At 40.1% G+C, this 144,179-nt stretch overlaps 1 pseudogene; it reads right to left on the minus strand.

The window, feature by feature from the left end:
• Positions 1–67,252: 67,252 nt before the first annotated feature.
• On the minus strand, positions 67,253–70,325 carry LOC106795298 (G-type lectin S-receptor-like serine/threonine-protein kinase At4g27290; annotated as a pseudogene).
• Positions 70,326–144,179: the final 73,854 nt, after the last annotated feature.

The following is a 144,179-nucleotide window of genomic DNA, read 5'->3' on the forward strand; positions in this document are numbered from 1 at the left end:
CACCTTGGTTTTTAGTTAATTCATTCAAGGAAACTTTCAAAGAAAAACGTCCGATTGATTTTTTTGATTATTTTATTCAAAGATATTTTGATTATTTTATTATTATTTTGCTTTTTTTGGTTTAACCAAGGTTACAGCGTGAACAATTGGTTAGATTTGATTTTAACAGTGATTAAACGAGATTACAACACAAATGATTGGTTGAAATTCATTTTATCAATTATTAGGTGAGAACGACTTAAATAAACAGTTAGAAGCTCATTAAAAGCGGAAGAAGAGAAAACCGAAAGTGACAAGATGAAGATGAAAGCAAACAAAACAAGAATTGAATTGAAAGCCTCGAATTCGAACACTTACCGGTTGAAGACCAAAGAACGGACGAAGAAAGATGAAATATTTTCACGGAATCACTCACGGAAATGTTTCGGAAACGTTATGAAAGTACCTCGGCTTGGATTTTCTTCATAGAAACACGTTTTTTTTTCCACCCAAAACAACTGAAATGCATAACATAGGGGTTAGGAGCCCTTTGGAACAGCCCCCCTTGGCCTATTTATAGAAAAAAGGGGGTGGAGCTTGCCACCCAGCTCACCCAGGCGTGCAGGTGGCTTCCTCAGGAAGCTTCCTAAGGCACCCCTCTTTTTACTAAGTTCACCCCCCTTTTTCGTAATTTACAGAAAAATTATGGAAGCCTTACGGAAGCATATCGAACTTTATTTTCTTCTTTTTTCTATTCCTTCTCACCCATGTTAAATGAAATATGCTTATTTAGGGTTACGGGAATTTTAGGGAAGCATTACGGAAGCCCTGAAAGTCATTTTTCAACAAAATGGGGGAGGAGGTTGCCGCCCAGCTCGCCCAGGTGAGCTAGGTTACTTCCTCCTTAAGCAACCCATCCTCCAAAATGTTTGGAATGGCCCAGATTCAAAAATTTCTATTTACACCTCCAGCTTGATAAGTTCACCCCCTCTCCTGTTTTTGTGTTTTTGGTTGTTTTCCTTGTGAAACCTCACGGAACTTTACGGATTCAACGGTAATGGGTGTTAAGCCTTCCGAAGTGATCAACAGCGATCCCAGGAAGAAATTAGGGTGTAACAATCTATTTACACACCCCCGGTTTGCTAAATACACTCCAATTTTTGTGTTTTTGGCCGATTTCTCTCCTAAACATCCCTGAACTTTACGGATTCCATAGCGATGGGTGTTAAACATTTTGAAGTGGTCAAACGAAAGTCGCATGCCGACAAACAATGGTCCCCGAACGTATGCAACAATGCAATGCCATGGAAAGTTGTACAATGTTCATGACATTCTTTCCCTATTTTGTGATTTTGATTTGATTTGATTTTTGAAAGAGGTGATAATTCATGCAACCTCATCCTATCTTTTGCAAATCTCTTTGGGAACTCCCTCAGAGTGTATGTCCTATTTGATTTACTCACTTGACAATTTTAAAGTGACGGTGATGGAGCCGTTTAATCAATCCATTGAAATCCTAGGGTTTGTCCCTTCCCCCTTTTTTGTTTAAAAACATCAATGGATGAGAACTTTTGACCTTCCCCTAGGTTCGCCTGAGGCTCAAGCATGGTGCCTTTCATTGCCCCAGTGTAAGGCTCTAAGGTATCCATCATTGTTTTGTTTTCACAACTTTGTAGCAAGGAAGAATGAAAGAAGCGGTTGATTCTCAAAATGAAACAGTTGAAGGATATTTCAGTTGATGGATTAAGTCAAATGACTCCTATTCTTGATAACTCACTTCTCTCTCAAAAAGACAAACTTTTAGGAATGATAAAATGAGGTCACATGAATGTCTATATTTTTACTTGAAAACACAATCAATCAAATGCTTTTTTTCTTTTTCCTTTTAAACTTTTCTGCTTTACTACTTGTTTACGACATCCTCACTAAATCTGTAGCACGAGTAATTTCTGATTGAACGGTCTTGGAAGTCCAAACTCAGGAGCGCAGGTCGCTTGAGCAAACAAACCAATGGCTTGCACCCATATTCCAATGGAAGTTGAATAAGCAAAGATGTAATTGTGAGAGGATGAGAGAGACAAGGATGTCAAATTTATCCATATTATTAGCATTGTAATTGTGGTTTACAATAATGGCATAAACTTGAAAATCATAGCGAGTCATTAGAGACATCTAACAACAACCTTCAAATTGCCCCATATGTGGCATTGCTTGTCAATGTCAGGATTCACAAGCGATTCACCTCAAATTTCAGCCAGCCAACATCAATTAGACATTGAACCTTATGCTTTAGGGTCCTACATTGCTCAATGGAATGCCCCAGGGCCCCTCCATGATAAGCACATGTTGTGTTCGATTCGTATCCTCCAAAATTTGGCTACACAAATTCAATTTCAAATTCAAGTGAAATTTGAATTGAAATTCAAATTTCCCTCTAATTTTGTGTGACACTTAGGCTATAAATAGAGGTCATGTATGTGTATTTTTTCAACTTTGATCATTTGAGAATTAAACTTCAAAGTTCAAACTTCTTTAGAGGCACTAAATTTCGTGCTCATCTCTTCCTCTCCCTTCATTCATCTTCTTCTACCTTCAAGATCTTATCCATGACTTCTTATGGTAGTGAGCTTCTTCTAGACTCATCTTCTACTTGAAGTGGCGTCTCCATTCATCTTTCTCCTTCTCCATTCCGCTGCAATCAGACCTCAAGAAGCAAAGGAATCCATTGATGAAGATCCAAGGCCTACAAGCTCCAATGAAGCTACATCAACAACATGGGTTTCTCCCTCATTCTCACCCTCTTCATTTGCCCTAGTTTTCTCATTCGTCGGAGAAGGATGATCAAATTTGCCCCTTTTCAGACCCACTTCAATCCTTTCGCCGATGAAGACCAAATCCACGAAGCTTGAAGGTGCGTACCCCACCATTTTTTTCATAGTAAAACACTGGTAATGTGTCTACTATCACTGTTATCATCTCTTTTTCCGTCATTGGGGGTGCCACTTGGGCTTCCATATCCTTCCACCTTCGGGCATATTCTTTGGGGATTCATGCCCCTTTTTACCCATGTTCTATAGTTGCATCCAACTGGAGTCATATCAGAATTGTACTGATACTGCCTAACGAAGACAACCATTAGGTCATTCCAAGAATGGACTCGGGAAGGTTCCAAGTTAGTATACCGGGTGGCAGCTGCCCCAATAAGACTTTCTTGGAAGAAATGTATCAACAGTTTTTCATCTTTTGCGTATGCCCCCATCTTCCAACAATATATCTTTAGATGGTTCTTGGGGCAAGTAGTCCCCTTGTACTTGTCAAATTCCGGCACCTTGAACTTGGGAAGGGTGGCGACATTGGGTACTAGGAACAACTCTTAAAGGCATAATCTCTGCCTCCTTCAATTGCCTTGAGCCTTTCCTCTAGATGATCAAACTTTCCCATTTCTGCCATAGCAGGAGGGATTTTACCCGCTGTGGAATGCAAGGGTTATGGTTGGGGGCAAAATTGAGGGTCCTCCAAAGTGTTTTGCAGGGGTATACCACCAACTGCTTGCCCTTCAATGGCATATCCGAGGCAAGGCTCAAAGTTAGCTAGATTGTGGTGGGGTATTTCATATGTCTCCCCTATGGGTTGAGAGACATGTGCATGATGAGGTTGTCGGCTCTTAATGAGTATAGCAGCGGAGTTATTGACATCCTCACCAGGAGCGTACGCCACATTGGGTGGTATACAGTTGGGAGGCAAGCCATATGGCGGGAAGGTGTGCTTGTTTTGAATTTTCACATAATGGGGGTCGCCCATACTTCCCAAATTTTTGCCTACCATATATGAGGTTAGATGATTCATTTGGTTGAGGCCAGATGAGGGAGTCGGGTTCACCTTAGCAACAGCGCTGGTAGCGGCAACTGTAACCGTATTGACCTCCATTATCTTCTTCATGCTCATCATGGCCTCCATCATTGTGGCCATTTGCTCTTTCAAGGCCTTCAGGTCGGCCTTCATCCGCTCTTGCACCTCTTCTATTTCACCCATTACTCTAGCTCTAACACGCGTTTGATAAGGGTTCCGTAAAGTGCGTTCTTTACTTTTGATAACAATGATTACAGTTTGGTTTTAAGGAAAGAATGCAATGAGCAATGCAACCAATGAAAAGCATGGATGTATGTGTATTGTTGAAGTATTGCAAATTTTTACGCAGGACATGGGGTTGAATCAATTTCGATTTTCAACATGGTCCATGACATATTTGTCAAGGTGAAAATAAAAGTAACAAGGACATGAACAGTCCTAAATGTGTTTGGCAGTAGATGAAGCAGTAATGTAACTCAATCCATCTTTTGCCCCATTTTTTTGCAATATGGTTACTTCCATACTTCAACTTGGCTCGATGAAACTTTTCGTAAAAGCATGAGCTTGGTTCAACCCCATAACCCAAGGAATGGCAATTTTCAATTGCCAATACTTTGACAACATTTCATAGAGATGAATGACTCGGGAATATGTATGTTATGCATGGAAAATGTAAATATGAGATAGAGATGCCCGAAGAAACATCATTTCCTAGTTAACCATGCATTAGGTACCATGCTCAATCATTTTGTTTTGCTTTTTTTTTTGAAAAATGGGTTTATGAACCCAACATGGTTGGCTCATGGTACCTAACACATGCAACTAAGAATGCAGTGTGAATTTTCATGCTTCCTTTTTTTGTTTTTGTTTTGCATAGGAAAATGCAAGGATCATGCATGAGTAAACATGAAAATAAAAGGTATACAAAAAGCATGTTAGATGCAAATGCATGGTGATGAAATGACTTATGCAAAATGCAATGCATGAAATGATAAGTGACAAATGCAGGAACGATACATCCATCACAATGCCATGAAGAGATGCTTATGCGATGCATGGTATGAATGCATTTACGGACACGAGAGCCTGGAAAATCATCTCTTCTTACTTGCACATTTGGGGGTGCAGTGCCCCATGTGGGCAGTTAAGAAGGTGATATGGACCTTCCGATTTCCCGTGACAAAAGACGAGACACGGGGATGTACACAGTATGGAAATATCCACAAATAATCATACAACAAAGGCGTACATGACATTTAGATTATATGCATGACAGTGTTTACAAGGCACGCAGCGTGTTCGCTTCGTGCCCCTATTTTAGGGACATAAACGGGAGGAACTAAAGGGCTTTTAGTGATAATTCCCAAGGTGGTCATATCTCCCTAAACGGTTTCTAGAGATATTATTCCCTTGATATCAACATTGTGGCGGTAGGGACTACCAATGACAATATATCATTGAAGAGAAAAACTCTAGATGAGGTTTCACTGTCATCAAGCAAGTCAGAGACTTAGCATGACCACAAATTCACCTTCACTCCTTATGGCTCACATAGACCCGGGCATAGGGCCTAGTATCTCAATGTGTGTGTGAGGTGTAGGTGTCATGTGTGTGTAGAAGAAGGAATTTCTAACTATGAATGTAATTGATAGACAAACACACCAAACACTACAACATAGCAAAGGTTATGAACAAATATGGACAAAAACCAAAGATAAAAGGGAAGGGAGAACATAAATAAAGAAGAAGTCATGATGAGATGTTTCACACTGATTAATTGGCCAAACTCTCTAAAAATAGTCCCCAGCGGAGTTGCTAACTGTCGCAACCTACCCTTCGACGGGAGGGTGATGCGGGGCTCACGGGTGCATCTTCCAAGGGAGGAAGGTCAGAAAACGTCAGAAAAACCGAAACGTGTGGTCTGCAAACTTTAAGTGTGAAAGGTTTGGGAGTTGTTCTTACGCACGGGGACGATATTAGCACCCCACGCGTCCGTCACAAGGGACGAAAGCCTTTAATCGAGTGTGAAAGACATGACTTAAAAAATTATGTTTTTTCCTTTTTTATGTTTTATTAGCTTTTTATGGGCCTTTTTGTATTTTTTATATTTTTGTGGTCAACAAGGGTGTTTCCCTCGCTCCTACATATTTCTCAATTGCGATGAGGAAATCAGACCTACGTAGTTATTTCAGAACTAAATGTTGGTTGAGTTGTTTTTATCTTATTTCGCAAGATATGTTTTAATTGAACAAAGGTCATTTAAGGCGTTGGACCATTAAACGATCTTTTGATTTTGAAAGGAGAGAAATGTTAAGGCGTTGAACCATTAACAATCTCTTGTTTTTGAAAGGAGAGAAACATTAACGCGTTGGACCATTAACGATCTCTTGGTTGTGAAAGAAGAGAAACGTTAAGGCATTGGACCATTAACGTTCTCTTTGTTTGTTTGAAAAGGGGTGATCGACAAAAGTAGGGTTCTTGCTCCTACGTGTCCTCAATTGTGATGAGGAACTCAGACCTACGTAGTTCTTGCAAAAACGGTAAAGTTATGTGTTGATTTTATGTTTTTGAACGATCCATGTTAACCAATAAAAGCAAAGAGGACCGTTTAAGGCATTGGACTTTAAAACGACTTTTGAGTGACTTTTGCAAACAAAGCTTGATTTGTGAGTTGATTTTAGCTTTAGTTTCACCTTGGTTATTAGTCAATTCATTCAAGGAAACTTTCAGAGAAAAACGTCCGATTGATTTTTTTATTATTTTATTCAAAGATATTTTGATTGTTTTATTATTATTTTGCTTTTTTCGGTTTCACCAAGGTTACTGCGTGAACGATCGGTTAGATTTGATTTTAACAGTGATTAAATGAGATTACAACACAAATGATCGGTTGAAATTCATTTTATCAATTATTAGGTGAGAACAACTTAAATAAGCGGTTAGAAGCTCGTTAAAAGTGGAAGAAGAGAAAATCGAAAGTGATGAGATGAAGATGAAAGCAAACAAAACAAGAAATGAATTGAAAGTCTCGGATTCGAACACTTATCGGTTGAAGACCGAAGAACGGCAAAAATTCTTCACAGAATCACCCACGGAAATGTTTCGAAAGCATTACGGAATCGCCTTGGCTTGAATTTTCTTCACGGAAACACGTTTTTCTCACCCAAAACGGCTGAAATGCATAGCATAGGAGTCAGGAGCACTTTGGAACAACTCCCCTTGGCCTATTTATGGAAAAAAGGGGGTGGTGCTTGCCACCCAGCTCACCCAGGCCCCTAGGCGAGCAAGTGACTTCCTCAGGAAACTTCCTGAGGCACTCCCCGTTTTACTAAGTTCAGCCCCCTTTTTTCATATTTTTTGGAAAAATTATGGAAGCCTTACGAAAGCATATCAGACTTGATTTTCTTCCTTTTTCTCTTACTTCCCACCCATCCTAAGTGAAATATTCTTATTTAGGGTTACGGGAATTTTATGGAAGCATTACGGAAGCCCTGAAAGCCATTTTTCAACAAAACTGGGGAGGAGGTTGCCGCCCAGCTCGCCCAGGCAAGCTAGGTTACTTCCTCCTTAAGCAACCCAACTTCCAAAATGTTCTGGAAGGGCCCAGATTTAAAAATTTCTATTTACACCTCCAGATTGATAAGTTCACCCCCCCTCATTTTTGTGTTTTTGGTTGTTTTTCTTGCGAAACCTCATGGAACTTTATGGATTCCAGGGCGATGGGTCTTAAGCCTTCTGAAGCGATCAACAGCGGTCCCCAAATGAAATTAGGGTGTAACAATCTATTTACACACCCCCACTTTGCTAAATACACTCTCGTTTTCGTGTTTTTGGCCGGTTTCTCTCCGAAATATCCCATAACTTTATGGATTCCATGGAGATGGGTGTTAAACATTTTGAAGTGGTCAAATGAAAGTCGCATGCTGACAAACAATGGTCCTCGGACGAAATTAGGGTATGACACTCATGAAGATAACCAATTGGTAAATGCACTAGCCACTTTATCATCTATGTTCGCATTGAGCAATGATGAGGTCATGCCACTTATAAGGATCCAACATCATGAATCTTCTGCACATGGTCACTTGGTAGACGAGGAATTTGATGGAAAACCACGATACTTTGACATCAAAGAGTATATCAAGAATTGAGAGTATCCTCCAAATGCCTCAAAGAATGACAAAACATCGAGAAGACTAGCAATGAGCTTTTTCATAAACGAGGATCTGTTGTATAAGAAAAATCATAATATGGTGTTGCTCAAATGCGTAGATGTCATTGAAGTGCAAAAGACATAGTTGATGTTGGCTAAAAAAACATTGCCATTTTTTATTTTTGATTATAAGTTCATAACCCTAGCCCCTAGCTCATTCCCATTTTTGGCAGAGAAGATCTACTGAAACATAGTTGATGTTGGCCATAAAACATCTTCAGTTGACGTTGGCCGAAAAATAATCTTGGTTGATGTCGTCCAAAAGTTAACCTCGATTGAGGTCAACTACAAACAACCTTAGTCTACTTTTGTTGGGACTATTATTATTTTAGAAGGTATTTTGAATTTTTTAAATATATTATTTTAAAGTAAAAATATATTTTTGTGTGAATGGATTGAATGGATATGCATCCATGAAAAAAGTGATAATGGATGGATCAGATGGATTTTTTTATATCAAATGCATCAAATTAGATCAAATCCATTAAAATAATTTTTAATAAATTAAAATGGAATAATGAATTATTTTTATCAGATCCATTAAGATACAAATTAAGATTCATCAGATCCATCCATTTGTCACTCCTAAACGTCACTACTTCCTTTCGGCGAGGACGTCTAGATGTTTACCCAAAAGGTTACTGTTGGCACAAAAAATAAGAATGGATCATGATATTTAGACACTTTTATGTGTCAGGGACAACTAGAAAAATTAGAATATTCCAATTGATTACGTGTTATAATTTATTATAATAAGAATCAATTTTGTTTAAATAAATTTATTGAAAAGTAATTTGTAAATAATTAATTTCGTTTAGATGTAATTAAAAATCAGCTTTTACATAATAACAAAATATGAAAATAGCTAAAAGGAAAAAATTGCTGAAAAATAATAATACACTACAAATTTGTATATTATGAAAAATAACTTATTTTTCAATTTTTTTTACAAATTATAGTTTTTGTCCCAAACATAAAAATTATTTTGCAAAAACCTTATTTATAACAAAAATAGCTGAAATCATGGGAAATAGTCTCTCCCAAACATATTAATCGCCTTATCACACACTCCTAGAGCTTGTTTGTTTCATATATTAAAATTCCATTCCTGGAATGTATGCATAGGAATGTAATATTTAAATATTCGTTATAAGTTTTTAAAATGTATTTTTGGTACTATTGATTTCTGAGAATATTATAATTTTCTTTTTTACTATATTTCCTTACATTTCTATTCCCATGGAAAGTGATATTTGCATGGGGATGTGCGAACTTATTGTCTATTACACATGCAACTTCTTTATTTTTTCAGTTAAATTATTTTAAACTTTAAAATTTATTCCTAGGAATATGTAGTCCAACATTTTTTAATATATCTGATAATGATATTCCTATAATATATTTATGGAAATAACATCTAAGAAGATTCCTCGAAACAAACACTATCCTAATTTTTTTTGCCTCTCCTTCTATAAAGGCATTATATTATCTATTATATCTATATTTTCTCTCTATCTCAAGGTGTTATTTGAGATTGGGTCTTCAAATACTTTTTTCTATAAGAAATTGCTACATCATTGAAAATATTATAAAATAATGTTGAATTAAAAAGAAATTAGAAACATAATGCATGTTGTTTAGAGATAAAAATTAGTTGGAGTATTCACGAGTATGAATAATCCATGAATCTAAATCAATCCGAACTTATCCAATTAGTTCAATTCGAACTTTTAAAGAGTTCGAGTCATCTAATTGAATTTATGATATATATATATAACTTCAATTATTAAATACAAAAAAATGTATTTTTTGCTAACATATTTTTTAAATTATTTAAACTACATCACCATGATATTTTGTCCTTTAGCTATTATTTTTATTTTTGTCTAGATTTTGTTTATGTTCTCTCATGCTAATATAATATTTTATTTCTATGTAAAATAAAATATTGTATTAGCATTAAAAGCATTTGTTCTATTAATCAAATATTGTTAGAATTTGGTCTCTTTGGAGAATATTTAGTCATTATATATTTAAAAAACTTTATACAGAAACAAATTATTTTTTTAGAAAAAAATACTTTTACAAAAAAATTTTAAAACGCACTTGACCCAATCCAATTATGCTCAGATTAGTTCAGTCCAAATTTGCGAATAAAATTGCACAAATTTTAACCAAATCTAACCAGTAAAATTTTGATTGAATTGGGTAACAAGTTTAGTGAGATCTGATTTAACAGAGTATAGGACTCTAAAGTAATTGCTATTTTCACTCTCCCACCTTGCTTAGACACTTTCCTTTTTAATTTATTTTCCAAAAAAATCTTTTATACACTCCCCTCCCTTGTCATCAGTTTTGGAAAAAAAAAACTAATGATTCTTCCATTCTCCCGTGTTCCTTATCCTTGCTACTTTGAATTTCTTAGACTCTTTATTAATTCTCACCAATGAAACCTAGAATAAAGGCTCCTTCTGATATTGGAATACTGAAATCCTAACAAAGAAAATTCTCTCACAATGAAGAATAGAATACTAAAACTTTCTCTTTATTGAACAAAGTACCAAGAACACAATAGAACCAAGGTGAACAAGTTTACCCCTAAAAGGAGCACTCTCCTTTTCTAAATGGAACTCCCAGTTAAAATGATTTTCTAAAAAGATCCCCTCCCATCTACAACAGAGGGACTATATAAAGGAATACATACTTCCTAACCGACCTAATAACAAACTGTAATTGATTCCTATCAAAAGCTAAATAACAAACGAATAACAAATATAATAAACTCCTAATCAATTACAAAAAAGACCCAGTCAATTACAAGTGTTTGCCTTTTTATATCCTATATTGGACCCTTTCTTCCTTCTATAATAAACTTGTAGAGGTTTATCATAGTTAGAATGCATCCCAAAATCACTCCCAACAATACTCCCTTTCCTCATAAATAACCTTGCCCTCAAGGTTGAAATCTAGAAACTGATTTCTGATGGAGAAGATGTCTTCCCAAGTACCTTCCTCCATAAGCTTTCCTTGCCAATGGACCAGCAGCTGGGGGATTTCTATCCCTAAGAGATTGAATAATCAAGTACCAAAAATCTAGAAAGGTCGGTAAATCTCTGTTGTGCCCTGCAATTCTATTGTGCCCTGCTGCCTTCTTAAGTTAGAATACATGGAATATTGGGTGTATCCAAGCTTGCTCTAGAAGTTGTAATGGAAGGCTACAACTCCAATTTTTTTTAATACCAAATAAGGTCCATAATACTTGGCAACTAGTTTTGGATGTATCTTGGTCGGCATGGAAATTTTTCTATGAGACCTAATTTTGAGATAAACCTAATTTTTCCATGTTGATTTCTTCCCATATGGCCTTAGAAATGGGTAAATGTTACAGTAACCCTGCTGGAGAAGAAGCCTGATATTTACTCCGTTGGCACACATGACAGGCTGCTACAAAATTAGTGATGGTCCCTTTCATGCCAATCCAGAAAAGGGATTGAGCCATCCTTCTATGAGTTTTGTAGATACCTAAATGCCCACCTATAGGAGAAGTATGGAATTCCTGGAGAAGTTTAGGGATCCATGTTGAATTTGTTCACAAAACTAACCTGCCTTTATAGTATAGTCTATCTTGCTCGAAGGTATATTGAGGATGTGAATCAGGGTTTATTTTTAAGTCCTCAAGAATTTTGGCTTAGACAAGATCCTTCTTAACTTTTTCATCAATTTCAACAATGTTAGGCCAGAAAGGCCTTCATATTCCTTGCATATCCTTATCTTTATCCCTCTTAGACAATGCATAAGCAACTCTATTTGAAGCTCCAGCCTTGTACACAATTTCAAACTTATACCCAACAATTTGGCCAACCAGTTTTTTTGATTTTGAGTTGCTATTCTTTTCTCCAAGAGGTACCTTAGACTCTTCTAATCATTTAACACAATGAATTTTTTACCTAAGAGATAAGGCCTCCAGTGTTGGATTGCTAGAACTAGGGCCGTCAATTCCTTTTCATAAACGAATTTAGTGAGTGTTGAATTTTCCAAAGCCTTGCTAAAAAAAACAAAAGGCCTTTTTTCTTGAGTTAACACAGCCTCTACTCCCTTTCCCAATGCATCACATTCTATGGAGAATTTTTTTGAGAAATCTGGCATTGATAGTATAGGAGCTGTGGTGACAGCCTGTTGCAACTGGGTAAAGGCCTTAGTACTTTTACTAGTCCACTTAAAATTTTCCTTCTTCAATAAATCAGTTAGGGGTCGAGCTATATGTCCATAGTTGCAAATTAATGAATCTTCTATTGTACTCGGTAAGACCCAAAAACCCTCTCAAAGCTTTAAGAGTCTTAGGTAAGGGCCACTCCAGAATAGCTTCAATCTTTTGGGGATCCATTGATACCCCATCCTTAGAGATAATATGCCCAAGGTATCCTATCTTAGTTTTTCCAAAAGTACACTTCTTCTGATTGACAAAGAAAAAGTCTTCTGATAATCTAGCTAGCACTTGCCTCAAGTGCTTTAAATGATCCTCCCATGTTTTGCTATAAACAAAAATATCATCAAAGAAACCCAAGGCATACCTTTGAAGAAAAGGCTTAAGGGTGGCATTCATAACAAATTGGAAAGTTGCTAGAGCATTTTTTAATCCAAATGGCATTACTAGAGATTCATAATGCCTTTGATGAGTTCTGGAAATTGTTTTTGGAATGTCTGGCTCGTGCATTCTTATTTGGTGATATCCAGCCCTTAAATCTATTTTAGAGAAATACACAGCTTCACTTAGTTCATCCAACAATTCCTCTATCACTGGAATGGGGAATTTGTCTAGTATTATAGCTTTGTTTAGAGCCTGGTAGTCCATGCAAAACCTCTAACTTCTATCCTTCTTCTTCACCAAGATAACTCGATTGGAATATGGGTTGTTGTTGGGTCTAATGATTCTTGAAGCCAATATCTTAGCTACTTGGGTTTCTATCTCATTTTTTTGCAAGTGGGGATAACGATAAGGCCTTACATTACCTGTATTTGTCCTAGCTTTAATTGGAATTCGGTGATCTATCCCTCTAGGTGGTGGCAACCCTTTTGGTTCATGAAAAATTGTTGCAAATTTAGATAATACCTCTGATAATTTTCTAGTTTGGTCTGTTGTCAGCCCTTCCTCTTCTATATTACTTTTCTCCACAACCTAGAGCATAAATGACGCAATCCTCCCTAGGAAGGGACCAGTCACTAGAGCCATGAGCAAGAAGCTCCAAGAGGATTGTGCTAGAGCTGCTGAAAAAGGCCCTAGGGTTCTCATGAACCTCAGGGTAGATTTCTGAGCCCATGGGCCAAGGTTGGGTCCAATTATCTTTGTACATATTATATTAGGATGTCATTATATTTGGTCCTTGTATTTAGGGCTCCATAATGTAGGTAGGGTACCCTAGAAATATAGGATTTTTTAGCCCTTGTAATTTAGGGCACCTAGACTAGTTTTTGTATTAGGGATAGTTTTGTAAGTTCACATACACTAAGCGAATATTTGATGTGTGTGTTGGGAAATAAATTTAATTGAATTGGTAGAAGCCCAATCCAATTAAATTTTAGAGGGGGAGGTGAGCATTTGCTTGCTACACCTCATTGTCACATCATATAGTCACACTTTGTGCATGCCCTTCATGTTTTACATGCCTCATGACACCTAAGCACACTTAGTGGAGAATCTTGGACTTGATCTTGGATTAGTGGGTTGAACCATAGCTAAAATTCACTAAACATAATTAGTGAAATTTTGGCTCCAAATTTGGCTCCACAAATTCAATTTCAAATTCAAGTGAAATTTGAATAGAAATTCAAATTTTCCTCCAATTTTGTGTGACACTTAGGCTATAAATAGAGGTCATGTGTGTGCAGTTTTTAAACTTTGATCATTTGAAAATTAAACTTCAAATTTCAGAGCTCTCTTAGAGCACAAAATTTCGTGCTCTTCTCTCCCTCTCCCTTCATTCATCTCCTTCTTCCTCCAAGCTCTTATCCATGGCCTCCTATGGTGGTGAGCTTCTTCTAGACTCATCTTCTCCTTGAAGTGGCGTCTCGTCTCTCTCTTCCTTCTCAATTCCGCTGTCATTCATCTTCCAAGAAGCAAAGGAATCCATTGATGAAGAAGATCCTAGGCCTACAAGCTCCAATGGAGCTTACACCATGTGGTGTCAAGAGCATCTTCATCTAGGTGATGTTCTTTTGCTTCCTCTATCTTTTTGTTCGGTGAATTCTCTTTAATTCCCTGTTCTTCATCTTATTCTCCATGCATATCCTCCATTTTCTTGTGGTTTGGTGCTGTTTAGAGTAGATTAAAAAAAAAATAAACCGATTAAATCTTAGATCTACACTTGTTCTTGCATTTCTATGGTTCAAATTTTGTAGATCTACTCTTGAATCATGTTTTTGTGTTGATTTTAGGTTCTATCATTTTTCATTCATAATATTCTTGTTCTGAACCTTTAGATCTAAATTTTCTTCCAAAATATTGATTAGAAAATAAAAACACAAAAATCTAAGTGAAAATCACTTAATCCATGTTGTCTTAGAGTCATGTTTAGTCATAGTAATTGTCACATTATGTTCTAAGTTTGTGTTCAATTTTTATTTTGTTTATTGAATTCTAGATACATTTGAGTCGCAACCTACCCTTCGGCGGGAGGGTGAAACGTGACTCGCGGGATGCGTGTTCCATGAAAGGAATATGCGCGGAGTCGCCACCAATGTTTATTTGAGGAAAACGTCGGAAAAAACCGGAAAAGACGCGATCTACGAACTTTTAAGTGAATGGCTCGGGAGTTGTATTTACGCACGGGGAAGGTATTAGCACTCCACACGTCCGTCATAAGAGACGGCAGCCTTTAATCAAATGTGCAAACATGACTAAGATTTTTACGTTCCCTTTTACGTTCTTATATCTTTTATACCCTTTTTATATTTTTCCTCTTTTTGTGGTCAACAAGGGTGTTTCCCTTTGCTCCTACGTATTCCTCAATTGTGGTAAGGAAATCAGACCTACGTAGTTCTTTTTTATGCGTGAATCAAGTGATTCTTTTTTACTTGAAAGGTGATCATTTTAAGGCGTTGGACCTTAAAAATGATCCATCTTACTTAGTAAGAAGCAGAAATGATAAACTTTCAAAATCCTAGTTTTTGTGGACGAGCTTGACTAGGCGAGTTGATTTTAGCCTTAGTTTCACTTTAGTTATTAGTCAATTTCAATTAAGAATGAGAAATCCCAAAGAGAAAATGTCCGATTGATTTTTCGCTTTATTTTACTAAAAGGTATTTTTTATTATTATATTATTATTTTACCTCTTTTTTTTATTTCCAACGTGGTTACGGCACGACCGAACGGTCGGAATTCATTTTAACCGAAATTAACGGATGATACAATTCAAACGATCGGTGGAAATTTATTTTATTTTTAGATTAAGCGAGAAATGACTTAAATAAATGGCTTAAGCACGTCAAAAGGGGGTATAAAAAGTAAATGAAAACGAGAATAAAAATACATGAAACAAAATGTGGACCACCACGGGTACATAGAATGAATTGAAAAGCATGGTTTGAGGTACTTACCCGTTGAAGACTGAAGAAAACGAAGAACGAACGATGAATCTTGAAGAACGGTCGAGAATCTTCGCGTAATTACTCACGAAAACGTTACGGAAACGTCTCGGCTTGGATTTTCTTCACGGAACTAATTTTCCTCAGCTATTTCGAGAGAGAGAGAAGTGCCTAAGGGGCTGAACCCTTTTCTACTTCACTTCTCCCCCTATTTATAGAAAATTGGGGGAGAAGCTTGCCACCCAGCTCGCCCAGGCGAGCAAGGTTACTTCCTCCAGAAGCAACAGCCTTCTGGAGGGCCCAAGTGGGCATGGTTGCTATTTGCACCCCCATTTTTACTAAATACACCCCCTGCCTTTTTTTTGTGATTCTTTTTTCGTAAAGTTACGGAAACTTATGAATTTCGTAACGATACTCTTTTTCTTTCCGTAATGTTACGGAACCTTGCGGATTACATAATCATCCCTTTTTTTGACTTACGGAATGTTACGGAACCTCACTATTTGTGCAACGATGCTTCCTTTTGATTTCCGGTGTGTCACGGAACCTTACGGATTGTGCATCAATATTTTCTTTTGATTTCCGGCACGTCACGGAATTTCACAAATTGCCTAATGATGGGTGCCAAGCACCTCAAAATGACCAAACAAAAGTTGCATTCCACCAAGCAAAGGTCCCCGGACAAAATTAGGGTATGACAGTTGCCCCTCTTTACTTATCTTTTATTGGAGATAAAAGAGAAGTAAAGATAAGACACTAATTTCGTTCCTCTCGGTTGACGAGAGTCGCGGGTGACCATAAAATCTCCGCATGCAAATGACTTGTTGTTCCCGGGGGAACAAAGGGTGCAGAAGATGATGTCAGTCTTCGCATGCTATCAGGCTCTTCGTCTTACAGATAGCAAGAAGAATGTTTATACGGATAACCACTCGGGTATTTCCGCCCGTCAGCGTGACTCAAATGTCAGTATGACAGATCTTGTGAGCGCGGAAGATGACGTAAATCTTCGTGTGTCAACGGGCTTGTCGGCCGCAATTGACGAAGGGCGCAGAAGACAACGTTAGTCTCTGCGTGCTATCAGGCTTTTCGTCTTACAGACAGCAAAAAGAATGTTTATACGGATAACCACTCGGGTATTTCCGCCCGTCAGCGTGACTCAAATGTCAGTATGACAGATCTTGTGAGCGCGGAAGATGACGTAAGTCTCCGCGTGTCAACGGGCTTGTCGACCGCGATTGACGAAGGGCATAGAAGACAACGTTAGTCTCTGCATGCTATCAGGCTTTTCGTCTTACAAACATCAAAAAAGAATGTTTATACGGATAACCACTCGGGTATTTCCGCCTGTCAGCGTGACTCAAATGTCAGTATGACAGATCTTGTGAGCGCGGAAGATGACGTAAATCTCCGCGTGTCAACGGGCTTGTCGGCCGCGATTGACGAAGGGCGCAAAAGACGACGTTAGTCTCTGCGTACTATCAGGCTTTTCGTCTTACAGACAGCAAAAAAGAATGTTTATATGGATAACCACTCGGGTATTTCTGCCCGTCAGCGTGACTCAAATGTCAGCATGACAGAACTTGTGAGGGTGGCCGACAAAAGCAAGGCTCTTGCTCTTACGTATCCTCCAATGAGGAACTCAGACCTACGTAGTTCTTAATAACTTGTGAGACTTGAAAAAGTCTCCACCGGAAGATGCTGACATCTCCGGAAAGGGCGCAGATGACCACATTGGCCTCTGCTCGTCAATCACACTTGGGGTCATTGAATGACGAGGTGCGGATAACCGTAAGGTGTCTCCGTGGGCTACCAGCTCTTGGGTCATGGTAACAAAAAGCGGTGTGGTCGACAAAAGCAGGGCTTTTGCTCCTACATATCCTCAAATGAGGAACTCAGACCTACGTAGTTCTGGATAACTTGTGAGACTTGAAAAAGTCTCGGTGTTTTCTCCACTAAAATGCAAACATGCTTTAGCAAAGAGACAAATATTCCAACTGATTAGAGCAACATATGCTTTTTTGAGTGAAAAACAATGCGTCTACCGGGGAAGGAGAGTATGTTGATGAAATTTTCTCATAACCATAAATGATATTTTGGATGTCTTGCATTTCGTTTCTAAATGACCATTTAGAGGAAACACTGGGTTTGACAAAAATAGAAGAAATCCACTCAAAGTGTATCAATCTCGCACAAGTAAGTGTTTTATCCTAATTCCGAACCATAGATATGTCATGACTTGATTTTACAAATCGTTTCCTATCAAATCAAAGATTACATGCGTGATCATGGATCAATAGGACTTCCCTTGGAAATGGGTTCTTTTGGTGGGTTTTTCGGCTTTTGATTTTTTTTTGGCTTTTTCCTTTTTTGTTCTTGTTTGACGCGAGGCGAACAAGTCACTGACGCACAGGATTTTGGTTGGTAATCAAAGGGAGAAGACCACTTTAGGTCATGGTTTCCTTTCCTTCCTTTTGTTCATTTGGTGACAATTCTGTATTGTTCAGATATTGTCTAGTCCAAAGACCTTTCTGCACATTTCTTCTGGTTTCTTTCGATCCTTGATCAGGAACTTTGTTTCCTTCCTTTTTTACTTTCTCCCATTCTTTGGTTGGGAATTTTCTTTCTTTTCTTTTCGCTTTCTCCCACTCTTTGATTGGCAATTTCCTTTCCTCTCTTTTTTTTCTTTCTCTTTGATTGGAAATTTTCCTTCTCTTCTTTTTTGCTTCCGAGGGTAAGGATTGACATTCTCACCCTGGGTCAAGGTTTATGGTGAGTTAGGATTTTGGCTCAAGGCTTGTAGAATGGCTAGACATGATACATGTCAGGGTTTGGTTTGGTTCAAGGATAAAAAGGGATGCCCCACATTATTTCCATGACACAAATGCAAAAATGATGATTTGGAAACTTTATGCAAAACTGGTCATGCATGCACCTATGTGGACACTCAAGTGTCAAATTTTTATGGTCATGTGATGCTAGGGCTCAGGATTCATTTCCTCTATTTTAGTCAACCCAATGTTTCCAAAATACGTTCGTTTATCAATTTGTGCATTCATTCGAGTCCATTTTGGGCGTCTGGGAAAATTTTCACAGCATTCACCCTTCAGGTGTACACACATTTTTTTCAAAAACTAGCTATGATCAGCAAATTTTTTCAAAGAAAGGTTGGAAGTTATCTCTTTCAAAAGCATGTTGGTTTTTTAGCTAGATAACTTATTATTATTTTTTTTCTCCTTTTTTTTATTTATTTCTTTTTCTTGTTTGTTGTTTTTTTATTTTTTTCATGAGGTATTTTGCTACCTAAACATGTGTATATTTTTGTGAGGTATTTTTGCTATATACACGCATATCCAAGGTATCTTGCTACCTAAACATACATATATATGTTTTGTGAAGTATTTTTTGTTTACATACATGCATATCTAAGGTATATTTCTACCTAAACATACATATATATATATATATATTTTGTGAAGTATTTTTTGTTACATACACGCATATCGAAGGTAACTTTCTACCTAAACATACATATATATATTTTGTGAGGTATGACTACCTTTCGAGCTTGTGCTTGATTTATTTAAATTCCTAGGATCATGAGCAACTAGGTGTGTCCTACTATGACTTGAAAAACAAAAGGTGATCAAATAACAAGCATAGATTCAAAAGGTACTAGGTTGCCTCCTAGTAGCGCTTCTTTAACGTCTTGAGCTGGATGCCTTATGACTTGTCGGTCACTGACCTAGTACTTTGCTTACCTTTGGCTTTGGACTTGGTCGCCTATTGGTTGGCCATGTGGTGTAGGCAATACTCAAACCTTTTTGTGGATGAGCAGAGGTGAACTCTAGAGGTTGTGGCGGTGCGTCTATTGCCCGCTACCGGCCATCCCAATGCTACTGTGGTGTCTCGCCCTGCGCCCGTCTGGGGGCGCAGTACTTCTTGATGAAAGCCCGGTTAATGCGGGGCCTAATGACCTTGTTGGGGCGACGGGCACTCCGTAGAACTGACAGAGGCCCGTAATCAGAGTTGGAAACCCCAGGACCCTGTTGGACTTCTTTGGGTCCACCGGGTGTCCTGCGGGCGCGATCCCTACAAACAATAAATGACATCAGAAATCAGTTCGAACCATATGCATACTTACCTATGTCGGGATGGCATGACCTTGCTGGGGGGGTACGGGCACCCTGTAGGATTGATAGAGGCCCGTAACCAGAGCTGGAAACCCTAGGGCCCTGTTGGACTTTTCTGGGTCCACTGGGTGTCTTGTGGGCGCGATCCCTGCAAATAGTAGATGACATTAGAAATTAGTTGGAAATAATGCATACCTACCTATGTCGGGACGGCACAGACCAACTGATATTTCCGTAGGGGGAGATCGGCATTACGGTCGATGGGCAGAATGTTGCTAAGTAACAACGTCATTTATATCTGTGTAAGAGTGGTCATGTTGGTGCGCATGATCCACACTCGTCTCTTTGCAGCGGCACGGGTGAAATCTTGCCCCGGTATGCATAGTAGCTGCGTGATAGCCTCCCTCTCTGGTTGTGCTTGCACAGTTGGTCGCCCTTCAATATTAGGGGGTGGCCCAGAAACGGATAAAAGGAAACTACTGGCCCCTTAACCGAGAGCGCAAGTCTCGGTTAAGCATTTAAGGGCAGAGGACCTTAAATTATCTTAAGGTGTGGATATGCAGCCCACTGAAAGTGAGGACGCGTAGCCCTCTAAAGGCAAGGGCGTGTAGCCCTCTGAAGTTCAGGACGTGTCGCCTTTTGAAGGCGAGGGAGTGTAGTCCTATGATGGCGAGGACGTGCAATCCTCTAAAGGTGAGGGCATGTCCCCCTTTGAAAATGGGGGACATGTAGTCCTCTGATGGCGAGGACGTGTAGTCCTCTGAAGTTGAAGGTACATGACTCTTTTAAGGCGAGGACGTGTAGTCCTCTGAAGGTGAAGGTACATGACCCTTTGAAGGTGAGGACATGTAGTCCTCTGAAGGTGAAGGTACATGACCCTTTGACGGCGAGGACGTGTAGTCCTCTGAAGGTGAAGGTACATGACCCTTTCAAGGCGAGGACGTGTAGTCCTCTGAAGGTGAGGACGTGTAGTCCTCTGGAGGTGAGGGTACTTGTACCCAAGGGTTCACACTTATGAGAAAGCAAGAGATCGACTCATCGAGAGGGTCGGTCATCCCAAATCCACACGACTGGATATTAGATGTAGGAAATCTATGCAGTTAACATGATTTTTAGGGATGCAGATGCATGCAACCTTTGTCTTGAAATGCGGTAAATGCAGACTTCATATGAAACAATGCAATGTAATGGAAAGTTGTACAACGTTCATGACATTCTTTCCCTATTTTGTGATTTTGATTTTGATTTAATTTTTTGGAAAACACAGATTGACTATGCTTTTGAAAGAGGTGATAATTCATGCAACCTCATCCTATCTTTTTGCAAATCTCTCCGGGAACTCCCTTAGAGTGTATGTTCTGTTTGATTTAGTCACTTGACCATTTTGGAGTGACGGCAATGGAGCCATTTGACGTTTAATCAATCTATTGAAATTCTAGGGTTTGTCTCCCCCTTTTTTCTTGTTTAAAAACATCGACGGGTGAGAACTTTTGATCTGCCCCTATGTTCACTTGAGGCTCATGCACGATGCCCGTCATTGCCCCAGTGTAAGGTTTTGAGGTACCAATTGTTATCTTTCATCATGACCTTGTAGCTGGGAACCTATTGGGTGAGAACTTCTGATCTGCCCCTAGGTTCGCTTGAGGTTTTTGCATGGTGCCTTTCATTGCCCCACCGTAAGGCTTTGAGGTACCAATTGTCGTCTTATTTCCATAACCTCGTAGTGAGGAAGAATGAAAGAAGCAGTTGATTCTTGCAAAAAGAATTTTCCAAGGACGAGAAATAGTCGAAGGATTTTTCAGCTGATGGATTAAGTCAAATGACTCCTATGTAGAAGCAAGATGTTTTGATGATGCCAAAGGATCAAGTGCTTCTAAGTTTTATTCGAGACAAGAATCCAAGAAAATCAAGATATATGATCAAGTTGATCTCTAGAATCTTAGGAAGAAGTTTCCAAATTGAAAAAGGTTTGACCAAAGAATTCTATCATTTCAAATTGAGATTTGCTCTCTGGTAATCGATTACCAGCAGCTGAAAAATGTTTATAACAGTCACTAGAAATTTGAATTCAAAATTTATAATGTGTAAACGATTACACATGGATGGTAATTGATTACCAACAGTTTTTTGAACGTTTTAATTCAAATTTCAAAACCTGTAATCATTTACACAAGTCTTGTAATCGATTACCAGAGGGGATTTTTGGAAAATAATTTCCAAGAGTCACATCTATTCAAATGGTTTATGAATTTAAAGAGAGTTTTCATTGCCCAAAAAGTTTTATCCTCTCAAAAGATTAAGAGTTTTTCTAAACTGAAATGTCTTTATCCTCTCAAAAGATTCCTTGGTCAACCACTTGCATATTCAATAAAGAATTTTGATTGATCTTCATTGTACAATCCATCTCTTTTAAGAGAGACCTCTTCTTCTCTTCTTCTTATTTCTGAAAAGGGATTAAGAGATCGTAGGTCTGTTGTTGTAGGGGATTCTTGAACACAAGGGAAGGGTTGTCCCTGTGTGCATTGTTAATCCGAAAAGAGAGAGTGAAAGTTTAATTGGGGAATAGTCTTTGTATCTTAATTTAACCCCCCTTTTTAAGGTAACTGAGGCCATTTGTCCAACATCCTATTCTTGATAACTCACTTCTCTCTAAAAAGACAAACTTTCTGGAATGATAAAATGAGGTCGCATGAACGTCTTGAAAACACAGTCAATCAAATGCCTTTTTTTGTTTTTGAACTCTTTTTTTTTATTTTTATTTTGAAACTTATTTGTTGTGAACTTTACTCGTTGTTTTACGGTACCCCCACCAACGTGCAAGACGAGTAATCTCTGGTTGAACAGTCTTGGAAGTCAGCACTCAGGAGCACATGTCGCTGGAGCAAACAAACCAATGGCCTACACTTACATTCCGGTGGAAGTTGAATAAGCAAAGATGTGCTTGTGAAAGGATGAGAGAGTCAAGGATGTCAAATTCATCCATTATTTAGCATTTATAATTATGGTTTACAATAATGGCATAAACTCGAAAATCCTGATGAGTCATTACAGACATCCAACAACATCTTTCAAAATTGCCCCATGTGTGGTGTTGTTTGTCAATGTTAGGATTCACGAGCGATTCTCCTCAAATTTCAGCCAGCCCCCATCAATTAGACCTTGCACCTTACGTTTGAGGGTCATACAGTGCTCAATGGAATGCCCCAGGGCTCCTTCACGATATGCACATGTTGCGTTCGAGTCGTATCCTCAGAAAAATGGGGGTTTGAGGGAACCTAGCAGGGGTTATGGCTACCATTGCATTATCAAGTAGATATGGGAGCAAGTTAGCATATGACACCGGAATTTTGGGGTGAATCCTATAGGCTTTTCGCTGCAAAATTCATTTCTTGGTTGGTGTTTTGGTTTGTACCAAAGGTGGTGTTTAGCATTGGTTGTGTGGTAGGTGGGTTTTTTTGTCGATTTAGGGATGGCCTCTGTGGATAAATGGGCAGTAGGTAAGGAGAAGGGTTGAGTAATGACATTGTTGGGTTGGTGGGAAACTTGGCCGTACAGGAATGGCAGTCATTGCATGGGTTTCTCCCTCATCCTCACCCTCTTCATTTGCCCCAGTTTTCTCATTCGCCCAAGCAGGATGATTAAATTTGCCTCTTTTCAGACCCACTTCTATCTTTTTGCTGGCGAAGGCCAAATCTGTAAAACTTGAAGGTGTGTAACCCACCATTTTTCATAGTAGAACACCGGTCACGTGTCTACTATCATTGTGATAATCTCTTTCTCTGTTATTGGGGGTGCTACTAGAGTTGCCAAGTCTCTCCATCTTTGGGCGTATTCTTTGAAAGATTCGTGCCCCCTTTTTGCACATTTTTTGTAGTTGCATCCTATCCAGAGCCATATCAGAATTGTACTGACATTGCCTAACGAAGGCAACCATTAGGTCCTTCCAAGAATGGACTCAGGAAGGTTCCTAAGTTAGTATACCAGGTGACAGTTGTCCTAGTAAAACTTTCTTAGGAAAAATGTATCAGCAGTTTCTCATCTTTTGCGTATGCCCCCATCTTCCGACAATACATCTTTAAATGGTTCTTGGAGCAAGTAGTCCCCTTGTACTTGTCAAAGTCCGGCACCTTGAACTTGGGAATGACCATGGTTGGGTATTAGGAACAACTTTTCTAGGTTAGCAAAGGCATAATCTTCACCTCCTTCAATGGCCCTGAGCCTTTCCTTTAGATGATCCACCTTTCCCTTTTCGGCCATAGCAGGAAGGGCTCTTCCCACCGCAAAATGCAATGGTTGTGGTTGTGGGCGAAACTGAGGGCCCTTCAAAGTGTTTTCAAAGGGTATACCACCAACTGCTTGCCCTTCAGTGGCATATCCGAGCCAAGGCTCGAAGTCAGCTAGATTGTGGTGGGCAATTTCATGTGTCTCCCCCATGGTTTGAGAGATATGTGCCTGATCAGATTGAGGTTATTGGTTCTCAATGAGTATCAGAGTGAAGTTATTGAGATTTTCATTGAGAGTGTATTCCACATTGGGTGGTGTATAGTTGGGAGGCAAGCCATATGATGGGAAGGCGTGCTCGTTTTGAATTTGTACATCATGGGGTCGTCCGTACTTCCCAAATCTTTGCCTACCATATTTGAGGTTGGATGATTCATTTGGTTGAGGCCAGATGGGGGCATCGGGTTCACCTTAGAAACAGCGTTGGTAGCGGCAACTGCAACCATATCGACTTCCCTTATCTTTTTCCTACTTATTATGGCCTCCATCATTGTGGCCATTTGCTCTTTCATGGCCTCCATGTCGGCCTTCATCTTCTCTTGCACCTTCTCTACCTCACCCATTACTCTAGCTCTAGCACAGGTTTGGTAAGGGCGCCGCAAAGCGTGTTTTTTTTCTTTTTGATAATAACGATTAAGTTCATGTTTATTTTATTTTATTTATTTATTTATTTATTTTTATTTTCTTTTTCAAGGAAAGAATGCAATGAGCAATGCAACCAATGAAAAGCATGGATGTATGTGAATGATACACAGATGAAGTATTGCGAATTTTTACGCAGGACATGGGGTTGAATCAATTTAGATTTTTCAACATGGTTCATGACATCTTGGTCAAGGTGAAACTGGAAGTAACAAGGACATCAACAGTCCTAAATGTGTTTGGCAGTAAACAAAGCAGTGATGTAACTCGATTCATCTTTTGCCCCAACTTTTGCAAGATGGTTACTTCCATACTTCAACTTGACTTGATGAACTTTTTTTTTTTTTCGAAAAAGCATGAGCTTGGTTCAACCCTATAATCCAGGGAATGACAATTTTGATCGCCAATACTTCAACAACATTTCATAGGGATGAAAGACTCGGGAATACGCATACTATGCATAGAGAATGTAATTATGAAATTGAGATGCCCGAAGAAACATCTTTTCCTAGTTAACAATGCATTAGGTACCATGTTCACTCATTTTGTTTTTAAGTGAAACGGGTTTATGATCCCAACATGGTTGGCTCATGGTACCGAATATATGCAACCAAGAATGCATCATGAATTTTCATGCTTCCTTTTTTGTTTTAGTTTTGTAGAGGAAAATGCAAGGATCACACATGAGCAAACATGAAAACAAAAGGTATGCAGTTTGTAGAACAAAAAGTATGTTGAACGCATATGCATGATGATGCAATGACTCATGCAAAATGCGATGCTGGAATATGATAACGGACAAATGTAGGAGCAATATGTTCATTATGATGCCATGAAGAGATGCTTATGCATGCTAGAGATAAAATGCGGGAGTGATTTGATTCACACTGATTTTTTGGAGTAAAAACGTGGGATAAACTCATTTTATTCAGAAAGTTATAACTAGTCAAGATTTGAGCGACAATACAAACTTCCTAGCGGTTTCTAATCATATGGGCCATTAAGTCTATCGTATGCTGGCAATAGCTGAGAAGTTCGTGGATCTCCTCGGGGGCAGAGTAGGTGTTCGCCACTGCTTTGGCCTTGGCTAGCATTCGGGAAAGTTCTTGGCTTCCGTTCAAAGTAAGAGCAAAACGGTCCATCCACATTGTTGCCTCTTGATGTAACGAGTCGATCACCCTTCCTCTAGCCTCCTTTTCCGTGTACACTTGGGCATACTCGTCCGCCACTCTATGCTCGTGGGCCGTGGCTAGACTTAGTTCCTCTTGGTACTTGGTGATGATAGCTAACATGTTGGTCTCTGTCTCGCATAACCGTTGAGACAAACTTCTTTTGAACCTTGAGCAAGCCTTCAATTCATCTTTCAAGATCAAACTGTCTACTCGCGATTGGTCCCTTTCCTCCCTCCGGAGTTTAAGCTCGCTGTTACTACCCCATTGAGCCCCTCGGAACTTGTTCCGGCCGTGCTCTTCCCTACGAGCCCTCTTGGTCTCTTGTTCCAAAGCCTTGATGGTAGCTATATTTATATCTCTCAGTTTGGCATTCTCCTTTCGGATCCTAAGAGCTGCTGATTTTAACCTTTCTTTGACTGTTTGAGCTTGCTTGAGTTCCGTCCTAAGGGCCTGCACCTCTTCGTCTTCCTCCGGTGCCTCATCTTCCTCCCTCTTAGCGGTTCTCAGGCTTGGCCTGCCAATCCAAACCTTGCACGTGGGCTTTCAACCACTCACGGTAGCCACCAATGGGCCCATTGTTATTACCTCTGAGCTCTTTGTCCTTCTTTTGTACCACCTCCCATGCCTTGCGGACCTTCTGAAGTGTCTCCACATTGGTCTTATTGAAACCTCGTGAAATGACAGGCACGATCTCTTCCTCTAGTGGTGCTCCTCTCATAGGATAGCCAAGTTGTCTTATAGCAAGAATGGGATTGTAGCTGATGCAACCCCTTGTCCCCATCAAGGGAACATTTGGAAATCCTCCGCATGAAATAAGAAATCCGGTTCTTCCTTCCTTCCATCGAGGGAACTAGTTGACATATGCTCCTTCTTTGCTTACTAAGAGTTGATCCCAATTCGCCCTTCCTTTCTCTGTGCACGAACGGTGGCTTTCTAATTGGCAAGCATGCCTCACTTCTTGGCGAAAAAGGTGCGAGACTAACCATACATAAAGAGCTGAAGTACAGCAAACAATCTTTGTATTGCTCTTTTCACATCTTCGGTTGAAGGTGTCGTATAGATCGGCTATCATAGTGACAACCGGGCTTTCCTTGTGGTTATGATAGGCGAGAAAAGCGTCGATCGCTGCCAGGTCCACCAACCCATCCATGTTCGGAAAGAGGACTCCCCCGAAAATCAACAGTGCAAGAATATCTATGAACGGGGCCCACTCGCCTTTACCTGCCAAGATTCTTGCTTTTGCCTCCAAACATTTTCTCGGTATTCCTAACCACCCCATTTTCGACTTGCTTTTGGCGGTCTAATTCCTGCGCCGAGATTTGGACTATTTTAAAAATTCTGGCCAATGAGGGGTAGAACCCTGAGAAGAGGTATGGTTTCCTTCCCCCTAGAGGACATCCTAGGATCTCTTCAAATTCTTCCACCATTGGTGATAGCTGGAAGTCCCCAAAGATGAAGCACCTCAATGGCTGATCATAATACTGGGCGAGGGAGGCAATGGCCTCTGTGGAGACTTCTACCATGGCTAGGTCCCAGATTTTACCGTAAGCTTTACGAAAAGCTTGCCGCTGGAGCTGCCCCATTAACTGTCCTAGCTCTTTTAGACCGGTGATCCCTAGGCTCTAGACCTTGACTTGATAGAACCTCTTTTTAAGCGAAGGCGTTTGACTTGATCCCATGTTTTACTAAAGTGAAACAAAATCTAGCGCGAATCAAAACTCTGACATCTATCATGGGTGGAATGGATGAATGCATGAAGAAATGCATATGACACAGATGCAATCTATGAATACGGGAGCCCGGGAAATTGTCTCCTTCTTAGATACAAGGTCTTGGGGTAGTACAGTGCCCGACGTATGTATTTAAGAAGGTGACACGAACCCTCCGTTGGTTTGCCAAAAAGAGGGGATCAAGACAAAACCCGTGCATGATGCATATGCGAAAGGCATAACACGAGGATGTACATAACACAACAATATTCACAATCAAATATAAGCAAAAGGGTACATGACACTTAGGACTACATGCATGGCAGTGTGAAAAATGGCACGCAGCGTGTTTGCTCCATGCCCCTATTTAAGGGACCTATAAAGGAGAGAGCTAACTAGGCTTTTAGTGATAATCCCCAAGGTAGTCATATCTCTCTTGATGGTTTCTAGAGGTGTCATCCTCTTCGAAGAACATATTGCAGCAGTAGGGACTACTAGCAACGATATATTTTCAAAGAGGAAAACTCTAGATGAGGGTTCACTGTAATCAAGCAAGTCGGAGACCTAGCATGATCACAGATTCACCTCCACTCCTTATGTTCCCATGAACCCGGGTATAGGGCCCTTTTTCAACTCACAGTGTGTGCAAATAGTGTTGGTGTTTGTGTGCATCAAATGAATAAATATTTACCTCATGCATACATTTTAAAACGCACTAAAAGCAACAAAGAGTTTATATACACAAGAACATAAAACAAATAAAGGGAAACCAACAAAGGAGGATGTCATGATAAAGCATTGCACAAGATTAAATGGCCTAACTCTCAAAAAATAGTCCCCAGTGGAGTCGCCAACTGTCGCAACCTACCCTTCGGCGGGAGGGCGACGCGTGACTCGCGGGTTGCGTGTTCCATGAAAGGAATACGCGCGGAGTCGCCACCAACGTTTATTTGAGGAAAACGTCGGAAAAAACCAAAAAAGACGCGATCTACGAACTTTTAAGTGAAAGGCTCGGGAGTTGTATTTACGCACGGGGAAGGTATTAGCACCCCACACGTCCGTCATAAGAGACGGCAGCCTTTAATCAAATGTGCAAACATGACTTTGATTTTTACGTTCCCTTTTACGTTCTTATATCTTTTAGACCCTTTTTATATTTTTCCTCTTTTTGTGGTCGACAAGGGTGTTTCCCTTTGCTCCTACATATTCCTCAATTGTGGTAAGGAAATCAGACCTACGTAGTTCTTTTTTATGTGTGAATCAAGTGATTCTTTTTTACTTGAAAGGTGATCATTTTAAGGCGTTGGACCCTAAAAATGATCCATCTTACTTAGTAAGAAACATAAATGATAAACTTTCAAAATCCTATCTTTTGTGGACGAGCTTGACTAGGCGAGTTGATTTTAGCCTTAGTTTCACTTTAGTTATTAGTCAATTTCAATTAAGAATGAGAAATCCCAAAGAGAAAACGTCCGATTGATTTTTCGCTTTATTTTACTAAAAGGTATTTTTTATTATTATATTATTATTTTACCTCTTTTTTGATTTCCAACGTGGTTACGGCACGACCGAACGGTCAGAATTCATTTTAACCGAAATTAACGGATGATACAATTCAAACGATCGGTGGAAATTTATTTTATTTTTAGATTAAGCGAGAAATGACTTAAATAAATGGCTTAAGCACGTCAAAAGGGGGTATAAAAAGTAAATGAAAACGAGAATAAAAATACATGAAACAAAATGTGGACCACCACGGGTACATAGAATGAATTGAAAAGCTTGGTTTGAGGTACTTACCCGTTGAAGACTGAAGAAAACGAAGAACGAACGATGAATCTTGAAGAACGGTCGAGAATCTTCGCGTAATTACTCACGGAAGCGTTACGGAAAAGTTACGGGAGCGTCTCGGCTTGGATTTTCTTCACGGAACTAATTTTCCTCAGCTATTTCGAGAGAGAGAGAGAGAAGTGCCTAAGGGGCTGAACCCTTTTCAACTTCACTTCTCCCCCTATTTATAGAAAATTGGGGGAGAAGCTTGCCACCCAGCTCGCCCAGGCGAGCAAGGTTGCTTCCTCCAGAAGCAACAGCCTTCTGGAGGAATCTTCTGGAGAGCCCAAGTGGGCCTGGTTGTTATTTGCACCCCCATTTTTACTAAATACACCCTTGCCTTTTTTTTGGTGATTCTTTTTTCGTAAAGTTACGGAAACTTATGAATTTTGTAACGATACTTGTTTTCTTTCCGTAATGTTACGGAACCTTGCGGATTACATAATCATCCTTTTTTTTGACTTACGGAATGTTACGGAACCTCACTATTTGTGCAACGATGCTTCCTTTTGATTTCCGGTGTGTCACGGAACCTTACGGATTGTACATCAATATTTTCTTTTGATTTTCGGCACGTCACGAAATTTCACAAATTGCCTAATGATGGGTGCCAAGCACCTCAAAATGACCAAACAAAAGTTGCATGCCACCAAGCAAAGGTCCCCGGACGAAATTAGGGTATGACAATTTGTTCATGTATTCTTGTCATTCTTAGCCTATCTTTTGAATTTTGAGTCTAATTCATGCATGTTATTTAGTTCATAACATGTTCTAAATCAATTCCTAGAGGTAGTCTTGTTGTTGAACTCTTTTTTTTCTAAGTTTCCTACATGATGCCTATGATGAAGTTGAGTTGTTGTGCTGAGTTGTGGCTGGATTTGTGAATCAAAATAAGTCTTAAGCTCTCTTGAATTGTGTTATACAAGATAATTGAGCATAAGCAAACAAAAATTGTAACTATCCAAGCCTTAAGCAACATAAACACTACTTTTGATTTCTAGGTTGAAATCGTTGGTGCTGGCAGCTTGAACATACGAACTTGTATAAATTACTGGGAATTGGTCACTACGTGTTTTGAGCTGAAATTTTTACTGAATTTTCTAGACATCTGCACCAAATTTATGAAAAACGAAACAAGCGATCTAGATTAAAGGAAAAAATAAGAAAAATCACACAAGTTGGCTGAAAAATTAGTGTCCAGGAAAAAAAAGTGAAATGGAAGTGTGCTTGTTGTTTTGGCCCAAAATTTGTCCTATAAATTTGTTCAATTGAAAATTATTGTGAAAACAAGTTCCAAAACTAGAGGTTTCTTGAGTCTTTTTTTTTTTTAGTTTTTCTACTCTACTCTAGAGCCATTCTAGGTTTCTCTTTGAGTCCTAGCTTGCTTTTGTGTGTTTTTCATTGCTTTAATTGTTGAATAATCCTTGAAAATTTGTCTTGTTAAAACTCTATTGGTTTAGCTTTCATTTAATTTTTTGTCTTTGGTTATTGCTTGTCTCTTTGTTTCCTTGCTTGTGAGTTGCCATATAGGGAATTGGAAAGGAGGATTGGTGCCATACCTTCAAGAATTTGAGTCAAGAAGCAAGGGCCCAACCACCTTAAGAGCTATTGGACTAAGAAGCACTCCAAATTGAGTGAAACACCAAAGAGAGAATAGCCACCACAATTGAGGACTTTTTTTTTTGTAATTTTGTAATTGGCAATTTGTTTTGCTTTCAAATTTTGTAACAAAAAGGCCTTTCATTGGAAGTAAGTTGGGAGCCTCCAATAGGTCACCCTACTTCCATTTGTGTGTAATAATTTTAGGCAATTTTCTCTTAGGATAGTGAGTGTTTTGTTGGGAACCTTAAATGAGGTCATCCAAACACTCTTAGGATTTGCCTAGTTTGTATTTCATGCACTTTAATTTCTTGCTTACTTTCATAGCTTATTTCCTTTACCTTCCATTGTCAAACTGCCTAGATAGCTTGCCTTTTACCAATTAGTTTTTACCTTATATTTCACACCTCTTTTAGTGTTTATTTTGGCTAGTTTCAACCATAGTTTTTTTTACCTTTTGTTTTCAAACCCCCAACAAGAAAGAACCATAACTTAGAAACCAACATGAGTCTTCATTCTTAATCTAGTGTTAATGGTAAGGGTTTTACTCCTAAGGACCCCTTGTATAAGATATTAGATGAGTTGAGATCCCTTAAGTTATGGAAAGAAAAACAAGAGAGAAAAGAAAAAGGTAAAAAAAGAGTGGAAGAAATAAGTCAAGATAAAAGAGAGAAAATAAGAGAGGAAGAAAGAAGGAAAAAAAATGAAAGAAATGAAAAAGAGAAAAACATGTCTCCTATAGTAGTCATGACTCTTGCAAGAGTTTCAGTGAAGAACTTAGCGACTATTATAAAGGGCGCCATAGTTCACATACTAAAAATCATTCCCAAAGAAGAGAAAAGGATAGAAGGCCTCAAGAGGTTAACATTAGCCTCCCATATTTCCATGGAAAAGATAATGTTGAGGCCTACTTAGATTGGGAAATGAAGGTTGAGCAACTCTATGCTTGCCATCATATTAGCGAAGAGAGAAAATTTCCATTGGCTACCCTTAGCTTTCAAGGGTACGCCCTCTATTGGTGGACTTCCCTTGTTAGGGAACGAAGGATTCATGGGGATCCTCCAGTAGAGTATTGGAATGATCTTAACAGTGCCCTTAGGAAGAGGCACATTCCCTCCTACTATGAAAGGGAGCTTATGGACAAGCTCCAAAGACTTAGACAAGGGAGTATGAGTCTTGAAGAATATAGACAACAAATGGAACTACTCCTTTTAAGAGCTGGACTTAGGGAGGAGGAAAGAACAAGCATAACTAGGTTCCTTAGTGGGCTTAATATAGAAGTGAGGGATAAGGTTGAACTCCTTCCATATAGGGACCTAGATGAGCTAGTCCAACTTTGTATAAGAGTGGAGCAACAACTTAAAAGAAATCCTTCTTCAAAATCTTATGACTCCCACTCTTATCCAAGGAAGGACCCAGCCCATGGAATTTTGGGGCCTGCACCTTCAAAACCCAAGGAAGATAAGGGTAAGTCCATAGAGAAATACACCCCTAATACTAGTTCCCAAGAAAGGACTAGAAACATTAAATGCTTCAAATGTCTTGGGAGAGGTCACATTGCTTCTCAATGCCCCACAAAGAAAACTGTGATCATGAGGGGTCAAGACATTTATAGTAGTCAAGAGGAGACTACCTCTTACCCTTCCTCTAGTGGAAGTGAAGATGAAGTAAGGGGTGAAGAGTCTAGTGAGGAAGTCTACCTTCATGAAGAAGGTGACATCTTAATGGTTAAAAGGCTCCTTGGAGGTCAATCTTGTGATCCATCTCAATCCCAAAGAGAGAACATCTTTCATACAAGATGCAAAATTTTAGATAAAACTTGTTCTCTCATTGTGGATAGTGGATCTTGTTGCAATAGTTGTAGCACAAGATTAGTTTCCAAGTTGAACCTCACTATCATTCCCCACCTAAAACCTTATAAACTTCAATGGCTAAATGAGCAAGGCGAAATGATAGTTAACCAACAAGTGAAGGTACCTTTCTCCATTTATGTTGCATCCTCAAACACCTTCACAAGTAGCCAAAGATCAACCAACTATGAAAGATAAAAGGGATGAGGAAGAAAAACTAGAAAAAAAAAAGAAAAAGAAGGATACTAAGGCATTGTCTTCAAAGGCCAAGGGGAAGGAAAAAGAGGAAAAGGATTCCTCCAAGAAGATTGTTAAGAAGGAAATTCATTTTGCAACAAAAGGTGATATTAAAAGAGCACTCCTTCTTAAACAATCTTTCTACCTTCTCATATCAAGGGAAACATCCCTTAGCACTACCACAATTCCTACATTTGAGAACTTACCCCCAAAGGTTCAAGAACTCTTACATGAATTTGGTGATATATTTCTCAAAGAGATACCCCCTGCGCTACCTCCTTTAAGGTGAATAGAACACCAAATAGATTTAGTCCCAGGAGCAAGCCTTCCTAATAGGCCAGCCTATAGGACTAACCCTTAGGAGACTAAGGAGATAGAGTCTCAGGTTAAAGAATTGTTGGATAAGGGCTGGGTCCAAGAGAGCCTAAGCCTATGTGCTATGCCAGTGTAGTTGGTGCCCAAAAAGGATGGTACGTGGAGAATGTGTACAGATTGCAGGGCCATCAACAACATCACTGTAAAGTATAGGCACCCCATTCCTAGACTTGATGATTTGCTTGATGAGTTGCATGGTGCCAATATCTTTTCAAAAATTGATCTTAAAAGTGGTTATCACCAAATCAGGATGAAAAAGGGTGATGAGTGGAAAACCGCTTTCAAGACCAAGTTTGGTTTGTATGAATGGATAGTGATACCTTTTGGGCTCACTAATGCACCAAGCACCTTTATGAGACTTATGCATCATGTCTTAAGGGATTTCATAGGTAGATTTGTAGTTGTTTATTTTGATGATGTTTTAGTGTATAGTAGGATCCTAGATGATCACTTAGGACATATCAGGTAAGTTCTTTCAGTCCTTAGGAAAAACACCCTCTATGCAAATATAGAGAACTGTACCTTTTGTGTAGATAATATAGTTTTCTTAGGGTTTGTAATTGGTAGAAATGGGGTCCAAGTGGACCCTGACAAAATCAAGGCCATCCAAGAATGGCCTACCCCAAAAGTGTGGGAGATATTAGGAGCTTCCATGGGTTAGCAAGCTTCTATAGAAGGTTCGTTCCTAATTTCTCTACAATTGCATCACCTCTCAATAGGATGGTGAAGAAGAATGTGGCATTTACCTGGGGTGAAAAACAAGAGCAAGCCTTTGCTTTGCTCAAAGAAAAGCTTATTAAGGCACTTGTTCTAGCTCTTCTTGACTTTTCTAAAACTTTTGAGCTAGAATGTGATGCCTCTAGAGTGGGAGTTAGAGCCATATTATTACATGGTGGGCACCCTATTGCTTATTTTAGTGAAAAACTTCATAGTGCCACCCTCAACTACCTCACTTATGATAAAGAGCTTTATGCCTTCATAAGAGCCCTCCAAAATTGGGAACATTACCTTGTTTCCAAGGAATTTGTCATTCATAGTGATCATCAATCACTTAAGTACATTAGAGGGCAAAGCAATTTAAACAAAAGGCATGCAAAATGGGTAGAGTACCTAGAGCAATTTCCATATGTTATCAAATACAAAAAGGGAAAAACAAATGTGGTAGTTGATGCCCTCTCTAGGAGACACACATTGTTTTGCTCCCTAGGAGCTCAAATTTTAGGATTTGATAATATTAGGGACTTGTATGCTTTAGATGAACATTTCTCTCCCATTTATGAGTGTTGTGAGAAAAAGGCCCAAGAGGGATTCTATTTGGCTGAGGGGTATTTGTTCAAAGAGGGAAAGCTTTGCATACCCTAATGATCCATTAGGAAATTACTTGTGAAAGAGAGCCATAAGGGTGGGCTCATGGCCCACTTTGGGATAGACAAGACCATTGTCTTACTCAAAGAAAAGTTCTATTGGTCACATATGAAGAAAGATGTCCATAAGCATTGCACTAGGTGTGTGGCTTGTTTACAAGCCAAGTCTAGGGTGATGCCTCATGGGCTATACACACCCTTACCCATCCCCTTTGCACCTTGGGTAGACATTAGTATGGACTTTGTACATGGGCTTCCTAGAACCCAAAGAGGTGTAGACTCTATCTTTGTGGTGGTGGATAGGTTTAGCAAGATGGCACACTTTATACCATGCCACAAGGTGGATGATGCTTCCCACATCTCAAAACTCTTTTTCAGGGAAGTTGTGAGACTCCATGGTTTGCCTAGGACGATTATGTCAGATAGAGATGCTAAGTTCCTTAGCCACTTCTGGAAAACCTTATGGGCTAAGATAGGAACTAAACTTCTTTTCTCTACCACTTTTCATCCATAAACTGATGGGCAAACAAAGGTAGTGAATAGGTCTTTATCCACCCTTTTAAGGGCTTTTCTGAAAGGCAACCATAAGTCTTGGGATGAGTATCTTCCTCATGTAGAATTTGCCTACAATAGGGGGGGGGGGTTCATAGAACCCCCAAGCAGTCCCCTTTTGAGGTTTTCTATGGGTTCAATCCCCTAACACCATTAGACCTCATTCCCCTCCCATTGGACACTTCTTTTATACATAAAGAAGGGGAATCTAGGTCAGAGTTTGTAAAGAAGTTGCATGAGAGGGTTAAGAACCAAATATAGAACCAAACAAAGGTGTATTCAACTAAAGGTAATAGAGGAAGAAAAAAGCTAGTTCTTAATGAGGGTGACTGGGTTTGGCTCCATCTTAGGAAGGATAGATTCCCTACTAAAAGGAAATCCAAGCTTAGCCTTAGAGGGGATGGACCTTTCCATGTTTTGGAGAGGATCAATAACAATGCCTATAGGTTGCACCTCCCAGAAGAGTATAGAGTCAGCACCACTTGTAACAATTCTAATTTAATTCCTTTTGCAGGTGGAGCTGATATTGAGGAGGAGGAACTAACAGATTTGAGGACAAATCCTCTTCAAGGGGGAGGGGATGATGCAATCCTCCCAAGGAAGGGACCAGTCACTAGAGCCATGAGCAAGAGGCTCCAAGAGGATTGGGCTAGAGCTGCTGAAGAAGGCCTTAGGGTTCTCATGAACCTCAGGATAGGTCTCTGAGCCCATGGGCCAAGGTTTGGCCTAATTATCTATGTACATATTAGATTAAGATGTCATTATATTTGGTCCTTGTATTTAGGGCTCCATAATGTAGGTAGGGTACCCTAGAAATATAGGATTTTTCAGTCCTTGTATTTTAGGGCACCTAAACTAGTTTTTGTATTAAGGGTAGTTTTGTAATTTCACATACACTAAGTGAATATTTGATGTGTGTGTTGGGAAATAAATTTAATTGAATTGGTAGAAGCCCAATCCAATTAAATTTTAGAGGGGGAGGTGAGATTTGCTTACTACACCCATTGCCACATTATATAGTCACTCTTTGTGTATGTCCTTCACGCTTTACATGCCTCATGACACCTAAGCACACTTAGTGGAGAATCTTGGACTTGATCTTGGATTAGTGGGCTAAACCATAGCTAAAATTCACTAATCATAATTCGTGCTCTTCTCTCCCTCTCCTTTCATTAATCTCATTCTTCCTCCAAGCTCTTATCCATGGCCTCCTATGGTGGTGAGCTTCTTCTAGACTCATCTTCTCCTTGAAGTGGCATCTCCTCTCTCTCTTACTTCTCAATTCAACTGCCATTCATCTTCCAAGAAGCAAAGGAATCCATTGATGAAGAAGATACTATGCCTACAAGCTCCAATGGAGCTTACACCAATTGACATTATGTCTACTTCTGCCTTGGCAAGTTTCTTAAGTGCCTTGGATGAAATCATTGCCTTGGATTGTCTGGGATCTCTTTGTATGATCATATTCTATCCTTGATGAATGAAGGACATGCTTAGGGTCTTCCAATTTGCTTTAATTTCCCCCAAAGTGGCTAGCCAGGCCACACCAAGAATCAAGTCAACTCATCCTAAGTCAAACAAAAAGAAATCTCCTTCCATCATATACCCCCCAGCTACACCTTCAGGTTCTTGTAGCAACCTTGGGTTAATTTTCTATTCCCATCCCCTAATCTTACATAATAGGGTTTGGTTGATTCGAGCTTGAGTCCCAATTTTTGTATCAATTTGCTGGATACAAAATTGTGACTTGCTCCATTGTCTATCAAGATCAACACTTCTTGCCCCCTGCAATTCACCTTTTAACTTCATAGTTTGAGGTTTTGTCAATCCTCCTACTAAACATACTAAAAGATCCATCCACTGACATTTCACATCAGGAGCTTCCTCTCTCTTTTCCTCATGTTCGCTCTCCTTTTCCATTCTTGAAATCTCTCTATTATCATCTATCTGCTCATCCTCGGCCATGATTAACACCCTCATGGCTTTTTTAGGACAACGGTGACCTGGTCCAAAAGCATTTCCACAATGATAACACCTTCCTTCATCTCTCCTCTTGACATACTTAGCATAAGGAATGTTTTGAGTTCCCCTGCTTCTAGAAAAACTTGGTTTGGCCACTAAAGGCATGGATCCTTGTGAATTCCGAGTCCCACCGTTGGATGCTTGGGTACTGTTTGCACCTCCAAATGCCCCTGCATGAGGTATAGCCCCCACATTTGATCCCTTGCTTCTTCAATGTCACATGCTACCTCCATGGCTCGTGTGAGGTCCCAAGGATCATGTGGGCGAACCAGACTTCTAATATCTTGGTGCAAACCTGTTGGATCAAGTGGCAACTAGCCTCGGAATAATTAAGAAGAGGGATTGAATTAATTATTAATGTACCTTGACTAATTAAAAATTTAACCTTCTTAATGTTACTAGATTTAATTTAGGCTTTACTACTAAGTTATGTAACTTAAACAAAAGTAAAGCGTAAAAGAAAAGTACACAGTAGAAATTAAAGAGTGTAGGGAAGAAGAAGACAAACACAATAATTTTATACTGGTTCGGCAACAACTTGTGCCTACATCCAGTCCCCAAGCAACCTGCGATTCTTGAGATTTCTTTAAGCCTTATAAAATCCTTTACAAGCCAAAGATCCACAAGGGATGTCCCCTCCCATGTTCTCTTTGAAAACCCAAGTGGATGTACCCTCCACTTGAACTGATCCATAAGAGATGTACCCTCTCTTGTTCTAAGTATAACAATCCCCAAGTAGATGTACCCTCTACTTGTACCACAAAGGATGTACCCTCCAATGTGTTGGGACAAAGAATTCTTAGGTGGTTAGTCCTTTGAATCTTTGTAAAGGGGAAACAAAAGATATCTCAGGCGGTTAGTCCTTTGAGATCTTTTGTTTAAGGGAAATGGAAGAATCAAAAGAATTCTCAGGCGGGGTCCTTTGAATTCTCTTGGAAAGGGAGAAGAGAGACACAAAAGAATTCAGGCGGTTAGTCCTTTGTTCTTTTGGCAAAGGGAGAAGAGAATGAAAAAGATGAATAACACAAGGTTTTGAACAAAGAACTTTTCTTGGAAGAGAAAGTTTTGAACAAATTTTTTTAGAAAGATGAAGAGAAAAAGAATCAGAAAATTCTATAGAAAAAGTTGAAAGATATTGAATGATGTTGAGAGAAGATTGAAAGATAGTTTTGAAAGATAAATGATTATGATCAATCCTTTTTGTTTCATGCCAAGGTCACGTATTTATAATTTCTTGATGACTCAAGTCAAAACTTATAACTCTTGGCAATTTCTTTAAAACTAATTACTTAAAAAGTTATGACTTTTGAAAGAATCTTCAGAAACAAGTCACTTGAAGAATTGTGACTTTTGGAAATGAATTTTTTGAAAATAGTCACTAGTAATCGATTACCATTAAGTTGTAAACGATTACACGTCAACAGATGTGGCTCTTCATTTTGAATTTTGAAAATCTTAACATTTTAAAACATTGGTAATCGATTACATGATTATGGTAATCGATTACAGCTTTGTAAATCAGTTTGGAAAACAATGTTGGCTACTGGTAATCGATTATTTCCTTCTGGTAATCAATTACCAGAGAGTAAAACTCTTTGGTAATGATTTTGTGAAAACTTCTTGTGCCACTCAATGTTTTGAAAAACTTTTTAATACTTATCTTGATTGAGTCTTGTCTTGATTCTTGAATCTTGATCTTGATTATTCTTGAATCTTGAATCTTAATGATGCAATCCTACCCCGCAAGGGCATTGGCTAGAAGACTCCAAGTAGATTGGGCTAGAGATCCAAGGAAAGGCCCTAGGGTTCTCATGAGCCTTAGGGTAGATTTCGAGCCCATGGGCTAAGTATGAGCCCACTTATCTTTGTAAATATTAGAATAGGTTTTTCCTTCATCTAGGCCTTGTATTTTGGCCATTCTAGTAGTATAGGGTTTTAGCCTTGTATTTCGGGGCATTTTGAGTTGTCTTTGTAATAAGGACTTTTTTTTATTTTCATGTTTTTTGTCATGGGGGTGAGCTTAGCTATTATAGGGGGTGTGTAGCTAAGCTCTAGCTTCTCATCTCAAGGAGGTGAGCTTAGCTATTAGAGAGGTATGTGTAGCTAAGCTCTAGCTTCTTTAGGAATCTTCTTAAGGAAGCTTCTCAAGGAGGTGAGCTTAGTTATGAGAGGGGTGTGTGTAGCTAAGCTCTAGCTTCTCAAGGAAGTTTTCTCAAAGAAGCTTCTCAAGGAAGTTTTCTCAAGAAAGCTTCTCAAGGAAGCTACCTAGTCTATAAATAGAAGCATGTGTAACACTTGTTGTAACTTTGATGAATGAGAGTCTTGTGAGACACAACTCAAAGTTCAACTTCTCTCCCTTTTTTTCTTCCTTCAATTTCGTGCTCCCCCCTCTCTCTTTCTCTCCCTCTTTCTTTTCCTCCATTGAAGCATCCTTCCAAGCTTCTTATCCAAGGCTCATCTTGGTGGTGAAGCTTGCTTGTGGAGCTTCTATGGAGGCTGGATCTTTGAGCTTCAATGAGGTCCTTTAATGGTGGTTTTCCACCATGGAGATGCAGCGGAAGACAAAGGAGAAGAGGGGAGAGGAGGCGCCATCCACTAGGGAATAAGCCATGGAAGAAGGAGCTTCACCACCAAGATGAGCCTTGGATAAGAAGCTTGGAAGGATGCTTCAATGGAGGAAAAGAAAGAGGGAGAGAAAGAGAGAGGGGGGAGCACGAAATTGAAGGAAGAAAAAAAGGGAGAGAAGTTGAACTTTGAGTTGTGTCTCACAAGACTCTCATTCATCAAAGTTACAACAAGTGTTACACATGCTTCTATTTATAGACTAGGTAGCTTCCTTGAGAAGCTTTCTTGAGAAAACTTCCTTGAGAAGCTTCTTTGAGAAAACTTCCTTGAGAAGCTAGAGCTTAGCTACACACACCCCTCTCATAACTAAGCTCACCTCCTTGAGAAGCTTCCTTAAGAAGATTCCTAAAGAAGCTAGAGCTTAGCTACACATACCTCTCTAATAGCTAAGCTCACCTCCTTGAGATGAGAAGCTAGAGCTTAGCTACACACCCCCTATAATAGCTAAGCTCACCCCCATGACAAAAAACATGAAAATAAAAAAAAGTCCTTATTACAAAGACAACTCAAAATGCCCCGAAATACAAGGCTAAAACCCTATACTACTAGAATGGCCAAAATACAAGGCCTAGATGAAGGAAAAACCTATTCTAATATTTACAAAGATAAGTGGGCTCATACTTAGCCCATGGGCTCGAAATCTACCCTAAGGCTCATGAGAACCCTAGGGCCTTTCCTTGGATCTCTAGCCCAATCTACTTGGAGTCTTCTAGCCAATGCCCTTGCGGGGTAGGATTGCATCACTTTGCTTGAACCTTTGCTTAACTCTTGATTCTTTGGCATCATCAAAATAACTTTGGAAGACATTGCTTCCCCAATCTCCCCCTTTTTGATGATGACAATCCTGAAATCAAGAGAATGCATAATTTATGTATCGTTCACTCATCCCTTTCTCCCCCTTTCTTTTTAAATTTATGCTTAATTTTAAGTCTTGAAAAATAAATATAACATCTTGATTTCTTATCTTGATTTCTTAAAATACCCATTTTTCTCTCCCCCTTTGGCAACATGAAAAAGGCCAAAGTGCGTAAAACATACATAATTCAAAATATACAAAAGCATTCTTTGTAAAATAAACATAAAAGATTCTAAACCAATCACGAAACAAAACATGAATAAACCAAATTAAAATGCAAACTACATAGTCATATATCACAATCCATAAATATCATGTTCAGTCATACTAAGCAAATATTAAAAGAAATACTAAGTGTTCAAATGTCATAATAATATAGCCAAATACATGGCTAGAAATCAAAGTACTAATAATACTAAAAATTAATAAGGTCTAAGACGATGGTGGTGGTGGTGGTAGATCAAAGCATGTGCGAATGAAGGTGATATCTTCTTCAACCTTTGTGATCCTTGAGTCAATCTCGTCGAATCACGTGTCCACTTGTTGTTCCAAAGCATCAAACCTTTCACCAACATAAGTGTGGAGTCCATCGAACCTGTCCAAAATACTTTGAAGGAGAGAAGAGTCTCCTTCAACAGGTAATTGTCCTTCATCATCATTTTGTTGAGTACCCTTTTTACCCAAGAGCCATCACGCTCTTTGCGGTAACCAAAGGATGCAAGCACAGCAGCACCGATCAAGAAAGATCTCTTGATTGGAACATAAGGTTCAGAATCAAGAGGGATGTTGAAATGTTGAAGGAAAAAGAGTGACTAAATGTGGATATGGTAAAGGAGCATTTAATCGCAATGCCTTATGCATGTGATATCGGACTAAATGTGCCGAATCAATTTGTCGACCAGTATGAAAAGCCCACATGACAATAAGATCTTCTTCAGAAACCTGTGCAAGGTTTGAAGATCTTGGAAGTAAAATACGAACAATAAGATAGTGAAGAATGTGAATTTCAAGAGCCAATGAACCGGCAAGAAGTCTTCCGGTCATATCCGCTTGGTTGGTGCAAACCAATTGGCGGGCATCATGCACAGAAAAATCAAACTTCCAATTATCGTTCAATGTACCTTTAAATGGTATACCGTCGCTAGATAATTGGGTCAAATCATAGAAGAGGGATTGGTCAATGACCATCTTTATCCCATAAACTTCTTAAATCAAGGTACTTTCTTGAATTTCAAGGTTCGAATAAAAAACTTTTACCAATTCAGAATACACAGGCAAGTTCAGAGACATAAAGGTGTTAGTGCTTAGCTTTACTGAGTTTTAAAAGATTGGCTAAAATTTTGTTAAAACATAAGCACTTAGACAATGAAGGAAAGCTGGAGTTGCTGCACATGATGTCTAACATCATGTCAAGGAATCAGATTGGGCTGCACAATGCACAAGGCAAGATAAAATGTCAAATGAAGAATTGAAGCTGCAGGATCCACGATGTCGGATACAATGTCCAGGACATCCTGCCCGAAAATACTGGATACATAAATCTGTTATATCTTTAACAGATTAATGTGCAATTAGCAACAGATTAGGCGCTATAATCTTTAGGAACGAATTAAAAGATAATTAAAGTTTGAATTACAAACTTGAATAGTTTCGTTCAGGGATTAGAGATTGAAGATAAAAACTAAAAGATAAAACTTTATCTTTTAGATCTTTAAGTGCAGATTTTCAGGAGAATGATAGATCTTATCCAGCGCAAGTTGTTGCAGCCCAGATACGTACACTGCTAAATAAACATGAAGGCTGCACGGGTTTTTCATCAAGTCAGAGATTGAAGAGTTATTTTGTGAGTTTTGTGACTTGAGCGTTTTTGTGAGCCACCTTGATGCTACCCTAACATCAAGTGTTGGACCTGAGTGTGTAGAGTTGATCTCTATTGTTCAGAGAGCAATCTCTGGTGTGTCTTTGATTTGTTTGTAAACACGGGTGAGTGATTGAGAGGGAGTGAGAGGGGTTCTCATATCTAAGAGTGGCTCTTAGGTAGAAGTTGCATGGGTAGTGGTTAGGTGAGAAGGTTGTATACAGTGGCTGTTAGATCTTCGAACTAATACTATTTTAGTGGATTTCCTCCCTGGCTTGGTAGCCCCCAGATGTAGGTGGCGTTGCACCGAACTGGGTTAACAATTCTCTTGTGTTACTTACTTGTTTAATCTGTTCATACTGTCATATATAATCTGCATGTTCTGAAGCGCGATGTCGTGACATCCTGTACGACATCTGTCCTCGGTATCAGAATTTCAATTGGTATCAGAGCGGGCACTCTAAATCACTGAGTGAGATCTAGGGAGATAAATTCTGATGAACATGGAGAAAGAAGGAGGACCAGTGAACAGACCACCAATTCTGGATGGAACCAACTATGAATACTGGAAAGCAAGGATGGTGGCCTTCCTCAAATCACTGGATAGCAGAACCTGGAAAGCTGTCATCAAAGGCTGGGAACATCCCAAGATGCTGGACACAGAAGGAAAGCCCACTGATGAATTGAAGCCAGAAGAAGACTGGACAAAAGAAGAAGACGAATTGGCACTTGGAAACTCCAAAGCCTTGAATGCCCTATTCAATGGAGTTGACAAGAATATCTTCAGATTGATCAACACATGCACAGTTGCCAAGGATGCATGGGAGATTCTGAAAACCACTCATGAAGGAACCTCCAAAGTGAAGATGTCCAGATTGCAACTATTGGGTACAAAATTCGAAAATCTGAAGATGGAGGAGGAAGAATGCATTCATGACTTTCACATGAACATTCTTGAAATTGCCAATGCTTGCACTGCCTTGGGAGAAAGGATGACAGATGAAAAGCTGGTGAGAAAGATCCTCAGATCTTTGCCTAAGAGATTTGACATGAAAGTCACTGCAATAGAGGAGGCCCAAGACATTTGCAACATGAGAGTTGATGAACTCATTGGTTCCCTTCAAACCTTTCAGCTAGGACTCTCGGATAGGACTGAAAAGAAGAGCAAGAACCTGGCGTTCGTGTCCAATGATGAAGGAGAGGAAGATGAGTATGACCTGGATACTGATGAGGGTCTGACTAACGCAGTTGTGCTCCTTGGAAAACAGTTCAACAAAGTGCTGAAAAGAATGGACAGGAGGCAGAAACCACATGTCCGGAACATCCCTTTCGACATCAGGAAAGGTAGTGAATACCAGAAGAAGTCGGATGAAAAGCCCAGTCACAGCAAAGGAATTCAATGCCATGGGTGTGAAGGCTATGGACACATCAAAGCTGAATGTCCCACCCATCTCAAGAAGCAGAGGAAAGGACTTTCTGTATGTTGGTCTGATAATACAGAGAGTGAACAAGAAAGTGATTCTGACAGAGATGTGAATGCACTCACTGGGAGATTTGAATCTGATGAAGATTCAAGTGATATTGATATTGAAATCACTTTTGATGAGCTTGCTATATCCTATAGAGAACTATGCATCAAAAGTGAGAAGATTCTTCAGCAAGAAGCTCAACTGAAGAAGATCATTGCAAATCTGGAGGCTGAGAAGGAGGCACATGAAGAGGAGATCTCTGAGCTTAAAGGAGAAATTGGTTTTCTGAACTCTAAACTGGAAAACATGACAAAATCAATAAAGATGCTGAATAAAGGCTCAGATATGCTTGATGAGGTGCTACAGCTTGGGAAGAATGTTGGAAACCAGAGAGGACTTGGATTTAATCATAAATCTGCTGGCAGAACAACCATGACAGAATTTATTCCTGCCAAAAACAGCACTGGAGCCACGATGTCACAACATCGGTCTCGACATCACGGAACGCAGCAGAAAAAGAGCAAAAGAAAGAAGTGGAGATGTCACTACTGTGGCAAGTATGGTCACATAAAGCTCTTTTGCTATCATCTACATGGCCATCCACATCATGGAACTCAAAGTAGCAGCAGCAGAAGGAAGATGATGTGGGTTCCAAAACACAAGATTGTCAGTCTTGTTGTTCATACTTCACTTAGAGCATCAGCTAAGGAAGATTGGTACCTAGATAGCGGCTGTTCCAGACACATGACAGGAGTTAAAGAATTCCTGGTGAACATTGAACCTTGCTCCACTGGCTATGTGACATTTGGAGATGGCTCTAAAGGAAAGATCACTGGAATGGGAAAGCTAGTCCATGATGGACTTCCTAGTCTGAACAAAGTACTGCTGGTGAAGGGACTGACTGCAAACTTGATCAGCATCAGTCAGTTGTGTGATGAAGGATTCAATGTAAACTTCACAAAGTCAGAATGCTTGGTGACAAATGAGAAGAGTGAAGTTCTAATGAAGGGCAGCAGATCAAAGGACAACTGTTACCTATGGACACCTCAAGAAACCAGTTACTCCTCCACATGTCTATCCTCCAAAGAAGATGAAGTCAGAATATGGCATCAAAGATTTGGACATCTGCACTTAAGAGGCATGAAGAAAATCATTGACAAAGGTGCTGTTAGAGGCATTCCCAATCTGAAAATAGAAGAAGGCAGAATCTGTGGTGAATGTCAGATTGGAAAGCAAGTCAAGATGTCCCACCAGAAGCTTCAACATCAGACCACTTCCAGGGTGCTGGAACTACTTCACATGGACTTGATGGGGCCTATGCAAGTTGAAAGCCTTGGAGGAAAGAGGTATGCCTATGTTGTTGTGGATGATTTCTCCAGATTTACCTGGGTCAACTTTATCAGAGAGAAATCAGACACCTTTGAAGTATTCAAAGAGTTGAGTCTAAGACTTCAAAGAGAAAAAGACTGTGTTATCAAGAGAATTAGGAGTGACCATGGCAAAGAGTTTGAAAACAGCAAGTTTACTGAATTCTGCACATCTGAAGGCATCACTCATGAGTTCTCTGCAGCCATTACACCACAACAGAATGGCATAGTTGAAAGGAAAAACAGGACTTTGCAAGAAGCTGCTAGGGTCATGCTTCATGCCAAAGAACTTCCCTATAATCTCTGGGCTGAAGCCATGAACACAGCATGCTACATCCACAACAGAGTCACACTTAGAAAAGGGACTCCAACCACACTGTATGAAATCTGGAAAGGGAGGAAGCCAACTGTCAAGCACTTCCACATCTTTGGAAGTCCATGTTACATTTTGGCAGATAGAGAGCAAAGGAGAAAGATGGATCCCAAGAGTGATGCAGGAATATTCTTGGGATACCCCACAAACAGCAGAGCATATAGAGTATTCAATTCCAGAACCAGAACTGTGATGGAATCCATCAATGTGGTTGTTGATGATCTAACTCCAGCAAGAAAGAAGGATGTCGAAGAAGATGTCAGAACATCGGGAGACAATGTAGCAGATACAGCTAAAAGTGCAGAAAATGCAGAAAACTCTGATTCTGCTACAGATGAACCAAACATCAATCAACCTGACAAGAGACCCTCCATTAGAATCCAGAAGATGCACCCCAAGGAGCTGATTATAGGAGATCCAAACAGAGGAGTCACTACAAGATCAAGGGAGATTGAGATTATCTCCAATTCATGTTTTGTCTCCAAAATTGAGCCCAAGAATGTGAAAGAGGCACTGACTGATGAGTTCTGGATCAATGCTATGCAAGAAGAATTGGAGCAATTCAAAAGGAATGAAGTCTGGGAGCTAGTTCCTAGACCCGAGGGAACTAATGTGATTGGCACCAAGTGGATCTTCAAGAACAAAACCAATGAAGAAGGTGTTATAACCAGAAACAAGGCCAGACTTGTTGCTCAAGGCTACACTCAGATTGAAGGAGTAGACTTTGATGAAACTTTTGCCCCAGTTGCTAGACTTGAGTCCATCAGATTGTTACTTGGTGTAGCTTGCATCCTCAAATTCAAGCTGTACCAGATGGATGTGAAGAGCGCATTTCTGAATGGATACCTGAATGAAGAAGCCTATGTGGAGCAGCCAAAGGGATTTGTAGATCCAACTCATCCAGATCATGTATACAGGCTCAAGAAGGCTCTCTATGGATTGAAGCAAGCTCCAAGAGCGTGGTATGAAAGGCTAACAGAATTCCTTACTCAGCAAGGGTATAGGAAGGGAGGAATTGACAAGACTCTCTTTGTCAAACAAGATGCTGAAAACTTGATGATAGCACAGATATATGTTGATGACATTGTGTTTGGAGGGATGTCGAATGAGATGCTTCGACATTTTGTCCAACAGATGCAATCTGAATTTGAGATGAGTCTTGTTGGAGAGCTGACTTATTTTCTGGGACTCCAAGTGAAGCAGATGGAAGACTCCATATTCCTCTCACAAAGCAAGTATGCAAAGAACATTGTCAAGAAGTTTGGGATGGAAAATGCCAGCCATAAAAGAACACCTGCACCTACTCACTTGAAGCTGTCAAAGGATGAAGCTGGCACCAGTGTTGATCAAAGTCTGTACAGAAGCATGATTGGGAGCTTACTATATTTAACAGCAAGCAGACCTGACATCACCTTTGCAGTAGGTGTTTGTGCAAGATATCAAGCCAATCCCAAGATAAGTCACTTGAATCAAGTAAAGAGAATTCTGAAATATGTAAATGGCACCAGTGACTATGGGATTATGTACTGTCATTGTTCAGATTCAATGCTGGTTGGATATTGTGATGCTGATTGGGCTGGAAGTGCAGATGACAGAAAAAGCACTTCTGGTGGATGTTTCTATTTGGGAAACAACCTTATTTCATGGTTCAGCAAGAAGCAGAACTGTGTGTCCCTATCTACTGCAGAAGCAGAGTATATTGCAGCAGGAAGCAACTGTTCACAACTAGTTTGGATGAAGCAGATGCTGAAGGAGTACAATGTCGAACAAGATGTCATGACATTGTATTGTGACAACATGAGTGCTATTAATATTTCTAAAAATCTTGTTCAACACAGCAGAACCAAGCACATTGACATTAGACATCATTATATTAGAGATCTTGTTGATGATAAAGTTATCACACTGGAGCATGTTGCCACTGAGGAACAAGTAGCAGACATTTTCACAAAGGCATTGGATGCAAATCAGTTTGAAAAACTGAGGGGCAAGCTGGGCATTTGTCTGCTAGAGGAGTTATAGCAATTACTTCTATCTGAACATGCTCAAACGTCAATAGCACGTTCACTACTGGGCCAAAACAAATTCAACCTTCGTTTCACACGTCCCTCTACATTCCTCATTCAAACTTACATTTTCGTGGCAATCTTGTTTTCATCAGCATTCCCCAACACCTCTCAGATATTCACGAAACCACTCCAAAAGCTCTGCTTCTCCATGGCTACCTCACCAAAAGAAACCTCATCCCCTGTTTCACCCTCTGTACCATCATCTCCATCATCCACCAAAACTACATCAAACCAGGAACAACCTAAATTCAATATCCAACCCATACAAATGATTCCTGGTCCAGGCCCTGTTCCTGAGAAACTGGTCCCTAAAAGACGATAGAGAGTGAAGATTTCTGAAAACCCTAGCTTTGCACCAAGCCCTAGGGGAGAAGACACTGAGATGGATAAGAAGATCCGCAGTCTTGTGAATAGCATTTTGAAAAATGCTTCTGTCCCTGATGCTGATAAAGATGTTCCAACATCTTCCACCCCAAATGCTGAAGTCCGCTCTTCATCCAGTGAAGAGGAATCAACAGAGGAAGAAGAGCAAGCCACAGAGGAGACCCCTGCACCAAGGGCACCAGAACCTGCTCCAGGTGACCTCATTGACCTAGAAGAAGTAGAATCTGATGAGGAACCCATTGCCAAAAGGTTGGCACCTGGCATTGCAGAAAGATTACAAAGCAGAAAGGGAAAAACCCCCATTACTAGGTCTGGACGAATCAAAACTACTGCACAGAAGAAGAGCACACCAATCACTCCTACCACATCCAGATGGAGCAAAGTTGCAATCCCTTCCAAGAAGAGGAAAGAAATTTCCTCATCTGATTCTGATAATGATGTCGAACTAGATGTTCCCGACATCAAGAGAGCCAAGAAATCAGGGAAAAAGGTGCCTGGAAATGTCCCTGATGCCCCATTGGACAACATTTCATTCCACTCCATTGGCAATGTTGAAAGGTGGAAATTTGTATATCAACGCAGACTTGCTTTAGAAAGAGAACTGGGAAGAGATGCCTTGGATTGCAAGGAGATCATGGACCTCATCAAGGCTGCTGGACTGCTGAAAACTGTCACCAAGCTGGGAGATTGCTATGAAAGTCTAGTCAGAGAATTCATTGTCAACATTCCCTCTGACATAACAAACAGAAAGAGTGATGAGTATCAGAAAGTGTTTGTCAGAGGAAAATGTATTAGATTCTCCCCTGCTGTAATCAACAAGTACCTGGGCAGATCAACTGAAGGAGTGGTGGATATTGCTGTTTCTGAGCATCAAATTGCCAAGGAAATCACTGCCAAGCAAGTCCAGCATTGGCCAAAGAAAGGGAAGCTTTCTGCAGGGAAGCTAAGTGTGAAGTATGCAATCCTGCATAGGATTGGCACTGTCAACTGGGTACCCACCAATCATACTTCCACTGTTGCCACAGTGTTAGTGCTTAGCTCTACTGAGTGTTTAAAAGATTGGCTAAGATTTTGTTAAAACATAAGCACTTAGACAATGAAGGAAAGCTGGAGTTGCTGCACATGATGTCCAACGTTATGTCAAGGAATCAGATCGGGCTGCACAATGCACAAGGCAAGATAAAATGTCAAATGAAGAATTGAAGCTGCAGGATCCACGATGTCGGATACAATGTCCAGGACATCCTGCCCGAAAATACTGGACACATAAATCTGTTATATCTTTAACAGAGTGTGCAGGATCCACGATGTCGGACACGATGTCCTGACATCCGGCCCGAAAATACTGGACACATAAATCTGTTATATCTTTAACAGATTAATGTGCAGTTAGCAACAGATTTGGCGATCTATCTTTAGGAACGAATTAAAAGATAATTAAAGTTCGAATTACAAAATTGAATAGTTCGTTCAGGGATTAAAGATTAAAGATAAAAACTAAAAGATCAAACTGTATCTTTTAGATCTTTAAGTGCAGATTTTCAGGAAAATGATAGATCTCATACAGCACAAGTAGTTGCAGCCCAGAAACGCACACTGCTATATAAACATGAAGGCTGCACGAGTTTTCGACCAAGTCCGGGATTGAAGTGTTATTTTGTGAGTTTTGGGACTTGAGTGTTTTGTGAGCCACCTTGATGTTACTCTAACATCAAGTGTTGGACCTGAGTGTGTAGAGTTGATCTCTATAGTGTGTGGAGTTGATCTCTTTTTTTCAGAGAGCAATCTCTGGTGTGTATTCGATTTAATTGTAAACACGGGAGAGTGATTGAGAGGGAGTGAGAGGGGTTCTCATATCTAAGAGTGGCTCTTAGGTAGAGGTTGCACGGGTAGTGGTTAGGTGAGAAGGTTGTAAACAGTGGCTGTTAGATCTTCGAACTAACACTATTTTAGTGGATTTCCTCCCTGGCTTGGTAGCCCCCAGATGTAGGTGACGTTGCACCGAACTGGGTTAACAATTCTCTTGTGTTATTTACTTGTTTAATCTGTTCATACAGTCAAATATAATCTCCATGTTCTGAAGCGTGATGTCGTGACATCTGGTACGACATCTGACCTCTGTATCAGAATTTCAATTGGTATCAGAGCAGGCACTCGAAATCACTGAGTGAGATCTAGGGAGATAAATTCTGATGAACATGGAGAAAGAAGGAGGACCAGTGAACAGACCACCAATTCTGGATGGAACCAACTATGAATACTGGAAAGCAAGGATGGTGGCCTTCCTCAAATCACTGGATAGCAGAACCTGGAAAGCTGTCATCAAAGGCTGGGAACATCCCAAGATGCTGGACACAGAAGGAAAGCCCACTGATGAATTGAAGCCAGAAGAAGACTGGACAAAAGAAGAAGACGAATTGGCACTTGGAAACTCCAAAGCTTTGAATGCTCTATTCAATGGAGTTGACAAGAATATCTTCAGACTTATCAACACATGCACAGTGGCCAAGGATGCATGGGAGATCCTGAAAACCACTCATGAAGGAACCTCCAAAGTGAAGATGTCCAGATTGCAACTATTGGCTACAAAATTCGAAAATCTGAAGATGAAGGAGGAAGAGTGTATTCATGACTTCCACATGAACATTCTTGAAATTGCCAATGCTTGCACTGCCTTGGGAGAAAGGATGACAGACGAAAAGCTGGTGAGAAAGATCCTCAGATCTTTGCCTAAGAGATTTGACATGAAAGTCACTGCAATAGAGGAGGCCCAAGACATTTGCAACATGAGAGTAGATGAACTCATTGGTTCCCTTCAAACCTTTGAGCTAGGACTCTCGGATAGGACTGAAAAGAAGAGCAAGAATCTGGCGTTCGTGTCCAATGATGAAGGAGAAGAAGATGAGTATGACCTGGATACTGATGAAGGGCTGACTAACGCAGTTGTGCTCCTTGGAAAACAGTTCAACAAAGTGCTGAACAGAATGGACAGGAGGCAGAAACCACATGTCCGGAACATCCCTTTCGACATCAGGAAAGGTAGTGAATACCAGAAAAGTTCAGATGAAAAGCCCAGTCACAACAAAGGAGTTCAATGCCATGGGTGTGAAGGCTATGGACACATCAAAGCTGAATGTCCCACTCATCTCAAGAAGCAGAGGAAAGGACTTTCTGTATGTCGGTCTGATGATACAGAGAGTGAACAAGAAAGTGATTCTGACAGAGATGTGAATGCACTCACTGGGAGATTTGAATCTGCTGAAGATTCATGTGATACAGATAGTGAAATCACTTTTGATGAGCTTGCTATATCCTATAGAGAACTATGCATCAAAAGTGAGAAGATCCTTCAGCAAGAAGCACAACTGAAGAAGGTCATTGCAAATCTGGAGGCTGAGAAAGAGGCACATGAAGAGGAGATCTCTGAGCTTAAAGGAGAAGTTGGTTTTCTGAACTCTAAATTGGAAAACATGACAAAATCAATAAAGATGCTGAATAAAGGCTCAGATATGCTTGATGAGGTGCTACAGCTTGGGAAGAATGTTGGAAACCAGAGAGGACTTGGGTTTAATCATAAATCTGCTGGCAGAATAACCATGACAGAATTTGTTCCTGCCAAAAACAGCACTGGAGCCACGATGTCACAACATCGGTCTCGACATCATGGAACGCAGCAGAAAAGGAGCAAAAGAAAGAAGTGGAGGTGTCACTACTGTGGCAAGTATGGTCACATAAAGCCCTTTTGCTATCATTTACATGGCCATCCACATCATGGAACTCAAGGTAGCAGCAGTGGAAGGAAGATGGTGTGGGTTCCAAAACACAAGACTGTTAGTCTTGTTGTTCATACTTCACTTAGAGCATCAGCTAAGGAAGATTGGTACCTAGATAGCGGCTGTTCCAGACACATGACAGGAGTTAAAGAATTCCTGGTGAACATTGAACCTTGCTCCACTAGCTATGTGACATTTGGAGATGGCTCTAAAGGAAAGATCACTGGAATGGGAAAGCTAGTCCATGATGGACTTCCTAGTCTGAACAAAGTACTGCTGGTGAAGGGACTGACTGCAAACTTGATCAGCATCAGTCAGTTGTGTGATGAAGGATTCAATGTAAACTTCACAAAGTCAGAATGCTTGGTGACAAATGAGAAGAGTGAAGTTCTAATGAAGGGCAGCAGATCAAAGGACAACTGTTACCTATGGACACCTCAAGAAACCAGTTACTCCTCCACATGTCTATCCTCCAAAGAAGATGAAGTCAAAATATGGCATCAAAGATTTGGACATCTGCACTTAAGAGGCATGAAGAAAATCATTGACAAAGGTGCTGTTAGAGGCATTCCCAATCTGAAAATAGGAGAAGGCAGAATCTGTGGTGAATGTCAGATTGGAAAGCAAGTCAAGATGTCCCACCAGAAGCTTCAACATCAGACCACTTCCAGGGTGCTGGAACTACTTCACATGGACTTGATGGGGCCTATGCAAGTTGAAAGCCTTGGAGGAAAGAGGTATGCCTATGTTGTTGTGGATGATTTCTCCAGATTTACCTGGGTCAACTTTATCAAAGAGAAATCAGACACCTTTGAAGTATTCAAAGAGTTGAGTCTAAGACTTCAAAGAGAAAAAGACTGTGTCATCAAGAGAATCAGGAGTGACCATGGCAGAGAGTTTGAAAACAGCAAGTTTACTGAATTCTGCACATCTGAAGGCATCACTCATGAGTTCTCTGCAGCCATTACACCACAACAGAATGGCATAGTTGAAAGGAAAAACAGGACTTTGCAAGAGGCTGCTAGGGTCATGCTTCATGCCAAAGAACTTCCCTATAATCTCTGGGCTGAAGCCATGAACACAGCATGCTACATCCACAACAGAGTCACACTGAGAAGAGGGACTCCAACCACACTGTATGAAATCTGGAAAGGGAGGAAGCCAACTGTCAAGCACTTCCACATCTTTGGAAGTCCATGTTACATTTTGGCAGATAGAGAGCAAAGGAGAAAGATGGATCCCAAGAGTGATGCAGGAATATTCCTGGGATACTCTACAAACAGCAGAGCATATAGAGTATTCAATTCCAGAACCAGAACTGTGATGGAATCCATCAATGTGGTTGTTGATGATCTAACTCCAGCAAGAAAGAAGGATGTCGAAGAAGATGTCAGAACATCAGGAGACAATGTAGCAGATACAGCTAAAAGTGCAGAAAATGCAGAAAACTCTGATTCTGCTACAGATGAACCAAACATCAACCAACCTGACAAGAAACCCTCCATTAGAATCCAGAAGATGCACCCCAAGGAGTTGATTATAGGAGATCCAAACAGAGGGGTCACTACAAGATCAAGGGAGATTGAGATTGTCTCCAATTCATGCTTTGTCTCCAAAATTGAGCCCAAGAATGTGAAAGAGGCACTGACTGATGAGTTCTGGATCAATGCTATGCAAGAAGAATTGGGGCAATTCAAAAGGAATGAGGTTTGGGAGCTAGTTCCTAGACCCGAGGGAACTAATGTAATTGGCACCAAGTGGATCTTCAAGAACAAAACCAATGAAGAAGGTGTTATAACCAGAAACAAGGCCAGACTTGTTGCTCAAGGCTACACTCAGATTGAAGGTGTAGACTTTGATGAAACTTTCGCCCCTGTTGCTAGACTTGAGTCCATCAAATTGTTACTTGGTGTAGCTTGCATCCTCAAATTCAAGCTGTACCAGATGGATGTGAAGAGCGCGTTTCTGAATGGATACCTGAATGAAGAAGTCTATGTGGAGCAGCCAAAGGGATTTGTAGATCCAACTCATCCAGATCATGTATACAGGCTCAAGAAGGCTCTCTATGGATTGAAGCAAGCTCCAAGAGCTTGGTATGAAAGGCTAACAGAGTTCCTTACTCAGCAAGGGTATAGGAAGGGAGGAATTGACAAGACTCTCTTTGTCAAACAAGATGCTGAAAACTTGATGATAGCACAGATATATGTTGATGACATTGTGTTTGGAGGGATGTCGAATGAGATGCTTCGACATTTTGTCCAACAGATGCAATCTGAATTTGAGATGAGTCTTGTTGGAGAGCTGACTTATTTTCTGGGACTCCAAGTAAAGCAGATGGAAGACTCCATATTCCTCTCACAAAGCAAGTATGCAAAGAACATTGTCAAGAAGTTTGGGATGGAAAATGCCAGCCATAAAAGAACACCTGCACCTACTCACTTGAAGCTGTCAAAGGATGAAGCTGGCACCAGTGTTGATCAAAGTCTGTACAGAAGCATGATTGGGAGCTTACTATATTTAACAGCAAGCAGACCTGACATCACCTTTGCAGTAGGTGTTTGTGCAAGATATCAAGCCAATCCCAAGATAAGTCACTTGAATCAAGTAAAGAGAATTCTGAAATATGTAAATGGCACCAGTGACTATGGGATTATGTACTGTCATTGTTCAGATTCAATGCTGGTTGGATATTGTGATGCTGATTGGGCTGGAAGTGCAGATGACAGAAAAAGCACTTCTGGTGGATGTTTCTATTTGGGAAACAATCTTATTTCATGGTTCAGCAAGAAGCAGAACTGTGTGTCCCTATCTACTGCAGAAGCAGAGTATATTGCAGCAGGAAGCAGCTGTTCACAACTAGTTTGGATGAAGCAGATGCTGAAGGAGTACAATGTCGAACAAGATGTCATGACATTGTACTGTGACAACATGAGTGCTATTAATATTTCTAAAAATCCTGTTCAACACAGCAGAACCAAGCACATTGACATTAGACATCACTATATTAGAGATCTTGTTGATGATAAAGTTATCACACTGGAGCATGTTGCCACTGAGGAACAAGTAGCAGATATTTTCACAAAGGCATTGGATGCAAATCAGTTTGAAAAACTGAGGGGCAAGCTGGGCATTTGTCTGCTAGAGGAGTTATAGCAGTTACTTCTATCTGAACGTGCTCAAACTTCTCACTCAACATTAATAGCACGTTCACTACTGGGCCAAAACAAATTCAACCTCTGTTTCACACGTTCTCCTACATTCCTCATTCAAACTTACATTTTCGTGGCAATCTCGTTTTCATCAGCATTCCCCAACACTTCTCAGATATTCACGAAACCACTCCCAAAGCTCTGCTTCTCCATGGCTACCTTACCAAAAGAAACCTCATCCCCTGTTTCACCCTCTGTACCATCATCTCCATCATCCTCCAAAACTTCATCAAACCAGGAACAACCTGCACTCAATATCCAATCCATACAAATGATTCCTGGTCCAGGCCCTGTTCCTGAGAAACTGGTCCCTAAAAGACAACAGGGAGTGAAGATTTCTGAAAACCCTAGCTTTGCAACAAGCCCTAGGGAAGAAGACACTGAGATGGATAAGAAGATCCGCAGTTTTGTGAATAGCATTTTGAAAAATGCTTCTGTCCCTGATGCTGATAAAGATGTTCCAACATCTTCCACCCCAAATGCTGAAGCCCTCCCTTCACCCAGTGAAGAGGAATCAACAGAAGAAGAAGATCAAGCCACAGAAGAGACCCCTGCACCAAGGGCACCAGAACCTGCTCCAGGTGACCTCATTGACCTAGAAGAAGTCGAATCTGATGAGGAACCCATTGCCAACAAGTTAGCACCTGGCATTGCAGAAAGACTTCAAAGCAGAAAGGGAAAAACCCCCATTACTAGGTCTGGACGAATCAAAACTATGGCCCAGAAGAAGAGCACTCCAATCACTCCTACCACATCCAGATGGAGCAAAGTTGCAATCCCTTCCAAGAAGAGGAAAGAAATTTCCTCATCTGATTCTGATTATGATGTCGAACTAGATGTTCCCGACATCAAGCGGGCCAAGAAATCAGGGAAAAAGGTGCCTGGAAAAGTCCCTGATGCACCATTGGACAACATTTCATTCCACTCCATTGGCAATGTTGAAAGGTGGAAATTTGTATATCAACGAAGGCTTGTTTTAGAAAGAGAACTGGGTAGAAATGCCTTGGATTGCAAGGAGATCATGGACCTCATCAAGGCTGCTGGACTGCTGAAAACTGTCACCAAGTTGGGAGATTGCTATGAAAGTCTAGTCAGGGAATTCATTGTCAACATTCCCTCTGACATAACAAACAGAAAGAGTGATGAGTATCAGAAAGTGTTTGTCAGAGGAAAATGTGTTAGATTCTCCCCTGCTGTAGTCAACAAATACCTGGGCAGACCAACTGAAGGAGTGGTGGATATTGCTGTTTCTGAGCATCAAATTGCCAAGGAAATCACTGCCAAACGAGTCCAGCATTGGCCAAAGAAAGGGAAGCTTTCTGCAGGGAAGCTAAGTGTGAAGTATGCAATCCTGCACAGGATTGGGGCTGCAAACTGGGTACCCACCAATCATACTTCCACTGTTGCCACAGGTTTGGGTAAATTTCTGTATGCTGTTGGAACCAAGTCCAAATTTAATTTTGGAAACTATATTTTTGATCAAACTGTTAAGCATTCAGAATCTTTTGCTGTCAAATTACCCATTGCCTTCCCAACTGTATTGTGTGGCATTATGTTGAGTCAACATCCCAATATCTTAAACAACATTGACTCTGTGATGAAGAGAGAATCTCCTCTATCCCTGCATTACAAACTGTTTGAGGGGACACATGTCCCAGACATTGTCTCGACATCAGGGAAAGCTGCTGCTTCAGGTGCTGTGTCCAAGGATGCTTTGATTGCTGAACTCAAGGACACATGCAAGGTGCTGGAAGCAACCATCAAAGCCACCACAGAGAAGAAAATGGAGCTGGAACGCCTGATCAAAAGGCTCTCAGACAGTGGCATTGATGATGGAGAAGCAGCTGAGGAAGAAGAAGAAGCTGAGGAAGAAGAAGAAGCAGCTGAGGAAGAAGAAGATGCAGCAGAGGATACAGAATCAGATGATGATTCTGAAGCCACCCCATGATCATCAGACCTTTATTTTTGCTTTTTACTCTTACTAGCTATAGGGGCATGTCCCTGTGAACAATTGATTGCTATTGGTCTATAATATTTGCATGCATTCTACTTTTGTCAAATTCTGTCTAAAAAGGGGGAGTAATAGTATTATATGCATGATTTATGATTTTGAGTAAGTAGGATACGATGTATGCATGATTCATGATTTTGAGGGGGAGTTGTATGTATATGACTTTGAGGGGGAGACTGCTGCTGCTGATGATGACTGATGTAAGCTACTGTAACTACTAGTAGCTGATAGAAGATGCTGCAGTAAGAGCATGGAGACAGGGGGAGCAGAAAGCTGATGTCACATGAGATGTCTTGACATCCTGGAAAAGACTAGTAGCTGATAGAAGATGCTGCAGTGAACTGCTTCACAGCAGTAGGAGCATGGAGACAGGGGGAGCAGAAAGCTGATGTCACGTGAGATGTCTTGACATCCTGGAAACGACTTGCAACTTGCAGAATTTTGCTGTCGCCACTACCAATTCCGCTGTGCTTGATTACTCTGATAATGAAAGTTGCTGATCCCACTTGCATAATTGCTCGTACCTGCTCAGGAAGTGTCTAAGTATGTTTTAGACAAAATTTGCCAAAGAGGGAGATTGTTAGTGCTTAGCTCTACTGAGTGTTTAAAAGATTGGCTAAGATTTTGTTAAAACATAAGCACTTAGACAATGAAGGAAAGCTGGAGTTGCTGCACATGATGTCCAACGTTATGTCAAGGAATCAGATCGGGCTGCACAATGCACAAGGCAAGATAAAATGTCAAATGAAGAATTGAAGCTGCAGGATCCACGATGTCGGATACAATGTCCAGGACATCCTGCCCGAAAATACTGGACACATAAATCTGTTATATCTTTAACAGAGTGTGCAGGATCCACGATGTCGGACACGATGTCCTGACATCCGGCCCGAAAATACTGGACACATAAATCTGTTATATCTTTAACAGATTAATGTGCAGTTAGCAACAGATTTGGCGATCTATCTTTAGGAACGAATTAAAAGATAATTAAAGTTCGAATTACAAACTTGAATAGTTCGTTCAGGGATTAAAGATTAAAGATAAAAACTAAAAGATCAAACTGTATCTTTTAGATCTTTAAGTGCAGATTTTCAGGAAAATGATAGATCTCATCCAACACAAGTAGTTGCAGCCCAGAAACGCACACTGCTATATAAACATGAAGGCTGCACGAGTTTTCGACCAAGTCCGGGATTGAAGTGTTATTTTGTGAGTTTTGGGACTTGAGTGTTTTGTGAGCCACCTTGATGTTACTCTAACATCAAGTGTTGGACCTGAGTGTGTAGAGTTGATCTCTATAGTGTGTGGAGTTGATCTCTTTTGTTCAGAGAGCAATCTCTGGTGTGTATTCGATTTAATTGTAAACACGGGAGAGTGATTGAGAGGGAGTGAGAGGGGTTCTCATATCTAAGAGTGGCTCTTAGGTAGAGGTTGCACGGGTAGTGGTTAGGTGAGAAGGTTGTAAACAGTGGCTGTTAGATCTTCGAACTAACACTATTTTAGTGGATTTCCTCCCTGGCTTGGTAGCCCCCAGATGTAGGTGACGTTGCACCAAACTGGGTTAACAATTCTCTTGTGTTATTTACTTGTTTAATCTGTTCATACAGTCAAATATAATCTCCATGTTCTGAAGCGTGATGTCGTGACATCTGGTACGACATCTGACCTCTGTATCAGAATTTCACACAGGTTTCGGTAAATTTCTGTATGCTGTTGGAACCAAGTCCAAATTTAATTTTGGAAACTATATGTTTGATCAAACTATTAAGCATTCAGAATCTTTTGCTGTCAAATTACCCATTGCCTTCCCAACTGTATTGTGTGGCATTATGTTGAGTCAACATCCCAATATTTTAAACAACATTGACTCTGTGAAGAAGAGAGAATCTCCTCTATCCCTGCATTACAAACTGTTTGAGGGGACACATGTCCCAGACATTGTCTCGACATCAGGTAAAGCTGCTGCTTCAGGTGCTGTGTCCAAGGATGATTTGATTGCTGAACTCAAGGACACATGCAAGGTGCTGGAGGCAACCATCAAAGCCAACACAGAGAAGAAAATGGAGCTGGAACGCCTGATCAAAAGACTCTCAGACAATGGCGTTGATGATGGAGAAGCAGCTGAGGAAGAAGAAGATGCAGCAGAGGATACAGAATCAGATGATGATGATTGTGATGCCACCCCATGACCATCAGACCTTTATGTTTTTTTTGCTTTTTACTCTTACTAGCTATTGGGGCATGTCCCTTTGAACAATTGGTTGTTATTGGTCTGTAATATTTGCACATTAATTTCATGCATTCTACTCTTGCGAAATTCTGTCTAAAAAGGGGGAGTAGTAGGATATTAGGATATTATGCATGATTTATGATTTTGAGGGGGAGTAGTATTTATGCTGATGATGATTGATGTAAGCTACTGAAACTAGTAGCTGATAGAAGATGCTGCAGTGAACTGCTGCCTAGCAGAATATTCACTTCACAGCAGCAAGAGCATGGAGACAGGGGGAGCAGAAAGCTGATGTCACGACATCCTGGAAAAGACTTGTAGATGTGCAACTTGCAGAATTTTGCTGTCACCACTACAGATACTGCTGTGCTTGATTACTCTGATAATGAAAGTTGCTGATCCCACTTGCATGACTGCTCGTACCTGCTCAGGAAGTGTCTAAGTATGTTTTAGACAAAATTTGCCAAAGGGGGAGATTGTTAGTGCTTAGCTTTACTTAGTTTTAAAAGATTGGCTAAAATTTTGTTAAAACATAAGCACTTAGACAATGAAGGAAAGCTGGAGTTGCTGCACATGATGTCTAACATTATGTCAAGGAATCAGATTGGGCTGCACAATGCACAAGGCAAGATAAAATGTCAAATGAAGAATTGAAGCTGCAGGATCCACGATGTCGGATACAATGTCCAGGACATCCTGCCCGAAAATACTGGACACATAAATCTGTTATATCTTTAACAGATTAATGTGCAGTCAGCAACAGATTAGGAGCTCTATCTTTAGGAACGAATTAAAAGATAATTAAAGATTGAATTACAAACTTGAATAGTTTCGTTCAGGGATTAGAGATTGAAGATAAAAACTAAAAGATAAAACTTTATCTTTTAGATCTTTAAGTGCAGATTTTTCAGGAGAATGATAGAGCTTATCCAGCGCAAGTTGTTGCAGCCCAGATACGTACACTGCTATATAAACATGAAGGCTGCACGGGTTTTTCATCAAGTCAGAGATTGAAGAGTTATTTTGTGAGTTTTGTGACTTGAGCGTTTTTGTGAGCCACCTTGATGCTACCCTAACATCAAGTGTTGGACCTGAGTGTGTAGAGTTGATCTCTATTGTTCAGAGAGCAATCTCTGGTGTGTCTTTGATTTGTTTGTAAACACGGGTGAGTGATTGAGAGGGAGTGAGAGGGGTTCTCATATCTAAGAGTGGCTCTTAGGTAGAAGTTGCATGGGTAGTGGTTAGGTGAGAAGGTTGTATACAGTGGCTGTTAGATCTTCGAACTAATACTATTTTAGTGGATTTCCTCCCTGGCTTGGTAGCCCCCAGATGTAGGTGGCGTTGCACCGAACTGGGTTAACAATTCTCTTGTGTTACTTACTTGTTTAATCTGTTCATACTGTCATATATAATCTGCATGTTCTGAAGCGCGATGTCGTGACATCCTGTACGACATCTGTCCTCGGTATCAGAATTTCAAAAGGGATTACACTTGTAGCATTTAAGTGTAGGAGAAACTTCTTGAGATCTTTTCCCATTGTTGAAATTATGGCTTCTCTCCATTCTTCTATTTTTGAAAAATTTATGAAACTTCTTCACAAAGAGTGAGAAGTGCTCTTCATCATCAGATTCCTCTTCTTCTTCTTCTTCTTGCATTGAGGAAGAGGCTTTGAGTGCTATGCTTCTTTTCCTTTTGTCAGTTTCTTCATTTTGGTTGAGACGTTGGAGTTCCATTTCATGTTCCTGCAATTTGCCAAACAAAGTAGCAAGGGACATAGAGGAAAGATCTTTACTTTCAGAAATGGCAGTTACCTTGGGTTGTCATTCCTTACTTAAACATCTTAAAACTTTATTAATTAAATCTTCATTAGGGAAGATTTTTTCTAAGGAGGCAAGATGGTTGACTATGTGTGTGAATCTTTTCTGCATACTTTGGACGTTTTCATTAGGGTTCATCCTAAACAATTCATATTCATGTGTAAGGGTGTTGACTCTAGATCTTTTCACATCAGTGGTGCCTTCATGTGTAAGTTGGAGAGTATCCCACATCTCCTTTGCATTTGAACAATTTGACACTCTAAAATACTCATCTATTCCTAAGGTTGAAGTGATAATGTTTTTGTCTTTAAGATTATATTGGATTCTTCTTCTATCCTCTTCAGTCCACTTATCTCTAGGTTTTTGTATTGTTGTACTAGTTCTTGCATCTACTATGCTGGGTATGTAAGGTCCTATTTCTATTGCTTCCCAAATGTTTAAATCTATGGCTTCAATAAAGATTTGCATTCGGGTTTTCCAATAGTGGTAACCCTCACCATTAAAGATAGGTGGCCTATGGATGGAATTTCCTTCAGGAAACAGAGAATTTGAAGAGGCCATTAATCTTGAAGTTGTTAAAATTTCCTACAAGATACCTGCTCTGATACCACTTGTTGGATCAAGTGGCCTCGGAATAATTAAGAAGGGGGTTGAATTAATTATTAATGTACCTTGACTAATTAAAAATTTAACCTTCTTAATGTTACTAAATTTAATTTAGGCTTTACTACAAAGTTATGTAGCTTAAACAAAAGTAAAGCGTAAAAGAAAAGTACACAGCGGAAATTAAAGAGTGTAGGGAAGAAGAAGACAAACACAAGAATTTTATACTGGTTTGGCAACAACCCGCGCCTATATCTAGTCCCCAAGCAACCTGCGGTTCTTAAGATTTCTTTCAACCTAGTAAAATCCTTTACAAGCCAAAGATCCACAAGGGATGTCCCCTCCCTTGTTCTCTCTGAAAACCAAAGTGGATGTACCCTCCACTTGAACTGATCCACAAGAGATGTACCCTCTCTTGTTCTCAGTATAACAATCCCCAAGTAGATGTACCCTCTACTTGTACCACAAAGGATGTATCCTCCAATGTGTTGGGACAAAGAATTCTTAGGCAGTTAGTCCTTTGAATCTTTGTAAAGGGGAAACAAAAGATATCTCAAGCGGTTAGTCCTTTGAGATCTTTTGTTTAAGGGAAAGGGAAAAATCAAAAGAATTCTCAGGCGGGGTCCTTTAAATTCTCCTGGAAAGGGAGAAGAGAGACACAAAAGAATTCAGGTGGTTAGTCCTTTGTTCTTTTGGCAAAGGGAGAAGAGAATGAAAAAGATGAATAGCACAAGTTTTTGAACAAAGAACTTTTCTTGGAAGAGAAAGTTTAGAACAAAAATTTTTAGAAAGATGAAGAGAAAAAGAATAAAAAAATTCTATAGAAAAAGTTGAAAGATATTGAATGATGTTGAAAGAAGATTGAAAGACAGTTTTGAAAGATAGATGATTATGATCAATCCTTTTTGTTTCATGGCAAGGTCACATATTTATAATTTCTTGATGACTCAAGTCAAAACTTATAACTCTTGGAAATTTCTTTAAAACTAATTACTTAAAAAGTTATGACTTTTGAAAGAATCTTCAGAAACAAGTCACTTGAAGAATTGTTACTTTTGGAAATGAATTTTTTGAAAATAGTCACTGGTAATCGATTACCATTAAGGTGTAAACGATTACACATCAACAGATGTGACTCTTTATTTTGAATTTTGAAAATCGTATTGTTTTAAAACACTGGTAATTGATTACATGATTATGTTAATTGATTAAAGCTTTATAAATTAGTTTGAAAAACAATGCTGGCTACTGGTAATCGATTACTACCTTCTGGTAATCGATTACCAAAGAGTAAAACTCTTTGGTAATGATTTTTTGAAAACTTCTTGTGCTACTCAATGTTTTGAAAAACTTTTTAATAAGTATCTTGATTGAGTCTTCTCTTGATTCTTGAATCTTGAGTCTTGAATCTTGATCTTGATTATTCTTGAATCTTGAATCTTTGCTTAACTCTTGATTCTTTGGCATCATCAAAATAACTTTGGAAGACATTGCTTCCACAAGACCAGCCAAGAAATACCCCAAGATTTGGTCCTTCACACTAGGTTTAGCTTGAGCAACCAAAAGATCAAATTCTTGAACATACTCCTCAACTCCTCCGGTTTACCTTAGAGAAACCAGTCTTTCATATACCATTCTTCTCGTATTTCCTCCAAACCTTCTTATCAAAGAGTATGAGAATTCTTTCCAAGATGGATTCTTGGATTTTAGACGCCAGTATTGAAACCAGTGTATTGCATTTCCCTCCATACTAAGGAATGCTAGCCTTAACCTATCTGAGGGTTTAACTTGTTGCACCTCAAAGAATTTTTCAGCTCTGGCCAGCCACCCCAATGGATCATGACCTTCAAAAGTGGGTAATTCTACTTTCTTGACCTAAGGATTTTTGTTCTTGTTCATAGAATGGACAGAATGGACTCCCACTACTGAAGTTGTTTTCTTGTTTATTTGTAACAACAAATCTTAAATGAAATCTATATTTGTCTTCATCTCTGTCAACTTCTCCCCGTGTACATCAACTGCCTTCTGCAATGCTCCAACCTGATTCTCCATTGCGATGATGTTATAATCCGACAGGTCAGTCCAATTTGTTAGGAATCACCTTTTTGAGATTGGAATACTGAAATCCTAACAAAGATAACTTTCTCTCACGGAAGAATATAATACTAAAACACTTCCTCTTTATTGAACAAAGAACCAAAAACACAATAGAACCAAGGTAAATAAGTTTACCCCCAAAAGGAGCACTCTCCTTTTCTCACTGGAAATCCTAGTTAAAATGATTTTCCAAAAAGATCCCTTCTCATCTACAATAGATGGACTATATAAAGGAATACATACTTCCTAACAAACTGTAATAGATTCCTATCAAAAGCTAAATAACAAACTAATAACAAATATAACAAACTCCTAATCAGTTACAAAAAAGACCCAGACAATTACAAGTATTTGCCCCTTTATATCCTATATTGGACCCTTTCTTCCATATATAATAAACTTGTGGAGGTTTATCATAGTTAGAGTGCATCCCGAAATCATTCCCAACACCGTTGTTCTAAAACATGCATTTTTGTTTGTCCTGATTTTTTTTAGTTATGTATAGAATATTTCACTCAATGCATGGGTGTATCTGTCTTATTTTTCATTTAGTTGTTTGAGGGATATACGTACGTACGTACATACATATATATATATATATATATATATATATATATATATATGAGATGTTTCAAATTAGAATAATTCTTAAATGAGATGTTTCAAATTAGAATAATTCTTAAATGAGAAATTTTATTAATAGCCATTAATTCATAGTTAAAAACCAATTAACTCTTTAGATTAAAATTCAATTAAAACCAATCACGTGCCTTTGTTTTCTCTCGCTTTCTATTCTGATTCATGTATACATCTATTTCCTATCACACCTCGCTTGCTGGAACAATTCTTCACTCATATAATTTAATTTGCAGCATAAACTCGATGCATTTATGTGATCCATTATGATGATTTGCTTTAGATAGATTAGTCAACCAAAAAGGCCAATTTCACATTCTTGTTTTTTTTTAAAAAGATCAAGGAAATTGGGATCAATTGCATACATTGGGGAAGTAATTTGCAGCATCCTTAATCTTGAATTTTAAAATCATACTCATTCAGAAATTCTCCTATGCTTATATATGGTGGAGGACATAAAAACTACACACAAGCCATACATGATCATGAATTTGAATAGGAAATGGAAGAATTGTGTAGGTGATATGCAATGAAGGCTCATGTTTGTAGAGGAGTACAGTCAAACAAATGGAAGGTACCATAAACTATTTTATAAAATCAGATGCAGCGACCCCGTGATTATGAAAGAGATGGCAATGAAAGCATGGCACCTGATTGGTTTTATTTGATTTTAATCTAAACGGTTAATTGGTTTTGAACTATGATCTAATGACTCTATTAATAAAAGTTCTCATTTTTCATTTCAAACATTCCATATCATATGATATTTGGCTCAACCTATAATATTAGAAAGGTCAAATTATTGTTTAGATCCTCTAATTTATTTTCAATGTTCAATTAGGTCCTATAATCACTTAATAATTAAAGGAATTAATTGAATATTAAAAATAAATTAAAGGACCTGAACGGTAATTTAACATATTAGAAACCTTCAGGCAATAATAAATAATTATTAAATTTCTTAATACAGAATTTTAAAAATGTTTCAGGTGCACCTCTATTGAGGAATGAAAATACAATACATTGATGTTTATGTTTTGATCACACTAATTTGTTGGGAAATCAAAGCTCTGATACAATTGTTGGGTAATCAACACTCTCACAAATAAAATTACTCACAAAGGATCGTGAGAACACAACAAAGATTACACCGTAGGAAAAATAATAACACACAAGAATTTAACGTGGTTTGACAGTACCTCTTTCCTATGTCCACGGAACCGTCTCAAAAATATTTTCACTAACACAAAAATGATTACAAGTTTGTAACCCACCCCAAATAGTATATCACTCTACAAACCCGAGTACCTCACTCAATGGTTACAAGAAATTATAACACTCTTACCCAAAGACATTTTTCTCTCAACAAAGTGACTTTGTTTTACAATCTTTCTTCTCAGACACTCTTTTCATGTGTTGTGTTTCTTCACTAATTCTCTTTTCTATTTATAGTAAAGATTGTCACCAACTATAATAAATATATGGAAACAAATACGTAAAACACTTCCTGTGAGGGAAATTTGTAAACTAATAGAATAATAACAACCAAGCCTTCCTGTGAGGGAAATTTGTAAACCAATACGTAAAAGAATTCGTGACAAATATCATTTTTCAAGTTCAAAATACTGCAATAATATAAACTTAAATATGCTGATAAATGCTTCAATGACCGAAAATTCACTTATTTTGACAGATGATCAGTATGTGAACTAAACCAATAGGCTAATATACGATGTCTACTACACAACCTAAATTTCTAATTCATAAATTCTACTCTTAGATGTTTAAAACTTGCACCAGAATCTCTTAAAGTCAGCATATTTCAACAATTCACATTTCTCGATGCATATGGAATTTGACAATGGACTTTGGTTACTTAGAATAAATTAGATTGAGCATCCCATGGCAATATCGCATCTGAATTTGATACACCTAATTTCTACACAATTAGGTTCATTCATACAGTCCTCCATTTTCAATGTTTTATTTTTTACAGCTGAGCCTGAGACCACATTTTTTAATATAAATTCTTATATTTGTGAAGGTAACTAGTAGTTTGAAGCAAACAGAGAAATACAATGTGACTTAAATAACAAGCTTTTGTCATGTGTAGTGTTTAATGGTCTCAACAAAAGAGTGTCAAAAGAATATAACATGTTTTATGAGTATTAGTTTGTGTTTCTTTGAAAATGTTATTAATCAAACATAGTTTGAAAATTGATATGAGATTTGGTAGTCATGGACAAACAGGTGTCAACAGTCTTGGCATACGACACAAAGCTTCTCATTTTTTTTTGCTTTCCTATGATGGGTGAAACAAGTTGAGAGGGATCTAATTAAATAGTTTCATGTCAAGAGCAGGAGAAGCTTCAGGACCATATTCTATTGCAAATTACAATTAACAATTAATGTTTTTACAGAAATCCTTAAGTATCTCGTACATTTGTTTGAAAGAAAATAGGAGCTCATAGTACAACTTTTACTAGTTATGAATGCTCAAATAATTGATATATCCCACATTTGAAGGTGAACCCTTGGCATTTTCTTGCCTCTGTTTCCTTTTTTGCATCTAAAATTGTAATGTAAAGTTCATTTACTGAGCATAGCATGTGATTTACCGATGAAGATTTTGCTTCAGAAGTAACATCTGTTTCAGTGTAAAAACCAGGAGTCTTTGGTTTTGGCAATAATTTTTCACCATTCAACAATAAAACCACTAATGACATGTCTGGCCTATCTTTTGGTCTTTGTTGCACACATAATAGGCTGACTTGTATGCATGGTGTGACTTCAAATACTGAGCATTGTTTTCCTAACAACTCATCCAGTAGTCCTAGTTCCCTCTCTTCAGTCCATAATTTCCTTGCCTAAGATAGTAAGGATTGAATTTGTAGGCTGGAAATAATTCAATTTATAATAATTAGAAACATAGTCAGATCAATAAGCTTACATGTCTAAGAAGATAACTGTAGTGTTCTGAATCTGAAAATTCCTTGTTTTTCTTCCCAGTTACAATCTCCTGTACTATCACACCATGACTACAGACATATGATTTCATTGAGACTAGCTTACTATGAATCATATCAGATAGAAACTAGCTTACTATGTTCCAGCCACCCTATTTGTATTTGCCTCAACTTGATCTCCCAAAATCGATCTAGTCAAGCCAAGGTCTAATATTTTGGGATCCAAATTTGCATCTAGTAAAATGTTGCTAGTTTTTAGATCTCTATGAATAATCCTTAGCCTAGAGTCTTGATGAAGATATAGAAGTCCTCGAGCAATACCACTAACAATGTTGAAACACTTTTGCCAATCTAGTGAGTTCCTTTTTATTTCAGCTAGTCAAACACACACATATTTAGCATAGTAGTTGCAGTCTCCATTACTTCTGCAAACAAAAAAATAAGAAATAAGAAGATTCTAAAAAATGTTTAGAATAAATAGGAAGGGGTCCAAAAAATAAAAAGGTAGTCCAAGCTTTTTGTTGGACATGTATTCATAAGTTAACATTTTTCCTTCAACAATAAAATGGTTAGAAGCTTTACAAGGTTAAGGTGCTGAAGTTTTGCAATCAATGCTACTTCCTTTTTGAACTCTTCTAACCCTTATCCAGACTTCTATGAAAGCCTTTTCACCGCTAACTCTTGTCCATCTATCAGTGTGCCCTGAAAAAAAAATCTGCTAAAGATGGAAAGTTTTAAGGAAAATATAAGTTCAGGATACCAGTTCTCTATATCACCTTGTATACCTATCCATAGCCACTTCTCCAAGGTAAATTTTGGTCAAAATTTTTTCAGTGGCATTAGCTAAGACTGACAAATTGAAAGTTGGCAGATCAATGTGTTCTATTCTCTCTTTATTTTTGTAATGCTTGCTGTAAAAATTTTTTGCAGCTCTTGATTGGTTGGAAAATAACATTATATAAACCTTGACACGTAATTTACACATATTACTATTTTGTGCCTAATTGCGTGTGATAAGATGATAAATTATATGTGTATACCTGAATTTTTAATTATCAATATGCATATGGAAGTGATGATTAACCCAAAAATAGTTGCAGCAGTAGTGATTCCTCCTATCTTTTTCTTGATGTTTCCATGGTCAACATTATCTAAAGAAAACATAGCATGATCAGTCGCCAACTTTAAGCTCAACAGTTCTATTGACTGAAGGTAAGAAACTGAACCGAAATTCTTTAGCCACAGTCAGGTAGATAAATATTGCATTGAATTTGGGAATCAAATGCTATATAATAAATTGCATGTGTTACTAAATCTTGAAATCCTCTTATCTTCGTGTCAATTATTTGTCTTGACATGAGCATGGCATTTCAAGCCGCGATAATAGAATGTTTGTTTAACTCACAAGTGAATGTTTAGATGGCCTTACCCCAGTCCACCCTTTTCTATTAAAATAAATCAATCAACAAGAAATTCAACAGCAAAAGAAAACAGAGAAATTGATGGAGTACCTAATTTTGAAGCAGGGACTCTGATATACAGGTCTTGTCCCCATTGAGAGAATTTGCTCATGTCAACTAAAGTATTAAACCAAAGTAGACAACCACTTCCTCCATCACAGATATCTAAATTTGTGTATGCTGTACAAGAACAGTTATTAAGACATGACTTCTGACAGTTCTCAAGGTTCATGGTCTTACTATACCCTGATAAAGAGGTGTCTGGCAATTTCAAGTTTGTGTACTTTAAGAAGCATCAGAACTGCATATAGAATTTGTGGTAGAGATGACTTTCTGGGTTCTTGTTTAAGCTGTCCAAAACAAATTTTGCCCAATGACTGTAGGGACCAGTGCCAATATGATGAAGACCGATCTAGCAAGAACCTCAAACTCATAATACACTTCCTTTTCATTGATCTCAAATTTTTGTGGTGTTGCAAGAACTGGACCTGGATATCCAACTACAGACAAGCCATTCCATGACCCCACTCTCGATTCTAAGTTAGGTCCCTTGAAATTCATAATTTGAGGATATCCTCTGAGGCCCATTTTTACAATATATTCTCCCTCAGTAGGATCATCAACACTTTTCCAAGATGATAAAGTTCTTTCTAGACCAGTCTCCAAGTTCCATCCAAGCTTCATTCTTGGCATCAATGTGTCACACTAATAATCAAAACTCTGCCACAGGACGGTCTCATTAGTTTGGTGCCCATTTTTCACCACAAAATTTCCCGAATCCAAGAGACAAGCAATTGGATTATTCACTGCATTGGTAGATATTCTGGATGATCAAGTGGTGTTGTTTGTGCCATTGAGAAGCACAAGAATCCCTTTTTCAATGAGTTTCAAAACTCCAGAATTATTCTCAAGAGGTGTATTTCAGCCACCCATACCACTGTTAAAGGGGATACATTTGTGTATCATATACCACATGTCAAATTTCCGGAACTAAAGAAACCCAGTTCAGTAATTCCACCTGCTGAAACCATAATCTCACCATCTCTGATGGATTGGCTCACTGCCAAACTGTCAACTGAAGTGCAAGTTTTTGACATTTAGGAGAACAATAAGAGGAAGAATGAGATTTTCATTATACAGAGGAAGAATATGATCATACAGAGGAAGAATATGATCATAATATATAATGAGAAGGAATGTAATGAACTGATGTGGAAACGGAGGGTAAGGGAAGCTGCAAAGGGTGACCATGACAACTTGTATTGGAGAAAATCACAAATTTAATTACACTTGTACTACAAAATCATAAGGAGTTGGATAGTTTCATGCGAAATATATCCTTCCAATACCAGTCTTTCATGCATATAATAATTGCTTAATAATAGAATGCCACAAATTTTCCTCTCATTTTTTGTTTTTTTTTGTCAGTCCACGCCCTTTGGAATGTTATGTATTATTTTTACAAACATCAAGTCCAATTTCTTTATTTTGGTCCCCTCATGCAATTACTTATGCCAACACGCTTAGGCATCTCATGATCCCCACCTAAATAAGCACTATTGCAAAAGGCGCATACAATGACGATTGTAAAGGACATTGAAATACTACTAGAAAATGCAGATTTAACATCCCCAGCTTGACATCAGTTTTTGACAAAACCGATGTGAACATAAACATGGTGGCATAATTGTAAATAATGTGTATTTATTAACATTGGTCTTCTGAAAACCCGATGTTAACGAACAGACATTAACATTGGTTCTTGAAAAACCAATGTTAATATTACTTCGTTAACATTGGTTTTTCAAGAACCGATGTTAACTTTAGTTCATTAACATCGGTTTTTCAGAAGACCGATGTTAACATATGATAAGTTAACATTGGTTTCTTCCAGAAAACCGATGTTAATGTTAACATCATTTGATTAACATCAGTTTTTTTTTTTTTATTGAAAACCAATGTTGGGCTTACATTTAAAAATATTAGAACGCGAGCCTTATTTTGCTCAGGCTCTCTCCTTCTATGTCTAAGCTTATTCTTCGTGACTATATCTCTCTGTCTCTACAACCTTATCGAGACGCTGACAACTCGCCACCTGTCGCGACTCTGTCTCATGTACATTTTGAAATTATGTCTCTTGTCTCTTGTATTTCTAATTATGAATGTAGCAAACAATGCCCTAGTGAGAGGGGCTAGCGCTAGCTAGATAGGGTTGTGTTGTTGAGCCTACTGTCTCAGGTACTTTTTGAAATTGTGTCTCTTGTCTTTATAGCATGAAAGCATACTAGGGAGTATAAACATTGTTAATCTAGTTTGTATGAAATTGTTTTTGAAGTATGTTATACATAGGGTGTTTGCTACAATGGTATTATCAAGATGTACTTTGTATGAAAATTGTTTTTGAAGTATGTTATTCATACATTAGTTTCATGGACTCGAGTTGAATTATTTGCATTTTGTGATCCTTTCTATTATTTCCCTTATCAAGAAGTTTCTTTATTTTCATTTCATTAGTAATTATGCATTCATGTTGAAGTGTATCTTTGTATATGCTAAAAGTGGATATGAAATTCGTGGAACTCTTGCTATTGATTTTATGTACACTATAATTTGCATTTTGCAACATCAGTTCACTGTTTTGAGCAACATCTTCTAAGTTTTATATATATGTGTGTGGTTGGTTGAATCCTTTCCTCCCTCATACAAAACAAAAGGCATTTGCTACTCTATCATTTATAGTTTGCACTACTAGAGAACTCTTCTATCGATGATGATCTTGTAGAGTTAAAGAAAGAATTGTCTGGAAGCTCTAAACTATTCCTCTATCTATGTCTGTTTCACTTTCTCTATACATTAACCTTCAACACAAACTTGTTTATCATGGGGACTTGTATATAAAAATTTTGGTTTGGTTTGAAATTTCATAGATATGATGTATATATCATAAGAAATTTTTAATCAAAAGCTATACTTTGTAAGAAAAAATGCAATAAAAAATAATTCAACACTATGTAAGATTGATTTTAATTATCCTCTATTGTATTTAATGCTTCATTGCAATTTTATTTATTTTCAGTGATAAGTTGCTACTTTGAATCACAACAACACTAGGTCACTATTATCAACAATCATGATACTAAATAACACATCTTGTTCTTAATAAAAACAAACCTCTTTTGTTGTTAGTTTGACAGACAATCCCCCAATGTTCTCCTCAAATTTCTTAAGTTTGGTGGTTTCGAGAATAGGGCAAACGTCTTTGACTTGGTGATGAACCCAAGCTAATGCAAGCTGAGATGGTGTACATCTTTTTTTTTTTTGCAGCTAGTTCAATAATCCTCTCGAATATAGTCTTATTCTGCTCCAAATTTTCAAGTTGAAATCTAGGTAGTCTCTGCATGCAACAAATTTAAACATACACATAAAATATTATATTTATGTATCAATGGTTTACTTTTTAAAAGATATCAAGCACTTTAGTTGATTTACTTAGGTTACAAGATTCAAGATGTGTTAGGTAGGAAAAATCCAAAATCATAGCATGTTATAAGATCATATGTCAAATATATGTTATGTTTTGCATCTCTTTAAGCCATCTAATATTTTTGTTTGGTTATTCAATATCATTGATCTCTACATAGGATGGAAAGGTTGTGATGGAAGCTTGCTTGTGGGGCTTCTATGGAGGCTGGATCTTTGAGCTTCAATGAGGTCCTTTAATGGTGATTTTCCACCATGGAGATGCAGCGGAAGACAAATGAGAAGAGGTGAGAGGAGGCACCATCCACTAGGGAATAAGCCATGGAAGAAGGAGCTTCACCACCAAGATGAGCCTTGGATAAGAAGCTTGGAGAGGATGCTTCAATGGAGGAAAAGAAAGAGGGAGAGAAAGAGAGAGGGGGGAGCACGAAATTGAAGGAAGAAAAAGGGAGAGAAGTTGAACTTTGAGTTGTGTCTCACAAGACTCTCATTCATCAAAGTTACAACAAGTGTTACACATACTTCTATTTATAGACTAGGTAGCTTCCTTGAGAAGCTTTCTTGAGAAAACTTCCTTGATAAAATTCTTTGAGATAACTTCCTTGAGAAGCTAGAGCTTAGCTACACACACCCCTCTCATAACTAAGCTCACCTCCTTGAGAAGCTTCCTTAAGAAGATTCCTAAATAAGCTAGAGCTTAGCTACACATACCTCTCTAATAGCTAAGTTCACCTCCTTGAGATGAGAAGCTAGAGCTTAGCTACACACCCCTATAATAGCTAAGCTCACCCCTATGACAAAATACATGAAACAACAAAAAAAAGATCCCTACTACAAAGACTACTCAAAATGCCTCGAAATACAAGGCTAAAACCTTATACTACTAGAATGGCCAAAATACAAGGCCCAAACGAAGGAAAAACCTATTCTAATATTTACAAAGATAAGCGGGCTCATACTTAGCCCATGGGCTCAAAATCTACCCTAAGGCTCATGAGAACCCTAGGGCCTTCCCTTGGATCTCTGGCCCAATCTACTTGGAGTCTTCTATCCAATGCCCTTGCGGGGTAGGATTGAATCATTCCCTCCACCTTGGAAAGGATTTGACCTCAAATCTTGAGGTTCTTCATACTCTGGGCTCCTTCCCTCAACACCTGTAAAAAGAACAAAAACATATGTATTAGTGGTGTTTGGTATGTTGAGATAAGGTAAGGTCTGAAAACCCATTTCCTGGGCATCTTCCCATGAAGGAACATGGTTTCTCACCAACTCAATGAGTGGTGCTACAAGTATAGAAAAATATGGGACAAACCTTTTGTAAAAGTTTGTTAAGTCATGGAAGCCCCAAATTTTTCTTATACCTGGTGGAGTGGGCCACTCAAGAATGACCTTTATTCTCTTAGGGTTCATGGGAACCCCTTGATCACTATTTGAAAAATTAAGAAAAGTAACGCAATAAAACATACCTTTTTCTGTATTTTCATATTGATTATTCCTACCAAAAAGTATGACAAACCTAAGGTGTCCCATATGAGTACCTAAGTATGTATTGAAACTAAAAATAAGAAGAAACATACCTAATGGGTCCCTATGTACACACACCATGAAGATGTTAGGTGCACGAGTGATTTTATAAAAGAGGGTTGGACCACTCAAAACATTCATCATACCAGCTATTTTAGGGACTTGGTGCCTAATAATACCTATTTTGGGCACCAACAAAGCACAAGGATTTAAGCTCTTGCGAACCAAACCCTCATCCAACAACTTTTTTACTTGAGGAATAAACTCAAGCCCAAGAGGTGTGGCAATGCTAGCAAGTGTCTTTTTACAAAAGAGAAAATGTGGAGGTTGTCTAAGTGGGAAAGTTTCTTTAATGTTTGTCTTTATTGTAAAATGAGTTTCCTTCTTAGCTAACCTCTTGGAGGAGACACTTACCTCCTTACACTTCTCTTTAACCACTAATGGTTGTCCTTCTTCTTGGGGGTAGATTTCTTCACTAGATTCTTTCCCTTTTGCTTTTTCACTTTCACTAGAGGAAGGTGAAGTAGTAGCCTTATCTTGGCTACTATAAATGTCTTGGCCCCTCATAATCATGGTTTTTGTGGTGGGGCATTGAGAAGTAATGTATCCTCTTCCAAGACATTTAAAGCACTTTATAGAGCTAGTTTTCTCTCACATACTAACCTTAGGGACTTGCTTTTCTATTGTCTTCCCCTTATCATCTTTGGGCTTAGAAAGTGTCACCCCTAAGATGCCTCGACCTTGGTCTTTCTTTGGATAAGAGTGAAAGCCATAAGATTTTGATGTAGACTTATTTTTAAGTTGTTGCTCTACCCTTCTTTCCCAAACTAACTTAGCCTCTACATTGTCCTTCCCATGGAAGTATGGGAGGTTAATGTTAGCCTCTTGAGGCTTTCTTTCCTTTTCTCTTCTATGGGAGTGAGGTCTAAGATGTGACCTATGCCTTCCTTTGTAATAGTCACAAAGTTCTTCACTTAGGCTCTTACAAGAGTTATGACTACTATAGGAGGCATATTTTTCTCTTTTCATTTCTTTCATTATTTTTCTTCTTTCTTCCTTTCTTATTTTCTTTCTTTCATCTTGACTTATTTCTTCCACTCTTTTTTTTTCCTTTTTCATTTCTCTCTTGTTTTTCTTTCCATAACTTGAGGGAACTCAACTCACCTAAGATTCTAGATAAAGGGTCTTTATGACTAGTACCCTTGCCATTAACACTAGATGAATGGTGACTTATGTTGGTTCTGAAGTTGTGGTTCTTTCTTGTTGGAGGTTTGAAAACAAAAGAGAACACTAGGGCCAAACGAAGGAAAAACCTATTCTAATATTTACAAAGATGAGCGGGCTCATACTTAGCCGATGGGCTCAAAATCTACCCTAAGGCTCATGAGAACCCTAGGGCCTTCCATTGGATCTCTGGCCCAATCTACTTGGAGTCTTCTATCCAATGCCCTTGCGGGGTAGGATTGCATCAGGTTGACTATGGAAAGTGAAAGGACAATAAGTACATAGGAAGTATGCAACCTTAAAAGTAACAGGCAAAAACCAGTGACCAACTTTGATGTTAACAACTAATCAAGCATTTTTGGTACCAACATAATAAATTAATGCAAACACTTTGAAAAGAAATGTGTTATGGAAATCACATTAGGTAATGGAAGATGTATGTTCGTCTTTTATCATGGTTTGAGGTATGTGTATTTTATTTTCTGCATTACTTCACTTGGTTATTAACTGAGTTATTTCTCAGACTCTAGATTTATCATGAAAATGCACAGTTATATGATTTTTGTAGTTGTTGTTGTTTCCAGTGGTAGCTAAAGGTAAAGCTATTTCCCTTTATGAGATCCAGACTAAGGACAAGACACATGATATGGTCGAATTGGTCCTGTTTTCGCTTCGAATTCTCAACTGTGTTTAATAGCAGCAATTAGGACAATGTTAAATCTACATTTTCTAGAAGTGCATTTAAATGGGATCAATCAAAAACTTATGTTCCTATATAGGTTAAATTTAAAAGGGGGGGAAATAGTTATAAACAATGTAACAAAAAGATATGTCTCTTTACCTGAGCTTTTTGGGGTTATTGCCCTGCTGATTCTTGAGTTTTTTCTTGTTACTTGCTATATCATTATTTAGATACCTAGAACATGCCATGCAAGTGGCCATCTAGTGCTGAAAATGTTATCATGAGATGGCAATGAAATCAACATACAAGTCTATATAATGACACTACTTAATATCATATGGATATTATTTGATTGTTGTCGAGTAAAAGCTGAAGGAAGCTCAGTATTAGAAACTACAATAAAGGAATCATTTTCTTTCAACTTTTTACTCTGTTGAAGAATTAAACCTATTTTATAGCAAGGTTTCCTTCACAGTAGCATGAACATGTCTCCTAATTACTAGCAAAAACATTCAACCAAGAAGGCATTATGTGCTTTTTGTTAGCAGACCAAATGAACTACACATTAGAGAGTGGAAAGCCATACAGACCCCAATCAAAAGTAAACTCATAAAAAGTCCCTGCAAAATAAAATAAACCTCACTAAATATGACTGCAAAACTGTTTCGTATCTTTGGGATAAACTTTATACGCATTTCTATTCCATTGATTAATGTAATGAGAACAAAACATAGATTAATATAATATGATATGATTGCATCATCTTCCAATTTATGACCTTAGCTAGAACAAAAGTATGGACCATTATTAATGTTAGAACTGTATATAGCCACCTAGCTAGCACCACCAAAGACATTTTGGCTAAGTATATCTGGTAATTCATTATCCCGAGGCCCCACCAAAGAACCTATGTATACAGTACATCATCACATTGAAATTATTTGGATTTCTGAAGTGTATAGTGCTCTATATGCTTACAAATTGATGATATATCTTGCTAGTAATTAATCCACTTGAAGCAAACATGTTTGAAGCAATTGAATGCATATTTTTAAAGTAGAAATTGTGCAATTGAATTTGTTATATCAAGTAGGCTTATGAAACAGCTTTAGTTTGATGATTTAGCTACTTATTTTTCAGAGGAGCTGAACCAAACCACTTGGCTTTCTCTACTGCTCTTGGTGTTACATTGGGACTATTTCAATTGCAGTAGTATGTTGTAATTAACCCACTTGGATTTATATTGTCATCTATGTTGGATTTTTTTATTATACTTGCTACTGAACACTCAAAATTCATATTTTTATATATATGATTGAATTTTACTTAATATATTGAAGTTTGTGTCATATCTGACTTAGCATTGAAATATTTAATTTGTAGAAACTATTTGTCTATTTGTTTGCATCGTGATCATGACATTCATTGCTGGACACTATAATGATCATCATCATAGGTACGAAAGTTTTTCATAAACTTTTGATGCTAATTTTTGTTATGAATGTTTTTGTATGTTGTTGTCTATCATTAATGTACTTTGCTTTATATACAACTTTTGTTTATCATAAGTGAACCTTAGATTCCCGTTTGAGATTAAATACAACATGCAGACAGTTTGTATTAATTGTTGTATTGAATCTTGAATTGTCCATTTGGACAGTTTGGGAAGAGTCATATTTTTATGGCAGATTCGTGTGTTAATGTTAAGTTTATTTTGTTGAATTTGATGAAATTTTGAAACAATGCATTTCTAGTTGTTCTCTAAGTGCATACTTAATTGTCGGGAAATTAATGTCACAGCTTCCATGCCGTGTACTAAGAGATCAATGCAAAATGTTGTTGAAATTTCATCAAATTGAACAAAATAAGATTAACCTTGATGTATGAATCTACCATAAAAAAATGTATTCTTGAATGGGATAGGGCCACACCTTAAATGAAAAAGTGAGATTTTCATGCATTGAATAAATTTCGGAGTATCGTGGAGTTATTATTTAGATGGATTGAAGTTGGATGAATGAAAGTCGCATAAGCCCTGCGTTTTGCTGCAATTTGCTTCAGAAAGAAGTCGACCGGATGAAAACAGGAAATTTTTTTGTCCCTGCATAAATAAATTGTTTGAACAAGAGGCGGCAAAAACTTGATGACATACGGGAGCATCTGTTGTATGATGGGAATAAGAAGAATTATACAACGTGGATATGTTCCCATCATTCCAAGGTTTAAGCATTTGTTTGCTAATGGAGATGACGCAAAAGACCTTACATGGCATACAAATGGGAGAAACTATGATGGAATGCTCTATCATCCGGTTGATTCCTCCTAGTGGAAGAAGATTGATTCTTTGTATCCGGATTTTGGCAAAGAGGCAAGAAATCTTAGGCTTGGACTAGCTACTGATGGAATGAATCTATATGGCAGTTTAAGCACTCAACATAGTTCATGGCCAGTTTTGGTAGTAATTTATAGTTTTCCTCCTTGGTTGTGCGTGAAGCGAAAATACATGATGTTGTCTATGATGATATCGGGCCCAAGACAACCAAGAAATGACATTGATGTTTATCTCAGTTTGTTGATTGAATACTTGACAAAGTTGTGGGATGAGGGGGTTTTAGTGTTTGATGGGTTTCAAAATGAGATTTTTCATTAGCATGCAATGCTTTTTTGTACCGTTAATGACTTTTCAGCATATGGGAATTTGAGCGGTTATAATGTTAAGGGTCATCATGCATGTCCCATTTGTGAAGAAGACACAAGCTACATACAATTGAAACATGGTAGAAAAATAGTCTACACTAGGCATCAACGTTTTCTAAAACCTCATCACCCTTATAGGCGATTGAAAAAAGTATTTAATGGAAGTTAAGAGCATGAAATTGCGCTGATAACGTTAACTGGTGACCAGGTCTTTCAGCGGGTTCAACACCTGAATACTATATTTGGAAAGACCCAAAAGAAGGAAAAAAGTAAGACTTGCATATGGAAGAAGAGGTCGATTTTGTTTGATCTTCCGTACTAGTCTGATCTAGATGTTTGACATTGTATTGATGTTATGCATATGGAGAAAAATGTATGTGATAGTATCATTGGGACACTCCTTAACATTCAAGGAAAGACGAAAAATGGTTTGAATACTTGTCAAGATCTAGCTGAGATGGGTATACAATCGCAGTTACATCTAAAGTCTGATGGTAAAAATATATATTTGCCTCCAGCTTGTAATACTTTGCTCAGAAAGGAGAAGATAATTTTTTGTCAATGTTTGTGTCGGGTCAAAGACCCACAAGGATACTCTTCAAATATTAAAAGTCTTGTCAGTTGAAAGATCTTAAGTTGGTAGTCTTAAAGTCTCACAATTGTCACATGTTGATGCAACAATTGTTAGTCGTGGCCATATGAGACATTTTTCCTAACAAAGTCAGGCTTACCATAACTCGGTTGTGCTTATTTTTCAATGCCATATGTATCAAAGTCCTTTATTCTGTCAAGTTAGATGAGCTGAAAAATGAGGCTGCTCTTATATTGTGTTAGTTGGACATGTATTTTCTCTTGCTTTCTTTGACATCATGGTTCACTTAATTTTTCATCTGGTAAGAGAAATCAAATGTTATGGTCCAGTTTATTTACGATGGATGTAACCGGTTGAGCGATACATGAAAATCTTAAAAGGGTATACCAAGAATCTACACCATCTAGAAGTATTTATTGTGGAAAGGTACACTACAGAAGAAGCCATTGAATTTTGTTCAGAGTACATTGAAAAAGCTAAACTTGTTGGCCTTCTTAAGTCTCGGCATGATGAAAGAATGGGAGGTAAGGGTTCAAGAGGACTGCATGTTATCACTCCAAGTGTAGAAGATTTACAACAAGCTCATTCGTATGTGTTGAATAACAGTAATGAAGTTTTGCCATACATACTTCGCCATAAAGATTTAGTGAAAGAAAGCAATCCAAAAATGTCGAAGAACAAGGACTTGAAAGAGCATAACAAGACTTTCCTAGATTGGTTTAAAGACACAATCTTTGTTGATGATAATGCTTTTGAAACGTTAAGAAAGCTAGTAGATGGGCCTAAAAGAAATGTTATAACTTGGCAAGGATATGATATAAACAAGTATTCCATTTACACAAAAACACAAGACGAGAAAAATACTGGGGTTACCCTAAGGGCTGAATCTCAACAGTTCACTACTGTACATGATGTTAATCCCCGTGTAGCTTTTATCCCTTACTTTTGTTTCATTGAAGAAATTTGGGAGCTTAACTATGTCAAATTTATTGTCTGTGTTTTCAAATCTAAATGGGTTGACAACAATACCGGTGTGCAAATCGATGATGTATGATTTATGTTGGTAGATCTAAAGAAACTCGCTTACCAGAATGACCCTTTCATCATAGCAAAACAAGCTAAACGAGCATTTTATGTTCAAAACCCTTGTGATGAAAGGTGGTTAGTGATTCTACACGGGAAAACAATTGGTGTTAATGTTGAAGATGATGATTCACACATTAATACTTATGTTAGTCCTTTGTCCACACAAATATTGCCTAACATCGTCGGAGAGGAAGAAGCGGACGATGTTCATGTTAATCGTAATGATCACGATGAAGGAGAATTAATTCACATCACCTAATGTAATTTTTTTATTATGTACTTTATTTCAGTCAATTAGATTACATAAGCAAATGACTACACCACTTAAGTCTTCTCTTCCTCCTCCTACTACTGGTGCAACATCACAATCGTCGTCTACCTTGAAGCAGACAAGAAAAGCCACATCCCTAAGATCATTGGCGACTAGACCAGTTGGGGCAGAGAGACCTCTGGTCCATGTGGAACTTGCAACCGAGAAAGTCGACGGTCCCTACGGAAAGAAGTTAAGAACATATTTGGGGATCATTGCTCGTGATAAGGTGTATGTCATAGACGAGAATTGGAAACAAGTCTCTGCTACTCAAAAGGATTTGATATGGGAGGATATTTAGGTATTTAATTTAAATGTTGCATTTTGTTGATTAACAATCAAATTGTAATTTAGTAACAATAAAATGTAATTTTTTGTTTGTCAGGCTGAATTTGATATCCCTGAAGCATATGATCTCAGGACAATAAAGAAAGTACTTTAGACTATGGGGGAGCAATGGAGATAATTTAAGTTTGATTTGTCAAAATGGGCACTTGCAGCCAACAAGGAAAGTGTCGATGACACTGTATGCGAAAAGTACGACATTAGCAAGGAGAAGTGGGCCCAATTTTTTTATACCCACATAGACCCTTCGTGGAGGGTAAGTTTTTGATTTTCATTGTTTTAAACTTTAAATGTGTTCCTTATAGGATTCGTTGGAGGAGCAGGCCTTATAGGGTTTGTTTGTCACCCATGGAGGTCAGGATGAACTGGCTGCTGCCATTGGGCGACTAGAACACCCTGGTCGTGTGCGTGTTGCTGGAGCTGGTGTGACAATCACGTAATACTTTGGATCAGCTCCAAGGACCTCCCACACATCTTCATCCATGGCTCTCGAAGACCTGGATTAGCGAACGCAAAAAATCAGGGACAAGCTGGAGGAGTCGATCAGAGAAAAAGTGACTCGACAACTAAGGTTATCCTTCAGCCAGATGCAGTCCCAGTTTCAGTCCCAGATGCAATCACAAGGACTTGTACTACCTCCTGAGCCTGAGGTTGGTCCTTCAACTACTCGTGTCAGCACAAAGAAGAGTTGTGTTGATCCCTCAAGGAATGATCCAGACACAGGTGACTGAAAAAATTGTGGGTTGTACATCGAAGAAAATCCCCCCCACCTGGTTGCTCTAGGAAAACTTTATGAGGGGTCAACAACCATTAACAACATCCCTTTGCACTATGATCAAGTCAAGGTTGGTGTTGAGGAAGCTAGAGATGCAGATGCTTACATTCATGTACTCACTGAAGAGGTTCAGTTAGTGGGGCAGACACTTAACACCATCATTGCTTGGCCGACACATCTTGTGAAGCGTTTATCAGAATAGGTATTTCACTGTCATTAAATGTTTTTTTTTCAATTAAATTGTTTGCTGTAATTAAATTATGTTAATTAAATGTGATGGATAAATAAGGAGTTGTGGGACTGGCAATACCTGCAGATAGGCCGGATCATGATGTCGATGATCCCCTAGCTTTTTCTTAAGTCGTTAACCATCCCATAGCTTTTTCTTAAGTCGTTGCTGGTTATGTGTGATGCTACCGTGTTTGGGGTGTTTAATGACTACTTCCTTATACATAAAGCATGAAGATCTGCTTGAAATAACACATGATGGTCAATGTCTCAACGTCTTTGTGTGGAAGCAATGCTTTCCAAGATTATTTTGATGATGCCAAAGAATCAAGTCTAGAATCAAAAGTCAAGCAAGTTCCAAGAATCAAAGAATCGTTCAATCAAAGCAAGTTTCGAAGAATCAAAGAATCGTTCAATCAAAGCAAGTTTCAAAGAATCAAAGAGTCGTTCAATCAAGATTCAAGATTCAAGATTCAAGTAAAGAATCAAGAGAAGACTCAATTAAGATAAGTATTAAAAGAGTTTTTCAAAATATTGAATAGCACAAGAATTTTTAAAAAGAAAAATCTTCTACCAAAGAGTTTTACTCTCTGGTCATCGATTACCAGTACCCAACATTCTTTTCAAAACTGATTTACAAAGCTGTACCATAACCATGTAATCGATTACCAATGTTTTAAAAGGTTAGATTTCAAATTTCAAGAGTCACAACTTGTGATAAAACATTTTCAAATCATTCCAAACTTGTGTAATCGATTACACAATACTTGTAATCGATTACCAATGTTTCTAAATGTTTTGATTTTCAAATTTAAACATGAAGAGTCACACCTATTGATGTGTAATCGATTACACTATGATGGCAATCGATTACCAGTGACTTATCTTGAAAAATAAATTATCAAAAGTCACATTTCTTAAAGTGACTTATTTCTGAAGATTTTTTCAAAAGTCACAACTTTTAAAGTGACTAGTTTTTTAAAAGACTCACAACTTTTAAAAGTGACTAGTTTTGAAGAAATAGCAAAGAGTCATAAAATTTTAACTTGAGTCATCAAATGACTATAAATATATGACTATGGCACGAATTTCAAGAAGATGAATAACATATTTCATTCATTCATTCATTCATCTTTCTAAGAGTTTTTGTTCAAAACTTTCTCTTTCAAGAAAAGTTCATTAGCCAAAAACTTGTGTTATTCTTCTTCTTCATTCCCCTCTTCCTCTTGACAAAAGATTTCAAAGGACTAACCGCCTGAGATATCTTTTGTTTCTTACAAAAGATTTCAATGGACTAACCGCACGAGATATCTTTTTCCTCTTTCCTTTATACAAAAGATTTCAAAGGACTAACCACCTTAGATATCTTTTATATCCCCCTACAGAGAATTCAAGGGACTAACCGCCTAAGAATTCTTTGTCTTAACACATTATAGTGTACATCCTTTGTGGTACAAGTAGAGGGTACATCTACTTGGGTTGCTATACTGAGAACAAGAGATGGTACATCTCTTGTGGATCAGTTCAAGTGAAGTGTACATCCACTTGGTTGTTCAAAGAGAACATAGAAGGGTGCATCCTTTGTGGATCTTTGCTTGTAAAGGATTTTACAAGGTTATTGGAAATCCCAAGAACCGTGGGTTGCTTGGGGACTGGACGTAGGCATGGGCTGTGGCTGAACCAATATAAATCTTGTGTTTCTCTTCTTCTTCCCTACACTCTTTACATTTCTGCTGTGTACTTTTTATTTCCGCTTTACTTTTGTCTAAGTTATTGTTTTTGTTCTTTACTTTCTAATAACTTAGTAGTAAAGCCTAATTGAATCTAGTAACATTAAGAAGGAAATTTTTAATTAGTGAAGGCACATTTATAATTAATTGAACCCCCTCCCTTCTTAATTATTTCGAGGCCACTTGATCCAACACTCTGCTATATGATTGTGGATTCTGTGAGTTAGTTTACATTATTGTTTATTACCTAACTTATTGTTCTAAGTTCATACATAATTTACTTTATGTTAACACTAATAGGCATATGACTGAGACAAGTATGCAAGTGGGGAATGTTGATGTGTATGAATTCCTCGAGCCACGGTCCATATAGAGATCTGGACAATCGTTATTTGAATTAGAAAGTTATATTAAGAATTGCATGCAGAAATCAAAGAGGGATGTGTATCTAGCAGCCTACTTGAATGGGTAAGTTAAACTAAACAAATGAATTTAAATAATGTATAATAGTATAATAACCTATATTGGTCTCCACTACAGTGCATCTTGGCAAATGATCACCATTTTGCCTAAGGAAAATGTTTTGATTAGGTTTTGTTCGTTGCATAATAGGCCAGACAACTACCTCAAAGGAATAATTAATAGGTTGGTGTTGTTTTTCAATACATTTGCATTAACATTAGTTGGGAACATCAATATTTTAATTGTACAATACGCATCCATGTTTGTATTCAACAGTGCTTTGAAAGGACTTGATGATACTGCACAAAGTAAATCCAAGGCTGCTGCTAGGTGGATTGTTGTTAAAGTAAGTAATTTAAACAATGTTTCTAGTTATATTTTAGTACTGTGTAGACTAATTTGTATTTAACATTGAATATCTAAATTTCATAATGCATTTAGTGTAATAGACAAAAAGGAAGCATTGAGTGTGGGTATTACGTCATGCACTAGATGTCAACTATAATCTTAGGAAGTTTCAAGAATAATTGCAAAACGGTAATTGTTTAATTCAACCCAATTTCATTTTGTTATGATTGGTGTCGTAACCTACCCTTCGACGGGAGGGCAAGCGAGATTCAAGGATGCGTCTTCCACGAAATGAAAATGCAAAGGAGTCGCCACCAACGTTTATTCAAGGAAAATGTTAGAAAAACCAAAAAGGGGGTCAACGAATTTTAACAATAAGGGTTTGGGAGTTGTTTACGTGCAGGGAAGGTATTATCACCCCACGCATCTGTCACAAGGGACGACAGCCTTTAATCAAATGTGCAAAATCATGACTTCTATATTTGTTTATTTTTCCCTTTTTATGTTTTTTTTTTATCTTTTGGGGTCGACAAGAGCGTGGCTCTTGCTCCTACGTATCCGTAAGTGTGATGAGGAACTCAAACCTACATAGTTCTTTAAAAGCAAGAAAGTTACCTGTAGGGTTGATTTTAAACTTTTAAAAGGTTCATTTTAACCAATAAAGGTAAAAGAGACTATTAAGGCGTTGGAACTTTGAACGGATTCAAGCGATTTTTGTGGATAAAAGCTTGTTTATGTGTTGATTTTAACTTTGGTTTCGCTTATTTACTTTCAAACTCATTAAAAGATGACTGGCAAAGTAAATGACCGATTGAATCTTTATTTCACATTGATAAACCAAGATTATGACACAAAGGATCGGTTGGAACTTTATTTTACAATGATTAAGTGAGATTACAACACAAATGATCGGTTGAAATTTTATTTTACAATGATTAAGTGAGATTACAACTCAAATGATCGGTTGAAATCGCTTTACACAAAGAAATGAGATCATTGATGGTAGAAGAATGAAATGAAGATATGAAAAGCAACAAGAGGGACCCCTAAGGGTGCATAGATTGAATTCAAAGCTTCAAAATAAAAACTAACTGGTCGATGAACAAAGAACAAATGAAGAATGGTGAAGAACGAAAGTAGGAATCGATCATGGAAGTGCCTCGATCTTGTTTTTTCTTCTTCTTTCTCCTTCTTCTCACTAATTTCACTAAAATCCTCTCAATATATGGTGCTAAACCCCTTACCTCAGCCCCCTCATGCCTATTTATAGGAAATGAGGGGTGGAGGTTGCATAGTAGCTCGCCTAGGCGAGCTAGTTGCTTTCTCCAGAAGTAACCTTGCTCGCCCAAGCGAGCTAGTTACTTCATCCCTAAGCTTTTTTGTGGCCCAGGCAAGCCAGAGGCTAGCCTAGTCGAGCCAGGGGCTTGAAAAAGTTACAAAATGACCATTTTGAGTTCCCTTTTGGGTATTTTCCACAATCTTTTCTAAGATGTCGAAAAACCTTGCGGATTGCACGACAACTTGCGTTAAACAACTCAATTCGGCTAGCAAAAATCCAAATGTTTGCGAATGATCATCCCCGAACAAAATTAGGGTATGACAGTTGCCCATCTTTACTTATCTTTTATTGGAAATAAAAGGGAAGTAAAGATAAAGACATTAATTTTGTTCGAGCAATCTCACCATCCGACCGGCCACTAGTGGAAGCCCAAGCAGTGAAACCTGTCAAAAGAAGGAGCATAAGAGGCATTAGGTATATCAACAAAAGACCTTGAAGTCTTGCAAAGTAAGGGAGACATTAAAGTCTCGACAGAAGACTTTGATAGTCTTTGAAACAAAAGACTCTGATGGTCCTTGAAAAAATAGAAAGGGCGGAAGAAATTGATAGTCTCTGCAAGGCAACAGACTTTGATAGTCTTTGAAAAGTAAAGAATACATTGATAGTCTTGACATAAGACTCTATTAGTCTTGGAAAGGTAAATAAAGCAGATGACCATGATCGTCTTTGCATGACAATAGACTATGATAGTCTTTGAAAAGTAAAGAAAGCATATGACCATAATCGTCTCTGCATGATGACAGACTTTGATAGTCTTGAGAATGTAAAAAAGACTGTGATAGTCTTGACAAAAGACAATGAATTCTTTGGAAAAGTAAAGAGCAGATGACCTTGATGGCCTCTGCAAGCCAACAGACATGATAGTCTTGGAGACAAAGAAAACTGTGGTAGTCTTGGTCAAAAGACATTGAAGTCTTTGAAAAATAAAGAGGCAGATGACCATGATTGTCTCTACACGACCAAAGACTCTGATAGTCTTTGAAAAGTAAAGGAGCAGATGACCATTATTGTCTCTGTAAGAAAAAAGACTATGATAGTCTTTGAAAAGTAAACAAGACTGTGATAGTCTTAAAAAATTAAATGGCAGATGACATTGATAGTCTCTGGAAGACAAAAAGACTCTGATAGTCTTCAAAAACCTTTTACTAAAACGCGAACATGCATAGCAAAGAAACAAACCTGCAAAACCGGTCAGAACAACATATATTTTTGAAGAAAACAATGTGACTACTAGGGAATGAAAGCATGCAGATAGAATTTCTCATAACCAAAATGAGATTTAAGATATTAGCATTTCATTTCTAAAAGAGCATTAGAAGAAACACTGGTCCAACCAAATAGGGGAAAACTGCTCAAGGTGTATAAAATCTCACACATGCAAGTGTTTCATCCTAATTTCAAACCATAGATGTGTCATAGATTAACTCTGTGCCTTCCTCTCATCTTTTTTATACTGCCTACTCCTACCTCGACCGAGAAAGAGATCTAAGGCTTCTTTGTAGAAAGCAAAGAAGGAATAGATGGCCTACCCCTAGCTCTAAAAAATCTCTATATTTTGCTATGAAAGGAGTGCTTTCATTCCCTGCCACCAACTTTCATTAGATCCTTCCGAAGTAGGCAAGGCCGAGTTGATAACCTGAACGCTTTGGCCCTTTTTGGTAAGTCTTCTCAGAGTAAGAACCTTTCTTTTTGAGTTGGCGCGGAGACCTATGGTCTCCATTCCTCTTTATCTTTGCTCTTTGTTGGTGTGAAGTTGCTAGCATAATATGGTAAGCAACGGGCTTTCTAGCCTCAGAGGTTCCGGTCATGCTAGTCTAGAAATTCTTCCATCCGTTGGCTGCTTGCTCTCTGGACTCCTGGAGCGACTTCCTTTGAGTTGCATCGAAGAGAGTCTCTTAAATCAAAGATAATATGTGCAATCATCATGGACCAATAGGACTATATGAGGTGGAATTTTGGTAGGGAGTTTGGCTTTCGATATTCTGGCCTTAACAGATAAAAACTGAAAGCAATAATAAACAGTCCAGTTCTATCGAAATGAGATAACAGATAAAAACTGAAAGCAATAACAAACAGTCCAGTTCTATCGAAATGAGATAATAGATGAAAACTGGAAACAAAAACAAAATAAAGATGAAATCACAGTTTTTTGGGTGATCTCAGCCATGCAACTCTACCTCATCAAGTGAAATCCAGCACATCAGCCATATAATCATCCTCCTGAGCTCCATCGTCGTCCCCAGGGGCCCCTACAGGTCTTGCCCCTGTCTCAAAATCAGGCTCATCTTCAGGCCATGCAATTGTGGCCCTGAACTCCTCGGGGGTAGGCCACGGGAAAGGACTGGGGTCTTGGCTCTGTTGTTGTTGGGTGTACCGGTAGAAGCTCTCATTTAGCTGCACCTGACTCCTGTGATTAGCCGCCTGCTGGCTAGTCACATGCTGCATGTACGTGAATCAGGAGCTCCATCCTCATTAGGTGAGCGGATATGGACTCCAGGGATGGTGTCTCCTGTAAAGGCTGCGGTGGTGCACCTACAGCTAGCTGTTGTTGGCCCTCTTCCTGCTGCTATTGTGTGTTCGCTTTCGACAAGTGCACCGAATTGCACAAGTAGTATAAAACGGTAAGAACCGAGTATCGAACTCTCGGGGATCTTGTGTTATTTCGTAAGCTATTTCAGCAAATAGGTGTATGGTGTGTAAAGATAAGTGTGAATATAAACATGTGTGTAAACTATCTGTGAAAAAAGGAAAATCACGCGAGAGAAATGATGTGTAAAAACAATTGAAAACACGTTGGCCTTCCTAATAGGTGCCTGATGCCAAAAAGATGTTCTCTATCTAACAATGCTCATGTGTTCCTATGGTGTCTCCTGAAATACTAAACCCCGATTCCTCATGATAGTTTAGCCTAATCCTGATCAAGCAACGTCCGCAAATTCCTTTTGTAGGACTAAACTCAACCAGGACTGCATTAAGACACACATACACAACTAAATTATCACACCCCGATTCCTCGTGATAGTATGACAACTTAGCCCTGTACTATCAAGGACTTTAGAATCAGACCAGTTTCCACTGTTGAATGACCCTAACAAAGCATGCATCTACATGATCAAGGTAAAGGCATACTGGAGTGAAAAGCAGATAACACAGAAAACACACAAAACATCATTAAATAGATAGAAATATATTTACATCAGGTACCTACAGGGAAGATCCAACAGAGGATTTAGCTTTCCATAACTAGGAAGCCTTCTTTACAACAAAGAGAAGAATAAGATGAAAGATTGCAAAAATACAAGTGGTGAGGATGTCTCATTCACCTCTAGGATCTCACAATCACTCATAAACTCATCTCATGCTCTAAGAACGACTCCTGCTTCAAGCTCTAGTCTTTGTAGATCTTCACACAGCAAAATCTCTCAAAACTCTCTAGAACTTGGACCTTTCTCTCTCTAGAATCTCTAGACATGCAAAGCTCTGAATCCTAGCCTAAACTCCCTCTCTAAAATCTGATTTCAGGCTTAAATAGGTGGCCTTGTTCTTGCTCGTGCACTTAGCACAGTTCTGGACCGCTTAGCGCACATTAGTGAATTTTGGCTAAGCGCGTGCCTTTCTTGCTTAGTGGACTGAAGCGGTGCGCTTATTAAGATGAAGCGGTACACTTAGCAAACCTGCACAACTCATCTTCTTCCAGATTCTTCCTTGCGCTTAGCCGATGAAGCGGACGCTCGCTAAGCCAACAGATTGGCTTAGCGAGAAGGTGAAAAACAACACTTCAAAACTTGTCTAATTAACCTGAAATTGAGAGAAAATGATTATTAAACACACAAAATAGAATTACTAAGTATTTATTACCTATCTTTAACTAAAAGAACTTTTAACACTACAAAATAACCATAAATTGGAAGAGTTTGATACAATTTACACAAGTTTTATACACAAAAGTTAGTCGTATTCACCGACTCACAACTATAGAAGCAAGCTTCATGATGAATCAAGATTGATTCAAAGAAGTTTTGATGATGACAAAGGTGATGAAAAAAAGCTCAAAGATCAAGAACAATTCATGATAACAAAGATGATGATCTCAAGAATCAAAGAATGAGTTCAAGATTGAATCAAGAACACTTCAAGGTTCAAGAGGAAATTTGATTTCAAGAATCAAGAATCAAGTTTCAAGATTCAAGCTTCCAAGAATTAAGATCAAGATTCATTCAAGAATCAAGAGAAGACTTAATCAAGATAAGTATTAAAAAGTTTTTTCAAAAACTGAGTAGCACATGAATTTTTCTCAAAACCTTTTACCAAAGAGTTTTTACTCTCTGGTAATCGATTACCAGTAGCAAAATGGTTTTCAAAATGCTTTCAACTGAATTTACAACGTTCCAATTGATTTCAAAATGTTGTAATGGATTACAATGTTTTGGTAATCGATTACCAGTGTGTTTGAACGTTGAAATTCAAATTCAAATGTGAAGAGTCATATCCTTTCACAAAAAAGCTTTGTGTAATCGATTACACTGATTTGGTAATCGATTACCAGTGATAGTTTCTGAACAAATCTAAAGATGTAACTCTTCAAATAGTTTTTGACTTTTTCAAATTGGTTTTAAGTTTTTCTAAAGGTCATAACTCTTTTAATGGTTCTCTTGACCAGACATGAAGAGTCTATAAAAGCAAGGCTTTGTTTTGCATTTGATCATCTACCTTTTCCAATTCATTCTTTACACAAGCAATTTTTCCACATTGATTTCTGAGTCTCTTTGAACTTATTCTTCTTCTTTCTTTGTCAAAAGATTTCTAAAGTTTTCTGGTTTTCTAAACCTTGAAAACTTGTGCTATTCATTCTTTTCATCTTTTCTCCCTTTGCCAAAAAGAATTCGCCAAGGACTAACCGCCTGAATTCTTTTTGTGTCTCTCTTCTCCCTTTTCCAAAAGAACAAAGGACTAACCGCCTGAATTCTTTTGTGTCTCCCTTCTCCCTTGTCAAAGAATTCAAAACGACACAGTTTGAGAATTCTTTTGATTCTTCCCTTTCCCATATACAAAAGATTTCAAGGGACTAACCGCCTGAGAATTCATTTGTATCCCCATTCACAAAGTTTCAAAGGTTTAACCGCCTGAGAACTTTGTCTTAACACATTGGAGGGTACATTCTTTGTGGTACAAGTAGAGGGTACATCTACTTGAGTTTGACTGAGAACAAGAGAGGGTACATCTCTTGTGGATCAGTTCTAGTGGAGGGTACATCCACTAGGTTGTTCAAAGAGAACAAGGGAGGGTACATCCCTTGTGGATCTTTGCTTGTAAAAGGATTTTTACAAGGTTGGAAAAGAAATCTCAAAGACCGCAGGTCGCTTGGGGACTGGATGTAGGTACGGGTTGTTGCCGAACCAGTATAAAAACTCTTGTGTATTTGTCTCCTTCTTCCCTACTCTTTTAATTTCCGCTGTGGATTTTAATTCCTGCTTTTACTTTTGATTAAGTTTCTTTTCTACTCTTTATTTACTTAACAATATAGTAAAAGCCTTAGAAGAGTAAATTTTTAATTAGTAAAGGTTTAGGAATAATTAATTCAACCCCCCCTTCTTAATTATTCTGAGGCCACTTGATCCAACAACAACTCCCCCAAATTTACAGTTTTGCTTGTCCTCAAGCTAAAAGAGAACAAATCACTTGTCCTCAAGTGATAATAACCTGCAGTGATCATGTACAAAGGTGTATGTAGCAAAAATTACTGATTGCATGATAAGAGAATAAAGTAAAATGCCCTCATCACTTGTATTTCACAAGGTATGCAGTTATCCAAAGAGAAGAATAAAATGTAACCTGAACAATTAGATGGAGTTAGGCATAAGATAGATATCAAGGAAAGTAGCTTAAACTACAGTCTCACGGATCCTATTTCACTCAAGCACAAGTGTTTAAGCTATTCATTAATAACAACTAACAAGAGATCCAATCTTTGCACTTCATCTCATGCTATAAAGTAAAAAATGTATAAACAGAATCAAAAAGACTTTCCCAGGCTTGTAGTGAGGCTTGGCTACAAAAAATTATTGGTTTTTCTAGGATTCAAAAGCTTAGATTCTAAGAGAGCACAAATCCTAGAATTATCCCAATGGTCTTTTTCATGCGCTTAGCTTGCTCATTAGCTTTTCACTTTCATTTGCTTTTGACCTTGTTACATCATCATACTTTTCCTTCTTTTTTTTTTTAACACACAATTTATGTGTTGTGTGTGCTGATGCTTTATCTTTTTCTTTGCATCCTAATAAGTTCCACTCCCCCAAATTTGGGGTAAATTTGCCTTGAACCATATGCTCTCCTAGAATCTAAACAAGGTATATGGAGATAATTATTTAAGTTCAGGGTTTAAATTTTTGACAATATCATTCAGCTCAAAAAGGTGCAAAGGATATAATTATCATTCAAGGTAAGCTTTTTGGTCAAAAGGCTTGTGTATGTACAATCATGGCCTTCATCATGTCCTTATTTATACATTTCATTCTAAAATTCAGAGATTGATACAAAGATTATTACTCACAGCTAGTCGTTGACTCACAGTTTAAGTTCACACTCTCACTGGTTTTGGTTCAAGCTTTTCTTTCTCAATCCATCTGTCTACTGACTAACAATTCTAAATGCAAGTTCACATTATTGTTCTTTCTTTGTCTAACATACACACTTGTTCAAACTCATGAAAAGGAACACAAACTCCATCACAATCATGCATTCAATTCAAAATAAAGTCATACACCCATTTTTCACAAAAAGATAAAAGTGTTTTACTGCCATGTCATCAAAATCAAGTCAAACTGTTCCATATGCTTCAGAATAAGCAAACCAACTATCCATCAAAAAGACTAGAAGTGTATATAAATATAAAAGAAATATTGTACTAAAACCATAATTAAAATAATAATAAACCAAAAAGAAAAAAGTGTCATCAAGAATCAAAATTCCTGTGACTGGTCCTGGGTGTCCTGTGTCTGAACATCCTCCTCATTTGTCAGATGCAATACTAGAGTAGCTGGTGGAGAAGTGTCCATAGCCAGGACGGATGTAGTCGAGTCCTCTGGCATCTCTAGAAGAGGAATGAAGGGGTTTGCTACAGGCTGAGGTGAGGGTGTGTCCTCCCCTTGTGCAGAAGGCTCTAAAGTAGCCTCAAGGGATCGCTCAGGTGTGGCAGCAGCTACCTGTCTCACTTGTGTCTCCTCTGCCTCTTCTCCTATAACAAATGGCTCTAGGATGGTGGCCTCAGATGACTCATCCTCCACATGCTGAGGTACCTGGGCTGTGATGAAAAGGTTGGGTCCCGAGCCAGGCTACCATCTCAGTGAACTGCTCCACTAAAGAAATAGATCCTAGAGGCGCCACCACCTGTAAACTTTGTAATAGAATGATATGTCCCTGATGAATGCTCTAAAGCATGGCTTCAAAGCATTGAGAATTTGTCTGAGCTGGGACAGAAGGGGCTGTTGAAGTGGATGCTGGAGTAGGAGCTACAGAAGTAGAAGGAAGCTCAGCTAGCCTTGCCCTCGCCCTCCTAGCCCCTCGGATAGAAACTGTTAGATCCTCAGGGTTCCAACAGTTCTTCCTGATAGAAACTATCAGAGACAACCCCTCTGGCTCTACATAATGCGGTGATTAGAGCAGGAAACCCAAGTCTAGAAGTGTTAGACTAGGCTATAGAGGTCATCTGGCTAGAGATCAGTGCTCCTATGTTCATATCCAAGCGAGAGACTAGGCCAAAGATCAACCTAGCTCTATCCAATGTCAAGTCGGAAGTGTGTGATGTAGGGGCCAAGTTGGAGTATGAGAGGACACTCCACACCTGAGCTAGTGTAGTCAGATCCTTCCTGAGAATCTTCCCAGGATGGCCCTCAGAGTTCAAGATGAACCCTCGGCCAGGTATGCATAAGGCAGCCTTTATCTCTCTGTAGTCTGTAGGCAACCTGCAGTATCTGGAGTAAGCGGGTAAGGTCTCCCCCTCAGCTAATACTACAGGTGTCTCCAAGAATGTGTTGAGACTATCAGCATCAATCTTCACCAAATGACCTCTGACTCTGGGCTGCTTTGGTGGATGGTCCCTAGAACTGTATAAATTTGCATAGAATTCTTTCACCAAAGCTAGGTCTATGCTCCCATCGACTAAATTGGTGAAGCGTTTATGGAAATTACGCCTCTCCAATTCAGCCTTAAACTCATCTAGCTTAGAGTGATATATCTCTACTTTCCTCTCTAGTAAAATGTTTCTCCCCAGGACATTATCTATGTATCTGGTCCAAGCATCTAAGGAAGAGAATCTCCTTATGTCATACTGCATTGTGGGTCTTGAACCAATACTTTTACGTTTCCTAGAAGCCATCTGCAAATAAAGAAACCAAACAATTAATCAGGACACAATTTATTAAAAATCAAAACTGAAAAATAAAATTGAAAAAGACATTGGCCGCTTAGCAAGACATGGTCCACTTAGCTGGTGATGTGCCATTATTTTCTCCTATTTCTTAACCCTTTTTGCACCATTTTAATTACTGATTAGTCTTAATTGTCTAATTAATCATGCAGTTTTATCATTTGGGCCTATTGGACTAATTTTGTGTTTTTAATTTAATTTCAGGAGAATTATAAGCAATTGGGCTTAAATCCAAAATTGTGCTTGGACTTGAAGAGAGCAGACAATTTTATCAAATCTTATCTAGACTTTATCTTATCTAGATATTATTTAGATTTTATCTCATCTAGATATTATTTCATCTAGATCTTATCTTATCTTATCTTATCAAGATTTTATTTTATTTAATTTATGGGCTTGGATTTAAAACAGATCTGTAAGCTTTGGGGCTAGAAAACTATATATAACAGCACCAAGGTTCTAGTTAAGTCTCTCTTCTCTTTCTCCTGTTTTCGTTTTTAGTTTTAGGCTTCTCTTCTTTTAGACACTTTTTACGTTTTGCAATTCCAGTTTTTACTTTTTGTTTCTGCAATAAAATTTCGTTCTTCAATCCATAATTTTGTTCTCTATTGATTAATGGAAGGATAAGTCTCCAACGTTGTTTTCTCTTGAGGATCAAGCACAGTTCTCTTTGAGTTTCTATTATTACTGTTGAATTCTGTTTGGTTTTTCCTCTTCACTAATTACTCTGTATTTGTTGCTATTAATCCATTCATGCTTAGTGCTTGATTAATTGTCTCTGCGCTTAATTTACGTTCATGATTAATTGGTGTATGTGTTGCTTAATCACATAATGAATGTCTTATGTTAAATTTCGCTTAGTAATTTAATTTAGGGTTGGATTAAGTGGTTGAACTGATAAAGCATAAATTCTCGCAACCTAGGATAAGAGACTTGCTTGTGAATCAAGGGGAAGCAACGTATTTTAATTCAGATATTTTCTAATTCAATTTTACTCGCTGTTTAATTTACAAAAAGCAAACAACCCCCCAATTTGTTACTATTTCCTACTATCTGTTATGAACATTTGGAGTATCATTGCTCGTTGTGAAACGACCTATGATCACATCCTAGTTACTACATTTTAATGTTTATTTGATTCGGGTACGGCCTCGATCAAATTTGGTGCCGTTGCTGGGGAGCAGTGTCCAAAGGTTCATAATAGCTAGTAATTCGTGTTTTGTGTTTAGTTGCTTTATGCTTTCGTGTGTTGTGTTAGTGTTGTGTTAGTGTGGTGTTTGTGTTGCGTTAAGTGTTGTTTAGTGTCTTGCTATTTTGTTTAGTGTGGTGTTTTGTTTTAGTTTTTCTGTTCAGCGCTTCCCCTGTTTCAGTTTTGTGTTTTGCTGTGAATAGTGATTTGCGACGGATTTAGCGACCAATTTTGTTGAACAGGAAAATAGGGTAGTGGTGGAAATCCCTTAGCGACGGATTTTAGAGACCACACTTGCTGAATTAATTGGGATTTTTTGTTTTGGTAGCTATAGTTGTTATTTTTGGCTGAATTTTTTTGTGGTCACTTCTTCTGATCCATATTTTGTGGGAAAAATAGCTGGAGCCCTTAGTTTGGTCAGATTTGAAAGTTCCAAAAAAGTAGCAAATTTGATTTTTGTCAAAACTTCAAACGGCCATAACTTTTGCTCCGGTTATCAGAATCGCTATTATTATATATGTATTTGGGGTAGAAAAAAATTTCCCATGCCATGGCAGCCGACTGGCTGAGGTCTCCTTCTTCCAAAAATTTCAATTCTTTCAAAAGTTTTTTTATTTTCCAAGTATTATTCTCTTATTTTTCTTAACTTATCATTTTTAGCTTCTATAGTTAGACTTTGAATTTTCGTTTGAAATTTTTTGTTCTGTCTTCTCATCATTTTATAAGGTTGCTCACAAAATTTTAAGTCATTTGGATATCATTTAATGGTAGTTGTAGTTCAAACCTACATTGTTACTTGCATAAGAAGACAACTAGTTGTGCATGCTGAATATAGTGTATGACTAGATGCAATCCATTTGACTTACAACCTAGTTAGACATCATTTAGTACCTTTTGAGCATCTTGAGCATTCTGATATTGGTGATTTTGAGCATTATTGTTTTGAATATTCTGATTTTGAACATTCTGAGAACATGGCACAACCTCCGCCCCGTGAGAGGACTCTAAGGGAAATCGCTACACCTGATTTCACCTACGAAAGCTTGTGCATCCAATACCCTGATGAGGATGTCCCATACTGGACTGATCCATTTGCTTCCAAACTTTCATGGTCTTGCAGGTGAAGACCCACACAAACATTTGAAAGAATTCCATATTGTCTGCTCCACCATGAAACCCCCAGATGTCCAGGAGGATCACATATTTTTGAAGGCCTTTCCTCATTCTTTAGAGGGAGTGGCAAAGGACTGGCTTTATTACCTTGCTCCACAGTCTATCACGAGCTGGGATGACCTCAAGAGAGTATTCTTAGAAAAAATTTTCCCTGCTTCCAGGACCACGACCATCAGAAAAGATATTTTAGGAATTAGGCAACTCAGTGGAGAGAGCTTATATGAATACTGGGAGAGATTTAAGAAACTATATGCCAGTTGTCCTCACTGCCAGATTTCTGAGTAGCTTCTCCTCTAATAGTTTTATGAAGGACTCAGTAACATGGAGAGAAGTATGATAGATGCTGCCAGTGGTGGAGCCCTTGGAGACATGACCCCTACTGAAGCCATAAATTTAATTGAGAAGATGGCTTCAAACTCCCAGCAATTTAGTGCCAGAAGTGATGCTATTGTCATTAGAGGAGTGCATGAAGTAGCCATGAATTCATCTTCATCAGCCGAGACTAAGAAACTTGAAGGTCAACTGGATGCCTTGGTTAACCTGGTAACCCAACTGGCCATGAATAAAAAATATGCACCTGTCGCCAGACTATGTGGTTTATGCTCCTCTGTCGACCACCACACAGACCTTTGCCCTTTTGTGCAACAATCTGAAGCAATTGAACAACCTGAAGCTTATGCTGCAAACATCTACAATAGACCTCCTCAACCTCAGCAGCAAAATCAGCCACAATAGAACAATTATGACCTCTCCAGCAACAGGTACAATCCCGGGTTGAGGAATCATCCCAACCTTAGATGGTCGAATCCTTCACAACAGCAGCAACAACAACAACAGCCTTATTTTCAAAATGTTGCTGGCCCAAGCAGACCATATGTTCCTACACCAATCCAACAGCAACAGCCCTAGAAACAGCAAATAGTTGAGGCTCCTCCACAACCTTCCCTTGAAGAACTTGTGTGGCAAATGACTATGCAAAACATGCAGTTTCAACAAGAGACCAGAGCCTCCATTTAGAGCCTAACTAATCAGATGAGACAATTGGATACACAGTTAAATCAACAACGGTCCCAGAATTCTGACAGATTACCTTCTCAATCTGTCCAAAATCCCAAAAATGTGTGTGCCATTGCATTGAGGTCGGGAAAGCAATGTCAAGGACCTCAACCAGTAGCACCTTCCTTGTCCGCAAATAAACCTGCCCAACCTCACTCTACTCCAGAAAAAAATGATGACAAAAATTTAAAGAGTAAGTTACCTAACAATTTCTATGCAGGTGAATCTTCCACTGGTAATTCTGATTTGTAGAAGCAGCACATCCCTCCTCTTCCCTTCCCTCCAAGAGCAGTTTCCAACAAAAAAAAATGGAAGAGGCAGAGAAAGAGATCTTGGAAACATTTAGAAAAGTAGAGGTAAACATACCTCTGCTGGATGCAATAAAGCAAATTCCAAGATATGCTAAATTCTTGAAGGAGTTGTGCACTAATAAGAGGAAGCTTAAAGGAAGTGAACGAATTAGCATGAGCAGAAATGTCTCCAAATTGATTGGTAAATCTGTCCCCCAAATCCCTGAAAAATGTAAAGATCCAGGTACATTCAGCATACCTTGTATTATAGGGAATAGTAAGTTTGGCAATGCCATGCTAGATTTAGGAGCTTCTGTTGGTGTGATGCCTCTATCTATTTTTAATTCTCTATCTCTTGGTCCCTTGCAGTCAACTAATGTGGTAATTCATTTAGCTAATAGAAGTGTTGCCTATCCTGCTGGTTTCATAGAGGATGTCTTAGTTAGAGTTGGCGAACTGATTTTCCCTGTTGATTTTTATATTTTGAATATGGAGGAGGGATTTTCTAAAGGATCAGTTCCCATAATTATAGGCAGACCTTTTATGAAAACTACTAGAACTAAGATAGATGTATATGCAGGCAAACTATCTATGGAGTTTGGTGATATAACTGTTCATTTTAATATTCTTGATGCTATGAAACACCCATCTGAAGATCTTTCTGTATTTCGTGTTGAAATAATTGACCATATTGTTGATGAATACATGATTGATCTTCATTCTAATCTGCATGCCTGTCACTCTTCGTGCATTGAATCTGAATTTGTACTTGATAATATATCTGAATTTGATGCTGAGAGTGAATCTGAATTTGATATTTACTACATGTCTGGTGATGTTTTACCTCTTAAGATTGATTTTATAAAGTCAGATAGAAATAACCATGTTTCAGGAAGTACACATACCTCTGAGTTTCTTTATGAGGTACAGGCTGAGAAACCATCTTTTTCTACCACTATCCAGCCGACCACACCAGAATTGAAGCCTCTACCATCAAATTTAAAATATGTTTACTTGGATGATAGAAAAAGTTTTCCAGTAATTATATCTGCCTCCCTTGTTGATGAGCAAGAGGAGAAGTTGTTATCAGTTCTCAAGAAGCATAAGAAGGCTATAGGCTGGACTCTGGCGGAAATTCCTCGTATTAGCCCATCCATATGTATGCATCGAATAAATTTAGACGATGGGGCTAACCCAGTAAGACAGCCACAAAGAAGACTCAACCCGGTGATTCTTGATGTAGTGAAGAAGGAGGTAACCAAGCTTTTGCAAGCTGGAACCATTTATCCTATCTCCGACAGCCAATGGGTGAGTCCCGTCCAGGTAGTCCCAAAGAAAACCGACCTCACCGTGATAAAAAATGAGAAGGAAGAGTTGATTCCTACTCAGGTGCAAAACAGTTGGAGAGTTTGCATCGACTATAGGAGGCTGAACCAGGTTACCAAAAAGGACCATTTTCCCCTACCATTCATTGACCAGATGCTTGAACACCTGGCAGGTAAATCTTACTACTGTTTCCTTGATGGTTTTTCTGGTTATATGCAAATCATTATTGCTCATGAGGATCAGGAAAAGACCACATTCACCTGCCCTTTCAACACTTTTGCCTATAGGAGGATGCCTTTCGGCCTGTGCAATGCCCCTAGTACCTTCCAGCGGTGCATGATTAGTATTTTTAGTGATTTTTTAGAAAATTGCATAGAGGTGTTTATGGATGATTTCACTGTATATGGATCCTCTTTTGATGTTTGTTTGGTTAGTCTAGAAAAAGTTTTGAATAGATGCATTGAAACTAACCTTGTTCTAAATTTTGAAAAATGTCATTTTATGGTTGAGCAAGGTATCGTTTTAGGCCACATTATTTCCAAAAAGGGCATTGAAGTAGATCCTGCAAAAAAATTTGTTATTTCACAATTTCCTTACCCCTCTTGCGTGCGAGAGGTGCGATCTTTTCTTGGTCATGCAGGATTCTACAGGCGCTTTATAAGAGATTTTAGCAAGGTAGCCCTTCCACTATCCAACTTGTTGCAAAAGGAAGTGGAGTTTGAATTTAATGATAAATGCAAAGAGGCCTTTCATTGCCTCAAAAGAGCACTGACTACCACCCCTATCATTCAGGCACCTGATTGGACAGCCCCATTTGAGCTAATGTGCGATGCATCCAATTACACATTGGGGGTTGTCCTTGCTCAAAAGATCTCCTTACTTCAGCTTACTTCTTTTCCACCATTTGAGCTAATGTGACGACGTTAGTCATTGCTTGCTACCGGACCCTTGAGTCTGACGGATAGCAAACGAGACGTTTTCGCAGTCTCGGCCGGAAGACACTGACATCTTCGGGAAAGGTGCAGATGACGATGTTAGTCTCTGCATGTCAATGGGCTCGCTTGCCTCTAGATAACAAAAGGTGTGGATAACTATAAGGTATCTTCGCATGTCATCAGACTTGTTGTCTTTGGATGATAAAGGTGCAGATGATGACGTTAGTCTCTGCATGTCAACAGGCTCGCTTGCCTCTAGCTGACAAAAGGTGCGGATAACCATAAGGTATCTCTGCATGTCATCGAACTTGTCATCTCTGGATGACAAAGGTGTAGATGACGACGTTAATCACAGCATGCTACTAGACCATTGAGTCTGACGGATAGCAAATGAGACTTTTTCACAATCTCGGCCGGAAGACGTTGACATCTCCGAGAAAGGTGCATATGATGATGTTAGTCTCTGCGTGTCAACAGGCTCGCTTGCCTCTAGCTGAAAAAAAGGTGTGGATAACCATAAGGTATCTCCGCATGTCATCGGACTTGTCGTCTCTGGATGACAAAGGTGCAGATGATGATGTTAGTCACTGCATGCTACCGAACTCTTGAGTCTGATGGATAGCAAACAAGACTTTTTTGCAGTCTCGGCCGGAAGACGCTGACATCTCCGGGAAAGGTGCAGATGATGATGTTAGTCACTGCATGCTACCGGACTTTTGAGTCTGACAGATAGCAAATGAGACTTTTTCCCAGTCTCAGCCGGAAGATGCTGACATCTCCGGGAAAGGTGCAGATGACGATGTTAGTCACTGCATGCTCTCGGACTCTTGAGTCTGACGGATAACAAACAAGACTTTTTCGTAGTCTCGGTCGGAAGACGGCTACATCTCTGAGAAAGGTGCAGATAACGACGTTATTCACTGCATGCTACCGAACTCTTGAGTCTGACTGATAGCAAACGAGTGTGTGCGGGTTACCGTATAGGGCGTCTCTGCTTGCCACCGGACCTACAGGTCATGATAGCAAAAGGTGGGGTGGTCGACAAAAGTGAGGCTTTTGTTCCTATGTATCCTCAATTTGTGATAAGGAACTCAGACCTACATAGTTCTTGAATTTGTGAGACTAAAATAGTCTCGATGTTCTTTCACTAAAATGCGAACATGCTTTAGTAAAGAAACAAAACCTCTAACTGATCAGAGCAAAATAAAATTGTTTGTTGGAGAAAAACAATGTGTCTATTGGGGAAGAAGAGTATGCTGATGAAATTTTCTCATAACCACAAATGAGATTTTAGATGTTAGCGTTTCATTTCTGAACGACCATTTAGAGGAAACACTGGGTCCAACAAAATAGAAGAAAAACACTGGAAGTGTATCAATCTCACACAGGTAAGTGTTTTATCCTAATTCCAAACTATAGATATGCCATGACTTGATTTTGCAAATCATTTCCTATCAAATCAAAGATGACATGTGTTATCATGGATCAATAGGACTTTTTCGGGAATGGTGTTTTGGTGAGAAATTTGGATCTGAATGTTTTGGCCTTTTCCTTTTCTATTTTGTTTAGTGCGGGGCGAGAAAGTTGTCAGCGCACAGGATTTTGGTTGGCAATCAATGGGAAAGGACCACTTCAAGTCATGGTTTCCTTTATTTTCCTTATTTGGTTGTGACTATTTTGGATATTTGTTTGGTCTAAAGACCATTCTATATAATTCTTTGATTTTCTTCCGATCTTGATCGGGGGTTTTCTTCTCTCGCTCCTTTTTTGTTTTCTTCCAATCTTTGATCGGGAATTTATTTTCTTTTTGGTTTTCTTTCGATCTTTGATCAGGAACTTCTTCTTTTTTGTTTCTTTTGTTTTCTTCTGAGGGCGAGGACGGAAATTCTCATCCTGGGTCAAGGTTCATGGTGAGTTGGGATTTTGGCTCAGAGCTTGTAGAACGACTGGACATGATATATGTCAGGGTGTTGGTTTGGTCAGCAGTCCAGGGGTAAAGGGATGTCCCCACATTATTTCCATGACACGCACGCAACAATGATGATTCAGAAATTTTATGTAAAACTGGTCACGCATTCACCTATGTGGACACTCAAGCATCAAGTTTTTGTGGTCACGCGACACTAGGGCTCAGGATTCATCATTTTTCCTATTTAAGTCAACCCAATGTTTCCAAAATATGCTCTTTTATCAATTCATGCATTCATCCGAGTCCATTTTGGGTGTTCGAGAAAATTTTCACAGCATTCACCCTTCAGATGTATACACATTTTTTCAACAAAACCCTTTGTTTTGATTGGTGAATCTTTTTCAAATAAAAGCTGGAAGTTATTTCTTTTCAAAAGTGTGCTGGCTTTTCATCCGAAAGATATATTTTTTTACTTGTTTGTTTTTGTTGTTTTTGTTTTTTTTTTTCAAAAGATTAAAAATAGCTTGTTACCTGGGCACAACTGATGCCCAAGATCACATCTTTTTTAAAAAGGCGTGCAAACGAAAGTGCACAAGACCTACACATTTTTTGTGTTTCAGACAAATCATCGTAAAGTAAGTACGACCATATGCCCAAAGTGATAAATTACTCGCAATGCGACAGATAACTGCGTGTTCAGTTAAATCACAATGGACATAATAATTAGAAGCAGATAATGTGAGATCACAAGGGAAATAGCAAAATAATAGAATAAATGAAAGCATTAATGAAGGATAAATCACAAGTTTGGCGATCCTGGTTGTATGGCTCCGCCTCCTCCAAGGAAGTGCGGAAATTCATCATCCCTCAGCTGCCCCTGTCTCTGTTTGAGGAATGACCATCCTTTGATGGCCTCGAAACGCTATTGATGTTCCATGCTCTAGAATCAGTGTTTGTCAAATCATGTGTCGGCTTGTGGGGCCACACTGGAATCCTCTTCAATGGTGCCCTTCCTGGACCGCTTTGTGGGGAACTTCTTCGTAGCCAATTTTAGGTTGTCTCCTAGTAGCGCTTCTTTAATGTATTGAGCCAGACGTGTGATGACTTGTCGGTCACGGGCCTAGTACTTTTGCTTACCTTTGGCTTTGGACTTGGTCGCCTGCTGGTCAACCATGGGTCATAGGCAACGCTCCAGTCTTTGTAGATGAGTTGAGGTGGATTCTGGAGGTGGTGGCAGTGCGTCTGCCGCCAGCTGCTGGCCATCCCCAGGCTACTGTGGTGCCTCGCCCTGCGCCTGCCTGGGGGCGCAGTACTTCTTGATGAAAGCCCGGTTAATAGGGGGCTTGATGATCTTGTTGGGGGCGACGGGCACTTCGCAGAAGCGACAGAGGCCCGTAATCAAAGCCAGAACCCCAGGACCTTATTGAACTTCTTCGGGTCCACTGGGTGTCTTACAGACACGATCCCTGCAAACATTAGATGGCATCAGAAACCAATTGAGCCACGTGCATACTTACCTATATCATGATGGCATAAACCAGCTGACACTTCGGCATGGGGAGATCAGAGTGGTGGTCGTTGGGAAGAAGGTTGCTCAGTAACAACGTCATCCATATGTTGGTGCGCATGATCCACACTCGTCTCCTTGTAGTCGTTGGGTGAAATCTTGCCTTGGTATGCATAGTAGTTGTGCGATAGTCTCCTCATCAAAGCCAGAGACCTGCCCCATCCTCTGGTTATGCATTGCACAGTTGGCCCTCCTCTGAGATTAGGGGGGTGGCCCAGGAGCTGATAAAAGGCAACTATTGGCCCCTCACCCGGGAGTGCAAGTCTCGGTTAAGCATTAAGGGCAGAGGACTTTGAGTTCTCTAAAGGCACAGACTTGGAGCCCTCTGAAAGCAAGGACGTGCAACCCTCTAAGGGTGTGTAGCCCTCTGAAAGCAAGGACGTGCAACCCTCTGAGGGTGTGTAGCCCTCTGAAGGCGAGGAATGTAGTCCTCTGAAGGCGAGGGCGTGTAGCTCTCTGAAGGTGAGGACATGTAGCCCTCTAAAGACGAGGGCGTGCAGCCCTCTGAAGGTGAGGACATGTAGTCTTTTGAAGGAGAGGGTTTGTAGCCCTTTGAAGGTGAGGGCGTGCAGCCCTCTAAGGGCGAGGACGTGTAGTCCTCTGAAGGCGAGGGTACTAGTACCCAAAAGATGAGCACGTGTTGTCCTCTAAAGGCGAGGGCATCTAGCCCTCTAAAGGGGAGGGCATGCAGCCCTCTGAAGGCGAGGACGTGTAGTCCTCTGAAAGCGAGGGGACTAGTACCCAAAAGGTGAGGACGTGTAGCCCTCTAAAAGTGAGGGCGCGTAGCACTCTGAAGGCGAGGGTGTGCAGCCCTCTGAAGGCAAGAACGTGTAGTCCTCTGAAGGCAAGGGCGTGTATCCATCTAAAGGCGAGGACGTGTAGCCCTCTGAAGGCGAGGGCGTGCAGCCCTTTGAAGGCGAGGGCGTGCAGCCCTCTGAAGGCAAGGACTTGTAGTCCTCTGAAGGGGAGGGCATGTAGCCCTCTGAAGGCGAGGATGTGTAGTCCTTTAAAGGCGAGAATGTGTAGCCCTCTGAAGGCGAGGGTGTGCAGCCCTCTGAAGGTGAGGACGTGTAGTCCTCTGAAAGCGAGGGTGTGCAGCCCTCTGAAGGCGAGGGTGTGCAGCCCTCTGACAGCCCGTGTAGTCCTTTAGTCCTCTGAAGGCGAGGGTACTAGTACCCAAAAGGCGAGGATGTGTAGTCCTTTGAAGGCGAGGACCTGTAGCCCTCTGAAGGCAAGGACGTGTAGTCCTCTGAAGGCGAGGGTGTGCAGCCCTCTGACAGCTCGTGTAGTCCTTTGAAGGTGAGGGCATGTAGTACTCTGAAGGCGAGGACGTGTAGTCCTCTAAAGGCGAGGACGTGTAACCCTCTAAAGATGAGGACGTGTAGTCCTGTGAAGGCTAGGGTGTGCAGCCCTTTGAAGGTGAGGAAGTGTAGTCCTCTGAAGGCGAGGACATGTAGTCCTCTGAAGGCAAGGGCATGTAGGCCTCTAAAGGTGAGGGTGTGCATCCCTCTCAAGGCGAGGGCGTGCTACCCTCTCAAGGCGACGATACTAGTACCCAATAGTCCACCCTTATGAGAAAGGAAGAGATTGACTCATTGAGAGGGCCGGTCATCCCAAATTCAAAAGATTGGACATTAGAGGTAAGAAATCTATGTAGTTAACATGATTTTTAGGGATGCAGATGCATGCAACCTTTGTCTTGAAATGTGGTAAATGCAGATTTCGTATGCAACAATGCAATGTCATGGAAAGTTATACAATGTTCATGACATTCTTTCCTTATTTTGTGATTTTTATTTGATTTTTGAAAAAACACAAATTGACTATCCTTTTGAAAGAGATGATAATTCATGCAATCTTATCCTATCTTTCGCAAATCTCTCCGGGAACTCCCTCAGAGTGTATGTCCTGTTTAATTTACTACTCACTTGATAATTTTGGAGTGATGGTGATGGAGCCATTTAATCAATCCACTGAAATCCCAGGGTTTTTCACTCCCCCTTATTTGTTTAAAAACATCGACGGGTGAGAACTTTTGATCTGCCCCTAGGTTCACTTGAGGCTCATGCACGGTGCCCCTCATTGCCCTAGTGTAGGGCTTTGAGGTATCAATCATCGTCTTTCGTCATGACCTTTGTCATACCCTAATTTCATCTGGGGATTATTACTTGATGACATGCAACCTTTGATTGGTCGTTTCAAGATACTTGGCACCCTTTGTTGCACAATATGTAAGTCTCGAGACGCGCCGGAAGTCAAAAGGAAGCAGGGTTATGCGATCCTTCAAATTCCGTAATGTGGCGGAAACCAAAAGGAGGTGTTGTTGCGCAATCCGTGAGTTTCCGTAACTTCTTCGAAAGCTAAAAAAGAGTAAATACATGATCCGTAAGGATTCGTAACCTTACGAAAAGAAAATAAGTATCGTTACGAAATTCGTAAAGTTTCGTAACGTTACGGAAAAAGAATCGCCAAAAAAATAGAAGGGGTTCATTTAGTAAAAATGGGGTACAAATAACAATCTGGCCCAGGTGGGCCTTCCAGATTCTTCCTCCAAAAAGCTGGGTGGCAAGCTCCTCCCCTATTTTGCTATAAATAGGGGAAGGAGTGAAGGAGAAAGGGGTTCAACCTTCTTAGCACTTCGTATTCTCTTAAATTTGCTGAGGAAAATTGTTTCCGTGAAGAAAATCCAAGTCGAGGCGCTTCCGTAACGTTTCCGTGAGTAATTACCCGAAGGTTTTCAACCGTTCTTCGACATCCATCGTTCGTTCTTCGTTTTCTTCGGTCTTCAACTGGTAAGTACCCCAAACCGAGCTTTTCAATTCATTCTATGTACCCGTGGTGGTCCCCATTTTGTTTCATGTATTTTTATTCTCGTTTTCATTTACTTTCCGTACCCCGTTTTGACGTGCTTCAGTCATTTATTTAAGTAATTTCTCGCCTAATCAAAAAATAAAATAAATTTCCACCGATCATTTGATTTGTAATAGCCGTTAATTTCTGTTAAAATGAATTCCGACCGTTCGGTCGTGCCGTAACCACGTTAGAAATCAAAAAAGAGGTAAAATAATAATCAAAAAATACCATTTTAGTAAAATGAAGCGAAAAAAATCAATTGGACGTTTTCTCTTTGGGATTTTTCATTCTTAATCGAATTGACTAATAACTAAAGTGAAACTAAGGCTAAAATCAACTCGCCTAGTCAAGCTCGTCCACAAAAAGTCACTAAAAAGGGTTTGAAAGTTTATCATTTCAGTTTTTCCTTATCAAGTAAATGGATCATTTTTAAGGTCCAACGCCTTAAAATGATCACCTTTCAAAGTAAAAAGAATCGTTTGATTCACGCTTAAGAAAGAACTACGTAGGTCTGATTTCCTCTTCGATGGAGGATACGCAGGAGCAAAAGCCCCGCTTTTGTCGACCTCAAAAAATAAAAAGAAATAAAAGGTAAAATAACACAATTTCACAATTCTAAAAATAGGCTGTTGTCCTTTGAGACAAACGTGAGAGGTGCTAATACCTTCCTCAAACGTAAGTACAACTCCCGAACTTAGGATTTTCATTTTGACCGGTTTCCTTCGGTTTTTCCGACGTTTTCCACAAATAAACATTGGTGGTGACTCCACGCATCTTTCCTCCTTTGGAAAGCGCACCCGTGAGCCTCGCCTCGCTCGCCCGCAAAAGGGCATGTTACGACAGTTGGCGACTCCACTGGAGACTTTTTGTGAGTTAGGCCTATTTTAAAGAATTGTGGAATTGTGAAACATTGTGTGTGCACTTGTTGAACTGTGTAAAATGTAAATAACTATTGTCTATTTTGCATTTTTACACTACATTCTAAGCACCCACGGGTTTGAGTAAAAAAGGGGCCCTATACCCGGGTTCATGGGAATCTAAGGACTGGGGGTGAATCTATTATCATGCTAGGTCTCCGACTTGCATGATAATAGTGAAACCCCGTCTAGAGCTTTCTCTCTTTATAATATGTTGTCGTTGGTATTCCATGCCGCCACAATATTATTATTTTGAGTGATGATACCTCTAGAAAACAGCCGTGTGAGTTATGAATTGTTGGGGGTAGTGATTAGAGACCCCTAGATATTGTCCTATAGGTTCCCAATTAGGGGCATGGAGCAAACACGCTCTGTGCCATTTGTTCTCATGCATTTCTCTGCAAATACCGCTAAATATAGTTTTGCTAGTTTCCTTAAGTGTAATGCGTAACCTTTTAATACTTACGTTGAGGCGCCATGATGCCTAAAACATAGCATTAAAAAGGTGGATCTTTGCAGTCTCGTATATGTAAATTACCCCTTTGTTTTATTCTGTTTCATGCATACGCATTACATCATTCATATCGGAGTCTTGATCCACCCCTTTCTTAGGTGAATGATGGGGACAAATAAAAACGGCAAAAGGTTTTATCAAGTCAAGGTTAAGGGTCTAGATGTCACCAGCCTCAAGGAATTGGGACGATTGATGGGACCTCTCCAAAGGCAAGCCTTCCGCAAAGTGTACGGAAAGATTCTGTATTTGACCGCAGCAGAGGTATTTACGGAAGCTGTCGTATCCCTCGCCCAATACTATGATCAGCCGTTGAGGTGCTTCACGTTTGGGGATTTCCAAATGGTACCAACTGTTGAAGAGTTCGAGGAAATATTAGGATGCCCTCTTGGGGGAAGAAAACTGTATCTTTTCTCCGGGTTTCTTCCTTCCTTGAGTAAGATTGCAGCTGTGGTCAGAGATTCGTCAAAAGAGTTGGACCGCATGAAGCAAACTCAAAATGGCGTAGTGGGCCTGCCGCGGAAATACTTGGAAGGCAAGGCAAGGGATATGGCGAGCCAAGAGAAGTGGGGCCCGTTTACGGATATACTAGCTCTGTTGATCTTTGGGGTTGTCCTCTTTCCGAATGTGGACGGTTTGGTGGACTTGGCCTCAATTGATGCTTTCCTTGCATATCACCATAGCAAGAAGAGTCCAGTCGTGGCTATCTTGGTGGACTTATTTGATACCTTTGACCGAAGGTGCGCGAAAAACAGCGCACGGATTGTATGTTGCTTACCCGCTCTCTGTGTGTGGTTGGTTTTGCACCTATTCCAACAAGACATAAGACACTCGTGTCCGCTTCAAAGTTATCGCTCGTGTGTCGAAAAAAGAAGAGTCGATTGGGACCAACACTTGGCTGGGATAGGAGGCAGCGCAATCAATTGGTTTCCTCGATGGAAGGAAGGCAAGGAGGGAGTTCTTTTCTCATGTGGGGACTACCCTAATGTTCCGTTGATAGGGACGAGGGGTTGTATTAACTATAATCCCGCACTTGCCATAAGACAGCTAGGGTACCCCATGAGGGGAGTGCCAACAGAAGAAAGTCTCTCACCTTTCCTTGTGAGGGATTTAGGCGCGCAAAGTCTCAAGGTGATACAAAGAGTCCACAAGGCGTGGAGAAGTCCATTGAGGAAAGACAAGGAGCTTAGAGGCATCTGTAATGGCGTCATCGGTGGTTATCATGGATGGCTAAGAGTTCACACGCGAGGGTTAGATTGGCTCTCTAAATTGAAAGTTATCGATGAGGAGAACTTCGAAGCTCCGGAGGAAGATGAGGAAGTCCAAGCTCTAAAATTAGAGCTAGGGAAGGCAAGACTCGCCAAAGAAAACGCGGCCACTGCAAAAGCCCTTGAACAAGAAACCAAAAGGGCCCGCACGGAGGAACATGGCCGAGAGAAATTCCGAGGAGCTTTGTGGGGTAGCAACAATGAGCTCAAGCTCCGAAGAGAGGAAAGAGACCGGTCACGGGTGCATGGCATGATCTTAAAAGAAGAGTTAGCTGCTTGCGCAAGGTCCAAGAGGAGTTTGGCTCAACACTTGGAAGCCACGGAGCAAAGCATGCTAGCTATCATAGGGCAGTACAAGGAAGAGTTGAACCAGTCTGTGACCCATGAACAAAAGCTAGTGGAGGATTTTGCACAAGTGTACACCGAAAAAGAAGCAAGAGGGAGGGTGATTGATAAATTGCATCAAGAAGCGACTATGTGGATGGATAGGTTCGCCTTGACCTTGAATGGAAGTCAAGACCGCCCGCGACTATTAGCCAAAGCAAAAGCCATGGCCGAAGAGTGTACGGCCCCCGAGGAGATTCATGGGCTAATCAATTATTGTCAACACATGATAGATTTGATGGCCCATATAATTAGAAACCATTAGGTTCTCTTGTAACACCTTTTTATAATCTTGGCTAGATGAAAGCTTTGTTCTTTTTATAAAATGAGAAGTTCTGAACTCATCACGTTATCTAAAAAACCTTGGGGTGGATCCAAGTGCTCCGATCATTCATTTGCATATTCATGTTTTGGTGGCCGACTCACCGTTGTTTGTTTCTTTAGGGAATTCACCATAACTAAGAAAGCACAAAGGCACCCCTATAACACTCGATCCAGAAAAATGGATAATCAAGAGGGCGTGCAAGAGCAGATGAAGGCCGATCTATCGGCCTTAAAAGATCAAATGGCTTCTATCACAGAGGCCATGCTAAAACTCCAGAAAACTCTAGAGGATAATGCCACAGCAACCGCCTCCAATGCAGTTAGGGAAGCGGAACCAGTGCTACAGCCCACGATAAACTTGGGCTGAGATAGAAACCCGACGGTGTTCGATCGAGGTACAGTCCGCAAGCTTACCCTTATGGCTTGCCTCCGGACTTCACTCCCCGTGCCGCTCCGGAAGATGTGAGCCAAGCCCCTACCTTCGAGGGGCAACTTCCTCCTTATGCCGATTACCCCCTGCAGGAAGACGACGAAGGAGATACCCATCTAGGCCCTCTGCTTCCCCTCAAGGATCCATCCCCCCATGAATTACCTCAACCAAACATAGTCCGCCATGTCCCATCTTCACCCGCACCCGTAAAAGAATTTGTTCCCTTCACAGAAGATAAGGGAAAGATTGATGCGCTTGAAGAGAGGCTAAGAGCAGTAGAGGGCCTCGGCAATTACCCGTTCTCGGATTTAGCGGACCTATGTCTCGTGCCTAACATCGTCATCCCTCCCAAGTTCAAAGTACCGGATTTCGATAAGTACAAAGGGACGACATGTCCGAAAGGGCATCTTCGGATGTATAGCCGAAAGATGGGGGCGTATTCTGCAGACGAAAAGTTGTTGGTCCATTTCTTTCAAGACAGCTTGGCCGGAGCGGTTGTGGCATGGTATACCAATCTGGAAGCTTCCTAGATCCGATCATGGAAAGACTTGGCGACTGCCTTCATTAGGCAGTACCAATACAATACGGATATGGCTCCCGATCGGAACCAGCTTCAGAGTATGACCAAGCGAGAACATAAGTCCATTAAGGAATATGCCCAAAGGTGGAGGGATCTCGCAGCCCAAGTCGTCCGGCCCATGACGGAGAGGGAGATGATCACAATCATGGTAGATACGTTGCCTACGTTCTACTATGAAAAGCTGATAGGCTACATGCTAGCTAACTTTGCAGATCTCGTCTTCGCCGGAGAGAGAATTGAATCTGGACTGAGAAAAGGCAAGTTCGAATATGCCTCCAACACAGCCCCCAATAACAACAGAAGAGCCCCAGTGGTGGGCACGAGAAAAAAAGAAGGAGATACCCACGCAGTCACCACTGCCCCAACATGGATGAAAGCACCCCAAAATATCCAAAGCTCATACCAGCCTAACCCCCCGAACTTTTCAATCCAAGCCGAGAATTCCCTCCCGACTCAAGTAAAAGGACCACCCGCAGCAGAAAGAGCGCCGGCCCAACGCATAGCTCCAGCCACTCCCCGGCCAGTCAATAATACAGCCCCCGACGCGAGCTATAAATATGCACAGCACCCACCCCCGAAAGATAACTTCTCTCCTATTCCCATGGCATACTCCGAGTTATGGCTTTCATTACTAGAGAATCATTTGGTGGTGGCCATACCCGAAAAGGTCTTCCAGCCACCCTACCCCAAGTGGTACGACCCGAGTGCTAAGTGTGCGTACCATAGTGGAGCTCCCGGACACAACATTGACTCTTGCATCCCATTCAAGTATAAGGTGCAGCACCTGATTAGTGTCGGCTGGCTATCGTTTCAAGAGGAAGGCCCAAATGTTAAAACCAATCCGCTAGCTAGTCATGGAGGGGCTAGCGTGAACGCCGTCGAAGAGGATGGGCCATCGCGGGCAAAGAGATTAGGAGAGGTGGCTACTTCTAGACGCTTCATCTACCAATCACTGCAAGCAGCGTGCATGGTCTCCCGTGGTGGAGACGAAAGGGACGAATGTTTGTTTCACCTCGGGGAATCACACGACATGGAAACCTATCCCGCGGTGGAAGAATTGCTTCAGCGGCTCATGGACTGGGGGCAGCTTGAAGTGTCCAAAGGGGGGAAGGAGGAACCACATATTTGCATGCAGTCGGAAGAAAAGAAGGTTCCCCTAACCCCCAAGGCCCTAGTAATATGTTTTACTAGGAAAGGGACCGGCTCCACACCCATATACCCCCGAACAGCGCCCAAGCCGACGCCGTTTGCATATTAAAGCAATAAGGCCGTTACGTGGAAGTATACCCCTCCCGCGTTCGGGGAGAGAGTTGCAACCGAAGTTGACTCCCTGTCAGCCAAGGTGACCAACATCACCGGCCTCAGTGGCGTAACCCGCAGTGGTCGGGTGTTCGCTTCCCCTCACTCGGCAGAGTTGCCCTCCAAGGGGAAAGCGCCCATGGTCCAAGAGCCCACAGACGTAGCCACCCCCTCGAAAGAAGTGGATTCTCCGGTGGTAAAAAGGGCTGAAAAGAAAGAGGGTCTTCAAGGAAAGACAGTGACTTTGGAAGAGGATCATGAGTTCCTTCGGCTCATCCAACAAAGCGAGTTTAAGGTAGTCGAGCAACTGAATAAAACTTCAGCAAGGATCTCTTTGCTTGAACTGCTCATAAACTCCGAGCCTCATCGTACGCTGTTGATAAAGGTCCTTAACGATGCCCATGTAGCACATGATATCTCGGTGGAGGGTTTCGAAGGCATCGTTAATCATATAACCACCAATAATTATATCGCGTTTGAGGAAGAAGAGATTCCCGTTGAGGGGAGAGGACACAACAAGGCTCTACATGTGTCGATGAGATGTATAGACCATGTTGTCGCAAAGGTACTCATCGACAATGGATCAAGTTTGAATGTGATGCCGAAGACCACTTTGGAAAAGCTTCCTTTTAGTGCGTCATGTTTAAAACCGAGCTCGATGGTGGTATGAGCCTTTGATGGTACTCGGCGGGAAGTGATGGGGGAAATCGACATTCCCATTCAGATAGGCCCCCACACTTGCAAAGTGGTGTTTCAAGTGATGGACATAAATCCCGCCTATAGCTGTCTCTTGGGGAGACCTTGGATTCATGCGCTGGGAGTGGTCCCTTCAACGCTTCACCAAAAATTGAAGTTCGCGGTGGGTGGACTTTTGGTGATAGTATCGGGTGAAGAGGATATGTTGGTGAGCTGCCCCTCCTCCGCACCATACGTAGAAGCGGCGGAAGAATCATTGGCAACGGCTTTCCAATCCTTCGAGGTGGTGAGCTGCGCCTCTGTGGAACCAAGTCCACTGCTACCTTCTCTCTCCAACGCGGTCATAATGGTGGCCCAAGTTATGCTCAGGAACGGATTTGAGCCCGGAATGGGTCTAGGCAAGGACGGCCTCGGGAATGCCGACGTAGTCGATGTTAAGGGAAATCCGTACAAGTATGGATTGGGGTATGAACCCGGGATGCCGGGGAGGAGGAATGTGCCGTCAAGATTTCGAGCAGACAGAGTATGGCCCGGCCGTCTTAGCCAATCTTTCACCAGTGCCGGAATCGTGTCCGAGGAAGAAGTGGCCGCAGTAGGAGAGGAGTTCCCTCATGACCCGCCAAATTTCGTGCAACCATGCCATCCCGATTCCCAAGTGGGGAACTGGCGCGTGATAAGCCAGTCAGAGGTCTATACCGCTGATTCAATGTAATTAGAGCCTATAGACTTCCGTTCTCTTTTGTTTTGTGAAACCTACCTTATTAAATAAACAAAGAGATCTGGTTTCATCTGTTCTTGCAGTTCCACCTTCTCTCATATCATTTTGCATGTTTTTGTTTATTTTGTCTTGTTTGGTATAGATATGAGGGTCGATTCTTTGAAGATCCTAACAATGAGGGTTTGACGATCGATTTCGATCGAGATGTAAGCCAAATGATGAACGAAGAAGAGGAAGAGGACGTCCTTTCACCAGAGTTGGAGAGGTTGATCGCTCAGGAAGAACGTGAAATGAAGCCTCACCAAGAAGAAACCGAACTAGTGAACTTAGGGACCGGAGAGGAAAAGAAAGAGGTAAAAGTGGGAACCAGTATGACCGCACCTATCCGCCAAGGCTTAATAACCCTTCTTGGAGAATATCAAGACGTCTTTGTGTGGTCATACCAAGACATGCCCGGTGTGGACTCCGACATTGTGCAGCATAAGTTGCTGTTGAATCCTGGGTCTTCCCCAGTTAAACAAAAGCTATGAAGGATGGGACCCGATATGTCTTTGAAGATCAAAGAAGTAAGAAAGCAATTTGATGCGGGTTTCTTAGCTGTGGCGCGATACCCGGAGTGGGTGGCCAACATTGTCCCGGTCCCAAAAAAGGACGGCAAGGTGCGAATGTGTGTAGACTATCGGGACTTAAACCGAGCCAATCCTAAAGACAATTGAAATTCTGATACCGAGGACAGATGTCGTACAGGATGTCACGACATCGCGCTTCAGAACATGCAGATTATATATGACAGTATGAACAGATTAAACAAGTAAGTAACACAAGAGAATTGTTAACCCAGTTCGGTGCAACGCCACCTACATCTGGGGGCTACCAAGCCAGGGAGGAAATCCACTAAAATAGTATTAGTTCGAAGATCTAACAGCCACTGTATACAACCTTCTCACCTAACCACTACCCATGCAACTTCTACCTAAGAGCCACTCTTAGATATGAGAACCCCTCTCACTCCCTCTCAATCACTCACCCGTGTTTACAAACAAATCAAAGACACACCAGAGATTGCTCTCTGAACAATAGAGATCAACTCTACACACTCAGGTCCAACACTTGATGTTAGGGTAGCATCAAGGTGGCTCACAAAAACGCTCAAGTCACAAAACTCACAAAATAACTCTTCAATCTCTGACTTGATAGAAAACACGTGCAGCCTTCATGTTTATATAGCAGTGTACGTATCTGGGCTGCAACAACTTGCGCTGGATAAGATCTATCATTCTCCTGAAAATCTGCACTTAAAGATCTAAAAGATAAAGTTTTATCTTTTAGTTTTTATCTTCAATCTCTAATCCCTGAACGAAACTATTCAAGTTTGTAATTCAAACTTTAATTATCTTTTAATTCGTTCCTAAAGATTATAGCGCCTAATCTGTTGCTAACTGCACATTAATCTGTTAAAGATATAACAGATTTATGTGTCCAGTATTTTCGGGCAGGATGTCCTGGACATTGTATCCGACATCGTGGATCCTGCAGCTTCAATTCTTCATTTGACATTTTATCTTGCCTTGTGCATTGTGCAGCCCAATCTGATTCCTTGACATAATGTTAGACATCATGTGCAGCAACTCCAGCTTTCCTTCATTGTCTAAGTGCTTATGTTTTAACAAAATTTTAGCCAATCTTTTAAAACTCAGTAAAGCTAAGCACTAACAATCTCCCCCTTTGGCAAATTTTGTCTAAAACATACTTAGACACTTCCTGAGCAGGTACGAGCAGTCATGCAAGTGGGATCAGCAACTTTCATTATCAGAGTAATCAAGCACAGCAGTATCTGTAGTGGTGACAGCAAAATTCTGCAAGTTGCACATCTACAAGTCTTTTCCAGGATGTCGTGACATCAGCTTTCTGCTCCCCCTGTCTCCATGCTCTTGCTGCTGTGAAGTGAATATTCTGCTAGGCAGCAGTTCACTGCAGCATCTTCTATCAGCTACTAGTTTCAGTAGCTTACATCAATCATCATCAGCATAAATACTACTCCCCCTCAAAATCATAAATCATGCATAATATCCTAATATCCTACTACTCCCCCTTTTTAGACAGAATTTGGCAAGAGTAGAATGCATGAAATTAATGTGCAAATATTACAGACCAATAACAACCAATTGTTCAAAGGGACATGCCCCAATAGCTAGTAAGAGTAAAAAGCAAAAAAAACATAAAGGTCTGATGGTCATGGGGTGGCATCAGAATCATCATCATCTGATTCTGTATCCTCTGCTGCATCTTCTTCTTCCTCAGCTGCTTCTCCATCATCAATGCCATTGTCTGAGAGTCTTTTGATCAGGCGTTCCAGCTCCATTTTCTTCTCTGTGTTGGCTTTGATGGTTGCCTCCAGCACCTTGCATGTGTCCTTGAGTTCAGCAATCAAATCATCCTTGGACACAGCACCTGAAGCAGCAGCTTTACCTGATGTCGAGACAATGTCTGGGACATGTGTCCCCTCAAACAGTTTGTAATGCAGGGATAGAGGAGATTCTCTCTTCTTCACAGAGTCAATGTTGTTTAAAATATTGGGATGTTGACTCAACATAATGCCACACAATACAGTTGGGAAGGCAATGGGTAATTTGACAGCAAAAGATTCTGAATGCTTAATAGTTTGATCAAACATATAGTTTCCAAAATTAAATTTGGACTTGGTTCCAACAGCATACAGAAATTTACCCAAACCTGTGGCAACAGTGGAAGTATGATTGGTGGGTACCCAGTTGACAGTGCCAATCCTATGCAGGATTGCATACTTCACACTTAGCTTCCCTGCAGAAAGCTTCCCTTTCTTTGGCCAATGCTGGACTTGCTTGGCAGTGATTTCCTTGGCAATTTGATGCTCAGAAACAGCAATATCCACCACTCCTTCAGTTGATCTGCCCAGGTACTTGTTGATTACAGCAGGGGAGAATCTAATACATTTTCCTCTGACAAACACTTTCTGATACTCATCACTCTTTCTGTTTGTTATGTCAGAGGGAATGTTGACAATGAATTCTCTGACTAGACTTTCATAGCAATCTCCCAGCTTGGTGACAGTTTTCAGCAGTCCAGCAGCCTTGATGAGGTCCATGATCTCCTTGCAATCCAAGGCATCTCTTCCCAGTTCTCTTTCTAAAGCAAGTCTGCGTTGATATACAAATTTCCACCTTTCAACATTGCCAATGGAGTGGAATGAAATGTTGTCCAATGGGGCATCAGGGACATTTCCAGGCACCTTTTTCCCTGATTTCTTGGCTCTCTTGATGTCGGGAACATCTAGTTCGACATCATTATCAGAATCAGATGAGGAAATTTCTTTCCTCTTCTTGGAAGGGATTGCAACTTTGCTCCATCTGGATGTGGTAGGAGTGATTGGTGTGCTCTTCTTCTGTGCAGTAGTTTTGATTCGTCCAGACCTAGTAATGGGGGTTTTTCCCTTTCTGCTTTGTAATCTTTCTGCAATGCCAGGTGCCAACCTTTTGGCAATGGGTTCCTCATCAGATTCTACTTCTTCTAGGTCAATGAGGTCATCTGGAGCAGGTTCTGGTGCCCTTGGTGCAGGGGTCTCCTCTGTGGCTTGCTCTTCTTCCTCTGTTGATTCCTCTTCACTGGATGAAGAGCGGACTTCAGCATTTGGGGTGGAAGATGTTGGAACATCTTTATCAGCATCAGGGACAGAAGCATTTTTCAAAATGCTATTCACAAGACTGCGGATCTTCTTATCCATCTCAGTGTCTTCTCCCCTAGGGCTTGGTGCAAAGCTAGGGTTTTCAGAAATCTTCACTCTCTGTCGTCTTTTAGGGACCAATTTCTCAGGAACAGGGCCTGGACCAGGAATCATTTGTATGGGTTGGATATTGAATTCAGGTTGTTCCTGGTTTGATGGAGTTTTGGTGGATGATGGAGATGATGGTACAGAAGGTGAAACAGGGGATGAGGTTTCTTTTGGTGAGGTAGCCATGGAGAAGCAGAGCTTTTGGAGTGGTTTCGTGAATATCTGAGAGGTGTTGGGGAATGCTGATGAAAACAAGATTGCCACGAAAATGTAAGTTTGAATGAGGAATGTAGAGGGACGTGTGAAACGAAGGTTGAATTTGTTTTGGCCCAGTAGTGAACGTGCTATTGACGTTTGAGCACGTTCAGATAGAAGTAATTGCTATAACTCCTCTAGCAGACAAATGCCCAGCTTGCCCCTCAGTTTTTCAAACTGATTTGCATCCAATGCCTTTGTGAAAATGTCTGCTACTTGTTCCTCAGTGGCAACATGCTCTAGTGTGATAACTTTATCATCAACAAGATCTCTAATATAATGATGTCTAATGTCAATGTGCTTGGTTCTGCTGTGTTGAACAGGATTTTTAGAAATATTAATAGCACTCATGTTGTCACAATACAATGTCATGACATCTTGTTCGACATTGTACTCCTTCAGCATCTGCTTCATCCAAACTAGTTGTGAACAGCTGCTTCCTGCTGCAATATACTCTGCTTCTGCAGTAGATAGGGACACACAGTTCTGCTTCTTGCTGAACCATGAAATAAGGTTGTTTCCCAAATAGAAACATCCACCAGAAGTGCTTTTTCTGTCATCTGCACTTCCAGCCCAATCAGCATCACAATATCCAACCAGCATTGAATCTGAACAATGACAGTACATAATCCCATAGTCACTGGTGCCATTTACATATTTCAGAATTCTCTTTACTTGATTCAAGTGACTTATCTTGGGATTGGCTTGATATCTTGCACAAACACCTACTGCAAAGGTGATGTCAGGTCTGCTTGCTGTTAAGTATAGTAAGCTTCCAATCATGCTTCTGTACAGACTTTGATCAACACTGGTGCCAGCTTCATCCTTTGACAGCTTCAAGTGAGTAGGTGCAGGTGTTCTTTTATGGCTGGCATTTTCCATCCCAAACTTCTTGACAATGTTCTTTGCATACTTGCTTTGTGAGAGGAACATGAAGTCTTCCATCTGCTTCACTTGGAGTCCCAGAAAATAAGTCAGCTCTCCAACAAGACTCATTTCAAATTCAGATTGCATCTGTTGAACAAAATGTCGAAGCATCTCATTCGACATCCCTCCAAACACAATGTCATCAACATATATCTGTGCTATCATCAAGTTTTCAGCATCTTGTTTGACAAAGAGAGTCTTGTCAATTCCTCCCTTCCTATACCCTTGCTGAGTAAGGAACTCTGTTAGCCTTTCATACCAAGCTCTTGGAGCTTGCTTCAATCCATAGAGAGCCTTCTTGAGCCTGTATACATGATCTGGATGAGTTGGATCTACAAATCCCTTTGGCTGCTCCACATAGGCTTCTTCATTCAGGTATCCATTCAGAAACGCGCTCTTCACATCCATCTGGTACAACTTGAATTTGAGGATGCAAGCTACACCAAGTAACAATCTGATGGACTCAAGTCTAGCAACAGGGGCGAAAGTTTCATCAAAGTCTACACCTTCAATCTGAGTGTAGCCTTGAGCAACAAGTCTGGCCTTGTTTCTGGTTATAACACCTTCTTCATTGGTTTTGTTCTTGAAGATCCACTTGGTGCCAATCACATTAGTTCCCTCGGGTCTAGGAACTAGCTCCCAAACTTCATTCCTTTTGAATTGCTCCAATTCTTCTTGCATAGCATTGATCCAGAACTCATCAGTCAGTGCCTCTTTCACATTCTTTGGCTCAGTTTTGGAGACAAAGCATGAATTGGAGACAATCTCAATCTCCCTTGATCTTGTAGTGACTCCTCTGTTTGGATCTCCTATAATCAGCTCCTTGGGGTGCATCTTCTGGATTCTAATGGAAGGACTCTTGTCAGGTTGATTGATGTTTGGTTCATCTGTAGCAGAATCAGAGTTTTCTGCTTTTTCTGCATTTTCTGCACTTTTAGCTGTATCTGCTACATTGTCTCCCGATGTTCTGACATCGTCTTCGACATCCTTCTTTCTTGCTGGAGTTAGATCATCAACAACCACATTGATGGATTCCATCAAAGTTCTGGTTCTGGAATTGAATACTCTATATGCTCTGCTGTTTGTAGAGTATCCCAAGAATATTCCTGCATCACTCTTGGGATCCATCTTTCTCCTTTGCTCTCTATCTGCCAAAATGTAACATGGACTTCCAAAGATGTGGAAGTGCTTGACAGTTGGCTTCCTCCCTTTCCAGATTTCATACAGTGTGGTTGGAGTCCCTCTTCTAAGTGTGACTCTGTTGTGGATATAGCATGCTGTGTTCATGGCTTCAGCCCAGAGATTATAGGGAAGTTCTTTGGCATGAAGCATGACCCTAGCAGCTTCTTGCAAAGTCCTGTTTTTCCTTTCAACTATGCCATTTTGTTGTGGTGTGATGGCTGCAGAGAACTCATGAGTGATGCCTTCAGATGTGCAGAATTCAGTAAACTTACTGTTTTCAAACTCTCTGCCATGGTCACTCCTAATTCTCTTGATGACACAGTCATTTTCTCTTTGAAGTCTTAGACTCAACTCTTTGAATACTTCAAAGGTGTCTGACTTCTCTCTGATAAAGTTGACCCAGGTAAATCTGGAGAAATCATCCACAACAACATAGGCATACCTCTTTCCTCCAAGGCTTTCAGCTTGCATAGGCCCCATCAAGTCCATGTGAAGTAGTTCCAGCACCCTGGAAGTGGTCTGATGTTGAAGCTTCTGGTGGGACATCTTGACTTGCTTTCCAATCTGACATTCACCACAGATTCTGCCTTCTTCTATTTTCAGATTGGGAATGCCTCTAACAGCACCTTTGTCAATGATTTTCTTCATGCCTCTTAAGTGCAGATGTCCAAATCTTTGATGCCATATTTTGACTTCATCTTCTTTGGAGGATAGACATGTGGAGGAGCAACTGGTTTCTTGAGGTGTCCATAGGTAACAGTTGTCCTTTGATCTGCTGCCCTTCATTAGAACTTCACTCTTCTCATTTGTCACCAAGCATTCTGACTTTGTGAAGTTTACATTGAATCCTTCATCACACAACTGACTGATGCTGATCAAGTTTGCAGTCAGTCCCTTCACCAGCAGTACTTTGTTCAGACTAGGAAGTCCATCATGGACTAGCTTTCCCATTCCAGTGATCTTTCCTTTAGAGCCATCTCCAAATGTCACATAGCTAGTGGAGCAAGGTTCAATGTTCACCAGGAATTCTTTAACTCCTGTCATGTGTCTGGAACAGCCGCTATCTAGGTACCAATCTTCCTTAGCTGATGCTCTAAGTGAAGTATGAACAACAAGACTGACAATCTTGTGTTTTGGAACCCACATCATCTTCCTTCTGCTGCTGCTACTTTGAGTTCCATGATGTGGATGGCCATGTAGATGATAGCAAAAGGGCTTTATGTGACCATACTTGCCACAGTAGTGACACCTCCACTTCTTTCTTTTGCTCTTTTTCTGCTGCGTTCCGTGATGTCGAGACCGATGTTGTGACATCGTGGCTCCAGTGCTGTTTTTGGCAGGAATAAATTCTGTCATGGTTGTTCTGCCAGCAGATTTATGATTAAATCCAAGTCCTCTCTGGTTTCCAACATTCTTCCCAAGCTGTAGCACCTCATCAAGCATATCTGAGCCTTTATTCAGCATCTTTATTGATTTTGTCATGTTTTCCAGTTTAGAGTTCAGAAAACCAATTTCTCCTTTAAGCTCAGAGATCTCCTCTTCATGTGCCTCCTTCTCAGCCTCCAGATTTGCAATGATCTTCTTCAGTTGAGCTTCTTGCTGAAGAATCTTCTCACTTTTGATGCATAGTTCTCTATAGGATATAGCAAGCTCATCAAAAGTGATTTCAATATCAATATCACTTGAATCTTCATCAGATTCAAATCTCCCAGTGAGTGCATTCACATCTCTGTCAGAATCACTTTCTTGTTCACTCTCTGTATTATCAGACCAACATACAGAAAGTCCTTTCCTCTGCTTCTTGAGATGGGTGGGACATTCAGCTTTGATGTGTCCATAGCCTTCACACCCATGGCATTGAATTCCTTTGCTGTGACTGGGCTTTTCATCCGACTTCTTCTGGTATTCACTACCTTTCCTGATGTCGAAAGGGATGTTCCGGACATGTGGTTTCTGCCTCCTGTCCATTCTTTTCAGCACTTTGTTGAACTGTTTTCCAAGGAGCACAACTGCGTTAGTCAGACCCTCATCAGTATCCAGGTCATACTCATCTTCCTCTCCTTCATCATTGGACACGAACGCCAGGTTCTTGCTCTTCTTTTCAGTCCTATCCGAGAGTCCTAGCTCAAAGGTTTGAAGGGAACCAATGAGTTCATCAACTCTCATGTTGCAAATGTCTTGGGCCTCCTCTATTGCAGTGACTTTCATGTCAAATCTCTTAGGCAAAGATCTGAGGATCTTTCTCACCAGCTTTTCATCTGTCATCCTTTCTCCCAAGGCAGTGCAAGCATTGGCAATTTCAAGAATGTTCATGTGAAAGTCATGAATGCATTCTTCCTCCTCCATCTTCAGATTTTCGAATTTTGTACCCAATAGTTGCAATCTGGACATCTTCACTTTGGAGGTTCCTTCATGAGTGGTTTTCAGAATCTCCCATGCATCCTTGGCAACTGTGCATGTGTTGATCAATCTGAAGATATTCTTGTCAACTCCATTGAATAGGGCATTCAAGGCTTTGGAGTTTCCAAGTGCTAATTCGTCTTCTTCTTTTGTCCAGTCTTCTTCTGGCTTCAATTCATCAGTGGGCTTTCCTTCTGTGTCCAGCATCTTGGGATGTTCCCAGCCTTTGATGACAGCTTTCCAGGTTCTGCTATCCAGTGATTTGAGGAAGGCCACCATCCTTGCTTTCCAGTATTCATAGTTGGTTCCATCCAGAATTGGTGGTCTGTTCACTGGTCCTCCTTCTTTCTCCATGTTCATCAGAATTTATCTCCCTAGATCTCACTCAGTGATTTAGAGTGCCCGCTCTGATACCAATTGAAATTCTGATACCGAGGACAGATGTCGTACAGGATGTCACGACATCGCGCTTCAGAACATGCAGATTATATATGACAGTATGAACAGATTAAACAAGTAAGTAACACAAGAGAATTGTTAACCCAGTTCGGTGCAACGCCACCTACATCTGGGGGCTACCAAGCCAGGGAGGAAATCCACTAAAATAGTATTAGTTCGAAGATCTAACAGCCACTGTATACAACCTTCTCACCTAACCACTACCCATGCAACTTCTACCTAAGAGCCACTCTTAGATATGAGAACCCCTCTCACTCCCTCTCAATCACTCACCCGTGTTTACAAACAAATCAAAGACACACCAGAGATTGCTCTCTGAACAATAGAGATCAACTCTACACACTCAGGTCCAACACTTGATGTTAGGGTAGCATCAAGGTGGCTCACAAAAACGCTCAAGTCACAAAACTCACAAAATAACTCTTCAATCTCTGACTTGATAGAAAACACGTGCAGCCTTCATGTTTATATAGCAGTGTACGTATCTGGGCTGCAACAACTTGCGCTGGATAAGATCTATCATTCTCCTGAAAATCTGCACTTAAAGATCTAAAAGATAAAGTTTTATCTTTTAGTTTTTATCTTCAATCTCTAATCCCTGAACGAAACTATTCAAGTTTGTAATTCAAACTTTAATTATCTTTTAATTCGTTCCTAAAGATTATAGCGCCTAATCTGTTGCTAACTGCACATTAATCTGTTAAAGATATAACAGATTTATGTGTCCAGTATTTTCGGGCAGGATGTCCTGGACATTGTATCCGACATCGTGGATCCTGCAGCTTCAATTCTTCATTTGACATTTTATCTTGCCTTGTGCATTGTGCAGCCCAATCTGATTCCTTGACATAATGTTAGACATCATGTGCAGCAACTCCAGCTTTCCTTCATTGTCTAAGTGCTTATGTTTTAACAAAATTTTAGCCAATCTTTTAAAACTCAGTAAAGCTAAGCACTAACAACAATTTTCCTCTGCCACATATTGATGTATTGGTAGATAATACAACTAAGTTCACCCTTTTCTCGTTTATGGACGGTTTCTCGGGGTATAATCAAATAAAGATGGCACCCGAAGATGTAGAGAAGACCACTTTCATCACCCTATGGGGGACGTTCTGCTATAAAGTGATGGCCTTCGGGCTCAAAAATGTTGGGGCAACCTATCAGCGTGCCATGGTGGCATTGTTCCATGACATGATGCATAAGGAAATAGAGGTCTACGTAGATGACATGATTGCCAAATCTCGGACTGAGGACGAACACCTCATCAATCTACGTAAGCTATTTGAAGGTTGCGGAAATACCAACTGAAGCTAAACCCAACCAAGTGTACCTTTGGGGTAAAGTCGGGGAAGTTGCTGGGATTTATCGTAAGTCAGAAAGGGATAAAGATAGATCCCGAGAAAGTGAAGGCCATCCTTGAAATGTTGGAACCACGCACGGAGAAGCAGGTTCGGGGGTTCTTGGGCAGGTTGAATTATATCGCGAGATTTATCTCGCAACTCACCCCTACCTGTGAGCCCATTTTCAAGCTATTACGTAAGAACCAGGCGGTCATGTGGAACAGTGACTGCCAAGAGGCCTTCGAGAAGATCAAACAGAGTCTCGCAAACCCCCCGGTGCTTATGCCACCTGTAACAGGAAGACCTCTTTTCCTGTACATGACCGTGTTGGACGATTCTATGGGGTGCGTGTTGGGTCAGCACGATGATTCTGGGAAAAAGGAGCAAGCCATTTACTATCTAAGCAAGAAGTTTACCGCATGTGAGATGAATTACTCAATGCTGGAAAGCACGTATTATGCTCTGGTATGGGCATCACATCGGCTTAGGCAATACATGCTCAGCCATACCACGTGGCTTATTTCCAAAATGGATCCCGTGAAATACATCTTTGAGAAACCGGCCCTCACGGGACGAATCGCTAGGTGTCAGGTACTATTATCTGAATTCGATATCGTTTACGTCACCCAAAAGGCGGTAAAGGGAAGCGCCTTGGCAGATTATTTGGCCCAACAACCCCTCCAGGATTATCGGTCGATGCACCCTGAGTTCCCATATGAAGATATCATGGCCCTGTTCGAAGAGAAGCGGACGCACGAGGACATAGACAAATGGATTGTTTGCTTCGATGGGGCATCTAATGCTTTGGGCCATGGAGTAGGGGCAGTCCTTGTATCCCCGGATGATCAGTGTATTCCTTTCACGGCTAGGCTAGGTTTTGATTGTACTAACAATATGGCCGAGTACGAAGCATGTGCCCTCGGGGTTCAGGCGGCCATTGATTTTGATGTAAAACTACTCAAAGTGTATGGAGACTCAGCTTTGGTGATACGCCAGTTGAAAGGAGAATGGGAAACTAGGGATCCGAAGTTGATACCCTATCAAACTCACATCTTGAGGTTAGCCAAGTTCTTTGACGACATTTCTTTCCACCATATACCTCGAGAAGAGAATCAAATGGTTGATGCATTAGCCACCCTGGCATCCATGTTTCAACTTGCCCCACACGGGGATCTGCCGTACATCGAATTCAGATCTCAGGGTAGGCCGGCATATTGTTATGCAATAGAGGAAGAGCGGGATGGGAAACCATGGTATTTCAACATCAAACAATATGTCGAGAACAAAGAATACCCACCAAGGATTTCTGACAATGACAAAAGGACGTTGAGGAGATTGGCTACTGGTTTCTTTGTAAGTGGTACCATTCTGTACAAACGAAACCACAACATGACCCTCCTACGATGCATAGATGCCAAAGAGGCGAACTTCATGATTGAGGAGATCCACGAGGGTTCATTTGGGACACATGCCAATGGGCATGCCATGGCCAAGAAGATCCTTAGGGCCGGTTATTACTGGCTCACCATGGAGAGCGATTGCTGCGCCCATGTAAAGAAGTGTCATAAATGTCAGGCATACACGGACAATGTCAATGTTCCGCCACATCCTCTGAATGTTATGTCCGCCCCTTGGCCTTTTTCAATGTGGGGGATAGATGTTATTGTGGCCATCGAACCCAAGGCTTCGAATGGTCACCGCTTCATTCTTGTGGCGATAGACTACTTCACCAAATGGGTCGAAGCAGCTTCTTATACTAATGTCACGAGAAATGTGGTGGTCAGATTCATAAAGAGGGAGTTGATTTGTCGATACGGACTCCCTAGGAAGATCATCACTGACAATGGCACCAATCTGAACAACAAGATGATGCAGGAAATGTGCGAGGATTTCAAGATCCAGCATCATAACTCCACCCCTTATCGGCCAAAGATGAATGGGGCTGTAGAGGTTGCAAATAAAAATATTAAGAAGATTGTCCAGAAGATGACTGTGTCATACAAATATTGGCATGAGATGTTGCCTTTCGCCCTGCATGGATATAGAACCTCAGTACGAACTTCTACTGGGGCAACGCCGTATTCCTTGGTTTATGGGATGGAAGCAGTACTCCCATTTGAGGTAGAGGTTCCTTCTCAGAGGATAATAGCAGAGTCAGGCCTAGAAGAGTCGGAATGGGCTCAAGCACGCTACGACCAACTCAACCTTATTGAAGGTAAGCGTTTGATGGCCATGAGCCGTGGGCGTCTATATCAACGAAGGATAAAAAACGCGTTTGACAAGAAGGTACGTCCGCGCAAGTTTAACAAGGGGGACCTTGTGCTGAAGAAGATGTCTCACGCTGTTAAGGACAATCGAGGCAAGTGAGCCCCGAATTATGAAGGGCCTTTCGTGGTGAAAAGAGCTTTTTCTGGGGGTGCTCTGATACTCACCAACATGGATGGCGAGGAGCTACCCTCGCCCGTGAACTCTAATGTTATTAAGCGATACTACGCTTGAAGTCTGGGGCAATCGAGAGGACCGTTGCATGTTCTGTTACTTCTGAGTTTTTGTTCTTCTTGGTTTCCTCCAGGGATTCCCTTTCATTGTAATTGACTCGTTTCTTTAAAAGAATAGGAGATGGGTTAGGCTTCAGTCCTCCCTTTGGTTTTAAACCTTGTGTTAGTTTATAATCACCTGAGCCCTCTTCACTTGGTTCATGGGGTGCCCCAAATGCTTAAATTAAAACTGAACCTAACCAACCTTCACTAAGAAAATCATTGCATTAAAAAAACATTCATGCATGCATGTACACATGCATATCTTATGGTAGCAGGGACAGAATCATCTTAGACCACGGTCAGAAGTCGAGATGAGTTGACGGCAAAAATCAACCAGGGTAAGATGATGACCCGGTCACGCTTGGCCACATATTGTTTGTTTCCTACTTGTAGGTACTTAGGAATGGATGCAAATGGAGGATAGGGTCACGACTGACCGATCGTCATCCCTTCCCAGCGCTGGACAAGCAGAGAACGTCGCTGTGAGGCAACCCAGTATCCTTTGAATTCACAGTGATTATTACTATTGTTTGTTTTAAAATAAGTAATCGATGCCTAATTCTAACTTAAGTAGGTTCGAATAGGCAAACGTTAACCTGTAGAGAGAGGGGACCATGGTTATGTTTCCCCTAAAAAAAAATAGCAGGTTAGCTCGCTTGGGCGAGCTGAGCTTGCCTGGGCGAGCAACCCCTGCACCAAAAATATAAAAATGAGGGAGGGGAACGTTTTCGCATTTTTTGATTCTGTTTTGCACTTTTATTCGTCACCAACAAGTAAGTATTCCATCCTTAAGCTTTCTAGCTTTCCATTGGTATATTTTGATCTTCCTTTGGTGCTCTAGATTGTGGGAATGTACTCAAATACGTGGGGCAATTTTGGTTTGTTTTCTTGCTTGATTGGGTTGAATTGAGGGTCTGTATGAGATGACCTAGGCCTATAATGCATTTTGGAGCAATGGGGCATGCCACATTGTCCCCATTCTCTTGCTATTAATGCCTAAACGTGCGCCCACCAAGTGTTCAGTGAAATGCCTCAATGGCATTTGCGCATGATTTTGTAGGGACACAACCTATGGGACAATTTGGTTTGCACGTGTTTGCTGTCTTTGGAGCATGTATTCAATTTCATAAGGGCTAGAATGATTGCCCCACGTACACCCTAGGCCTAGGAACCGAAGCTTGTTTTTGAATGCAAGAGAACGCAAGAGTGGGTGCATATTAGGTGAAGCTACCCCTTTTTTGGCCAACAATCAGCTATGGGCTACGCCATAAATAGTTTCCTTACACCTGGATGTTTAGAAATTTTGTTCATCATGAACATGTAGGTGTAGAATAGGTAGCAAAATACCTTTAGCAATTTGTACCTTTGGATATGGTAGCAAGATGCTTGGATTTGTGTACATGTGATTTTTTGGTAGTCAAAATATCTCACAAAAATATATATGTTGCATGTTATGTAAAGAAATACCTTACAAAGATACCTTTTTGATTTGAATGCAATTTTAGTTAGCAAAAAAAAAATATACTTGAATTTGCATGCAGATTTAGGTAGCAAAAAAACACTTGAATAAGCATGAAATGTAGCACCTTATTGTGTGGGTAGCCAAGATTCCTCGCAAAATTTGTGTATTTATAGGTATTAGAAATACCCGAATGTGCATGTGTGCAATTTTTGGTAGCCAAAATACCTTGAGTATGCATGTATGTAAATTTAGCAAAGGAAATGCATGTGATTTAGGTAGCAAATACTCCTTGGAAGTGCATATACGTGATCTAGGTAACGAAGATGCCTTGATTGTGCATGAGTGCAATTTTTTAGTTAGCAGAATATCTTGTGCGTAAGGAAATATGTGCATGAGTTTGCTTTAAATTTACATTGATGTTTGTGTTTATTGGAGGAGGTTGCATGCCGTTTTTGTTTTGAAGGTAGCATTTCTTGGTGAAACTAACTTCCCAAAATGTTTGTCTTTTTAGGAAATGGCCCTAAGGAAGCTTGCCTCAAAGAGATCTAGGAAAGACAAGGCGGTTGAAGGAACCAGTTCCGCTCCCGAATATGACAGCCATCATTTTAGGAGCGTTGAGCACCAGCAGCGCTTCGAGGCCATCAAAGGATGGTCATTCCTTCGGGAAAGACGTGTCCAGCTCAAGGACGACGAGTATACTGACTTCCAGGATGAGATAGTTCGCCGGCGGTGAGCATCGCTGATTACCCCCATGGCCAAGTTCGACCCAGACGTAGTCCTCGAGTTTTATGCCAATGCTTGGCCTACAGAGGAGGGTGTGTGAGATATGCGATCTTGGGTGAGGGGTCAGTGGATCCCTTTCGATGCGGATGCCCTCAGCCAGTTCCTGGCATACCCTTTAGTGCTGGAGGAGGGCTAGGAGTGCAAGTATGGCCAGAGGACGAACCAGGCCGATGGGTTTGATGAGGAGGCCATCGCCCAGTTACTGTGTATACCGGGGCAGGATTTTGCCCGGACTGCAGCTGGGAGACGGGTGCGGATCATGCGCACCAACATGACCACCCTGACCCAGATCTGGATGACCTTGCTACTCAACAACATCCAGCCCAGCGATCATAATTCCAACCTCCCCCTGCCGAAGTGTCAGCTGGTGTACGCCATCCTGACACGGATGAGCATTCAAGTGGCTCAGTTGATTGCTGATGCCATCTATCTATTTGCAGGTATGGCACCTACCAGGCACCCTCTGGACCCGGATAAGTCCAACAAGGCCCTGGGATTTCCCGCTTTGATCACAGGACTCTGCCAGTCGTTCGGAGTCCCCGTCGTACCTAGCAAGGTGATTCGGCCGCCCATCACCCGAGCTTTTATTGAGAAGTATTGCACGCAGAGACAAGCCCAGGGTGATGCTCCGCAGGCCGCAGACGCGCCGCCACCTCATCAGGTTGGCCCAGCTGGATCATTTGATACGGAGCAGTATTTACGGCATTTGGTTCGCCAGCAGGCGGCCAACCACCGGGCGCATGTACAGACCCATGATTGTCTTTACCAGTTGAGTCTCAGCCTGCAAAGCAAGGGTTTTACTTCTTTTCCATGCCCTACTCCGGATCAGTTTAGGGCAGAGGTCGCATGGCCCGGAGATTGGCCTGAGGCCCGGGCAGGAGAGGCACCAGCAGAGGCTCCCGACGAGGCAGATGAGGCCCGCGAGGACGAGGAGATGACCGATTTGCTTGATTTCTTGGGAGGGAGCGGAGCCACATGATTGGGAGATCCCTAGATCCGTATTTCTTTTTTATGTTATGTTATGTTTATGTTTCCGTTTTTTCCTATTACGTATCATTTTATTTTTGTTTAACTAAGGGACTAACGTTTGTTTCGTTTTGATTGACTTTTGTTTTGTACATACATATCGTTTGAGTCGTTACGTTAGTACTTGTTTCGTTGTTGTCAATAGTGTTTTTTGAAATTCCGGAGTCGTGTGGAGTTTTCCATTTAGGAACGTCGTCCTAAAAATAAAATGAACCAAAATCATGATAAAAAAGAAAGAAGTGTTGTGAATAAAATGTCTACGTATATAAAGAAAAAGAAAAATGTTTTTAAAAGGAAAATGTGTATAGAAGGTTTTTGTGTGTGTAAGTGATGCATGGAGAGAAATTCTTGTGTGTGTGAGCAACGAATGTATATAAAGAAACTTTTGTATGAACCATAGGTGTGTGTCGGGAAAAACGAAAAAAATCTTTGAACGTAAATAGGGTTTTGTATATAGATCGATTGACGTAAAGAGAAAGAGTTTCAATGCGTGTACAGAAAAAGTTTGTCATGTATAAGAATGTAGGTGTACAAAAAAGGTTTTCCTCGTAGAGGGCCATGGGTGTATGATTTTGTGAATATAAAAATGAAACAAAAAGGAAAAAGAAAGAAAGACCTCGAAGGTCGACATGTTATAGTTAGGAAGCATAAATCATTCGTAAAGAGCAAACATATCTTCTGGAAACAAGGGACTAACGCTAAGAGTTTATTTTTCCTGAATAACTGAGATAAGAATGGATGAATTCATTGAACTGATGAAAGAATATAATTTGGAAACGTTGGGTCTGTTTGTGTAAATTCCCAATCGTAGTATCACAATGTCATAAATGGGATGCTTGAGTGCCTACCTGGCTGTAGCCATGACTAATTTTGCACGTTGTTTTCAAATCATCATTGTCACGCGTGCCTTGTGGAATAATATGGAAGTTCGACCCGAGACTGACACCTTGACACCCAAATTTGTTTTACCCCAGATATCAAGATCGGGCCCCCACGATAAAAGCCCCCATTGAGACACAACCTTAGAATTTTTTTAACCTTGGCCTATCAAAAGAATCCTCATTCTTTCCCCCGAAGCAAAGGACAACGTAATCTCCTCAAGGGAGAGCAAATAGGATACTAAAACCCGATTTCCCAAAGAAAGGAATGGAGAAAAAGAAGTGAAAAGAAAGAAAAGGAAGAAATGGAAAGTAAGAAAAAAGAAAAATATGAAAACAAAGAAAAGAACAATAAAAAAAGAAAGAAAAAGAAGAATTCCCAATCGAAGATCGAAAGGGAGTGAAAAAGGAAAAGATCAGAGGAAAAGTGAGTAATTCCCGATCAATGAAAGAAAGGGAATAGAAATTCTTCAAGCCAGATAAATTTTCGGCAAGGTAGGTGACTATCAGCAAAGGAAAACCCATTTTTGGTGGTTCTTCCTTTCAGATTGCCACTCAAAATCATTCTCGACTGGCGATATCCCGCCCCACATAAACAAAGAGGAAAAGACCGGAACACCCAGTTTCCTCTCAAAAAACACTACCCTCAAGAAAATCCTATTGATCCATGATCGTACGTGTGATCTTTGATTCGATAGGAAGTCGTGTGCAAAATAAAGTCGTGGTGCAGTTATGGTTTGGGATTAGGGTAAAACACTTGCCTGTGTGAGTTTTTATACACTATGAGTGATTTATTCCCAGTTTCAGCTTAACCCGATGTTTCCCCTGAATGTTCATTCAAAAGCTAAAAGTTGATATCCTGCCTTTCATTTTCGGGTACAAGGAAGATTACCCTTGGCATAAGTATATTGTTTTTCTAAGATATGGTGCTCTCGCGAATGATTTATTTTTCTTTGCAAAAAGCATGTTTGCCTTTTTAGGTGGAAAAAACCCAGTGGACCATTCAGTCATACCTACCCCTTTTTCGGAGCCCCATGAATTGCGTTTTCGTTCATGCATCCTCCACCCACGAGTTTGGAGCCATGCGTAGTGATTGCTTAGTGCAATTCTCCATTCTCTACCCTTTTTTCGGAGCCCCATGAATTATGTTTTCGTTCATGCATCCTCTGCCCACGAGTTTAGAGCCATGCGTAGTGATTGCTTAGTGCAATTCTCCATTCTCTACCCCTTTTTCGGAGCCCCATGAATTGCGTTTTTGTTCATGCATCCTCCACCAAAGAGTTTGGAGCCATGCTTCATGATTGACTAGTGAGGACCCTCTAGTGCAATCCTCCATCCTCGCCTTTTATTCGGAGCCCCATGAATTGCGTTTTCGTTCATGCATCCTCCACCAATGAGTTTGGAGTCATTCTTCATGATTGACTAGTGAGGACCCTCTAGTGCAATCCTCCATTCTCCAATGTGTTCTTCATCGTCAAGTGCGGACCCTCTTGACTGGAAAATGTGATCTTTGTTATTTTCCCGATTGATTCCTTTGCCAAACGTGTATATTATATTATTGTTGTTTTTGTTGTTGTTTGTATTTTGTTTTGTGCTGTGCAGAAAAAAGAAGGAGTAGAGACGAGAGTCGTCATGGACTAATCATAGAAAGGGCGAGACAGACGAAATCAGTGTCTTATCTTTGCTTTCCTCTTATCTCTGATAAAAGGTAAGTAAAGAGGGGCAACTGTCATACCCTAATTTCGTTCGGGGATTATTACTTGATGACATGCAACCTTTGATTGGTCGTTTCAAGATACTTGGCACCCTTTGTTGCACAATATGTAAGTCTCGAGACGTGCCGGAAGTCAAAAGGAAGCAGGGTTATGCGATCCGTGAAATTCCGTAATGTGGCGGAAACCAAAAGGAGGTGTTGTTGTGCAATCCGTGAGTTTCCGTAACTTCTTCGAAAGCTAAAAAAGAGTAAATACATGATCCGTAAGGATTCGTAACCTTACAGAAAGAAAATAAGTATCGTTACGAAATTCGTAAAGTTTCGTAACGTTACGGAAAAAGAATCGCCAAAAAAATAAAAGGGGAGTACAAATAGCAATCAGGCCCACCTGGGCCTTCTAGATTCTTCCTCCAGAAGGCAGTTGCTTCTGGAGGAAGCAACCTTGCTCGCCTGGGCGAGCTGGGTGGCAAGCTCCTCCCCTATTTTGCTATAAATAGGGGGAGGAGTGAAGGAGAAAGGGGTCCAGCCTTCTTAGCACTTCGTATTCTCTTAAATTTGCTGAGGAAAATTGTTTCCGTGAAGAAAATCCAAGTCGAGGCGCTTCCGTAACGTTTCCGTAACGTTTACGTGAGTAATTACGCGAAGGTTTTCAACCGTTCTTCAACATCCATCGTTCGTTCTTCATTTTCTTCGGTCTTCAACTGGTAAGTACCCCAAACTGAGCTTTTCAATTCATTCTATGTACCCGTGGTGGTCCCCATTTTGTTTCATGTATTTTTATTCTCGTTTTCATTTACTTCCGTACCCCCTTTTAACGTGTTTCAGTCATTTATTTAAGTCATTTCTCGCCTAATCAAAAAATAAAATAAATTTCCACCGATCATTTGATTTGTAATATCCGTTAATTTCTGTTAAAATGAATTCTGATTGTTTGGTCGTGCCGTAACCACGTTGGAAATCAAAAAAGAGGTATAATAATAATATAATAATAAAAAAATACCATTTTAGTAAAATGAAGCGAAAAAAATCAATCGGACGTTTTCTCTTTGGGATTTTTCATTCTTAATCGAATTGACTAATAACTAAAGTGAAACTAAGGCTAAAATCAACTCGCCTAGTCAAGCTCGTCCACAAAAAGTCACTAAAAAGGGTTTGAAAGTTTATCATTTCAGTTTTTCCTTATCAAGTAAATGTATCAGTTTTAAGGTCCAACGCCTTAAAATGGTTACCTTTCAAAGTAAAAAGAATCGCTTGATTCACGCTTAAGAAAGAACTACGTAGGTCTGATTTTCTCTTCGATGGAGGGTACGTAGGAGCAAAAGCCCCGCTTTTGTCGACCTCAAAAAATAAAAAGAAATAAAAGGTAAAATAACACAATTTCACAATTCTAAAAATAGGCTGTTGTCCTTTGAGACAAACGTGAGAGGTGCTAATACCTTCCTCAAACGTAAATACAACTCCCGAACTTAGGATTTTCATTTTGACCGGTTTCCTTCGGTTTTTCCAACGTTTTCCACAAATAAACGTTGGTGGTGACTCCGCGCATCTTTCCTCCTTTGGAAAGCGCACCGGTGAGCCTCGCCTCGCTCGCCCGCAAAAGGGCATGTTGCGAAAACCTTGTAGTAGAGAACCTATTGGGTGAGAATTTCTTATCTACCCCTAGGTTCGCTTGAGGTTTACGCATGGTGCCTCTTGTTGCCCCAGTGTAGGGCTTTGAGGTATCAATCGTTGTCTTCTTTTCACAACCTTGTAGCAAGGAAGAATGAAAGAAGCGGCTGATTCTCAAAAAGGACTTTCAAGGACGAGAAACAGTTGAAGGATTTTTCAATTGACGGATTAAGTCAAATGACTCCTATTCTTGATAACTCACTTCTCTTTAAAAAGAAAACTTTCAGGAATGATAAAATGAGGTCACATGAATATCTATATTTTCACTTGAAAACAGTCAATCAAATGCTTTTTTTTTCTTTATCTTTTTTGAACTTTTCTGCTTTACTCGTTGTTTACGGCATCCTCACCAAATGTGTAGCACGAGTAATTTCTGATTGAACGGTCTTGGAAAGTCCAAACTCAGGAGCGCAGGTCGCTTGAGCAAACAAACCAATGGCTTGCACCCACATTCCAGTGGAAGCAAAGATGTAATTACGAGAGGATGAGGGACAAAGATGTCAAATTTATCCATTTTATTTAGCATTGTAACTGTGGTTTACAATAATGGCATAAACTTGAAAATCCTGATGAGTCATTAGAGACATCTAACAACAACTTTCAAAATTTCCCTATGTGTTTTGTCGCTTGTCAATGTTAGGATTCACAAGCGATTCTCCTCAAATTTCAACCAACCTATTGTAATTAGACTTTGCACCTTACGCTTCAAGGTCATACAGTGCTCAATGGAATGTCCCGGAACTCCTCCATGATATGAACATGTTGCGTTCGAGTCGTATCCTCGGAAAAATGGAGGTTGAGGAACCTTGGCAGGGGTTACTGTTACCATTGCATTATCAAGTAGATATGGAAGCAAGTTAGCATATGACACCGGAATTTAGGGTGAATCCTACAGGCTTTTTGCTGCAAAATTCCTTTTTGGTTTTCACTAAAAGTGGTGTTTGGGCATTGGGCGTGCGGTAGACAGGCTTTGTGGTTGATTTAGGGATGGCCTTTGTGGATGAGTGGGTGGTGGGTAATGAGAAGTGCTAATATTGGTTGAGTAATGATGCTGTTGAGCTGGTGGGGGATTTTCCATGTAGGAACGACATTCGCATCATGGGTTTCTCCCTTTTGCCCCAGTTTTCGCATTCATCAAAGCAGGATGATCAGATTTGCCTCTTTCCAGACCCACTTTGATCCTTTCGCCGGTGAAGACCAAATCCGCAAAGCTTGAAGGTGTGTAACCCACCATTTTTCATAGTAGAACACTGTTAATGTGTCTACTATCATTGTTATCATTTCTTTCTCCGTCATTGAGGGAACCACTTGGGCTGCCAGATCCCTCCACCTTTGGGCATATTCTTTGAAAGATTCGTGCCCCCTCTTGCACATGCTCTGTAGTTGCATCCTATCCAGAGCCATATCAGAATTGTACTGATATTGCCTAATGAAGGCAACCATTAGGTCCTTCCAAGAATGGACTCAGGAAGGTTCCAAGTTAATATACCAGGTGATAGCTGCCCCAGTAAGACTTTCTTGGGAGAAATGTATCAGTAGTTTCTCATCTTTTGCGTATGCCCCCCATTTTCTGACAATACATCTTTAGATGGTTCTTGGGGCAAGTAGTCCCCTTGTACTTGTCAAAGTCCAGCACCTTGAACTTGGGAATGACCATGTTTGGGTACTAGGAACAACTCTTCTATGTCACTAAAGGCATAATCTTTGCCTCTTTCAATGGCCATGAGCCTTTCCTCTAAATGATCCAACTTTTCCAATTTCTTCCATAACAGGAGGGATTTTACCCGCTGTGGAATGCAAGGGTTGTGATTGGGGGCGAAATTGAGGGCCCTCCAAAGTGTTTTGCAGGGGTATACCACCAACTACTTGCCCTTCAATGGCATATCCAAGGCAAGGCTCAAAGTCGGCTAGATTGTGGTGGGGTATTTCATATGTCTCCCCCATGGGTTAAGAGACATGTGCATGATGAGGTCGTCGGCTCTCAATGAGTATGGGAGTGGAGTTATTGACATCCTCATTGGGAGTGTATGCTACATTTGGTGGTGTATAGTTGGGAGGCAAGCCATATGGCGAGAAGGCGTACTTGTTTTGAATTTGCACATCATGGGGACTGCCCGTACTTCCCAAATATTTGCCTACCATATCTGAGGTTGGATGATTCATTTGGTTGAGGCCAGATGGGGGCGTCGGGTTCACCTTAGCAACAGCGCTGGTAGCGGCAACTGCAACCGCATTGGCTTCCATTATCCTTTTCATGCTCATCATGGCCTCCATCATTGTGGCCATTTTCTCTTTCATGGCCTCCATGTCGGCCTTCATCTACTCTTGCACCTCCTCTACTTCACCCATTACTCTAGCTCTAGCATAGGTTCAGTAAGGGCGCCATAAAGCGTGTTCTTTTCTTTTTTATAACAATGATAAAGTTCGTTTTTTTTTTCAAGGAAAGAATGCAATGAGCAATGCAACCAATGAAAAGCATGGATGTATGTGAATGATACACAGTTGAAGTATTGCGAATTTTTACATAGGACATGGGGTTGAATCAATTTAGATTTTCAACATGGTCCATGACATCTTGGTCAAAGTGAAACTGGAAGTAACAAGGACATCAACAGTCCTAAATGTGTTTGGTAGTAAACAAAGTAGCAATGTGACTTGATTCATCTTTTAACCTAATTTGCAAGTTGGTTACTTCCAGACTTTACCTTGACTTGATGAACCTTTTCTAGAAATCATGAGCTTGGTTCAACCCTATAATCCAAGGAATGGCAATTTCAATTGCCAATAGTTTGACAACATTTCACAGAGATGAATGACTCGAGCATACTTAAGCTATGCATGGCTAATGTAATTATGAAATTGAGATGCCCGAAGAAACATGTTTTCTTAGTTAACCATGCATTAGGTACCATGTTCAATCATTTTGTTTTTAAGTGAAACGGGTTTATGATCCCAACATGGTTGGCTCATGGTACCAAACATATGCAACTAAGAATGCAGCGTGAATTTTCATGCTTCGTTTTTTGTTTTTGTTTTGTAGAGGAAAATGAAAGGATCATGCATGAGTATTCATGAAAACAAATGGTATGCAAAAAACATGTTAGATGCAGATGCATGGTGATGAAGTGACTTATGCAAAAGGCAATGCATGAATATGGTAAGTGACAAATGCAGGAACGATATGTCCATTACGATGCCATGAAGAGATGCTTATGTGGTGCATGATATGAATGCATTTATGGACACAGGAGACCAAAAAATCATCTCTTCTTACTTGTGCATTTAGGGGCGCAGTGCCCCATGTGTGTAGTTAAGAAGGTGATATGGACCTTTCGGATTCTCGTGACAAAACACGAGACCAACATACAACGCGTGCGTGAAGACATGATGCAGACATGCAAAAGCACAACACGGGGATGTACATAGTATGGCAATATCCACAAATAACCATACAGCAAAGGCGTACATGACATTTAGGTTATATGCATGGTAGTGTTTAAAAGGCACGCAGCGTATTCGTTTCGTGCCCCTATTTTAGGGACCTAAACGGGAGGAACTAAAAGGCTTTTAGTGATAATTCCCAAGGTGGTCATATCTCTCTTGATGGTTTCTAGAGGTATCATCCCCTTCAACAAACATATTGCGGCAGTAGGGACTACCAACAACAATATGTTATCAAAGAGAAAAACTCTAGATTAGGGTTCACTATTATCAAGCAAGTCGGAGACTCAACATGACCACAGATTCACCTCCACTCCTTATGTTCCCATGGACCCGGGTATAAGGCCCCTTTTCAACTCACCATGTTTGCAAAAAAGGTGTTGGTGTTGTGTGCATCAAATGAATACATATTTATCACATGCATACATTAAAACACGCTTAAAGCATCGAAGAAGTTTATACAAGAACATAAAGGAAAAGGGAAACCGATGAAAGGGAAAAGACAACTTTTGCACAAAAGATTAATAGGCCTAACTCTCTGAAAACAATCCCCAGTGGAGTTGCCAACTGTCACAACCTACCCTTCGGCAGGAGGGCAACACGAGACTCACGGGTGCATCTTCCAAGGGAGGAAGGTGCGTGGAGTCACCACCAATGTTTATTCGAGGAAAACGTCAGAAAAACCGAAAAGGTGTGGTCTATGAACTCTAATCGTGAAAGGTTTGGGAGTTGTTTTTACGCACGGGGAAGGTATTAGTACCCCACACGTCTGTCACAAGGGACGGCAGCCTTTAATCGAGTGTGCAAGATATGACTTCAAAATTATGTATTTTCCCTTTTTATGGGCCTTTTTGTATTTTTTATCTTTTTGTGATCGACAAGGGTGTTTCCCTCGCTCCTACACATCCTCAATTGCGATGAGAAAATCAGACCTACGTAGTTCTTTCAGAACTAAACGTTGGTTAAGTTGTTTTTTATCCTTTTTTCGCAAGATATATTTTAACCAAACAAAAGTCGTTTAAGGCGTTGGACCATTAAACGATCTTTTGATTCTTTTGAAAGGAGAGAAACGTTAAGGGGTTGGACCATTAACGATCTCTTGTTTTTGAAAGGAGAGAAATATTAAGGGGTTGGACCATTAACGATCTCTTGTTTTTGAAAGGAGAGAAACGTTAAGGCGTTGGACCATTAACGATCTCTTGGGGTGGTCGACAAAAGCGGGGCTTTTACTCCTACATATCCTCAATTGCAATGAGGAAATCAGACCTACGTAGTTCTTGCAAAAGCGATGTGTTGATTTTATGCTTTTGAACGGTCCATGTCAACTGATAAAAGCAAAGAGGGTCGTTTAAGGCATTGGACCTTAAAACCGTTTTAAGTGACTTTTGCGGACAAAGCTTGATTTGTGAGTTGATTTTAGCATTAGTTCCATTTCGGTTATTAGTCAATTAATTCAAGGAAACTTTCAAAGAAAAACATCCGATTGATTTTTTTATTATTTTCTTATTATTTTGCTTTTTTGATTTAACCGAGGTTACAGCGTGAACGACCAGTTAAATTTTGCTTTAACAATGATTAAATGACATTACAACACAAATTATCGGTTGAAATTCATTTTATCATTTATTAGGCAAGATAACGGCTTAAATAAACAGTTAAAGCACATTAAAAACAGAAGAAAAGAAAATTGAAAGTGAACGAGATGAAGATGAAAGCAAACAAAACAAGAAATGAATTGAAAGTCTAGGATTCGAACACTTACCGGTTGAAGAACGAAGAACGGACGAAGAACGGAGGAAAATCTTCACAGATTTGCTCACGGAAACGTCTTGGAAGCATTACAGAAGCACTTCGACTCGATTTTTCTTCACGGAAACATGTTTTTTACCCAAAATAGCCGAAATGCATAGCCTAGGGGTCATGAACATTTTGAAACAACCCCCCTCCCCTATTTATAGGGAAAATGGGAGGTGCTTGCCGCCCAGAGGCCTCTTGAGGAAGATTTCTAAGCACACCCCAATTACTAAGTTCACCCCCCATTTCATACTTTAAGAAAAAGTTACGGAAGTGTTTTGGATTTGATTTTCATCTTTTTTTCTCTTCCCTTTCACCAATATTAAGTGAAATATGCTTACCCATGGTTTTTGGAAATTATACGGAAGCCACAGAAGCCCCTGAAACCATTTTTCAACAAAACATGGAGGAGCTTGCCGCCCAGTTGCTTCCTCCTTAAGAAACTCAACTTCCAAAATGTTCCGGAAGGTGCTAGACTCAAATTGTTGTTTACACCCCTATATTGATAAGGCCACCCCCCATTTTTGTGTTTTTTGTTGTTTTCTTTCTGAAATCTCACAAAACTTTACAGATTCCACCATGATGAGTGTTAAGCCTTCCGAAGCAATCAACAATGGTCCTCGGATGAAATTAGAGTGTAACAGTTTATTTACACACACCCCACTTTGCTAAATAGCCCCAATAGCCCTGATCACGTCTATCCCTCACATAGAGAATGACCAAGGTGCTGCCAAGACGTTCAAAGGTACGAGCAAAGCGTTGACATTATTGGCGAAGGCCTGGCACTTGTGGCACTTCCTTACATGGATACAACAATCATTTTCCATTGTGAGCCAATAGTACCCTACCCTCAGGATCTTCCGGGCCATGGCATGTTCATTGGCATGTGTTCCAAAGGATCCCTCATGCACTTCAACTAGCATCTGCTCAGCCTCCCTGGCATCCACACGTCGAAGCAAAACCATATCATGGTTCCTCGTGTACAAGATATTTCCACTTAGGAAAAAGTCGGCTGCCAATATCCGCAATGTTCTCTTGTCATTGTTAGAGGCCTCTTGTGGGTATTCCTTGTCTTTGATATATCGCTTGATGTCAAAGTACCAAGGTTTTCTATCTTGCTCTTCTTCTATTAAGCAGCAATGGGCAAGCTTGCCGCGACACCTAAATTCGATGTACGGCAAATCCTCATGCGGGATCAGTTGGAACATGGATGCCAGAGTGGCAAGGGCATCGGCCATCTAATTCTCCACTCTGGGGATGTGGTGAAAGGATACGTCATCAAAGTACTCTATCAGTTTTCTAATGTAGGCCTGGTAGGGTATCAACTTATGATCCCTGGTCTCCTATTCTCCTTTCAATTGGTGGATTACCAAGGCTAAGTCCCCATATACCTTGAGCAACTTGACCTTGAAGTCAATTTCCGCTTGGATCCCAAGGGCATACGCCTCATATTCAGCCATGTTGTTCGTGCAGTCAAAGCCCAACCTAGTCGTGAAGGGTATACATTGATCGTTGGGTGTAACCAAAAGCACCCCAACTCCATGGCCTAGTGCATTAGACGCACCGTTAAACCACACAATCCATTTGTCCCTATCCTCATCCTCCACCTCCTCCTCAAACAAGGTCATGATGTCCTCATCCGAGAATTTTGGATGTATAGGCTAGTAGTCATTCATGGGTTGTTGATCCAGGTAATCTGCCAAAGCGCTTCCCTTTATCGCCTTTTGAGTGACATAAACAATGTTGAATTCTGACAGCAGAACTTGCCACCGAGCGATTCGTCCGATGAGAATGTGTTTTTCAAATATGTACTTGACTGGGTCCATTTTGGACACCAACCAAGTGGTGTAGCTCACCATGTACTGCCTTAGATGATAGGCTGCCCACACCAAGGCACAACATGTCCTTTCGAGCAAAGAGTAGTTCATTTCACATGCCATGAACTTCTTGCTTAGATAATAGATGGCCCTTTCCCTTTTTTCGGACTCGTCATGCTACCTCAACATACACCCCATCGACTCATCCAACACAGTCATGTATAGAATAAGGGGTCTTCCAGGCACCGGTGGCACAAGCATAGGAGGATTCATGAGGCATCGCTTGATCCTTCTAAACGCCACTTGGCAGTCATCATCCCATTGGATAGACTGGTTCTTATGCAAAAGCTTAAAGAGAGGCTCACAAGTGGTGGTTAGCTAAGATATGAACCTCGCTATGTAGTTCAAACGCCCTAGGAAATCTCAGACCTCCTTCTCAGTGCGCGGCTCAGGCATTTTGAGGATGGCTTTCACCTTTTCCAGGTCCACCTCTATCCCTTTCTAAACAAGCCCAACACAGTGATGAGGATACAACTAACGGCAAGAACCATGAAGCACTTGAAGGGCCCATGACCAGAGGCAGACTTAAACAGGCCCAACACGTCATAGAGACAAGGCTGGTCATTTGTATAACAACCATTGATGATGATTGAAGGCCCATGTTTCCATAATTTTTATTTTATTTTATTATTTAATTATTGCAATTAAGGGACTTTATTTCGTTTTAGGGTTTGGTGGTTGTGGCTGAAACCTATGCCTTTTCAGTTGCACCAATTTATTTCGTTTTTTAGGGTTTGGTGAACTATATATATTTTCATCAAAAATGAATGAAGCACTTTTGGCATCATTTTCAATTACGTGAGAAAGTTTCTCTCAGGGTTCCTGTTGAACCAAATTCTGACTTATCAAGGTTGATTCCTTGTGGCGTCACCATGACTTATCTTCCATCTCTGGAAGTGGCGTCCCTTTCCATCAACATTCATGTATCAAACGTTCTGCCCCGTAAGGTTCACGTCACCTTTCTAGCTTACAATAAAACCAAGTAACTTTCCCGACTTGACCCTAAAAGTGCACTTCGTGGGATTCAACCTTAATCGGTACTTATGCAGCCTCTCGAACAAATTTCATAAGTTGGCAAGGTGTTCCTCTTTGGTCTTCGACTTGGCAATCGTATCATCCACGTAGACCTCAATTTCCTTGTGCATCATGTCGTGGAATAATGCTACCATAGCCCATTGGTAAGTCGCCCCAGCGTTCTTAAGCCCAAAGGGCATCACTATGTAGTAGAATGTTCCCCAAAGAGTGACGAAGTTCATCTTCTCCATGTCCTTTGGTGCCATCTTTATTTGGCTGTAGCTCGAGAACCCACCCATGAAAGAAAACAAGGCAAAACTAGTCGTGTTATCCACAAGGATATCGATGTACGGTAGAGGAAAGTTGTCCTTTGGACTAGCTCGGTTTAGGTCTTGATAGTCTACGCACATTCACACCTTCCCATCCTTCTTAGGGACTGGCACAATATTGGCAACCCATTCCGAGTATCGAGCCACAGCCAAGAAGCCAGCGTCAAACTACTTTTTTACCTCTTATTTTATTTTTAAGGACATCTCGGGTTTCATTCTTCGCAGCTTTTGCTTTATCGGGGAACATTCGGGATTCAGAGGTAATCTATGTTGCACAATGTCAGGACTCAAGCCAGGCATATCTTGGTATGACCAAGCGAAGATGTCTTGATAGTCTCATAGCAGAGCCACCAATTCATCCCAGATATGTGTGGTCATGCCCGTGCCAACCTTGACCTCTTTTCTTTCTTCGCCAACACTCAAGTTTACGATCTCCATTTCTTCTTGGTGTGGCTTTACTTCCCCGTCCTCTTGTTCAACCATTCTTTTTAGCTCTGGGGGAAGCCCTCAATGCTCATCTTCCCCATCCTTAGCTTGGTTTACCGATTGCTCAAAATCGCATTCTGGGTCCTCGGTACCATTACCTTCAAAGGACTCATTGTCAAATCTATACCATTTTAATCGCAACAAAAATAAATATGCAGAAGAGTGAAAAATGGACTAAAGTGCAAGAACAAATGAAGAAGGATTGTATATTTATATATTCGCAGTAACAAAAGACATGCCCAAATAGGGAGAAAAACCCTAGAGCCAAGGCCCAGCAATAGGGTTAGGACTAACGAATTACATTGTGTTTGCCACGTAAATTCCGAGTTGTTTGACAATTCACCAGTTCCCCAATTTGAACCCTGGAGGGCATGGCCGCACCCAATTTGGTTTCTCTTGGGGGTTTTCTTCATGTATCATGGTGACCCATCCCTCGCACATCCAACCAGCGCTGACAAAGCTTTCGTTGATGTGACACAAGGGAACCTCTTTCACTTGCAGCCCTTGCAACTGGCCTATGCTTCTTCCCCTCCTTTCTAGGGAACTCCTCCTTATGTCAGCATGCGTTGGCTCATACCCCAGTCCAAACCTTCCGTGATTTCTCATGAACTCTACCAAACTCACCATGCTATTGTCCTTCTGGCCCAAACCCATTCCAGCCTTTATTGATGCCCTAGCATCACCTGAGCTACCATTAATGCAGCCCTAGATGAGGGTGGTTGTACTGGGGGAGACTCCACATAAGCATGCTTACCACCTCCAAGGCTTGAAAGAACATCTCCAAGGATTCCTCCACGGCCTCCTTGTAAGATGTAGAAGAAGGAAAACTCACAAGAATGTCCTCTTCTCCCAAGACTATAATTAATTGCCCCTCCACCACAAATTTCAGCGTTTGTTGTAGCATGAAGGGACCACTCCTACTAAATGAA

Source organism: Glycine max, chromosome 12 (assembly GCF_000004515.6).
Source record: "Glycine max cultivar Williams 82 chromosome 12, Glycine_max_v4.0, whole genome shotgun sequence".
Lineage (NCBI taxonomy): Eukaryota > Viridiplantae > Streptophyta > Magnoliopsida > Fabales > Fabaceae > Glycine > Glycine max.